This window comes from Cyprinodon tularosa, unplaced genomic scaffold (assembly GCF_016077235.1).
Source record: "Cyprinodon tularosa strain WSP-4 unplaced genomic scaffold, ASM1607723v1 ctg610, whole genome shotgun sequence".
In the NCBI taxonomy this organism is placed as follows: Eukaryota; Metazoa; Chordata; class Actinopteri; order Cyprinodontiformes; family Cyprinodontidae; genus Cyprinodon; species Cyprinodon tularosa.
In genome coordinates this window covers 147,974-291,037 of record NW_024039353.1, presented here as the reverse complement: position 1 = coordinate 291,037, position 143,064 = coordinate 147,974, and the positions used below count along the sequence as shown (strand labels likewise).

Here is a 143,064-nt window from a genome sequence, read left to right as displayed (position 1 = left end):
TGGAGGATTTTTGCAACTTCGGCCTCTCCACTTTAAAAAAAATGCACATGCACAACCCTGTACCCGCTACCGAGAGGGAACGACCATTGAAAACATGCGAGAGCGAGCACGAGCCCATTTCTCCTCGTGCACACTGTTTAAAAATGTCTGTTTGCATCACTCATACAAGCTTGCTTTCCAAAAGAAGATTTGCAATTTTCCCTCTATGTCAGACTCACCACCGATGAGCGAAAATTGGGACGATCACATAGGGCGACCTTATCCAAACCTATCCCCAGAAAGATTGACAATTAGGAGGACCACTTTTTTTGATTATCCAGCCACAAAAATAACCTCCTCCACTATACCTCAAAAGGATCACAGGAACATTTGGTTCATTAGAAAGAGAGAAAGGAGGGTTCGTTTAAAAAGCTTTTCTTTATACTGTACACTCCTGGATTCTTATTTGCTCTGTTTAGTGACCTGTCAGTAGTTTTCTTGTGTTATGATTTTTGTGTAGAAAATCTATGCAGGAGTTAAGCTTGTTTACTGTATTATCTTTTTTTTTTTTTACTTAACCTTGACAACATTGTTAAACTCCTCAGTGTCTGCCTCTATCTCACATTTCCTGGCCTAGCCCTGGATTGATGATCTCATTTTGACTCCTTATTGGTTTAATAAATCCTGTGTGATGGAAATGTTTATGTCTGTCACTCATTACTCTTGATTAGTAGCTTTCTCTCATGTTTTTTTTTTTTTCTTTTGTCATCAAGCCAGAATGCATGTGAAACTAAACATAACCGATCATCATCTACAAGGCAAACAGCAGGTCATCCTGAGAAAATGCAAAAATGGATATCCTAATATTCAAAATGTTCACAGTTTGTCAAACACCAACATTCAGTGGCAGCATCATCATTAAGAAAGAAAAAATCAATTCATGAAAGGCATTTCCTCTCCTTCCAGCATGCCGCCTTATTCCTTTTTCCTAAAGCAATTTCTGCAGCGCACAGAAGGAGAGTTGTTTTGTGTCTTGTTTGTGTCTGTGTATATGTGTGCACGCATGATTGCACCCATGGTAAACTAGCTTTTGTGCAGTTCATTACAAATTCTGCTGACAAGAGACTCGCAGGAAAAGCAGTTGTGTATGCGTGGAGGGAATATCAAGAAGACCTTCCGTACTCAGAGATGGCCTGCAGCTTTAAAGATATCGTCTCCTTGACACAAGGCCATAAAACATCCCGCAATCACACAAACAAACACTGGCTGGACAGCAGTTTGTGCATTGATGCCAACGTAGCATTCAGAGCCCAAAAATCTTTCTCATTATTGCTGGCAGTCCTAAATACTACGAACTACAGAGAAAAGGGAATAATAGGGTTCAGCAATAGGCAAATGAGGTGCAGTGTATAATTAGGAGAAGTGGGGAAAAAAAGTTCATTTAGACAGCTGTATGGTTCTCAGAAATTAAAAGTACTTTATTGCTGAAGCACAGGCTGTAGATTTTACTCTCTTATCTTAGATTATTAATCATTTGATAACGTCCACACTCTCTTTTGCAGCCTTAAGTTGCTTTAACCTGTCGTTAAAAACAGATTGAATGGATGGTTACTACTTCTCAGCATCTTCAGAGCTTAGATTGAGACTGTGTTGACAGTTTGCAAATCTGTGATACTTCAGCCATAACAAGGGTGGTAAGGGCAACTGAGAAGATAATTGTAGGGTCACTATCTTCCTTCCACTGTGTCTTTAATAGCTGCCACAGGAACAGCTATTATCTGTTTTACAATTTTACCAGCTAAACTGTTAAAGATTTAAGATCAAAAAGACATCTTATTTTAGGCTATTTGGTATATATTGAACAAAAACTGAGCTGAGTGGATTTTAAGTTACTTTATTTTCTATTTGTTACAACAGAATTTTACTGTAATGTCAGGACTCAAAATGTAGGGCCCAGAATTCAGGCAAACAGATCAGAGTGAATTTAAATAAAGGGTTTATAAATTGCTCAAAATTCCCGAGTTCCTCAGCTTGGGCAGGATAGCTGGAAACTTTGTAGAGGTGGAAGCTCAGGTTAGTGACCACGCAACTTTGACGGGGAACGATAGCATGTGAGTCACCAACCTGGTATATTAGTTCAGTCAGTGCCCAGAGGAAGGAATGGAACCCAGTAGGATAATTTCTCCACAGCATCCGGAGAGTTCAAGGAGTGAAGCAGAGCAGACTGACGAGCAGAAGCCAGCAGACGCGGAAGAGCAGAAGTATCCGAAGGGAGAACCCTAAGTCAGTGTCGATGCAAAAGCAGGTTTCCAGGCCAGAAGATCAGAGATCCGAAGAGGTTCCGAAGGGAAATCCAGGCAGGGGTCAGGAGACAGATCTAAGGTTGTTAGCAGGAAGTATCAAATTAGCAGTCTGAAGACAGATCAGGCAAAACAGATCAGAACTGGGGAAGCAAAACTCAGAAGTTCAGAGGCAGAAACTAGTCACAATCAGGTCATCAGATACACACTAGGTACACTAGAGAATTCTCACACGTGGCTCGAATCATCTGCCACTGATGGCTGGAAAAAAGCAGTTCAAATAAGAACTGGAACAGCTGGATATGATGAGTGAGAATGAAAACTGCGCAGAGCTAGACAGGTGGAATAAATGAACCAATAATGCAGTCATCAGTGCCAAGATAATGAAATGTTAATAATCTAATTTATCTGTGGTGTCATTCCAGGCAACCGAAGAGCATATTCAAACAAATTGAAAGGAAGACACATGGTGGTAAACTGTAGTTGGTGTGAGAGAACTGTCCCTAATTAATTGCCAAATTAATGCTAGGGTTAGTAAATGTCTTTGTAAGCAAACAATCTCATTAGCTGACTCGCAGTAGTAGAATCACAGGTCAGTTTATATTGCAGTGTTGCATCTAGAAAGGCAAGATGATTTTTTGTTAAGAGGCTGTGGAGCATATACAGTTGCTTTCTTCTTTTAATTCAAGTTCGGGTGAGGATAAAATGTAATTAACTTTTTAAGTCTTAATATCAATAAATTCAAGCATCATTGGAGAGTTTTCTCAATGGTAAAAAATAGATCAAAATAGATCTCTTTTCATCACATTACAAGAATATAAAATACATAAACTCAATATCATAATTTTCTAAAGACGTTATTGCTAATTTTTCTAACTTGGTCTTTGTCAACCTGGAGAGCCTGTAACCAGTTAGGCCTAGGTTAGAGGTGTCTATTCCCACTGGAGTCTGGCACTGGTTGAAAAGAGGCTGTAGAATGATGGAATCTGTAGACAGACCAGTGAGATGAAGGTGGAGAAGGATGGAGGAGGGAGGATGACCCTGGCAATAATCGGTTCATATGAAGGAGTGGAGCTGTGCTGATGGGCTGCAGCAGAGGATCATTATGAGGAGATTGGCTGCAGACGACAGCCTTCCAGACTGAAATTACACCGAGGTTTCATTAGTGAGCTTTCTGAGAACAACAACAAATAAGGAACAATCCAATATTACATTTATGTAGCTTTTTATGATATTGTGCATATTCATATAAAAGATAGCTGTTCTAAAACGGATGAGTTATTCAGAAGACTGTTAATAGCAAGACATTTTTATATTGTTAACATCCTTAAGCAGCCTGCAAAAATGCTATATTGCTACAGCTACCTTGTCAGACATCAGGGAAAAACAAACTAATGATGATATAGTCTACGTTATTTTATGGTGCCTCTGAAAGGAGAAAAAAACAACAACGACCTGATGGCTTTAGGGATCTGCAAGTTGTTTATTCCTTCTTTATCTAGTACTGGAGCTCTGCTGCTAATATTTGATTGCAAAAGAGAAAAAACAAACATTTTGTAGTTAAAGTGTTTGCTTTGTTGTTGATTTTCTAACCTCTTGCAATTAGCTTTGCTATAGTGCAGCTACAAGCCTGTATACAAACAAGTGCAGAAAATGTAGACATTTTTTTTTTCTTTACATTTCTTTTAATGCTCCTTATTAAACACCAAGCATGTTTTGATGAGATAATCTAGCGGAACAAGTTCTTCCTAATCAAATTTTCTTCTTATAAGAAATATAACATTCTTCAATGTTTATTTGCAGGATAAGATTTAGTCATCACGAGCTATAGCTACAGTAAGAAGGACACAGTTTTCCAAACCAATACTCATTTTTATTTTCTGTTGTATCTCATAAAAGTTAAATAAAAAACAAAATTAAAAGACAGTCCACAGAGTCTTTGTTTTTGAAAAAAAAAAAGCAATTGTTTCTGATGAGTAACATTACCATTTCAAAGACTGCTTGAACCAACATTTGGCATAAAAGGCGTTTATATCAGGATGCCAGTAAAATTCAGTTATTGCACTGTTATAGGGTAAAATATGGGTAAAATAAGTCATTTTGTGAATAAGTGCTGATAACAACACACAAAGTCAACCACTCCTAGAATTTGGATTAGTGGAGATGTGCTTTCTGTGAGTGACAAACTGTGCTTCTCTGTTTGTAAATTTAATGGGAAAGCCTGGGACTATGTAAGATCTGTTTAGGGATGACAGCTTCCACTTCCAAAATGCCACCTCATTAATACTTTAAACAGCTTTCTAAGGGACATAAACAAGTATGGTGTGAAGGAACCTGACTTAATGCAGAATCTGTAAGCAATAGAATTAGAGTATCACCTCCAACATCAGCGATTGACCTCACATATTTTCTCCAGGAAGATGAATAAATGATAAAAGCTTGAATCCATTGCAGTCAAATTTCCTGAGAGGGCCTAAGGCTTTAGAATTAGCATATTTAAGAATTGGGTGTAATTTGTGTGAAAAGATAAACGTGACCATATTTAGGATTAAAAAGTATAGTTTAATGACAAAGAATTTACTCCTTACAAATTTCATGTTCTTTCATTTTTGGCCACTCATAAATGATTCAGATCATCATGCAAAGTTAGATATCAGACAAAACACCTGATTAAATAACTTTTCAAATTATTATTTCTTTCATTAATGGAAAAGATCTATCCAAGCCAAGTTGGTCTTACGCAAAAAACTAAACGTCTTGTCTTGAAAAATGCAGCGAATCATGAACTGACCGTGCCGCCATTATTTCCATGCCTGAATACAACATCAAAAATTCCATTAAATACAATATCTTATTCTTTATCTTTTAACACTTCACTAGTGTGCTATTCTTATACATTTTTCTAAGGTCCAAATTTGTGTGATAATTTTTTTCTATAATCTTTTTTGCTGCTGTAGAAACCAGAATGTCCAAATAGTGGGACAATAAAGGTATTTTCTATTCTATTCTATTCTATTCTATTCTATTCTATTCTATTCTATTCTATTCTATTCTATTCTATTCTATTCTATTCTGAATAGAACCTTTCTGACAACAAACCCTGCAACTGAAGTCTTGATCGTGTTCAGCTCCTCATCGTGGAGTGACAAACTGCAACCTTGCCGTTGTAGCTCACAGTCTCATCAGCCTTGACTCCAGCCTCAGCAGCAAGTGAACAAACACAGCTAAACCGGGCAATGTCTGGTGCTGGGCAGACAGCATGGAGTGTGCAGAGGTGTGAAATTGAACAGGGCTTTAAACATGTCTCCCCAGCTTGCCTTTTATTCTCCACACTGCCACCTTTTAGGGTGAAGCACCATGAAAGCCTTCAAGGGGAGGAATGAGAACATGTAAACCTTTATCTCTATAGGATTCATAATGAGGGGACTTAAAAGATGCACAAACTACACTGAAGTTTAGAACAGATATTGGAAAGGCAGAACTGAGGCTCAGTTCCAAGTGTTTTTCATCACCTCTAAGTAAGTAGCTAAAAATACTTTGCTTTGGATGTAATTGGACTTCCTTAACTCCTCCTGCAGGATTCTTTTATTACTTTGGTTCATTTTAGCAGCTGAATGGACCAGCATTAATTTTAGAACAGGTGCCATAATCACTCTCCATTTAGGAGTCTTCAAACATATGCCATGCTTTAAACTGTGCATGAATAGTTGCATAAATCTTTCAGAATGCACTCATCTACAGCGAGTTCATCATCCAGGGACCCTCACTCCCTTCGCAGCCATTCATTTTTCATGGAGCCCCGCTGGTGATGGAGCATGTCCACAAGTAGGGCCAGGAAATTACTGTGAGACTCTCAGGCACTTTGTGGCCCGAATACTAACAAGCACAGAGACTTTAATATGATTCTTAAGTTCTGTGCTTAATATGCATTGTTACCAGTCACCTCCCAGAAATACTGACCCTTTTCATAAAGATAGAAAGCAGCTGAGATTACTTATTACAGAAAAAATTACCATTTTGTTGTGTTTCGGTTCACAATCCCACCAGTTTCGCATTCCTTTTGTGAAAGCATTAAACTAACTTGTCATTTTCAAAATGCCATCACAAAATTTTAATTCATAGTTTTTCAGTTGAGTTGTTCAGGCTATTGTTCTGCACAATTGTGTGTTGTGACAGTTTTGTTTTTTCTGGTGGCGAGGGGGGGGGGGGGTTGACTTGCTTTTTCCTTAAAATGTATTTAATTGATCTAGCAAGAAGGTTCTGGGTTTGATTCCCGGTCTGGCGTCTTCATGCATGGAGTTTGCGTGTTCTCCCTGTGCATGCGTGGGTTCTCTCCGGGTACTCCGGCTTCCTCCCACAGTCCAAAACAACATGACTGTTAGGTTAATTGGCTTCTCTAATGTCCTTAGGTCTAAGTGTGTGCGTGAATGGTTGTTTATCTTTGTATGTCTCTATGTTGCACTGCCCAGGGTGTGCCCCAGGACACTGACAAGGACTAAGCAGGAGAAAATGGATGGATGGATAGATTATTACCAAAACAATGCATTGAAATTTGTTTTAAAGCATTTTTTATATAAGTAATTTTACCCAAAGTTGACCTAATGTGGGACGACAAATGAGGAAAATAACATTGAAAAAAACGGACTGGAAATTGCCAAAATACATGTTGCCAAGCCACAAGTGTTTGGGAACATGCTCTATGGACAGACAAGACAAAAATTGAACTTGTTGCCAGGGCACATCAGCACTGCGTTCACAGACGGAAAAATGAAACACGTCAAGAAAATAGCACCGTCCCTACTGGGGCTGCTTTGCTTCATCTGGCACAGGGTGTCTTGAATCTCTACAGGATTTAATGAAATCTCAAGACTATCAAGGGATTCTAGAAAGCAATGGGCTGGCCAGTGTCAGAGAGCTTGGTCTCAGTCGCAGGCCATTGGTCATGCAACAAAACAGCTGCTGAGAGGAGCAAAAGTCTCACTAACAGTTAAAGCAGGGGTGCTCAAGTCCAGTCCTCAAGAGCTACTATTCTGCAACTTTTTGATGCACCCCATTTTTAACACACACTGAATCAAATGACTTACCTTGCCTATGCTGGGCTAAATGAGGGGATTGAGCCTTTCGATTCAGATGAGTTAAAGAGATGCATCTAAAAGTTACAGGATGGTAGCTCTGGAGGATTGGACTTGAGCACCCCTGAGTTAAAGATATCATTTAATAACAGTGATTGCCTCAAAAGGTTGAGAAAGAAAATATTAAGGTAAGGTAGCGTAATTCTTGTCTAGGCCTGTTTCATATGTTTATTTTTTGGAAAAAATTCTGTTAAAGCAATGTCTGACATTTATTTGGTCATTTTCATGGAATTTGTTATTATGTTACAAAGATTTGTTACTTCTATAACCATTGTGGGTTTTTCTTTCATTCAATGACTGGTAATAACAAGTTTATTGTGTGTGAAGCAATAACTACTAAATAAAGAAATAATAAAACTTACAAAATAAACAAGAAAAGGGTAAAAAAACAACAAATCCAAACACCGTCAGAATATGACTTAAACTTTGTGTTTTTATCAATAGTAAGTTGAAAATTATCATAATTAAGCTCAGAAAAATATCTGTAAAGGGAGATTATATAAAATAGTAAGAAGGTTGTCAAAAACTGGCTCCCAAAGTGTGTAAACATGTAAACTAATTAGCTGCTGAAGCATCTTTTGTTTCAAGTATAGCTGTCAGTGTTCGCACATCTTGACTTGGAAGAATTTTGCCCACATCTCCTTTATACAGTCTTCAAATTTATCACATTTTGAGGACAATTATGCTCTACATTCCTCCTTGGGTCACCCCCAATGATTTTCTGTAAGATTTAGTGGTTGGTTCTGGCTGGGCCATTCACAAAAACTTTAGATAAGGGTGTTCATCTTAATATTGAATATTTCTCAAAGGCACCGTTCAAATGATTTAGCCATTAATCAAATTAATCAGTATTTGAGGAACTGGTGTCACCTGTCAGAAAGATTAATTTAACATAAGAATAACAGAATGTGGATCCTACAGCACTTCAGCAATTCCACCGTAATACAGTTTGATTAACAAAAAAGGCTGACTAAGCCTAGGAAACATTAAATAATCTGTAAGGTAGATGTATTTTTTTTAAAAGAGGTCTACAATAGCACAATATTACATCTAAACATATGTCGATATTAAAACGTGATTGAAAAAGCAAAGGGAAATTCCTTTCTTGGGTGTTCTCCAGTAAACCATAACAAACATGAGGGGGATAGATGTTTTAATCATGTTATTCTATTTTAATTTAATTGAAATCTGTCAAAATATTACCCATTGTAATTATATGAAGTTTGCATTCGTTGTGTTGAATAAAAGAGACTAGTCTATATCAGCAAAGACATGGAGATATAAAGCAACATCCACCTCAAAAATGCAAATAAGCTGCTGATTTTGTTTGTTTTTATTATGATTGGCTACATTTGTGTGGCATTAACTGCTTTACTGTGGGCATATTTTGTTCCACCAGAAACAATCATCTCTTGAAACGCTAAGCATCGATTGTCAGTGTGTTAAACAGAAAGACAGTTCTGATGAGCCAATGTCATTTCATTTTAAATCAATTTTCAGCTGAAGGGCTGATAAGATAATTATACACTGTTGTTTATCCAGAATATAGCTATTCCATCTTCTCAATCCGCTCTCTCTATCTTTGGTTTGTAGAGATTTAAAGCACTAGGAAGCAGTGGTGGCCTACTGGTTAGGGCATTGAGATTGAAATCCTGAGGTTGCGAGTCCGATACCTACTCCAACAGACTGCTACTCTGGGTCTCTGAGCAAGATGCTTAACCCCTGATTGCGCCCCACAATGGCAGCCCACTGCTTCCCAAGGGGATGGGTTAAATGCAGAGGTTAATTTCTCCAATGAGAGATCGATAAAGTTCAATTATTATTATTTGGTGTGAATACTACCGCTGAAACACCACACCTGTAAGAAGATGCATGCTGCCCGTCTTCCTCCTCCCTCTTAACCACTCTTTCTGTCAGCTGACTATCAAGTAAAGAATAACAGTGCCCATAAAATCTAAAAAGAAAATACATTAAGCATGTCATCTCAAGGCACTTTAAGGAGACAATTTAACCAGGTCATACAGTCATATTGGTTCAAAGTTTCCTACCAAATGAAAACCAGTTGATGGCATCAACTCATTGACTCAAAAGCAGTCCCTCATACCAGGCATGTTTGTAGCGACAGTGGAGAGGAAAACTCCCCTTTAACAGGAGGAAACCTCCAGCAGAACCAAGCTAGATGTGAGTGGCCATCTGCTGAGGCCGACTGGGGTTCAAGGAAAATGAAGCAGACATAGACAAAGAAGCAGAGATACAAAAGGCAACTGTCAACCAGCTCTGTCCAAGAAACACACGGCCAGGCAGGTGACCTCCAACCAAGCTCCCATATTTGAGGAGGAAAGAGAGCATATACAGTTAGACACAATCAGGAAAACAGGACTACACTGAAAAACAGGCCAAACTCCAACATCTATAAACAAAGGTGTTGATGGCAGCAGCACAGCTGATGGCTTTTTCTCAATATGTGTACTTATGCGTTCTCATGTGTTACTGAATTTTCATTAGCCTCAGCCTAAGCACTGTTCCAATTCATAAGAACACAAGACAGAGAACAGACTGACTCCCTGGATGTTCTCAACAACTTCTGATGTTGAGAGGACCATGGGAACCAGCAGCCCCCTCTCGGCATAGCCATGTGTGAGGTACCGTAAGCTCTGGTGCGGTTTTATTTTTTTTGGCAAAATGTTTATGTTTATCACTAAATTAAAAAGTCATAATTTATTATTGTCTAGAGACTATTAATAACAGGTGGATGAGCTCCAGATGAGCTTTGAATGTGGTAGTGTTATGCTTCTGTTCCAAATGACCCATATTTATTCTGCATGCTCCCGTTCTCCCTGAGTCTATGCTTTCCTGTGTTCTTATCAAGAACGTACTTGGCAAGAGCACAAGTACATACTCGTGTTCGTGTAAATTGAGAAACTGATGGTATTTCTCTCCAGGATGCTGTCACGGGCAACAGAGAGATCATAATTATTAGAGATTGAACTAACAAATACTGCAGAACAGGAGAATAGAGATAGAATGAAGCAGAATGTTGAAAAGGGGTCCCTATGTCCTCCAGCAGTCCAAGCCTATAGCAGTATAACTAAAGAGATAGCTCAGGATAACCTGAGCCACTCTAACTATAAGCTATATCAAAAGGAATGTTTAAGCCTTGCCTTAAAAGTAGACAGGGTGTCCGGCTAATGGGCTAAAACTGGTAGTTTTTTTCCACACGAGAGGAGCCTGATAGCTAAAACTGATTGTAAGAAAGACAAAATAAAAAAACACAGTCCAAGGGCTTTGTGAGAATAAAGGATGTCAATAGTTCAGTGTCAAATTTGATCTTTAATTGCTTCTCTATTTATTTTTCATCAAGCATGGCATTTCCATGTTGTCCCTCGGCATGTGTGGGTTTTCTAAAGCCACTCTGCCTTTCTCCCAAAGTACAAAGACATAAATGCTATGTTATTTGTTGTCCCTAAATGTGTCTTCGTACATGATTGTTGGTTCCTGCGGCTACTTTTCCAGTGTGCCTCTGAGTTTCACTGTGACGGACTGGAAAAATGCCCAAGGTGTACTTTGCCTCTCTCCAAATTGCGACTGGAGATGAGCACCAGGTTCAGATGGCTGAAACTTTGACACAACTGGGTATTTAAATAAAACAGTGATCCCAAAAGAATGGCTGATTTTGGAACTGTTGAAGCAGGCTAAAATTGACTTTGTGACCTAAATGTTGGCATGAAGAGTTGACCAATGTACTGCCAAAAGCTTGCTGTTGTGATAAAATGTGTTTGGTCAAGTAACAACTGGCTCAGAGACATTTCAGCACAATTATTAGGAAAGAAGATTAACATTTACAAGCTTTTCTAAAATTTCTAGCTGCCCAAATGGAAAGGCTAAATGCATTTAGAAAATAGCTTTATTCTTACACAAGGCTAACTTTGAGTTAATTGGGGGGAAAATGACAGGAAACATTTTTAAAAGATTTAGGGGAAGATATTCTTACCAGTAGGGTGCCTAGTGTAAAACATAATGGTGGCAGCATCCTGCCCAGGGCCTGTTTGGATTTGTGAGATGCACTGCTAAATTTGACAGCCTAACTAATTCAGACCGCACACAGCAGAAGCAGCAAAAACACATATGCTGCTTCATATTTGTTGCTTGTGCAGTTTAGTTCTCAAGCATCTTTGCTGCTCTAGCTGCGCAGTGGAAAAGGGTTTGATGCACGTTGGGCGGAGCTAACCTAGCCTTTCTTTGCCTGTAATTGCATATGAAATCCAAAGAGTTTCCTGGCTAATTTTAATGAATTATGCTACATTCTGACCACAAGCACTGGAAGCAGTATAAAAGCTTCTGCTGCTTCATTTTTGATGATTGTACACATTAAGGTCAGACGTCCAGTAAAGTGTGTCCAGATACGTCTGATGCTTCTGCTGCTCCTGTGTTCAATGGCAGAGAGATGCTTCACTATATTTGCTGTCATAAGTGGGTAAAAAGTAGTTTTAATATGCTTTTAAGTGAGAAAATCCACCTGAAAACACCACCTGTGCAGTCAGTTCATCAAGATTACGATCCTGCCTTCAAATATTATTTGGCTGGAGCCGTTCAGACCCCTTTACACCGGCGTAGCTCTGTCACTGGAAATCTCGCTAAATGGGAACTTCTGGCAAAGTCGCCTCTTCGTGGTTTTCAGCTATTGTTCACAGCAGCTAGAAGGCGTTTTTCATGTACTTAATCCAAACGGCAGGCACCAGAATAATAAAAGCAACATATTTTGCCAGCAGGGTTCGACATTTTAAGTTAATTTAGGCGTTAATAAACTGTTTCAGTGGAGTGATCATAGCGATCTGCATCAGCAGTGCTATGTCTGTCTACCTGCCAGCTCCCAGATCAGCTTCTCTGATTGGTTGATGTGGTGCATCGAGCAGCAACTCCAGCAGCTGCTGCTTTTGGAGCACATCACACGCCTCAGATGCTCAGAAGCTTGTGAGGTGCTACTTCAGCTTCTCAGACGAGCATCTCCTGCTGCTCAAAGCAAGCAGCAGGACCTTTTGTTGCGCCTTGATGCACGTCAACCATTGACTTTGCATGTAAACTAGCTGCTTTTGCTGCTTCTGCAGCGTGCGGTCTGAACATAACGTTAGACTTTATCAAAATAGTCCTGGTGTATATACCAGATCTGCTCAGGCCCTGTGCCTGCAGGGGATTTTACACTATTTGATTGGCTGAATGTTGCCACGGTGACGTTGGTCTGGACAACAACTACTGCACCCGACAACGACAACAATCCGCTATATGGAGGCAAACTTAGGCATATAAATAATATTATTTTGTGGCTTGGGGTGTTGCATCCACTTGGATCCGGCATTCTAGCAGACCAGTATGACTGTCAAAATCGGGTCCCAGAGTCATATTTCTTTGTGTGCATATAAATAGCATCCTTTCTGAAATGCTGATGTTTTAACTTCATCTCTCTGTCACCCTCGTGAACTTCTTTGCCACCATATGGCTGTATTTACACAGGGGTGCAAAATCCAGCAGTAAACTTAATTATCTTTGTGTTCTCCCTGATGTTTCAGCTGTAAATAGCAAAACATGAGCATGAATATATTGAACACACTTTTCAAGAGTACATTTTTAAATAAGCTGTTATAATTTCAAGAGGATGATTTTAATATAAAGTTTAAAGGTAATATATTTACGTTTTTTTCATAGGATAATTTTTCTTTGTTGAAATTTTACATAAAAAATTACACTAAAACTGTAATTGGTAGCTTTGTAGCAGTTTTAAAGCTTGCATAATTTTTTATTATTGGGGGTATTAATGCAATGTCTTTCATGAGCCCAAAATTCTATGCATGAGCTGTCTGATCATGCCTGGTAAGCATCTCCAATGGGCCCGGCAAAGATAAGGCATTTTCCGTGGTATTATATGCACTCATGCAGATTGCCTTTTTTGTAGATTGTTCTTTTTTTTAAAACATACTTTTTTGTCCAGATATGAACAGACCATTTGTTTATAAGAGAATGTCAAGTGCCCCATCAGAGAAATTACAAAGGGATGTTGAAAATGGCTATTCCTTTGATGAGAGAGGTTTAATCAAATAATGTGGATTTATGTGTTTAATTGTTTATGCCTGCTAGTATTATTTTGAGCATATGTAGGTTAAAGGCAACCCACATAAAATAATAAAAAGTACCAAATTATTCCATTTAAAAATTTAGTTTTTTAGTCATTCCAATCTCAAAAAATCGAATTGGTTGAATAAATCATTAACAGGTCAGAATTGATTTAGTCACAGGTAGTACATTTAATATTCAGGTCAGAAATGTACTTGATTTGTTTCATATCTAAACTTAAACCCTAAAACCATATAAATTTGCTTTGCTTGACTGGCCACGCCCTCAGCAAAAGAATATCGTCTAAAAACAAATCAATCAATGCTTGATGGGCATGATCTAAAATGCAAAAGTGTAGAGCAGGAAAGGCTTGTTTTACACCCTTCAAATGGGAGGAAGAACCCACCCCTCCCAGCTGACTGGTAGGCTATCAAGGAGCTTTAATGCAGCTGCAGCTCTTCATTCACATGCTGAGAGGAGCAGTGGATCACCACCAGAGGAGGAGACTTTTTTTTCTTGCAGGGAAAAAAAACAAAGCAAAAGAAACAGCCAGCCCCATTTTTAATCGCATTTCGTCCCAGTTTCTTCTCTCTTTGATGCACACTGAGGGATTCTCCAGCTACCTGTAAACGTTAATGTGGGGAAAGTGCTGCCCTGGATGCAGACTGAGAGGATTGCGGCAATCCAAAGCAACTTGAATGATCGGCTTTCAGCAGCAGCAGCCTCTCATTGTATGAAATGCGTCACCGCGATCCGGTTCACACATTTCATCTCTTAACTCACGGATTGTTTTATTCGCCATCTGCTTCATCGGGTAAGAATACATGTTTTTTTATTTACATTTATTACCTAAAATGTGTTTGTAACCAGTGCAGACGTTATCCAATGCGTAAAGCAGATTTTATCGTTTTAAAACGCTGCAGGAATTGATAATCTTACAGGCCTATTTATTACAATATAAGATTATGGTTTCTTCTTTTTAGTCTCCACACCTTACTGGACTCATTTTTATTAATTATATTGGGGTAATCGGACAGAGAGATAGAGAGAGAGATGGGCGCACGTTAATTGGATCATTCAATCTAATGTAACCAGGAGCAGGTGGAACGAATATTTGGAGTGTTTTGGGATCTGGCTCAGGGAGTCACATGTATCTTCTTTCCGGTGCAGGTAACCACATGCGCGCGCCGGTGTCCCCGCGCTGATCCCAGAGAGCACGAAGGGTATCAGGGGTCAGTGAGACAGGAGAGCTCGGGGCGGGGGAAACAAGTAGGACCGGATGACGTCTAGAACCGCCGAGGCCTCTGGGCTGATGGCGCCTCCGCAACGCTGCCACGGAGGGCTCCACGCCAGCAACGGCACCTGCGCGGAGCAGCTCAGCATCTTCCCGCCGCTCTCTTCCACCCTCGCGCTCCTCGTGCTGGTGGCGGTGCTCGTGGGGATCATCCTCGTTTCCCTGGCAACGTTCCACTTCCACAAGAGGAAGCTCCGGAACAGGAAGATCCAGCGCGCGCAGGAGGAATACGAACGCGACAGTCGTAGCCCCTCACGCGCTGCTCCGCGCGCAGGGGAACCCGCGAGGCCGTGCGTCATTGTCCGACCGGTGCGGCGTGATGAGAAGCCTTCCACCCAGAGCATGGACAGCGAGGACAAACAGACAGTTCCTCTTGACTGTTAACTCCGAGAAACTTCAGGGAACGAGACTGTGGAATAAACTGGAAAAGCAATAAGGCACAAAGAACCCCCCTCCCCCCAATCATCGCTGCTTGTAGGTGACTTAGATACATTAGGGATAGATAGCAGAATACTGAGCAGATTAATAGATATAACACTGCAGTGACGTGCAGCAAACCTTCATTTCAGCATTTCACTAGTTAAAGGCCAGACTACAACAGCATTAGACCAAGCAGATCTGGGTATGGGTTTATCTGAAGCCTGAGGTTCATCATGAGTCAATCAAGATCATCAAGAAGATGGATGTTTTAAATGGATCCAGTTGAGGATCCCATCAGATACAATGGAAAAGAGGACAAATCAGTACTGAAGTGTGGAAAGAAGACTAAGGACCATCAAGGAAGATGATGTGCTGGATTGGTATCATTTAAAACAATTTAACTGAATTGGGGCAGATATGAAATGTTTTCTAATGGACAAGTTTTGTATAGCACTGTAAGATTAGCTTAGCTGTTAGTTGGTATTATTAAATGTTTTCGAAAGAGAAAAGAACGGAGAACGGAACGGAAAGAGGCATGAAGACAATGAGTGGGATAGAAAGTTGTCCTTATGAGACATTGAGCAGATTGGGGGGGGGAGTGGGATGAGATCCGATAAGTATGATAAGATTTATAAGATGAGAAATGGATTTATAATGAAGCATGTGCTAGCTGGGGGAGGGGGGTGATGAGAGTGATTATAATGAGGTTGGAAGAGAATTCGTAGGTTGTGAAGAGGTCATGACCAGGCAGAGAGGGGCTTACTTATGTGACAGTGGGATCATAGATGTACGGTTATTAGTAGGTTGTAAAGAATTCATAAGTACACAGAAGGCTGAGTAGGATAAGACAGTCATAATGAGGCATTAGGAAGATTACTGGGATGTGCAGGAAGTCATAAATTAGGATAAAATGAATAAAAGTCATTATAAGACACAAGGATACTGCCCGGAATAAGAGGTTATGATAAAGCATCAGGAGGATGAGGGGTGCCATAATGAGGCACTGAGGGGATGAATGGGATTAGTAGACAAGGGAGGTGATTGTAAGAGGGTCATAATGTCTGATAAGGAGAATGAGTGGGATGTGAAGGGGGTACCAAGATTAATAAAACAATAGAAAATGAAGGGGTTGAGGAAGATGAGTGGAATTAACAGTGTTTATGAATAAGAAATGAGAACTATAGGGCATTAAGAAGGGATGAATTAGATCAACTGAGAGGGTGGAGATGGATGAGTGGAAACAAGGGTGTATAGAGGGATGAGGATGAATGATAGGGACTAAGTGGTAGAAGGTTGAAGAATGAGGGCAAATAGGAGTAGTAAGATGAAAAGGGCTATTAATAAAGAGCATTGGTGGGATGAGAAGTAGGCTATTAGTGGGAGAAAATGGGGTTGTAGCAGGTGATTGGGAGGGCAAGTAGAATGTAAAGGCGTCATAATGTGGAATTTGTAGGTTGGAGATTAAAGGGTTAATATTAAAGGGTGAGGAAGATGAGTGGCAGGATGGGCTGGGTGAGAAGAGGGAGTGGATTTCATAGCATGAGACAGGCATTGGCAAAAAGGCTAACCATCTGAAAAGAAGGCTAACCAGGTCATTCAATGGGTTGTGGAAGTGTTGTCCTGCTGCTGAATCTTAGTTAACACATTATCTTTCATCTAGGAAGCTGGTAACTCCTTTTAAAAATGTAAGTATTTGCCTGCATATTTCATTTTAGGACCTTTCTTCTCTTGCCCTGACTCTTTTAAACTTCAACAATGTTAAAACTTTAAACCATTGTCTGGATTTGACACATGGTTGTGTTAAATTATTAAGACTTGTTGAAACAACTCAGATCTCCGTGGCTCGCTGACCTTCCTTGGCATGCCCTCTGACACACTACAGTATGTAGTTAGACTATAATGGATGTTGTGGTGCTGTTAGGCAGTGCAAAGCTGCATATATGCTATAGAAATGGCTTATTTGTTTGCATAGTATTTTTTCCTTCAATTAAGTGACTTAGAAATTTGCATAAATTACTGTCCTCCAATGTCTTTTAGACATCTGGGTAGCTTTAGCTAGCTTGACAGGATGCAAGACCTTTTGCTGTAGTTATGCACACAAACCTTTTTTCCTTAAATTGTCATATAGACCAATAAGTTTTAGTGCTTATACCGTATTTAGATATTTGCGTATTTCTAATGTATTCTCTGTCATGTATTATATTGAGAAATCTTCCAGCAGAGGCTTTGGGTTGAAGCCAGTATTTTTTTTGATCCTTTATATTACATCATTGTGAGCCTGATTAAATTCCTGTCATTTATTATAAAAAATTTATTGTAATTTGTATGCCACTATGCGAGCTGGAATGTTTTGCAGTAACATCTTTCTGGAAGTTCATATAATCTGCCTTATCGGAGAAAACTCTGTAATAATAAAAACTTTATAAATAAATGCGTAATAAATCAATGCTTCGACTTTGTTTTTTTGCCAAAACAAAATATATTTCTCAAAATACAGAGCCAGAAAAAGTATTTAAAAAAACACATTATATTCTTTTCTTTAGAGATGTCCCTATCTGATATCGGAAATCGATAGACAAAACAATTGAATATTGAACTGTATTGGTTTATATATTGATTTAGAATATTTTGTTTAAACCCTCTGTAACCTATTGGCTATTGTTCTCTGATTAATATTACTATTACAAACTTTTATAACATTCCACTCCACAAAATGAGTAATAAAAGTATTCATGATTCATGCTAATATCCTATTGGGTCAATACTGGTAGTGGTCAATACTCATAATTACGATACCACATGAAGGCAGCAAAACTACATGAAAACTATGCTTACCATGTCAAATTTTTACATTTCTTTGTAGTTTGGCAGGACTCCCAGATACATCTTTCATACAAGTGTTTCCCTTACCTCCTTCTTGCAATGAATCATGTTTTTAATCTCAAGTAAAATCAAACTAATATTGGGTATCTTGACTTTCTTCCACAAACCAAAAACATGACTGTTATGTTTATTTGTCTCTATAAATGGCCTTAGTTAACCTGTATGCCGTTTCCATTGCCTCTCATCCAGAGATTTTCCCTTTGAACCTGTGCACAAAAGCACCCTTAAAAAATTAATGGATGAATTAAGAAAAAATATGCAAAAAAATATATATATCTCATTAAAGTAGGTGGCGTCACATGGTATAATTTACAGAACTGCCTGAATAGGTGTTGATTACATTAACAAACTCTCCAAGAGTGTATTATTGATCTACCTAAATGATACTTGCTCTGGGATTCATGTCCAAGGGTCGCTGAAGTATGTAAACTACATTCACTAAAAGCTTTGCTTGCTGAATATAGAATCAGGGCAGCAGAGACATGATGAGCAAAGACACCTGAGCAGACTCTATCAATCCTTCCATGTGATTTATTGACATGAAGGTTGAATGCTGCCTTTCTAAATGCAACGTCTCCATGTAATGAAGCCAAATCGTGTCCTTTGGGAGGGTCAGAGGAAGAGAGTCTGCATCTGTCGGTATGTTGGCCAAGATCCAGGACATCGTGTTCCTAATTGTTCCAACAAAAAAAGGGTCTGAGAATATGAAGTGGACTTTGGCGAAGCGCCATTTAGCCCTGGACGACGCTCTGATAGCCCACTCTCGTTTCATTGGCATAAGCACAACAAAATGAAACCACTTTTTTCCCCATTCAGGGAAAGAAAGTTTACTAATGCATTTATGTTTCAGCACACTATCTGTTTAGAGCAAATTTTAGATTAAAGTGAAAAACAATACGTTTTTAAAATAAAGGAAATCATAGTTAACAGAAACAGACATCAGCATTGTGAAATGTCTAATCAGTTAGTGAGAATAGTTTTTTTTTTAATAATTGCAGTGTTTCCTGCCATCCTTTGAAAAGATACTTATTCGATCTGATTGTGAAACTGTTTAGTCTGATAAAGATGAGGTATGATTTACTTCATTGATGTGACCTGCTTGTTCCTGTTTGAATATGGTGTGAGACATGAAAATCTGGCTGCCCCGCAGTGGGAAATATGGATTTGAGTGATAACAGAGGGAATTTATGGATGAGTATATGAACAGATACAGTTACATATGACTCTGTAGGAAGAGGTTAATAGCTAAGGGTGTAAGTGAATAGCTAGGAAAAATGGGCGAGAGGTTACACTTTGTCACGTCCAGCCAAAGTCAGCCCCAAGGAAAAGGGAGAGGAATGGTAGAATATTGGTGCTGTCAAATGATTGCGAACACACAGTAAATAAGAGGTTTAGAAAGGATAAGAGGTTACAAATGAACAGAGCTCAGCGGCAAGTGGTCGGTTATTATATATAAGTGAGTCGGAATCAATCAAGGTCAGAAGATAGGAAAACGTGGAAGTCAGTGGCTTGGAATGGTTAAGGGTCAATACACTGAAAGTAATGGAGATCAATGCTTTGGATTGGATGGTGACTAGAGATTAATGGTCCAAAGGATGGAAATGGATGAAGGTCAGTGGCTCTATATGATGGAAGTAAATCTTTAGTTGTGAATGAAAGTGGATGGATTCAATTGTTAGGAATGATTACTAGTAAGGAAGAACCAAGGCAAAATGACCAAGAACATGACATGACATTCTCAAAGAGAGAAGACATTGATTTTTAAAACTAAATGAACATAAGAGGATAAAATCCAATGCTCAGGAATGGATGGCTTCTAGGAAAATAAATTCTCGATTGAAATACAAGTTTATGGCTTTATCTAAAAAAAGTCCAAAGTTAAAATAAATAGAAGTCATTAAGTAGAATAAACTAAGAGTATATGGCAGTTACCGGTATTAGACTAAAAACAGACAAAGGGTTATTGTTTTTTTTAAATAAATAAAAAAAAATCAGTTATTTCCGAGCAATGAAGATTTATTTTTTGTTGGGCAATTATGATATATATACTGTATATTGGATCACCTATTAGGGGTGGAAAATATGTTCTTTAATCCAATAATATTCAGACTGTTATATATTGTTCTTTAACACACCCATCATGCTGTGTGTTAGAACAACAAATGAAAGTTTGAATTGAGCTCAAGTAATGGTCAAACTGATAACTTTGCACATATACAGTAGCAGAGCATAATGCCCTCCAACTTCAAGCCACTGGAGCGACCCCCTCATGCATATTTCTTTCACTCTTACTCCACCCTTTCACTGAATTACAGGGTCTGACCAGGAGATGACGCTTCTCTTTGGATCTTGATATCCACAAATCATGACAGAAATAATATTTTAGAACAAATATTGATGTTTAAAAGGATATGCGGGAGACCAGCCAAGGGCCCATCAAGGAAAGTGGGGACATTACTGTATGGAATACATTCACCACAACTTCGGTTTATGAATAAAAATAATTCAGCTCCAAATCAACCTAGTAAATATCAAGTTAACTAAGCTACAATGTACACAAAGACGGAAAAACGTGGTTGAAAACTATAACCAATAAAATGATGCAGTAATATTACAGTTCGGCATGGATGTTATGTTTGAGAACCAAAGTTTATCTTGAAGAATTAGGGAAAATTAGCATTTGGTTAATTTAGAGCAATTGGAACGTGTTCACAATGAAAATACAAGAGATAAAGAAAAGAAAATATTTGTAAAATAATGTTTTATTAAATGGTTTTCTTAATCAGAAGCCTTAGTTAATTGATTTTTAACCTTCTTTAATTGAGCTAGTAGCTACCAGACATGAGGGGACTCCTCTTAATTGACTCTTTGATCATATTTTGGTTATCAAATGCAGTGAGCATATGAGAACACACAAAAATATGAAAGTTATTTTAGCGTTTAAACCCTTAGTGAAAAAAGGCTCAACCTGTTAGTCTTACACAACAATAAACACATGGAATGATCATAAAATCATCAGAAAGGCAAATTATTTAGCTGGAAAATCTGTCCCTGAATGTACCATACCTCTACCTTTTTCTCCAGTATTAGCAGCTTTGCATGTCAGGCTCACGAAAGGGAATTACCGTACTTTTTTTCTCAGGAGCTTCACGCCTCCAGCCTCTTCAGGCATCTAAAAGTTCTTGAAACTCAGAGAGAAATTCACCCAGGTCCGCCTTTGGTCAGGCTGGAGGTTCTGGTCCCTGGGTATGGGGGCATGATGGCAGCCTCTTCCATGTGGGTTGGTCCTATATCATCCACAAAAGAGGAAGAATTCCTGTGAGTTTGTTGTTTTCTTTTCAAACACCATTTGGGCAGCATTGCATGTCCTGTGAGTGTCTTTGGGTTTTGTGGGCTGGGGGAGGGTTGAAGAAGCTGGAGATTCCTGACAGCAGGCAAACCTTCATTCTCCTAACCCAATGATTATGTTAAATATCAGCATAGGCACTGGTTTTGTATGTCCGAAATAAATATTATTGTTTTTGACATGACAGTTTAAATGTTAACATTTTATTTAATGGAAAGAAAATAATTCTGTTTTTTTAAAGCCATTTTCAACATAACTGGATTTATAATATAATAATCAAACTTTATTGATGTCACATTGGAGAAATTTACCTCTGCATTTCACCCATCCCCTTGGGAAGCAGTGGGCTGCCATTGTGTGGAGCAGTGTGGGGTTAAGATAAAAGTTTTAAATATCAGTTTTAATGGACTTAGATATCAGTTTATCTGATATCTAAAAATAAACTGCCACTCTTGCTCAGGTACCCAGAGTGGCAGACTGTGGGAGTGGGGCTCGAACTCAGAACCTCAGATTTCCAAGCTCTATGCCCTGACCACTAGGCCGCCACTCCAAAGCAAAAGCAGAACTGAAGGCATATTTTCTTTTTGAAAACTATTAGAATCTCTTATACAGCTTGTATGCTAGGTTCTGTGTATTCTCATTTATTTACTTAGATTTTTCATGATATTTTCCCCTTGATCAGAAGGTTCTTTCTGTTTGATGATTCGGCTCTCTTTGTGTTTATCAGTCAGCCTCTTCTTCTTCTTCTTCTTTGATATTTTTTGGCGGTTGGCAAACAACAGATAGATGCATTTCCGCCATCTACTGGAATGGAGTGTGGACCAGAATGACTCTTAGGAATTAAATTCTATTATATAAATGCGTTATTTTTAGATATCGAAATACTATACTGTAAATATTACTATCTGAATAACTTCTGAATAATTGAAATAAATCTAATTTAACTTTTACTTTACTCAAATTTTGAATGAATTGCTGTCTCTCCTCCTCATATTTATTACAGTATAACATCACATGCTCAACTGTTTCATCTACCCCACAATATTCACATTTGCCATTCCTATGTTTTCCTAAGATAAACAGAGTACCATTTAATCCGGTATGACCAAACCTCAATCGAGAAATGATTGTTTCTTCTCTTCTTGTTCTTTCTGTTCTTCTCATTTCTCCAATTTTCTTTTGAATTTTATAAAACCAACGTCCTTTATTTCCTTTCTCCCATTCCTTTTGCCATTTATCCTTTGTTTTCTGTTTAATTAACATTTTAACTTCAGATTTGCTAAAATTAACAAATAAATCCACTGACACATTTTTAGCAGCTTCTTTTGCTGCCTTATCTACTTGTTCATTTCCTTTAATTCCATAATGTGCCGGTATCCATACAAAATTTATAACTAAACCCATCATATTTATTCTATACAGTGTCTGTTGAATTTCTATAAAAATATCTGGCCTGCTTTCTGAGTGACTATACTGCAAACTAATTAAAGATGAACTAGAATCTGAACATATGACTGATCTTAATGGCTTAACTTCTTCCACCCATTGAACAGCAAATAATATTGCAATCATTTCTCCCGTATAAACTGAAAGTCCATCACTTATTGTTTTCCTAATTTTAACATTAAATTCTGGTATGATAAAGGCTACTCCTATTTGATTTGTTATATTTTTAGAGGCATCTGTATAAATTTTTACATACTTATAATATTTATTAATATAATCCTGTACTATATATGAGTTTAATATGAATTCCTATCAGTCAGCCTCCTTTAGCCTCCCTGCTTTTATTCTGATACAGCTGTTCCAGATCTGCACTGATTAGCTCAGCTGGTTCCGTTGTAATTTTCCAACCCTGCCTCAGTATTTAAAGTTAGTTAGTTAGTTAGTTAGTTAGTTAGCTAGCTGTGACTGACAAGTAAAAGTAAGCCTGAAAATCCCTTCCTATCTTCTGACACAGATAGAGACTGAGGTGGTGTTACGGAGTACAGGACACGTTTCTTATTAGAGTTTGCTGTGGGAATAGCCTAGTTATTGTCCTCAGCCTAATTTAGAAATAATGAGGCCGTTTGTCAGGCTTTTGTTGTTCCAGGGAGTGCTCTTCATAAAATGTAAAAAGTTGGTTGGTCAGTAAATTACATCTATTTTAATGGTTTATTTATTTTTGGCAAGGTGCTATTATCTCCATTATTAAGTTTGCTGTGACCTTTAGAAAAAGTATGTAAGCATTAAATGCAAACAGGACGCTCTGTGCCCTATTTAGATGTTTACTATAGAACAAAATACACATGATGCCCAATTCTAGTAAAGAACATCAGGTCAGGTTGAATTAGTCAGCTCCACTGGGCTGAGCAGGGAACACCCAGCCATCAGTTGTTGTACGGTTGATAAAGTATGTACACGAGATGCTCTGGTTTCAGCACCATATTGAAATGAGATATAATTAGATATTAAGATTTTAATTGGCAATCTATTAGTTTGATCAGGTTGAGACAAAACTGGGCTAGACTGGAATAGAATAGAATAGAACAAAAAATTGAATAGAATAGAGATATTCTTTATTGTCCCACAGTGGGGAAACTGAGGTTTGTAATTGGCAAAGCAAGTCACACACACAAAAAAAAACTAAAATTTAAAAAAGAAATAAAAGAAGGAAAGTATTTCTAAATCCTAAGACAATTACTGGCCTTTTTGGTCAAATTAGTGTTTGTTCTTATATGATGTCCCAATTTATTTTTAAACACTTAGGTTTGAATTTACATGAGGTTTTTTGGGCCAATTCTGAGGCTAAATGGTTAATAAAGAATAATGTTCTTTAATATTGTTACAGAATACGTGTTAATTAAAGCTTAAACTTCCTCGATTTAATAAAAACGTACTTTTTAGAGACTTCTTTGCATATAAGAATAGCCTGGGTGCCAGTCCGAACTTAGTCCCGCCCACAAGGTTTCATATTCTGACTAGAATTGAGTCGGACTACGTCAGGCTAATATAAGAAAGCAAAAGAGTGAATATACGGAATAAGTGCTACTTACTTAAAAATTAATAATAATAAAAACACTTTTAGATGGAAAGGACACAAAATGAGTTTTTCTAAACAGATCCGGCATTTTTAAAAATGAGTTTGGAGCCATGTAAGGTGAGGTGTGACAATCAGTGTAGTAATTAGCACATTCGTCTGGACTTCCTTCAAGAAGTGGCTCAGCTCTGAGCTGATTGCTCCCACGAGGCCTGGTAAATAAATCACTGAGGGTGCTAATTAATAGGATTCCATCTGAAACAGTCGTTAAACTAACATTCTGTGTGCAACCTGCCAACCTATCTGCTGAGGAGCAGCAGATTCCAAAGGGGACACTTTAATAAGAGCAGCACAGGGACAGATGAAGAAGACGAAGAGGAAGAGAAAATAAGGCTGCAAAAATAAATACTTCACAGTGAGCTGCATCATTTATTGGAAAAAATCAGCCTGTGCTTTACAGCATGAATCCATGAAGATGAAAACATTTCTCAAGGTGAGGGGATGAATCAGACTTGCGTTCAGTTGCATCTTTCTCATACTGATGAGTCGCAGTAACCCCCCCCCCTCTTCACCCCACTCAGAGTTTGCAACTTGCTGCGATTATTCGGTTGAGCTGCATTAGCAGATTGGTTCTGTGCTCCGTATCTCTGCTCACAGCAATGAATAGTGTCAGTTCACTGTCAGGAGGGGAACACAGCGCTGCTCCCATTCTCACCCCTGCTGTCAGGGTTCGAGGAGAACAATTTGTCATCGGGAGACCCACTTTATATGCTTCATTACTGTGGCTTCAAGCTGTGACTTCAAGGGTACAGTACCAAAAAATCCATGAAAGTGCTTTAGCTGTAGGGAACAGAAGGAATGGCCTGAGTTAAGGAAGGTTCAAACCTGTTTCATAGATGTCTCCTGGTTTGGCTTTTCTGTCACTTGTAAATGTTTCTATATATCACACTTTGGTCAATATGAGACAACTTGGATAAATGCAAAGAATATTATATGAGGATTTGATTCATTCAATGAAAAAGAGCTATCAAAACCAGCTTTAGGTGACACATGTAAAGCAGGGGTTCTCAAACTGGGAGTTGGGACCAGCAGGAAGGTCAACTAGACACCAAGAGGGGGTGCAAGATGGTTTTCACAATTATTTTTTATGTGTTCCCTTAATTGGAGGTACAAAATATGTATAGAAATACTAAGTAAATTTATCTTTTTTTTTTCAATGCATGATTTAAATTCTCCATTAAATCACAAAATGAAGCACTCCATATTGAAATGTCCCATTAAAGAAACTGAAGTAAGAATAACATCTAATTTTCAATGAACACGGCTGCACAGTAGGAAAATGGGTAGCACTGCTGCCTTGCAGGAAAGTATGATTTTAACTCTTTCTGCATGGCGTTTGCATGTTCTCCCTGTGCATGCGTGGGTTCTCTCCGGGTACTCTGGCTTCTTCCCACAGTCTAAAAACATTATTGTTAGGTTAATTCGCTTCTCTCAATTCTCCTTTGGTGTGAGTGTGTGCATGAATGGTTGTGTGTCCTGTTTGTCTCTTTGTTGCCCTTTATTGGACTGGCGACCTGTCCAGGGTGTACCCCACCTCTTGCCCATAGACAGCTGGAGATAGGCAACAGCACCCCTTGCGGGCCCAGTAGGGATAAGCTTGACAGAGAATGGATGGATGGATGGATGGTTGTTGTTTTAAATGTTACCTACTAGTAAATAATGTTTCTCACTTTAAAATTGTGGACTTTATATAGCTTGGAATGAGCCTTAAAGCTAAACTCACTGTGTCTTAGGATCTTTGCACCAACAAACAATCACTCCATAAGATTAAAGGTCACACAAAAGCAGGCTTGTGTAAAATTATCATTTAATCAGTGTATTAGATTAGAATTGCCTGGCTATCTTCCCTCTTCCTGTTAGTGTGTGTTGTTTTTTTCTGAAGGTCAGGTTAATCATCTCTGTTTTTCTTCTAAATGTACAGTAGGGCTAAATACACAAAGGACTGAGGGAAAAAGAAATCCTGTCACCACAGGTTACAGGTACACAATTATTTACACATAAAATGATATAAAGTGCCTCTGTATCTCCAGATGAAACATGTTATAGTTTGCTGCTTGTGATCAACTGAACTGATGCTATATTTCATCATTAGTAAAAGGGTTAAGTAGACCCCTGGAGAAAAAAAGCAATATTGTTCCAAATGGTTGAAATAATATAAAAAAACAAAATAACTGTATGACGGTGGTGGATTTTTGCCAGTGGGAGTTATTTTAAATTCAAGTCAACATGTAAATTGTTCTTGACAAAAGTTTGGATTAAAACAGTCATTAAATAAATGTATAATTGATTCATACTCTGAATTTCTGTCACTAATGTGCGGAAGAAAAATTTGCAGCCTTTAGCTCCTTTTAGCCTTCTTACAAACTGATGATGTGTATTGATTTATGGTTTCCACCCTGCGGTGATCTTTGTGCATATTCCAGTCAGTGGGAGCTTAAGACACACAGCAGTTTGAATGTGCAAACAACCAGCAAACAGTAATGCACACTGGCCGCCGTCGTTAGCCTCCTCCTTTGGGCCCTGCAGTGCAGAGAGGAGCTTAAAGATGAGATTACTGATGGATGAGGTGGCTGCCTGCTAACACTCCTGCAGATTTATGGCTGCACGACTTCATGTCCTGTATAGTAATCCATTTGGGGGGACACTGCATCATTTTCCTGACAGCAGAATTAGGGTTCTGTGTGATTGCTTACCTTTGTTTATAGCACAAAGGCCTCGCAACATCCAGTCTGCCACAAAGGCCAGGGATATTTTTCCTGCTTAGTTATGTAACACAGGCATAGTTGTTTCTGTCTGAGCATGTGGAGCAGAAAGGTGACTCTGTATTAAATTTCAACCATAAAACTAAACAATTCACTTATAAATTACATATTTTAATCAGAAAAATTTGTGCATTATTCATTGAAACACAAAAATCCTCTCAGGGGTCATAATGTGTTTGAACTCCTATGTTCTTGAGTTGGTTTTTGTCTTGTCTACAATTCTTTTATGAAAGTATTGAATTTTATACTGAATGGGGCTGCACAGTGAAGCAGTGGGTAGCACTGCTGCCTTGCTGCAAATAGGTTCTGTGTTTGATTCCAGGCCGGGGTCTTTGTGCATGATCTCCCTGTGCATGTGTGGGTTCTCTCTGGGTACCCCTCGTGACTCCAGCTGGGATAAGCATGACGGAAAATAGATGGATGGACTAAATGGCATACAACAGAAAAAGTTTCTTATGGATCTATAGGAAATTATTATAAACAAATGATTAAATATGCCTCCGATCATCCAAATTACCAATATTTATTTGCATTTCAATAATACTTTATTAATCCCTAAGGGAAATAATATGTTGCTGTGAGTCATAGGTCATTTTTTATCCAGATGTTATAGGTGTTGATAGCTGTTGGCAGGAAGGATCTCCTGTAGCGGTCTGTCTTGCACCAGATCTGGATACGCCTCTGACTGAAGACTGTTGTTTAAAAATCTTCTGAAGAGGAGGCTCACTGTTTTCCATAATGTTCTTAACTTAATGAAGAATTATTCTTTGTGAAATAATCTCCAGAGGTTCTAGAGGAGTTCCCAGACCAGAGCTGGCCTTCTTTATTAGCTTGTTATTCTGTTTCTCTTCAAATCTAAATAAATCAGGATTATAATTTTAAAAAGCTGCATTAATAGAGAAGTGTTATTTTACAGCACACTCAATCATTGGGATCACTGCAGCCAGACTCTCATTAACCGGAAGGAAAGAGGTTTTAAGGGAAAGTTTTGTGAAAGGAGAGAAGCAAAGCTGATTCAACTTATGTTTTATTTGCCTGATTCAGTTTGATGATCTGTATCCCAGAAAGGAAATATTTAAAGTAAAAATACTTTTTCCTGCAATGCAAATAAAGCCCTACCCTGTAAACGATGGGTCTGAAAACCAGTCCATGTTCTGTTCATATGTTCTACCTGCCGGCATGCTCTGAATTTGTCATTTATGAGTGAATGTCACTGAACCCGTCTAACTTGCAGCTGTAAATGTAGCTGTATAGTGTGAATAGATGAGAACATTACCTGCTGCCGTTAATAATTCATATTATGTAATGCTCAGTTTACCACACACCTCTGCATCTCTGTCAAACTCGAAAGGCAGTGAAAGAGGAGCAAAAAAAGGCTGCTGCTAGAAGGAGGATGAATCATGCGATTCGTTAATGAGTCCTGGGCCACATTAGCATTCACACCGCTACTTAGAATTGGCCAAATGTCCAATAAAGCTGCTGAAGGAGATAAACACGATTGGATCCTGATGCTTTCTACCTTAGAGACATCCAAGTGAGGATGGATGTATGTGAACAAGGCCAAGGGAGCTTAGTGAAGGGATGCATCACTGTTTTCATCATTAATGCCAAGCTAGGAGCTGAGAAATATGTTTTTATTGTTCCTGACATTTTGTTTTAAATCAACAGCTGTCTTTAGAAAAAAAAGATCTCCAAACAAATATATTCTTTTTTTTTTCCTTAAGTATGTCTGATTAAACATTAAACATTCAAAGCTAAAGAAGTAAAAAATAAACGGCCGTTTAAAAGGATCGCTTTCCATCCAAGTTTAAATAGTCCCTCTTATATTTGCCCTCCTTTTTTCTTCTGCTTGGGTTTCTTCTTCTTCTTGCCAGCTTTGCTGTCAGGTTGTGTTTTGCTCTTCTTGGCCGGGTTGGACTGTGCAGCGTTTGCGGCATCGGCAGGTCGTTTCTGTTTAGCCTTCTTGTCCTGTTTCTTTTTCGCTTGTCCCTTCTGCTCCCCTGGTTTGCCGGAGGAGGCGGACTTGTCTCCCGCTGGTTCTAGAACAGGTTTATTTCGCTTTTTACGTTTTTTTGTTTCTGGCAGAAATCCTTTCTTCTTCTTGGGAGCAGCCTCCTGCTCGCCGTCCTTGTCTGGCTCCGCCTTTTCAACCTTGGGCTTCCTGGTAGCAGAACATAAGTGAAGTCGTGTTTAAATTAAATGATTTGGCTACAGTTTTATAAAGTGAACCCAACTTTTTTTAGGAAACTTGTATACTTACATCACTCCAAAATGTTTCATCACAGCCCAGTACGTGTCCTCCAGTTTCCCAGTCTTTTTGAATGTGACATTATTGATCAATGACTGTAGGACCTTCTTCAGGGGCTCTAGATCCACAGACAGTTTCTACGCATAAAGGAAAGATAAAAAGCTTAGTCCAGACTGCACTAACACATATATATATATTTGTAAATTAGGATTCCAGATTAAATTGGAAAACCTGAGCCCACATACCTGTTGACGAACGTGTTTCACAACAAACTGACAGAGCTCCAGGTTTATAACCAGCTTCTCTTTGGCCACTTTGCTCTCAGCTTGGCCAACCTGACCAATACTCTAGAAAACCAAAACAGGTGGGTTACATTTAAATTTACATTGGCCCTGACAATTAAAACGAACAAAAACAAAAAAACATTTACACTGTTTTTAGGGAAATCCGCTGTATATTTTAAGGGAAATGGGCTTCAACATGTTTCCGAGATTATCTTGATCAGTGTCTGCATGTGAACAGGCACCAGAGACACAGTTCAGTTTTGTGAGGAACTATATTGGTAAATATGGCCCCTAGCTTGGAACTTTGACTATGCCACCATCAACTGTGCTTCATATCTAAGGGTTATAACTGAAGGGTCTTGCTACCGTCTCTTGTTGTCAATGATAGAGAACAGATGAGGAAAAGACCAAGACAAGCTGGAGCTTTCGCCATCATGGAGGTAAGTTACCGAAAGAACAGAGGTGCATTAAACCTTCCAGACTGGAGATGTTAACGCTGAAGATTTGTCCTTCAAATGCAGGAGATTCAAAAAGCACCAATTATAGAAGCATCAGACTAACATACAAACTCACAAAACACATAAAAACCTACAAAGGGAAATACTGTAGATCACAGAAAACAGACAGCAAAGTCAAACTAACTCTAAATAAAAGTTGCAAATGCATGAATGATGCTAACAAACAAAGCAAATGCAATGGGAGAATGCTGGAAGCGGCCAAAATGACTGCAAGTTAGGAAAATCTGCACACTAGTCCACATAGCAGAAGTGTTTCAGACAACTCTGGGGTCAGACCCTCACCAAGGGGGAAACAGGATGCTTATTGAGATTAGTGGTCCATCTTAACAGTTCAAATGAGAGAGGACATTTAAGCCAAAGTAGTAGAAAAGGTGATGTCTGAATAGTGCTGGCAGTAAGGAAGGAGGTAGGAAGAGGAAGCTATCAACAGTTCATTTAGCATGGAGACCTCCAGATGTTGTTCAGTTCCCTTACTGTGCATTAAAGGATAAAATGGCACAGCTCACCTCACAGAGTTGCGTACATTTGAGTAGCTTTTATTTTATCTAGTTTTATTTCTTGGAGGCTGTAGGCATGTTTGTTCCTATTGCACAATGATGTCCAGCAGGCTAAAGGCTGTGCAGATTCAGCAGAGCAGTCAGGATAGGATTCTTACTGTTTACTGATAGGAGCTAGGGACAGAAAGGAGCTAGTTTGCACATTTCAGATGGAGGGTTAGTGTTTAAAAAAGATTCAAAGGAAGTCTATTTTCCAACTCCATATGTGCTCTGGACAGTAATAACATTTTCTCATTTTGTGCGCGCTTCATAGACATTAATTCGTAGTCAAGTCTATGTTCTGGTTCCAGAGCTTGCTAACCTCATTTTTATATTTGCAGTACTTTCTGAATTTGCTCGACATTCATGTGTATGCAGAGCGTCTGCACTCCTGAACAACAATAATTAAAATAAAAGGAAAAAAACATTCTTTCAATGGATTCTTGTGTGAAAAGAGAAACCCATGAAACAAAATAAGTACATAATGCATTTTCTAGGAAGCAACCACACAAAAAGTTTATTTTATTGTGTATTGCTAATAATAAAGTAAATATTAATCCTCCTTTATTTTTCATAAAATCTGAATGGTAATCTCACAAGAAAATAGTGAAAATGATCACAAATAGGAAAAAATTGGAGATTTTCTGAATAAGAGATATTTTCCTGCACCACATTTAATATCAGACACCAATATCATGATGCCCAGATATTATGTTATACAGTGGTATTGTATTTCTAATCTTGAACTCCATTTAAATAGCTATATTTTTTGTTTTTCAGTAGATCCTTTTAGATGTTTTAAGAGGCTTATTCTTAAAGTCGTATAAACCCTCATTTCAAGATGAGCACGTCAGAAACAATCCATAATCAAGGGCAGAGAAGGCAGTTTTCAGAACAGGAGAGTTATGTTCTTGTGTTTTATTTCAGGAGCAAAGACAGCGAAGGTGGAGCCGTTCTGGGAGGATTTACAGAAGCATGTAATTACGCATGTCTTCCCCCTCTGCTCTCTGGAGGACGCAAGGAGGACAGCGAGAGGAGCAGAGCCTCCAATTATCATTTATCACTGCACCATGCAATCTCATAAAGGTTTGAGATTAATGTAATTAGAACGCAAACAGGCTTGAAGCATGCATTTGAATGAACATTTCTGCTCAAAGTGGCGCCACGGAGCGCAGCGGCAGCCGCGTGTGCATGAATAAGACTTTCAATCAGTTCCACAAGCAGAGGCAGGCAGAATTTAAACCGGGGAAGGCAGGGCTGGTTGGTGATTTGAGTGTGGGAGTGGGGAGTAGAGGGGCAGTCTGATCAGTAAATCAGAATTACCTAAATGCATTTCTAAATAATAGCAAATTAAGGCTCAACTAATTCTGAAACGATTCAAAACTGGTAACTAAGCTGACAAATGGAGTGCTTCCTGAGGATGGGAGGGGTTTCAGACATTAGACATCCAGACTGCATGTGTACCATTAGCCTTCAGAGTTTTACTGGTGATTAAACATTCTTCTTACCAAAGCCAGCTGCTTCAAAACTTTCTCACAGAGGAGCGTCCACTCATCAGCACTCAGGATCTTCTTCACATCTCCGTTCTGCATCGCCCGCAGCACCAACACACAAGCTTGGCCCTAAAATCCAAAATAAGTCCCATGAACCAAGCAGTATGAATCAAAGGGAAAAAAAATATCAACTTTGAACACCTAACCATAATATTACAGCAAGAAAACATTGAAGGGAAGTGATTGTGAAGAAAGTTCATCCAGTGTCCAATTTGTATGAAAGTTGATGATGGATGCCAACATTTTAATGGGAGGTTTGTTGTGGTTAAACTTCGTAAGTCTTTGTATTTAATTTTGAATGATTAAATAATAACTTAATTTGAATTGGGGAAAAATGTTTGTATATAATTTAGAAAGTTCTGGAATTTGATTACATTTTTGCAAAATTGCATTTTTTTTTAGAAAATACAATACTCGACTTTCTATCTAAACAATTGATCCAGTCTAACCTAGCAGTAGCCAGATGGATACGTGTAGAACTGAGCTCAGTTCTACGTTATCAGTTTGGGATGGCTGCTGTTCAGTCTGTCCGTGAAAAGGAGAGACATTTAGTACAATACTTCGAGCTGAATGGTTGACGTGCCAGCCAGTGTTAATGTTGTCAACCAGGATGACGACGGAAATATTTCTTTAACGCCCCTTTTTCCCATGACGATGATGAGACGATGACGCACAAAAATAAAAATATGACCAGAATAAAACATTATTTTCGTTAACGTGACTAAGACCAAACGAAATTTACAAGCCATGGACGAATGGACATTAAAAAATGTGTAATTTGTATTTGTTAATATAAGTGTTTCTTGAACTGCATAGAAGATAATGCGTTGTTGCCTTTTTTGTCCCTACACAGCGCCTGTCACACAGTGCCTTATACTCGACTAGAATCACGGGTAGTAGTTAACCGTAGCTAACTCAGGGTTAATACAAGAAGGAGGAACTCTAATTTAATGCTTTTTAATGCTCTTTTATATATATATATATATATATATATATATATATATATATATATATATATATATATATATATATATATATATATATATATATATAAAAGAGCATTAAACGTTCTTCTTTAATGCCATATATATATATATATATATATATATATATACGGCCAAATCCTTCGTAATCTTTACCATCGAAAGGCTGCAGCCAGGTCCCGAATTTCTCGTTTTCCAGCCGCTTATGTTAAAATTTGCATTTTCCCATTCTCTAGCTTTTTCTGTGCCTGGAGCTTCTGTTCCGAACATATGTCTTTAGGATCAACCAGGAGCAGTTGTGTGCAAACACGTGGAACCAGTTAAATCTGATATATTTGACAAAATGTTTTTGTTTTTTTATATAAAGCATTTTAAATGCCATGATAATCACATTAAATTAATTTTAATGCCATTAAGGCCTTAATTTAAAAAATAATAATTTAATGACTTTTAAAGATTTTTAATGATCCGCAGAAACCCTGTAACTCAACTTCGCATTCATGGCGTCGGGCTCGGATACCAGTGTACGGTTTGTTGGAGGAGCCGGGTGAAAACAACGCCTGGATGTATGGAGCCATTTCATTTACACACTAAGGACAACAAAACAACCTGCATGATAATGATTGACCATGCCATCGATGCCGGTGGTGGCCAAGACTATTATGACTAAATTGAAACTAAGACTGAAATTGATTTTTGTTCTTGTTACTAAGACTAAACTAAAAAAAGCTGACAAAATTAACACTGGTGCCAGCTAGTACCTGCAAACCATAATACGCTTTCAGCGAATCGTAATGTTTCAGACTTCGGCGTCCATGAGAGCCACCAACAGACAAAAACACACAGACATCTTTCCCATCTACAAATGCACAAAGTGCTTCTCTGTCCTCTTTTTTTTTAAATGAGAAATTGTAGCTATTTTAGCTAAAACTGAGTCACTTGTGGCATCAATAGGTGAGTCCTCCAGGCCCTTCTTTCTGTCATTATTCCTACATGTCCCGCCCTAAAAAACACTGCTGGCAAGTCATTGGTCCGACTTGCTGGTTGTTATGAGATGAACGTATTAGGGGGAGTTTTCCTAAAACGGATTTGTTGTGAGACTAAAAACTCAGATCTTAGAACAATGCAGATGCTTCGCAAGGTTAGATCCTGACAACAAAGAAACAGAATCCCGTCACAAAATTATTTTATTCTTTAAACAGTTGGAATAGACACCCCTGCCAGTTTGGCACGGAAAAATGTTGAAATTCATTGTGAAACATTTTAGGAACGCTGTGAGGTGGAAGCACCTCTACAATAGTTGAACAAAAAGGTCAAAGTGTAAACCCTTGCTAAGAGATGCAGCTGCTCTTTACCAATCTGCAAAGCCAAAACAAACATTTATAGACTAGTGTTTTAGTGGGATAATTACTGAATTGTCCTCTAAAGGTTACAGCCATATTGTACAATGATTGATGAGCCTAAATGTTTAATTACCCTGCAGAGCTATCTTTCTTGTGATCACATTTGTTGAATGAATTCAGCTCTATATGTGAAACAGGAAGGAACACTTTTAGCGGGTTCATACTGTATCAATGATCAGCTTCTCTCACTTCCTGCTTGGAGACATACGGTGGAAGTATTTTACCTGCTGATGCTCTCGGACTCCTGCGGTGATGTGCTGCACAGCTGTATCCAAGAGATTCACACATAATACCTGCAGAAATGATTACAGATGGCTCAGACATAAAACCTATAGATCATCGATATCAGAGGTCATTAATCGATGGCGACTACAGATCTACGCATGGACTTACGGGGAATCTGGTGAACAGGTCAGAGAACATCTGAGAGGTCAGTGGGCTTTTCCTTCTGCTCATAAAGGAGACCAGCGCCTCTCTGAAGAGGCTCGACACTCGATCCACATCCACATTCCCCATAAACTTCGGCTGTAGTCAAACATAAGATGAAACAACTATAAGGATTCAGACTTCCTTTCTGACAACTTGGTAGAAAAACCCCCCAAAATACTTCAAATGAAGACATGTTATATTCATTTTTTACAGCTTTTGAGTCCTGAAATTCCTCCTGCTGGCTTACTTCTCTCTTATAACGAGATAAAATGACAGCAGGAAAAAAAAAAACCATCAGATGTGCTGCTCTGCTCTGTTTCTCTGCTGTACACTAACCATCTTGTTTCTGTCACTGAAACGTCTTCCCTTTCAAACCTGTTCTTGCCTGTAAATGAGATTTTTCGGTGTAGCAGATGTTTAGCAAAATCTGTGCAGATTCCCTGAGCTGCAGGTGACTCTCAACAAATTCCAAGATCATTAAAAAGCTTCCAGACGGAGAACATTTTCCCCCCAATAGAACATTTAATTTAATCTTAAAGATAAATTCAGACCACTAAACTCTCCCTAGGAGGTTAAACACCCAAGTTCGTGTCATGGATACAAACTCTGTTCCCAAAACAATTTCTTTTTCCTTTCACTAAACTTTCCAAGAATACTAAAACTTGCATCCTCATTAAAAGGTTCAAATGACCATCTCCTTGACAAGTCTTTATCATTTTGTATCGTTTTGGTTATATGGCCAAGACATAAAATGAATAGAAAAGTATATTCTGGGTGTAAATAGTCCAGAGGGCTTTTGCTTTTTGAAAAGAAATCAACTTTCTGAAAATATTCCTGAATAATGCAGCCACTTTATTTTAAAGGAAAAAAAATCTAGTTAAATGTTAATTATCTAATAATAAAAATACTTTCACATCTGCTTTATTGTGGAAGCAGTTTACTTCAAAACCTTTGAAAATAAAAGCTGACAGCTACGACTTATAATAAACCATCTCTAAACAATAGATCATTTTTCTTTTAACGCTTGAAAGATGTCTGGGTCTTAATTCATGAGATTCTTTTCAATTATTTTCAAACACTTTTTGAAAACATCTGACAACAGCTTCATCCTTCAGGTGTGAATTCACTCTGAAAATGTGTGTGTGTGTTTGTAAGAGAGTGGGGGAGCTCTGTGTATTAAACTATATTTCCATTCTCAATAATAAAGTTTATATTGAGTTGAGACTAAAAAATGAAATAAAAATCAGTTAGTTATATAAAGCATTCGCCACATTTATTGCCTCCACTCCAGATAAAATGCGTATAAGCCTAAAACAAATTATTCTTTTATTACATTTGCATAATTACACCAAAGATTTAGGAAGGGTACATTTATCCAATGGCGGAATAAAGAAAAGTCATTTTAAGAATGAATGTGTTTCTATAAAATCACCAGTAGCTCCAGACTGCTTCGCATAAAGATAAAGTAAAATTACCAAGTTTCTCAGCGTAAAATAAATCTGATTCAGTTTCCTTGGGGTGTAAATATGAAACCAAACTTTATGAGCTGCCCTTAAAACTGTTTAAGACAATAAAACATGTTATTTAAGTAAATGAAATTCGCCAAGTAGCTCCAAGAAAACAGATATTCGCAAAACTAATCTACATCCAGAGCATGTTGAGAAATATGAGGCTGGATGAGTTGATCTTAAAAGATAAACACCCCCGTCAGCAGAGGTTAAGAGACACGCTGACATTTCCTGGTTGGAGAACTTTAGCAAATAATAGCATCTTAATGACAGCAAGATGAACTGACGCCTTTTCCTTCACCACCTTCCCAAATGTAAACGTGAAGCTTAGCAGAATCTAACAGTAACTAACAGCTGGGTTAGGTGGGTAACACCTTTTTATTTAGACTGTTAAATATGGTGGAGGATGTGTGATGCTGTTGGGCTGTTTCTGAGTCAGAGTCCCTGGAAACCTTGCAAGAATGCACAGCATGATGGAAACAATAAAGGATCTCAAAATCTTTAAATAGGATTATAACCAGAACCAAAGCTTTATACAGTAACATGTAGGGTAAAAAATATAAAAAAAGTCCAAAGCAGAGATGACTGTATGCTCTAACTTTATGACATGTTAAACTGTAAGCCTATCCACTAACTGGGTGATAATTGTGCAATTGCTTTGCTTTTAGGGATAAAACTAGCAAAAGGTTCCTTAAAGAAGATTTTTTTCTTATTAAATTAAACCAGGTGAAACTAAAATGTTTAAAATTGGAGTTCTGGAACAAGCACAGACGAAAAAGTTTTATATCTTAAATGCAAATTTTTATTTTATTTTATACAATCTTGGTATAATTACTGCTCTAAGTGGGTTTCTCGGTCAGCTAAAGGAATGTTTTAGAGTCTCCACTTAACGATTACTACATTAGTTGACGATTATTTCGATAATTGATTAACTATGATTACCGGTAATCCAATTAATTGTTTCAGCCTTAAAGGCTTTAAAATTTCTAAAAAATCTATTTATCTAAAAGGTAAGACAAGGGCTCTAAATATCCTTCACACTGTTATTTAAATACTTGCTTTATTAATTTTTTTTTTTTTTTTTTTTTTTTTTTTTATAGTAGCCTGACTGTCCTGAGACTCATAGCATTTTCCACTGCTCTGCTCACTTACAGGATAAAATATGCATGGGACGAAATTATGTATTGTTATTCTCCCTTAGGGAGGACTAAGAAAACTAGAAAAAAGGCAACTGTATATACAAATTACATAAAAATATATGTGCCAAGAAATGAAGGACAAATCTAGAGCAATTCCTGACAATAAAGAAACAGACCTAAACACTTGTTGCCAGGTAAACCTGTTTGAGTTAAGGGTGACCTGTTTCACATAGAGTTAGACAAAGAAGCATCTCTTCCTCCTGTCCAACAAACTAAGCTCTCCTAGAGGGAGAAAAGTCACGGCAACTAAAAATCAAACCGTGAACCAGGTCAAAGTGTGCAAACATACATCATTTACTGCTGCCGCTGCTGCTCCGTCAGCTGTCGGCTCTTCTTTGGTCTCAGCAGGTAAAGCTCCACGCAGCATTTTCACCACATAAAGAGAAGCGCTGAAGGGAAACACAACATCAGCAACAAATTCACACTATCAGGTAGAAAAATCTACTTTATGTCTCTATCAGTGAGCTCTGCTGTCCCCTTAAGGGGTCGTCATTAGCGGAGCATTCACAAACACAGAAGCGAGGGAGAAGGTTCAGCGTCATTTTCTGCTTAGTCCCATCTTCAAACCGCAAACTCATACCTGAAGTAATAGAGACACACAGAGGAGTCCGACAGCTTCTTGGCTTTACTCATCAGTTTGTCCAGCAGGTCGTGGAGCTCCCCCTGCCTGTCACCGGCGGTCCTGCAGTAAACTTTGGACCTGCACAGCTGGTTCCTTTAAAAAAAAAAAAATAAGGAAATGTTAATAAAGGTTTTAAAAAAAGCTAAGGGAAGTGCATCTTTTTCATTTAAATGTTTCCATTTTTAACTGCTTTGACCAACAAATATGATCTGGATCTAAAAGGACTAGGAATTTAACATTATGAAAGAAATGCAACGTTCTTCATAAAAAAAAGACTACCCAGTTTTAAACCCGTATCTTCCATCATAATGTTTAATTCCTTCTCATAAGGCCAACATTCTTAATGTTGTGATTTCCGTCACAATCAATATTTTTTTTTTCTGATTATCTTTACCTTTATAATTCACCCATGTTTATCTGCATTCATCTAGGTTTTCAGTTTTTACATTTTTGGACATGTGGATGACTGGATAGATGGACAGCAGGTGGACAGATGAAAATCTGGACTGACATATGGACAGACTAAAGAATGTATGGCTTGTAGGGCACATGTGTAAAAAGATGGAGGTATTTATGAATGAGCAATGAATGGATGGATGGATGAATGCAGACCTGGATAAAAGAATGGATGGAGAAATGCAAGGAAGGATTTCAAACATATCCTTCGAATCCTATAAACAGCCTTTGACATTTGCATGAACTGAACTACAGCGTGGTTGAATTTAGACCAATGGAAAACAGATCATTTATAAAGTAAAACCTTTAAACAACTAAATGTAAAAAATAAAAGAAAGTAAACAGAAGGAGAAAACAGACATATGGTTAAAAAGGGTGAGTTGATTCCTACTCTAAGATATCTGCGGCCCTCCTGAGGAAGTCCTGCTCCTGCTGGTCGCTCCCAGAGCTCATTCCTCTGTCGACGATGTTGAGCAGAGGCTCCACTAATCCTAGAATGAGGGGGCTGCGGGCCTGCCGGGCCACAAACACCTCAATGAGGTCCAACACCTGAAAATGACAAGTTAAAACTAATAAAGACATGTTTTTACTTCTTAGTGAACTTCTACCAGGCTGCCGAGGCATAGTTTATTGACCCCTGGATGTCAGTCACCTTTATCTTAAAGTCTCGGACCAGAGCCCGTTCCTTCTGGAAATTTGTCTTCTCATCTCTCTTTGCCTGAATCTTCTTCTTCTGCTCAGAGAACAGCGCTGACAGGCTCTGATCCAGCTTCATCATGGCATCATCATCCAGGTCTTCATCACTGCTGGCGTCCTCCTCAGTAGCCTAGACAAGCCGGTATATCATTACTAAAACAAGCTAATTGCTTTAGAGGCCACAGTTCAAACTCTTTATTTATGGTAGAGTGGAACCAGGAGCCGCTGAGCGGATCACACACCAGAGCATTCTTTTGCTGAAGAACCTTCATCAGCTCCAGGCGGAAATTTTGATCCACTTCTCCCTCCTCCATCTCTTCACCATCTTCATCGTCCTCCATCGCTTCCTCCTCATCAGAATCATCTTCTGACTCGTCATCCTGAAAACAAACATTATTTTTAAAAAAGCATCTAAAATTTTCACTACAAATTAAAATGTAAAGACAGATCGTCTGTAACCTCCATATCTTCATCTTCTTCCTCCTCCTCCTCCTCTTCCTCCACATCATCATCATCCTCATCATCCTTTTGTGTTTTGTCTCCATCATCAGTGACGATTACAGCACCGTCTTCCTCGTCCTCCTTGTCTGGGTCCAAGACCTGTGAGATAATCGTCCAAAATGTTTTCACAAACACAGGTGATCAGGTTTTTCCTAATCAGAAATAAACTTTATGCCACCGTTTTGACTAGGAGAAAGTAGACATCTAGTGGTGAAACGTGATACTGCAATAAAACAATTCTTGATACAAATGTAAAAATATTGATTTGTTGGGTTCGGTAAACTCCAGGGCTGCCAAACAACAGTTTAAAAAAAAAGAAGAAAAAGTCTTAAGCCTCTGTGCACACCATCTTTTATGACTTCAATCAGCCTACCAGACCTTGCTGGTCCCATTAAGCTAGTGACTGAAATGACATTAGCCTAATGCTGCTGAAGATTCTCAGTAATCCAGGTCATAGTGATTCAAAAAAGTTAGAAAACAATCAACCGGATGTTGTTTCAAAGTTTGAAGATGTTTCATTTCCCATCCAAGAAGCTTTTTCAAGATGTCTGAAATAACATTGAGTTCGAAGCTTTATAGAGTGGAGCAACGAGGCTTTGTTTTTGGTCCAGAAAATACAGCCTTGGTGACTCTGGTAATAGTTTTACACAATTTAGAGACACCATTACTTCAAACAAACAAAAAAACAATTGACAAATAAAAAAAAAATAGTATGCCTTCAGCTAGGAGTGATGGAAAGGAATATCCAAAACAAAATGTTAAATTACTCAAACCATGTGTTTATTCCTTCATATTTAGTGTTTAAGATGCAGTATGGAGTCATCACTCACATCCAAGATGGCGGTGAGGGCTGCTGCAGTGACATGGGGGCAGATGGAGGCGAAGACCGTCCTGCAGACCTTCCTGATGTGTCGGCTCTGCTGGGACAGCAGGGACAGCAGAATGTCCACCATCACCTCCACCCACTCTGGCTCCTCTGGCTGCTCTGTGGTTGCAGGACATTCATGTTACAGTATAGTTACATCCTTTCACATAAAGGTATAGTGGAGAATTTCCTTGAATTTTTGAAAAGACCCACCCTCTCCACTTAAAAAAATTAACAAGAACAACTTTTTCCCGCTCCCGAGACGGAACGCCTATTAAACGATGCGACAGCGCATTTCTCCTCGGGCACGCTTTGGTTGAAAGTTGCTGTTTGCATCATTTATACAAGCATACTTTCTAAAAGATGATTTGCAATTTTTCCACTATGTCAGACTCACCATTGGTAAGTGAAAATGACGAGCACGTAGGATGGCCTTATGTAAAAATATCACCAGAATGATTGACAATTAGGAGGACCACTTATTTAGATGATCCATCCAGAGGAAAAAAAAACATCCTCCACTATACCTTTAAGTATCTTTACTTAATGGACACAGCTGACGAAAAAAAAAAAAAGCATCAGTTACAAAGCCTCACCTTGTTGTTTCTTCTTCTTGGTCTTTTTTTCCTGGGCTTTGTCCATGCAGCTCTGCAGGTCCTTCATAATGTCCAGCAGCTCATCTGGAGCCTGTAGGACAGAAAACTTTGAATAAAACATCTGGACTCAATTCAGAGCAAAGCTGCAGTGAGCATCCACCAGCTGCTATGACCTTGAAGAGGTGCATGCCGACCAGCAGGAAGAGCTGCTGGAACGCTCCGCTTTCTGCTGTCCAGCCTTTTTTGGACTTTTTCTTCATATTTGCCACAGACTCCAGCATGCTGCCGACAAACAAACCAAACATTTTCCTTAACCTGTTAAGACACCAGACATGTTAAAACTGCAAACTTCTGCTTTGTCCTACCCCTCCCAGGCCTGTTTCTGCTCGGCACTGAATGGTTGGACCTTTTGGACGTTTTTGGGATGGCTGAGCAGGAGCTGGGCGTACTGGGCCAGGTGGTCGATCCACATGGTGCCGTCCGCGGCAACACCGAGCGATCGCTTCTGATTGACGGCCGTGCTGTCTTCGCTGAGCTGCATGTGGCGCATGGACAGGAGGAGTCTGGATGGAGGACAGAAGGCAGCCAGGGACACGGGAGGATGAACACCTACTTTCTTTGGAAATGATCATGTTTCTGCTTTTTCTGCAGGATTGTTTTAACTTCTATACATTATTTAAGGTCACCTGCTGCATATCCTACCCTTGTTACTAACATAGCTTAAAACTGACAGCAAAAGGAGGATATTTAACAAAGAAGGCTTAGCTGGCTGGATAGATTTTAATCGATAGATAAACAAATGTGAGATGAGAATAGTACAAATCTACAAATAGATAACAGTATAAATATAGAGAGGGAGCTCGAGAGATTTCAGGAGCTTGCTTTATAGGCATCCCTTAGTCCCCTCGCTCAGGTTAAAATTGGTATAACCCATTGTGGGGAGGGGAGGGGCAGAGCATGCAGTGGGCTGCATGTTATTTTAATTGGGGTGTAAAAATGATTTATGTGGTGCTCCGATTTCACCCAGTGAGTTTGTATCTTACAGCAATGAAAAACAATGTAGATTTAAGGATTTATTCATTAGATACTCCTAAAATGTAACCTTGTCATTCCTCTGCACTCTTCTCCTGAGGATGTCACATTTCTTAGTCTTTGGAGAGATTTAAGAAAACTTTTCATTGACTTTTAGTTTTTTACTTGATTCCTTGCTTGTTAATTGTTTGTCTTCCCTTTGCAAACATATCTCATAAGGAACAAGTTAAATCGATTTATTTCCAGTTCATGTCAATCCACTTTTGTTTCTTTAAATTGTCATTTGAAATTTTGAACTTTTTATATAACTTTTCATAGATAATGGATTTTTCTATCTCCTGTCTTCTTCCCCAGAAGCCTAACGTGTCATTTTTTAGCTATTATTTTTTTCCAAGTAAAAAATAACATCAGCTTGAGGCTGATAACCATTTTATAATCTTATATTAAAGATATTGTGGAGGATTTTTGGGAATTTTTGAAAAGACCCGCAAAAATTCACATGGACAACGCTGTAACCACCCCTGACAGGGACCGGCTATTAAACATGTATGAGACCATGCAGGAGCCCATTTCTCCTCGTGCATGCTCTGGTTAAAAGTTCCTCTTTGCATCACTCATACAAGCTTACTTTCCAAATGAAGACCCTCTATGTCAGACTCACCACCGGTATGTGAAAATGGTGACGAGCAAGTAGGACGGCCGTAGACGTAAACATATCACCAGAATGATTGTCAGTTAGGAGGACCACTTATTTTTATGCTCCACCCAGAAAAAAAAAACATCCTCCACTAAACCTTCAAATGAAAGGAAAGCCTTAACGCTCCCATTTATTCAAATTTGGAAATTTGCCATTAATGTCTCTCTAGTTACTCTGGTCAGAAATCTTGTCCAATGATTGATACTAAAAAAAACGGCCATTCTCATTCGTTGGCACACACAGTTTGTCGTTTTCTTCTTCCGTTTGGTTTTTTCAGGGAAAATTATGGCAGTTATTAACTTTCTATGGAGATTTTACCCATTATTACACAACAGTTTCTTATTTAAGTTATGTTTCAACACAGTCTATTACCATTATTTTGACATTTATATGAATTTGTAATGAAAAAAAGGACTAAACATAACAGTTTAAGTAGTGTCCAGGATGTGTAGCGTCTTCAGATATATATATATATATATATATATATATATATATATATATATATATATATATATATATATAATACTGAAATAAAGAAATGCCATTTTATTCTGCTAAAATGCAAAAAAGTGTTTCTCACCCAAAGAATGAATTAACAAGAGCTGCTCTGGTTTTATCGTCCAGTGGGACAGAAAGTTTCCCGCTTGTTTCTGCGATGTTGGAGGCGGGAGCTTTCTTAGTGGTAAAGAAAGCATGGAAAAAGACAAATCTGCACAAGAGACAAAAGAACACAAATTCAAACTTCTCTTCACACCCACAGAGGACCTTAATGCATCTGGCTAAGAAGCTGGTGTCACCTGGCCACGTCCATGCAAAGCTCCTCCGTCTTTTTCACGTATTGGTTGTCAATAATTGAAGCGAGGCGGGCGACAATCCACCTCCTCAGGCGGAATATTGGGCTTTCTTTCCTGAGCGAGATAACAACATGGTCAACACAAGAAGAGATATTTGATCCAATTATTCTCCTTTAGGGTAAAACTCACTGCTCTTTGGTATCTTGCTTGTCTTTCTGCTTGCGGGTGCTGAAGTCAAGCAACTGGTCGGTCCGAGGCTGCAGGAACATCTCTTTGAGCCAGTCCACGTAGCTCTGCAGAGCGGCAGGCTCCAGGTGCTGCACCGTCCTCCACACCGACGGCACCACTGGGTAGCCATTGTTGGTCAGAGAGGAGAATCTCACCATGACAGCCTGCTGTTTTTCAGAGTCCTTACAGCCTTGCAGGAAGTCAGACACGTAGGCATCCATCTCCGGGGCCAATTTAAAGCGGTCCGGTTTCTGAGGTAGTGAAACCATCGATTCTAATTATCAAAAGGTTGTTTTGTTCTTTTAACAGAAATGTGTCAATAAAAATCAATAAAACCCTGACTGAACAAGTTAAAACATGTTCAGTCTCTATTATAGCTAAAATGACAGAAGTTATTGAATTGAATCGTCTGTTCCTGTTTGGCTGTGACGTCATCCTGGAAAGAAACATCAGCTGTGCTGCTTCTAGTAACACCCTTGTTTATAGATGTTGGAGATCGGCCTGTTTTCCAGTGTGGTCCTGTTTCTCTGACCGTGACTGAGTGGATGTGCTCTCTTTGTCCTCTGGCATGGGAGCTGCCTTGGAGCTCGTCTGCCTGGCTGTGTGTTTCCTGGACGGGGCCGCCTTCTACAGCTGCTTTTTGTATCTCTGCTTCTGTCCCCTTGAACCCCAGTCGGCCTCGGCAGATGGCCGCTCACACTGAGCCTGGTTCTGCTGGAGGTTTCTTCCTGTTAAAAGGGAGTTTTTCCTCTCCACTGTCGCTACAAGCATGCTTAGTGTGGGGGATTGTATTTGAGTCAATGAGTCAATGCAATCAACTGGTTTTCCTTAGATAGAAAACTTTGTATCAATTTGACTGTATGATCTGGTTGAACTGTAAAGTGCCTTGAGATGACATGTGTTGTGAATTTGGCGCTATATAAATAAACTGAATTGAATTGAATCATTCACATAGTTTCAATCTAAATAATTCAAATTATGTTCATTTATTTTTATCTATTTTAAAATAAAGGTAATTTCAAAAAACATGGTTTCCAGGTGATAATTGGTTTATACAAAATTTGTTTATACAAAATACTTTCTTTTAAAAAGTCGGCATGACAACTAATCAAAACCTTTTTCTACTAGGATTAATAAATATATGTGCCCTTTTACTGTGCAACAACCTTAGATCACCATTAATTTCTTTTATTCGGTTTGTAGTTTCATAACTTCCTGTCTATGTTTGAACAAATAGTGCTTAAAAGACCATTTAGTAGTTTTTTTGAGACACAAGAGTGTGAATGTTTTAATTCAGGGTTTATACAGGAATGAGTAACTCTTATTTAATGCTTTTTAATGCTCTTAGAAATAATTTTAATGACATCAACAAGTACTCATGACTCTCATATATACACGGTGAAATCTTTCGTTATCTTTACCCTCGACAGGCTGCAGCCATGTCCTGAATTCCTCGTTTTCCAGCCAGTTTTGTGGAAATTCACAATTTCCCATTTTCTAGCTTTTTCTCTGCCTTGAGCTTCTTTCCCGAACAAACGACTTTATGAACAACCAGAAGCAGTTCCACGCAAATATATTGCGATGTAGCTGACGAAATTGTTTTTATAGACTTTTTTTTTAATAAGGCATTTTAAATGCCACGATAATCATATTTAATGAGTTTTAATGCCAATTAAGGCCTTAATTTCAAAAATAAAAATTTAATTACTTTTAATGATTTTTAATGACTTGCAGAAACCCTGTAATTGCTCAGCAATTGGTGGAAAATCTGGCTTTGTTTATATTTCAAAACAAGCTTCGTTTTGAAAACATTTAGCTAATGTAGCCTATGAGCTAGCTACATGCTACAATGCTGAAGCATTATAGATAATGTTCGCTGTTTAAAGCCAAAGTTTTATGCATTTAGCAGACGCTTTTATCCACAGCAACTTACAAAGAAGGCATTAGCGTAAAGGGTCTTGCCTAAGGGCCCACACTGGGAGCTCATTCCCCCCCAGCGGGGATTCAAACCCAGGGCCTCCCTTAAGTTAACTTGTTACTAATTATAAACTAGGTGATGAGCATCTTTATAGATAATTGTATTATTAGCTTATGTGCTAATAGACAGTTTTCACTTCTCTGTTAGCAATGAAGAGCCATTTCAGAATTAGCATCCTGTTTATAACATCATAGTTTGGGTTATGTGAAACCTCAGCTTTTTCCTACATTTCCCACATTAAAACTCAAGAATTGTATATAGAATGTCCACAATGTTCAAGTTATTTTGTAGGATATCAAAGCCCAGACATTTTCTATAGATTTTAAGCAGAGAATGTACAGATTAATAGCTGACTTCAGTCTCAAACAGAATGTTCATGTCTTTTTCCACATAACGTTAGAGCATACAGTTCATTTACTTCATAAGGAAAATTGAAACCTGCACAGCAGGGGCTTGGGGAAACTGACCTGAGCTGAAACTACGTGTTCACCGTAGTGCAACATCACCTCTCCGGATAAAACCTCCTGTAGTTGGGATAAGGAGAGCAGAGGCAGTGCGCTGCCCAGCAGACGGAAGCTCAGGAAACTGCAGAGAGAAGGGTCGACCACAGAAAAGCACAGCATTAGACGTGATGCCTGAAGAATTAAAAACATTAGGAATGAATATTAAGAACATTTGTGCTGATGACACGATATTGACATTTCTAGTACTTTTCATAGACTAAAACAATAAAAAAGTTTTTAATTAAAAACAATTCAGAGGACTCTAGCACCGCTGAAGGCCTGGTTATCCTCCCGCAGCAGTGTGTCGCAGTGAGCGGATGTAGATTTGACCAATCAGAGGCCTCCTCCAAAATTGTCTGTGGTCACCAACAATTTTGGATAGGTGCACCAGAGGATCTGCGGAAGGGGCGGGCGTTAACTGTGACAGTTTCTGAGTATAAACTAGCCTTTAGTGACTAACCGTCTCCAGGCAGATGTTGCAGATTTGCAACAGCTAAATCCCACTTAGCTAATTACTCCACATCCATATTTTAAGAGCTTTTGTTACTCAGAAGTACAACAGAAGGACTTAGTTGTGCATTTGCAACAGTTTCTCTCCAGCTCACCAGATAGCACAGCTGAATCACTTTCAACATGGCTGAGTCCTTGGTGTCACTGAAACAGATTTTCTAAGCACCAATTTCATGTAAGTATCACTACCAATTTCCATTATTTTGAAATCAATACTACATAAGATGAATCATGAATGTTTATAGATATGACACATGCCAATTAGTAGATTTGATCTCCTCTGGGTTTTTCACCAGAGGCATCTTGATTTCAAAGTTGTGGATTCGCAACGTGTGCCCAAACAGGTACCAATGGATGCTACATGCTTTATCTACTAGTTTGCCTATATTTTGAGCAACAGTTTATCAGAAACGGCCTTCTCAAGAGGTTTTGAGATGTCGGTGGAGAAAAAGTTTTTAAAAAATTTGTCTCGAATGTCTTTTCGAATTTTGTTTTGTAATTTTTTGTTTGTGACATTCAAATAAAGTTAACGTTCATATCAGATTCAATCTTCAGTGCTCCGGGCCACTGTTGCAAATCTGCAACATCCCAGAATTCATTGCATACGAAGGTCTCTCTCAAAAACAAAAGTCTGAATTGTATATTACTACATTATATGATCATTTTCTCCAAATATCAGATTTTTCCTGCAACCACAACTTAATTTGAGCCTGAGAGGGCTAAGGCGGAAAATAGTTAGGGATAAGAGAAACGACAGAGATGGAACAGTGTTTTTTTTTTTTTTATGGAAACCCACTGAAATTTTCATGGATTAAAATTAAGACTTCATTTTGGATTGTAGATTTTTGCTTCAACCACTATAAGAATGGCATCAGCTTATCTAAGCTTCCTGAGGATCCTGAGCTGATTTCAAAGTGGGTGAAGCATATCAGATGAGATCGGGAGATGTTGGATGGCTCCAGGGTATCTCTTCAGTGCTTGGAACATTCTGAGAAGGAGGTTTTTTTTATTTTTGTTCCACTGAAAGACTCGCTTGGTTGTTCAGTGAAAAACTACGGTGACCAGCTGCAAAGAGTCGTTGCCCCCAGAGGAGAGAGAGAACATTAGCCAGACTAAGAGCCAATCATAGCCGAAGCTGCTAATGTCGCTCCCAACTGCACATCTCAGCAGAGATGTGCAGCTGGGTTTACCTACATCTCAGCAGAGATGTAGGTAAGATAAGAGAAATTAAAGAAATATTCACAAAAGAACTCAGAGACGGATGTGGAGATTAAATTCTAGATTTCTGCTGCTGCACATTATGAGCTACAGCTAATTGTTATTAGCTTCTGTAGTACCTCAGTTAGAGGCTAACTTCATGGTAATAACGTGGTTCTGCATCCTGTATAAGGTGTTTTATAGGTTTGTGGTTTTAACAGAAGTTTCAGAGGAATTCATCCTGGTTCTTTTGTTTTGTTTTTTTATAGAGGTGATGGAGTCTTACATTGTTTTGGGCACAGAAACGCACAGATCTGATAACCCTGGAACTGAAGAGCAGGTATAGTTGCTACCTATACCTTTAGGAACATAGATCATTTCTAACAGCTGTGGAGGATTTTTTCGAAGTTTATATTCATTCATAGTATTACATCCTAATTTATTTGATAAAATAAATATATTTTTAGTCCCTACTTGCTATTCTCTTTAGGTTTATGCACTCACTGTGTCGGTCCGGACGGCTCCTTGAACATTCCCTCAGTGATGGCTTTCTTCCAGAAAAGCTGGAAGCTGTCTTCCTTCAAGGAGAGCTTCAGTAGGTCCAAGGCCACAGAGGGCAGAGCAAGGTCCTTTTTCACAGAGCGGGCTGCCATCTTCAACACCTCCACTAACCTGCCATACAAAGGATTGGCAAACAGCTGAGTGAACACATGACGGAACGTCCTGGCCGAGGGTCAAGTCCTAATTCCAGTAAGGGTCCTAAATTTCTCCTTAGGATGATTAAGATTATCTTCTTATCACACATTGTCTTTTTTTTTTCTATGTTACAACATTATGCTGAGCTCTGAAGAATCAAACTGGTCACAAAAAACAAAAAAAAAACAATTCAATTGGTTTTGCAAATTGGAAACCACATGATCAATTCAGGCTTACACATTTTTTTTTGTTTAACAAATGTCTTAAATTAAGGTTGCATTTTTAAAATCAGAATAAATGCTAATAAACTTTAACTTGTGTCTATTCCGAAATAAAATTGCATTCTAGTTTGGTTTACATATACATTTTAAACCGATGAGTATTATGGTGGTTCTAGCTTCTTATTCCTTAAACAATTACTTTCTAAAAACCTTTGAATGAAAAGAACTAACTTACTTTGGGATGTTGTCTGCATTGATGATGGTGGAGGAGCCGAGGAGCTTCTTAAGCTTCTTTGGTTTAAGCGTCTGTGGGAAGCGCTGCAGCGCCACCAGCAGCAGGTGGAGTTGCTCCGGAGTCCTAAAGGCCGACGCCAAGTCAGCTTGCAGAGCGCTTAGCAGAACCTCCTCAAACACCACCTCTGGTATCTGGCGGGGGGGCCATAAATAAGCAGAGGAAAGGATAGAAAACGACTCGCAGCAGTGGGAATTATGAAGATGCCACCAAGATGTTGCTGTTACCTCAGTGAGGATGTCTGTCATGGTCTTGCTGGGTAGGTCCTTTAGGTGCTCTTTGTGCTGGCTCAGGCTCTGAAGGAGCTGCACACATCCCAGCACCACCTGGGGCTCCTGCAGACAAACAGCTTTCTATACATTTGCTCCACCATCATTTTTTTATTGTTATATTCCAAATAAATGGGACATTTCTTAACATTCCTCCCATAAACATGTCTGTTGAAAGCCTGACTTCAAGCTAATAATCAAAAATTATCATTGTACTTTACATGTGCAAAACCTTTTTCATGTATTTCCAACATGAAATGAACAATTGGTAAAAGGGAAGCTAAATTAACACCCTTACTCGGGTCTTTACAGCCTTTCATAATCTAACTGAGAAGTAAACTTACTTTGACGAGGCGTCCCGACTGATGAAGAGCGAGGACGCCAAACAGGTTTCCAAACATGGCATTTCTGGCAAGTTTCTAGAAAACAAACAAGGTTTTGGTGTTTAAATGTTCTTTAAATGAAGGTTTCTGTTCTAGTATAAATCAAATGGACCAAAACGTACCTTTTTCACAGCTTGCAGGTTATGTTTTTCTTTGATCCTCTGGAGTATGCTCTGCAAGGAGACATCTTCAAAGGCGTTTAACACCTTAGGGAGAAAAGCCATTTATTTTCTGCTCATTGGGATGAATTTAAAGGAATCAAGCTGGTGTTTCACTAACCTGGCCCAGAGCCAGACTGAACGCAGGTCTGGCTGCCTCCCGAGTGTGGGCCAGTCCGTCCACCAGCCTTTTAAAGGTGTATTCCAGCTCATCAGCCTGCAGCATAGAGAGTTAGAAAGCATCATGAGCAACACTTAATCTCTATATATTTCCAACTCCACAAGTACACTCTAATCATCTATAAGTTCATTATTTTAGTTATAAACCTCATAAACATTAGTATATAATCCAAATACATGTTTATAGCCCATTTGGATAACATATGCACATTTTTCCCTGTATGTTTATGGTGGTCTTTCTGTTGGAATGTGACCCTTTGACCAACACTCAATCCTTTCAGCCTCTAAAATCTTCTCTTCCAGGTCTTATTTATTTTTTTTAGCTCCATCCACTCTAAACAACATCCCGGTCACCAGTGGGTAACATCCTCCCCGCATCATGATACAGCCATCTCCATGTTTTAAAAGGCCAATAGCGTAATCAGAGTAAGATGCAGATTACCTATCAGATTCAGTTGGAATCTTTCTACTTATTTGTTTCTTCTCTTAAGTCAGTTGGCTGCAGTGGATTTTATTTAGGGGTATTAGAAGACATGGGGCTGGACACAGCCTTTTTACCTCCAGTTTAGCATAACGTTTTTAGAGATTATTTTTGTTAATTGAATATAAAGAAATCCTTTAAATTCCTGTCAGATAAAGATTTTATTCTTTAAAATAGTGGATCTTAGAGTGATTAATTCTATTGGTTCAGCGGTGACACGGTTTATTAACTTTGCTGGGTGGCATGCTGTGTGTTTCTCTCACCTTGTTTTCTGTTTTCAGGTACTGGATCAGGTTCTCCACCGCCTTCAGCCGGACCTCCTGCTCCGGTTTGGCCAGGTCCCAGAAGAAGTCGAGGAAGACCCGGTTCTGTTGCAGGATCCCGGCAGGCCGGGGGGGCTGCGTTGGTCTCACTGAGACCTCCACCATCTCTACAGACATCTGCTATCTTACACCCAGCACGGACTGCAGGCCATGCTGCTCTACAACGTGCAGTACGAACAAGAATCACTTCCGGGTCAAGCTAGTGTGGGGTGTGCTTCATTTACAAACCGGCGTGCACTGCGGGGCGGCTAACAGTTGGAGTTATATTTACATACACACTCTGGAAGGGAGACACCAATATGAGGTGGGGTTATATCTATGCTAAAATGTAATCAATTAATGTGTTTCTTTTTTCTTTAGAACAACAAAGCAACTCCTTCAACCTTAAAATAGATATGTATATAAGCTGAGAGAAATAAAAAGGGGGATTATAGTCAACTTGATATCTTGGAAATATAACATGCCCTACGTTAACTAAACTAAACACTTCAACATATCTTACTCAGATTTTTATGTGACAGACCAACCCATTTTAATGCACATTATGCACAAAGGTGTTGCAGAACTGGAGAGCTCCTTCAGTGACAGACTGCTGCACCTTAAATGCACCAGGGAGCATTATCACAGATCCTTCCTCCCACCAGCTGTAAAACTCTATAACCATCACTGCTCCCAACAACCTCAATAAGTTGTTACATTCATGCTGCTTTTTGCACAGCTTCTTAGTCAGTTAAATAACATAATGCTGTCTTTTTGCTCTAATGTTGCTGCTGTTAAAATATTTATTACTGTAAAAATGTCCACCGCCTGTTGGTTATTTATTCTCCAGGTGCACAGGTGTATTTATACTGTTAAAACACTTTATAGTACAGTATTTATATATATTTTTTTGTGTGTGACAATTTTTCTGTTATAAAGCTGATGGAAGCTGTTGGACAGTTATCAAAGTTCTGCATACAATTAAAATCTGAAAATTGTCCTTTATCACATATCTACCAGGTTTCTGTCCTGTTTTTGGTTATAGGCAAGGCAAATTTATTTGTATAGCGCGATTCAGTACAAAGACAATGCAAAGTGCTTTACATGATTAAAATATAGGAAAACAAAACAGAATCATAGCAAGTAGAAAAAATAAATCAGAAAAAATGCAGAAACAAGAAAGAACATTAAAAGCAGTTGGATTAAAGAAAATTGAAAAAATGAACCAATTATGTTTCAGTTGAACTTTTTAACTACAACAGTCGAAGGCAATCCTAAACAAATGTGTTTATAGAGCACATTTTTGAGAAGACACGTCCGTTAAAGCTGTTTAAACGTTGCTGTTTGCATCTTTTATACAAGCTTACTTTCCAAAAGATTTGCAATTTTTCAACTATGTCAGACTTAAGTGAATATGGGGATGAGCACGTACGATGGCTTTACGTAAACACATCACCAGAATGATTGACAATTAGGTCTTTTGATGTTCCACCCGGAAAAAGAACATCCTCCAGTATACCTCTAAGGAATTAAATTTTAGGAGATATAATCTAGGTTGTGCTATAAACACATGATCTCATCTTAACTAGGAATCTCTGCAGAAGCCTCTCTCTGGGCTAAACCTTCTTTGATGAAGAGTTTTTTTTTTTTTTATTGACTTATCTTTTAGTTACACTTTATCAATGGGGCCATTTTTACTCATATTCCGTTACTAAGAAAAATTCAAAACACCAACATGTTTGAACACACTGCCTTTAATCCTTCCATAAAAAGACAATTTTATTAAAATTACATGCAAATTTCAGTATTTTTTTGACAAACAAACAAAAAAAAAACACACAGAAAAAACAGAACTAATGTAGACTATCCCAGCATGGCTCTTTGGGCATTCGCTCACTCGGCGGAAGCTGTTAGCACAGTCTCCAGAGCACTTTGAGCCTCTTTGATCTGCTGCTGGAGTCTCTGCTTCATGGCCTCATTCTGGGCCTTTTTCAGCATGTCCTTCATGTCCCTAATGGCCGCCCGGTAACCCGGCGTGTTGTGAAACACTCTGATGGCCTTGTCTCCGCTGCAAACTAGGAAGCGACTGTTGATGTCGAATCTGAGGTCTGTGATCTCCTCGCTGTGGACGCCGCGCAGCTCCTCCTCTAGAGTCCCAGTGGTGGCGTCAAACATTGTCACGTTGCAGCCATCGCTGATGGCAACCACGCGGCCATCCGGAGACAACGCCACTCTGCTGCCTTCGGAGGAGGAGCAGGAAACGGTTCTCAGGAGGTACGGATCCTGCTGCTTCTTGTACTCCACGTTTGTGTTCCACAGCTTCCATGTTCCATCTTTAGACACAGTCACCATTCTGATTGGTGAAGGAAAAGAAGGCGGGCGGGTTATATTCAACATATGGGATTCTTAAATACCCTGAAAAAACAACCTAAAACAGCCTATTGTTGGGGAGAGATCCATCATTAAACACTTCTTCTATTTAGAGGAATTGGATTCCACAATTATACAGCAGTTCACCCTGCTTCTTTGAATATTTAAGCTTTTATTTAAATTATCCAAATAAGCTACTGAAAGACACTTTCGTAGCCTCCACCAATTTCTCTTCCAGGATTAGCTCCACAGGCTTCCTCTCAACTCTGTCCATTTACCCTTCCCTTGCTAAATAACAGCATCCTAAGAGCATGATGCTGCTACCATCTTGTTTGACCACATGAAGGGTGTTAATCCAATACACAAAAAGTTTAATAACTGTATCAAATGATTCACAAATATCTAAATTCGTGAATGTTTTACAAACCAAATGTGGGAATTTATCTATAGGAGATCTGTTTACATCGTTTTGGTTCCAAGACAACTTGTGGAAAAGCACCATTTTTGTTAGATACATGTTGGTGCTTTCACTCTTGTTTAATACATTCAATAAATATAGATCATTTACAAATATAAATAAGTTCTGCATGTGACAAAGTGGTTCAGTTAGTGTTCATTACTCGTCCATTATTTTTATTATCGATTCCTAATGCTTAGATTTAAACATTAGTTTGTAACTTCAGTGCTTTTATTGCAGTTTCCATCTATTTATATGTTTAAGATAAAGCTAGTACTTCTGGACTATTAGTTGAACTTGTATATTTTGTTTCAAAGTATATTCATGGTATTTGTTTTCCATTTAACTGACTATTCTTTGTCCCAGTATTTCCTGCTAAAATGGCCGGATGATGTCATTCATTACCTTGCTGGGTTCTACTAATTAGACGGTTTTCTTTGGAGTAATGCTTTGTTTAAAGTAACTTTTTAAATTATCTTGTATACATGGTTTATTTTGCAAACCCTTTCATTATGTAGATGAGTTTGTAAATTTGATTAATAATTTAATTCTCCTCAGTTTAGACTTTGTTCCATTTTTTCTACCTGTTTAATTGTGGCTTAGTCCACTCAAGTAAAGCTTTGTTGCCAATAGGCTCTATGCACAGCTCCACTACTTCCTGAATTTAATGCAGCTCCTTTGTTTCCTGTCTTTCATGATTGGATGCACTGATTAATCCAGGTGTGTATGACCTAAGTAACTGGCCAGACACACCTGGATTAATCAGTTCATCCAGTAATGAAAGACAGGAAACAAAGGAGCTGCCTTAAATTCAGGAAGTAGTGGAGCTGTGCATAGAGCCCATTAGTTATAAAAACAGTGAGTTCTTGGAAGCTAGGGTGAATGGTTGTCAGAGTTAAAACTACCAAATAAAATTATCAGAATAATCGGGAACAGGTGGCTGATGCTGTTTTTTTTTTGTTCACCTTGCTCATCCTTGACCTTACTACCTCACACTGCATTATTTATTTTATCACAAATTACAAACACCCTTCCTCATAGGTTCAGAAAAAGAAAAATTACCTGTGAGAGTCATTTGAAAATGCGAACGCGTGAACTCCTGCAGAATGGCCCTTCAGGTCAAACGCTCTTGCAACTTCTTTGAACTCGCCTCCTTTTCCAAAGCAAACCTCCCAAACTTTCACATCTGGAGTGAAACCACAGGACGCTACAAACCTGAGAACATAAGCAGAGACCATAAGCCTCATAGATCTAATTAAGGGCTGCAATAAATGTTTCAGGTGGAAAAGTTTGTTGACCTGCCACAGGGAGAGATGGCTGCATAAGAATTAGTCATCTGATTAGTGTTAATGGAGGCCAGCAGCTCTCCTTTCAGATCCCAGATAAGGATGGTGGTGTCTGTGGAGGCACTCATGATGAACTTGCCTGTAGAGATCAAACAATTAGGATCTTTACAACTGTGCAAACTCCAATCCTTTATAATCAGTCCTGCCTGCCACATGTGTTCTGCACCTGTCTCTGCGATACCGATGTTCACTATGGCCGCTTTGTGTTTCTGCGGGAAATCCTCAGAGGCGGCTTTGAAGCTAAAGGTCCCATCGTCCTTCTTGATCATTTTGAAGATACGAATAGCATCTCCATTGGCGAGCCAGGTGATGAACGCCCTGCAGGAGAACAGACAAGGACATGAACTCCATTTAGATCTTCTGCTCGCAAATAAGTTATTTTCCATATGTGGAAAAGAAGTATTCATATCCAAGCTGATTCCTTCTTGTGCTTATTTTTATGGTTGAAATCAAATTACTTTTAAGACAATGAAAGCCATATACAATCTAAAAAAATGATTTTAAAAATAATACTTTTATCTATTAAATGTTTAAAGGGTAACTATACCAATTTGACCCCAAGTTGAAAGTGGTTATCCTTCACCTTAGATCATGAATTAACTGTGATTAATAATTTTTTTAGATCAACTTCACTAACCACACCCAGGACTGAACCTTGACCAACCTGGAGAATCCACTGTTTATAAAACCTGTCTGACCTGTCCAACATATGCCAGAAAACATCTTGTTGATTCCTAGGACCTTGGGGGAAAATATTTAAAGTCATGGTTTTAAATTGGTCTAGTCAAAGTCCAGACTTCAATTAAATTGATGTGCTCATGCATTTGTGCTTTATAGCCGTCCAATGGGGCTAAAATAAATACAGTTTGCAAAACTAATTGAAAGCAATAAGTAAAAGTCTATGAGACAGTTCCCACAAACCCCTGGTGTTAGCAGGTGGAGCCAGTGTGGTGCAGCCAGTTAGTGGTTTAGGGGGGAACTATTTTTCTACAGAGGCCATGGTTTCTGTCTCTTTAATTATTACCAACGTAATTATTACAAATAATGTTTTTCTCTTTATAGAATAAAAAATCCAAGTATTTAAATGATTATGAACACAATGGTGTTTGACAAACTATATGCTAAGGAACTTAAATCAAAAATGAAAAAAAAAAGGTGCAATGCTCAGCAAAATGGGGCACTGTGTAAAGTTAGTTTTTCTTCTCTCTATATTTCAGGAACTTGGATAAAGGATGAGACCTGGAGTCTGGGCTGAAGCGGACCAATGTAGCGTGATCCAGCTCCACGTTGGCTCTCAGACACTTGTGCTCCCGCTCCAGGAAGTCTTTGGTGCTCCAGATCCGAACGGTGCGGTCATCGGCGCAGGACGCCAAGTATTTCCCATTGCTGCTGAAATCAAGGCATGTCACATTGCCGCTGTGGCCCTAAGGAGAACAAAATGAAACATGGAGGGTGTGATCACAAAGGTAACCATAACCTTTCCAACTCATGCATCCCAAAAACGTGCTTTTAACTATCGACATCATTAATTTATTGGTGGTGTGAATTGCGCTGTTTGAAGACAAACAGTAATAGAAGATACCAATATAGCCTCTGCAGAGAAGAGCATAAAGGACAGGTATTTGGGGTGTTTAGTGCTTTCAGGTTACCTTGAGGGAAGCTGCCAGCAACGGGTGGCTGAAGCTGTGTTGTGTCGGTTTATCTTTACGGCTCCGCTGCTTCTCTTGCTTCTGTTTTTTGGATGTTGGGCCTTTTGGAGCATTTGCTTCAGCTAAAGCACGAGAAAATATACAAAAGGTTTGTGGGTGTTTTAATATGTATATATATATATATATATATATATATATATATATATATATATATATATATATATATATATATATATATGATCATTTAAATTTTTCTACATAGGGAAAAAAATATGAAAATGGGGTAATAATAATATAACATCTGCTTGTGTAGATAGGCTTGTTTGTTGTAGTTGCCTTGGATTTTATATTAAATATTTCCAAATTAATTACTTCAAGAAAACATAATAAGGATAACTGTGTAATGTATCATGTTTAAACCGCTTTTTAATTTCAAATCATTTTCTAAATGCTGATAAAATACACAAGCATCCTTCACTGCCAGTCTTTGTGATCTTTGCTATGAATGAAGCGGTCGTTACGCAGCACAAAGCTGTGCTCCCATTGGTCGCTGAATAAAACATTACACCATTGGTCAGCAGCAGGTGACTAAAAGTTAGTTTCTGTATATTTTTTTCCCCAATTAATTTATTTGAATTCAGGGCTGGTACTTAGTATAAAATAGCTTTCTTTTGCACAGGAAATAAATAAAGAATGAATGAGTCATCCGGGGGACAGGCGGAGATGAATCTCCGACAGTCGGTGCCGCCGCCGCCGACTACATGAGCTCCGAGCTTCTCTCACCTGAACTTTCGGCAGCCTGCTCTGCTTGCTCCTTTACCTCTTCCTTTCTCTTTCCCACCGCCAAAGCGACCAAAATAACAAGTGCACCCAGTAATAAAGTCAGGGCAAAAAGTGCGGCTATCTCCATGTTGAAACGTATGCCACGTATTTTTTTACAACGCTAACAGTTAGCCCATTCTAAAAAGACAATGCGCATGCGCGCCAGATTGTCGCGTGAATGGTGGATTCAAGGACATTAAACTCAGCTCGTATCCACCAGGATTACCAAAAAATAAAAAAAAGGGATTCGTGAGCTTCAGATCATTACCTCAAATAGCACTACTGGCAGAATATTGTTAATATTTAGTACATTCATTATGCTAATTTTGCTCCGTTCATTAAATCGATTTGGAAGGACTCGCCGAAGATTTCCTCCTAAAAAAACCGACGACGGTTTTTAGAAATACATATTTAATGGCGCCCCAATTCTTAATATACATTATGGATTCGCCACAGGTTCAGTTTGAAGGAAACATAAAATAATTTTATAATCTTAGTTTGTGTTGCAGATTTCACTGGTATGCATAAAAGTGTGATTTTTGATTTTACACAAATGCATCATGAACAACCAAGATAGCCTAGAGGGACACCTAGAGGGCAGGAATGGAACAGTTTACATCACTTAACTAGTATTTTTGATACAACTTCATGCTCAAATGTTGGACAAAAAAAAAAAAAATCTAAATAAAATGTTCCTGCTTATTGGATGTATTTAAATCAAATGTTGAAAACTGAAGCATTATCACATTTACAGGCTCCTGTATTTTTTACAGATGTTCAACATGCTATGATAGTAATAAGCATTAAGTAGGCTACTTTTCTTCGACATTAGAATATTTTGCCTATTGATCACAAAATACATAAAAAATTACCCAGAAATGAAGTTACGTTTTTATGCAGCAACATTTGAAGTGGGAAAACTGCTGAGGGCTGCAAAAACAAAGACTGGTTAATATATTATAAAGGAGAAAATGTTATTCTGTTTGAAATTATATATAAAGTTCAGTAAAGGTAAGACGAAAATATAGCCAAATACAGTCTTTTAATTCAGTTTATCTGGAGGTCAGAACCTCTGCCAATTAAAGTTTTATATTCCATTTGATCTTTTAAGGAATATATCTTGTCAAAATATCCACTGTGGTTGAAAACATATAAAAAATGTAACACCCTCTTTCAGATTGTTACCAACTTGACTTTTTTGTGGCGATACAAAATAAAATAAGAGGACATTTTTCTGGTCACTGACACTTTAGCACCGTCTTTAGTCCTGAAGCATTAACACACACTGAAAATAACTAAATTTGAGTTACAAAATGCAGAACTGTCTTCTCTTCTGTTCAATGTCTTATTCAGTTATGGAAGATGACAGAAAAATATTTATGTATTAGAATGCACATAGAAATGCATCTCTAGATCTGACATTACAAAATCAGCTATTGGAGCAATTATACAGCTACTTTATTTGCCAACTTCTGAATCAGTTAAATGTGTAAAGTAAAATCTAAAATGTACTGATAAGTTGGTTTAACGTTTTTGAAAAATTCTGAATGACTTTAATATTGTTCTTTAGGATCACATGAGGTCTATTATAAACTGAGAAGATGCTGGACATCTTGCAAAGCTGATCAGACATGGGTAACCATTTCATTTTCCAAACATGGAAACCTTCCAGATAATCCAATATATTCTGACAGAAACCTAAAAAAATCATTATGAATTTTAAAACCCCACCTGTGTGAAGGTCCTGCTGCCATGAATCACCTTCAAGGATCACTTGGTGACATGGGGAACATAAGCCATCTTCATTCATATCATGCGGAATCTTATCTAAACACTGGATGTCTGTTAATAGTTGAATACAGACAGCTCTTTCATTTTTACACATTTTTATGTTCAATTTAACAAAGTGTAGTCCTACAATCAATTCACTTAAAAATAAATCAAGACACCAATCACCCAACTCTGAAAAACACCCAAAACTTAAGAGATTTATGTTAAGACTGAACATTCAATTATCAAACTCTGATTTTATTTATTCAGGGAAAAAAAATGCCATAAACTAACTCAGATGCTATTCGGGTCTCACAAAAAGAGCGGTTATTACCGAGAAAACAAACCATTTTGATGAAACAGCCGACCTGAAATAAAGACCCGACAAAAATGTCCAGAAAACATGGTGCAATACATTAAAAACAAACTCCTCGTATCCTAACACTTCAGCCAAACGTGAGTACACAACTGTCTCAATCCAGTCCGTTTGAAAACAGCCTTGCGCCAGGTCAACATTGAGTAAACCACTGTAACAACAACATATTTGAAATCGGGAGTAATGAATTGTGCAGATATTTTGAATCCATGTGCACAGCTCAGTAGCTAAAATTGAAACCCAATCCATCAATCAACAAAACATTTCAGTGCCTGGGATTAAAAACAAAAAGAGGTAGTCTGGCACAAAGAAATACATCTCAGCATTTAAAGGTGAAGCGGAAATCACAGATTCTTTTCACAGGCATGAAGTTGAACAGTTGGCTTTGGTTTGTCTGCACAGGTCAGAAGTAGTCATCCTAATCACAAACTGACCCGCTAGTTACATCAGTGTTGGCAAACGCTTCGGAAAACAAAACGTAAAAAGGGAGAAAAAGGAAAAAGGCCATCCATGGGAGGACTCTGGGAATGTTTACTGGTATGAAATCAGAGCATGAGAGCCTGCTAAAAACTACGTTAAGACATTAAGCCGAGCTGCACCTTCAGTGCAGAAACGTCATTCATTCATTCTTTTACAAGGTCAGAGCGCCAATTAAAAAAATAATTTAAATGTAATTACATTTTCACGCATATACCTCATCTGAATCAGCTGTGCACTTCTCTTATTCAGACTCGATGTGTTCAAACATTCGGTAACATACAAACCAGAGATCACGTAAAAAAATAAACGTCTGAGTCGACGCTCAGCCGTCTCCTCTAAAGCAATCAGTAGGAGTGTCTGTGTACTGTGACGAGGAAAAAGAAACTTTGGATTTACTTCTGTTCAGAACCAAAAAAAACTTGACTGTTCTGTCGTTCTTCAAGTATAGCACATTGTTGTGGATCCTTTCTTCCTGCCGAGACGTTCCCTTATTCAGGCAGCATGAACTCAGGAAGCTGGGGGGAATTTAACTCCTCTGCAAACCCAATGGTCTGGGCCAGCACGTACAGGACAGGAAGGAAACCATGAGGGGATGGTGACAGCCCGATTGGAGGATGTTGAAGCTAAAACCATGGAGCCGTATTAGTCTGATGAGCCATCGTCCTCTGATAACGGCGCTGGATGCGTTCGAAATGTTGGCTACTTCTTCCTGTTGTGCCGTCGCGCCTGCAGCCTCTGGCGAGCTCCAGACGGCTTCGATCCGGCTCCGATAGAGAAGGTGGGAGTCGCAGGGGACCCTGGGAATTACATGATGGAAAAAACATTAGAATTAAGATGAAAATGAAATACTTGTTCACATTTGGTTCTGATGGAGAATAATCAACAGATTTAACTGCTGATGTCTTTCACCTGGTGACATTGTTTTGCTTTATAGCCCCAGGATGAATATAAAAATAGGTAAATATTGAACAACTGGCTGGACTGAGATTCTTCCAGACCAAGCTGAGAACTTTCTGCTCTTCAACCATCAGAGGACATTTAACATTAGGACTCCCAGAATTCTGATCCTACTAGAACTCCAACTGGCCGCCAATTTGACAGGTGGCATTTTTCCAGATGGAATCCAAGAGTAGTGATTTCATTGACTTAAAGGGTTCCAGTTTGTCATATTAACCAATTGTGGATATTTAAACCTTAAAACAGGTCCAATATAAATTGTTTAAAGGCTGTATTATATGCTATTATTATTTGTTGTCTAACTTTGTATTAAAAATAAATGAGTAAAATAAAGGAGACTTTTTATACTACACAGGTTTAAAGCTTGAAATTAATATTTTATTTACAGAAATTGATTACTCCCGCACTTTTTCCACACATCACCTTTGTGCAGCGCTGACGCAGCTGGCAGTTTTCTTTGCCTTGCCAAAGCTGGCTCTTCTGCAGTGGAGGGGTTGGTAACAAGTGGCTCCCTGGGGCGTGTGTGGTTGACACCCACTGTTTTACCAGTTCAAGGATAAAATCTCTGGGTGAGACGGTGACGTTCAAACAGCTCCCGAACAAAACCAAGGCGTTTATAGCTGCTATGTCCAGGAGATTGTAAAATACAACCACAGCCCCCCTTCGAGTTGGAGCTTTTACAGAAGACTTTCTAATCATCTGATCCAGAAAGACTTAATGCCAATCTTTGTGTGATTATTGTAGATCACAGGCTTTGGTTTGCATTTTGTGCCGCTAAGTGTACCGGCTGAGGTGTGGTCAGTGCTATACGAACCTTGAACAAAAGTTTTGCTATTGTCTGATGTGTAACTGATACATCTGCCGCTTCCTACCAAACAGTCTTCATCATCAGTCTTTCCATCTCCATCTGAAAATATATATTTTGAAGCATTTCTAAAGCCTGTTTCTCAGTTATCTTTCTTCCCAAAGCTATTTTTCCATATTAGCCAAAGAGTTCCAGAGATTTCTTGGTAGAATGTTGGTTTCTAGCCAACAGGGGAAGAATTTACAATGCAACTAATAGAGCCATCAACATAACAGCTGTAGGAGATCGACGTAAAATTAGCTATATATATATATTTTTTTTATTTTAATTTAAAAAACAATGTGAAAATGAGGGAAATATAGAATCAGGAGAAGTCAGTTAACGTGACCAGCATAAGATTAATACAAATAAATTTCTTTCACTTCAAAATCTCAGAACTGTCAAATTGACTACCTTGAAAGTTCTAGCTGGATCTCCTGCAGTTCATCCTTTTATAAAGCCCTGTTCATCATTGTTTTCCTGTTGCTTCCTAAGTTGTAAAAGTCCCCTTCGATCATACGTTACGTCAGGCCTGATATTCTGCTGTTAAAGAACCACATACAGCTGCCGCCTGAGTCTAACTTCTCAGCTTTATCAGTACATCTGTACTACGTGTGGAAGTGAAGGGAAAGTGGTTCCTGCTAAATGATGTGTGATTTGATCATTTCATTATGTTCCACAATCACACCGCATAAGCTAATGAGCGACTGCATGCTAACACAGATGCTAGTGGAACTAGATACTAACCTGTTTGAGCCTCCTTATTACAAACTTCTCCGTAGTCAAGGTTTAAGCACTAATATTACAAAAATATCATATATTAAATATGTATCTTTTCTAATTGAATTGTATTACATTAATTACCAAAGTTGGATCAAAAAGTTCCTTTAAAACCAGTTATCTTGTCTATAAATGGATCGTATCCACTTCTGGTATCAATCCGCCTAAAGCGCAATCACAATAATAATATTTTCTTTTTTTATTTCCTGAGGAATAAACACATTCAAATTTCAGTGCAACCTGAGCTCTGGTTTTGAAGAAAAAAAAAAACAAATCAACAGAGCACATAATTCTACTGAAATTGTTTATAACTGATTATTATTGATAAAAGATTAGTTAAAAGCTAAAAATGGCAGCCGGCAGCTGCTTTTGATGATTTTTTTATCTTGACCTAAATGGATACAGAAAAAGGCCCATCATTATAACCTACCGAAGGGTACAGGATTAAAGCCTTGGACTGGAGTTGCAGGACTTCCGAAGGGAAGGGGGCCTGGAGTAGCACCCTGGCCAAATGACGGAGTCGATGTCCCTGCAGAAAGAAACGGCACAAAACTCACACACAACTGCAGTGCCTACAACACATCAAATAGTTTCTCCTGCATCATAAGGCGTGTCATTTTAACATAGAACAGCTGAAAACTTCAGATCAAACACCCCAAATCTTCAGGGCCAAAAAAGTTAAGGAATATATGTCCCAATAGACCTTTTTCGTTTACAAAACATTACCGATATCACATATCATCCCTACTTTTATTACTTATTTTGTGAAGAATATTAGAGGCCTGATCAACAGAAACTTTAAACAGGAGAAGGTTTCTTTCAGCATGCTAATGTTGGAGATTTTAGATACAGTAAAATCTGCTATTAATCTTTTGGCTGCTATCACATCCATATATGATATCAATATGGGATCAGGACTTCTCTAGAAACAAAATAAAAAAATCTAAAGAATAGGGCAACTTATGGATACAAATTTAAGATTTACATACATTACATTCACAACCGTTTGGAAAGTTTTAAAGGACTTAAATGTGAACAAATACATTTTGAGCAAAATTAAAGAACCTTTCAGAAAGCCAGAGGATACCGAAAGTAACAAAATGGGACCTTAGATGTTTTTATTGCCATAGCTGTAGGGAAGATTTGTATTTTAAGTTTTTCCTGAAAGAGAAACGCAAAAGGTCTGATTTCAAATTTAAAAAATGGCTTGATAGCAACTGCCACAATGTATATAAAAAAATGTTAAGCTCATTCAAAAAACTCACCAAAAGCTGGTTTGTCAGAAGCTGCCGCAGCCCCGAAGTTGAAGCTTCCCATTTGTGGAGCAGGATTGCTGGAAACTGGAGTCCCAAACTGCTGGCATGGCATACTGGCTCCAAAGTTAAACCCACCAGTGGCAGCGGGGGCCGATCCAGAGGGAGCCGGCTGTGGGGCGCTATTTCCAAACGCGAACGTGTTCGAGGAGGAGCTTTGTGTCTGCGTCACTGCACCAAAACTTGGTGCAGCTGGAGGTTGAGACGAGTTGGTGCCAAAAGCAAAACCAGTGGCTCCAAAAGCTGGTTTAACTGGAGTCCCAAAGCTGGGAGCTGCAGTGGTGGTAGCAGTGTTAGCAGCAGCCCCAAAGCTAAAAGGAGCTGGAGCTGAGGAGGCGGTGGCGGCGGGTGTGGATGAAGCTCCACCCGTACCAAAGGTAAAGGAGGCGTTTGGAGGTGCAGCAGAGGAGCCGAAGGTGGACTGTGTCGCTGGTGCTTCAAACGCTGGCTTTCCAAAGGGGAAAGTGGACTGGGTGGTGGAGGTGGGGGCAGCAGAGGAAGTGGTGTTGGCCATAGCAAAGCCTCCAAACGAAGCAGTGGTTGTGTTTTGGCTGGTTGTGTTCTGACCGAAGGAAAACACTTTAGGAGCCTGAGGATCAGGCTGCGTGCTTCCAAAGCTGAAGCCCGTCGTATTAGAGGTGGTGGTTGTGGCTGTAGATGCAGCACTGGCTGCTGCAGTGGTGGTGGCTGCAGCCCCAAATTGAAATGTGTTCCCTGTGCTAGAGGGCTGCGTCGTAGCAGCGCCGCTGCTGGTTGTGGATGGAGCAGGCCAGTTTCCAAAGAGGGATTTAGCCACTGGTTGGCCTGCAGACTGGCTAGTTGTGACTGTGCCCAGAGAGGCGGTGCCAGCAGCTGTGTTATTAAACCCAGAGAAAGAAGACGGGGCGACGGTGGAGCTACTTGTTGTCAGACTGAATACCGAGGTTGTACTGCTCGCAGAGAGGGTGGAGGCTGTGGAGGTGGCTGAGACGGGGGAGGGCTGTGGAAAGATGGGCTTGAAATTGTGGAGAAGAGGTTTGCTTTCTGAAGAGGCTGCAGCTGAGGAGGTGGTGGTGGCGGCAGCAAAGATGGGCTTGAACCCCGCAGTCAGAAGAGGGTTTGTGGTACTGACAGGCTGGGAGCTGCTGGCGGGGGCAGCAGCGGTGGAGGCTGAAGGAGCAGAGGTGGTGCTGAGCTGGTTTGACAGCCCAAACAGGGTAGGTCCTGTTAAGGAAGCAGCCGGGATGCTAGTGGGAGCTTTGGAGACCTGAGCCAGCACCTGAGTGAAGGCAGACGGTTGGCTTACAACACCAGCAGAAGGTGGTTGAGACTGAGAGGCAGGGGGCGCTGTGGGGGCTATGGTGGATGTTGTCAGTTTAAAGGTAGGGGCAGATGCAGGTGTGGCTGATACAGATGCTATAGAGAGAGCAAGAAAAGAGGAGAATGATGAGACTAAAGTGAAGATCCAGGCCTTTCAGAATGTACATCCCCTAAAACGTTTCAAGTTTTCAAGTAGTCCCATATATTAGCAGGGGTTCATGTATAAAAGAGTGCTGTTTTATACTAAAAGTTGATGGTAGGGAGCATATTTTAACCTTTCTATGGAAAAAAAAAACCCTCAGATGTGCCGACATGCTACAGGATAGTTTTCCCTTATAATCTTAATCTTTGTAAAATTAAACACAGAGAAGGTGAAACTGCTTGGAACGCCCAGTGTGTCTATAAATGAATATGTAAGGTAGTATAAATAGCTAGAAGGTAGAGTCTAAACTCTGAATTTTCTCCAACCATTATTAATCCAAGTTTCATAATCATAATAATAATTGAACTTTATTAATCTCACATTAGAGAAATGAACCTCTGCATTTAACCCTTCCCCTTGGGGAGCAGTGTGGGGTTAAGGGTCATGCTCAGGAACCCAGAGTGAAGGATTTGGGGATTGAATCGGGTACTTGCACCCTTCTCAGAGCACAAGCGCACTGCTCTAACCCATTAAGCCAACACTGCTCCAATAAAAGTGACATTTTGCTTTCAAAAACTAGCTTTGCTTTTTATCCTCCCCTCTGTGAGGTGACCTGTGGTCAGCCATGAGTAATGCTGGAAACAATGTTTCACAACAATTAAAATATATATGCAGCTAGTGGTATCACACAGATAGCTGGTTTATCAGTTATAAGTAGAAATATAAGAACAAAAAGAGATAAACCGATGAACTCTGAAGAATAAGTAGGGAATTATTAAAAAAATTAATTTCCAAAAATCTAATCTTTATAAACAAAAAATTCTATCAACTGATTTTGACAATGAATCAACTGGCCCTACCGGAAGCCTCCTACTGCCCGTCCTAGTAACCACGACAATAAAGCTGTCAGAGAGAACTTGCCAACAAAATTCAGGGAGATTTATTACAGCCGTCCGACAAATTACTGAATGACATCCGAGACTCACTGAAGAAACCTGCTGAAAATAAAAGTCCGTCAGCTCTATTTGGTTCTACAAATCAAGTCCAAACAGTTCTGTCTGCAGTTGAACTGAGCGCAATTAATAATGCTCGTCACTTTAATGATGTTTCAGGCTAAATGCTAAATATTTAAAATGATTCAGGATGATAAATAAACCCAGAGGCCAGCCCTCGTAAACAGAGCCTGCCAAGCTGCAGATAGCACCTTATCATTTAAGTGCATGTATGGAAACTTTTTTAAAGACCATACATTTTTCTTTTCACTTTACGATAATTCAACCCCCCCTAAAAAACACACTAAAGTTATGATTATGATGTGATGAAAGGTGGGAAAGTTTGATGCCATAAAGCAGTGTGTTATTCTGAGGATAAGAAGCATACCTGTGCTTGTTGCTGATGTGGAGCTAGCAGGGACGCTTATCTTCATCTTCAGGGCCTCCAGCAGAGTGTTGGCAACTGCAGGGGCTGAACTGCTGCTTGGGCTGGGATCTAGGTTGATTACTGGAACGACGGAGCTGGATGTAGGCAGAGGGGCTGCCAGGAGGCTACTCAGGGTGGTGATGGTGGATGCAGCAGGCTGAGTGGAGGTGGGTGCTGCTGGAGATGCTGACTGCTCTGGTTCTGGGGCTTAAATCAAAAAATGAATATTAAGGTGAAACAGAAGATAAACACTAAATCTGACCATGTTTTAAATTAATACAGGCGCTCACCAGGGGTCTCCAGGACCTTCTGGATCTTACTGATGGCTGCCTTCTTCTCTTCGTCAAGATCTTTAGCGGTGATGGTGTAACCCAGCTCAGGGGGTGGAGGCTGAAAGCAAACAGATATTAGAACTAAAAACACATTTTTCATGTCAAAAATTTAACTCAGGTCCAACTTCCAACATTTGCAATTCCCTCCTACACTCCTATACAGCTATGCCAAAAGCAACAGCCCTCTAAATTTCTGAATGAATTTCCCTCCTATTCACAATTTTCATCAATTGTCATTTAGACTTTTAAAAGGTTTTATTGAAGTTTCCTTTAACCTGCCTTCATTCATCCAATCACAGAGTAGGAGTTTGTTTAGCAACCCATTATCTCTGCTCGATGAACCAGTCAGTGGGAAAACTTTTTAAAACTTAAACAGGCAGTAGGGAGACATTTTTAATCATGTAAAGGTTCCAGACACTGTAGAGCTGCATGATTAGAGGTCCCTCACTTTTCTAAACTCACATTTCCACAGTTCTACTGTTTTATGGCCTCTTTTAAAATAATTATTTACAACCTATGGCAGCTAATTCTACAGTGCTTCAGTTTTGAACTGAGAAATTGGTAAATATAACAGGGCAAATGGCTGGATTAACAGATTGAGGAAACCTTCTAAAACAGTTTTTTTTTGCCTGTTTTCCTTTTTTATATTAGACTCAGAAAAAATGTATCCAACCAAATTTTGTTCCAGACTGGGCAGGAATCCAGAAGACAATTAAAATACAGTGTTTTAAGTTCTAAGTCTGAAGATTTTCAATTCCTTACCAGAGTGATATGATCATCTCTATTGCTGGACACCAGCTGAATCTTTCTTTTTCTCTTCCCACCACTTCCTGTTGAGTCCAGTGGAGTTTTGACTGGGAATTTGGGGGTTGGAGTTTGTTTTGCTTCAACATAGACAGTGGGAAATAAAATCAGGCAGAATAACATCCATGTTTTTAATAATGCATGTGTTCATTATGCTGGATGGATAACAACGCCAGCAAGGACAGAATGAAGGCTTATTGCATGAAAATATACATATACACTTCATTGTGAATAGATGGATTTGAATAATTAAAGTTTATCAACTGAGGTACAGAGCCAAAAGCAGAGTAAGGTGGATCAGACTTACAAGTGTCAGGCGTTTTATCCAATGTGGTGTGATCTGACCTCACAGAAGATGCTGAGCTGGGAGACTGAATGTCCTCCTCTCTATTGATGAAACCAAAAGTTAAAAATTCTACATTTAGGATTCACGTTGGCACCCTGACATTAACAGACCTGAGTCTTTTCGAGACTCCATCTGGAGTCTGAGAGCGAGATGACTCGGGGCTGGACAGAGGAGAGCTGGGAGCAGAGGGTTTCTTCCACTGAAGAGGCAAAACAAAGATATGAGAATCGAGTACTGGTTTGATCTCTGAAAGGATCACAGAACTGAGGAGAAGCAAACCTGACTGAGGCCAACCGAGGAGCTGTAGGAGCTTTGGATGGCGTTTCTCCTGCTGCCAGGGGTTCCTCTTGGAGCATGGATCCCAGTCCCTGAGCTGATGGACGAGGTGCGGGACCTCTTCATGGAGGTCTCATCGGTCGCCGACGTCATGCCTCTTTTTAGGGTCCCTGGTCTGGAGGAAAAACATTTAACACAGTAATATTGGCTGTTTTCATGTGAAAAAAAACTGATTTTCTTAAACCCAAATCTAAAAAGCTCTAAGATCTTTGATTGTTTCTTTTCAAAGTATCTACGCAAAGCTCTACTATTAAAGAATGGCGGAAGTTCCAACATTTGTCCGACTTCAAATATAAAACCTGCAATTAAACAAGTGGGTGGATGAAAGATAGAAAGGGATCCACCAATTAGGACTAAGCAGGATTTCTCTAGATCTATAGTCTAAACATTGAATTTGTCTTTAACACAATGTGACTCACTTGGGGACCAGCTGGGATGGAGCTCCATTGGGCAGCAGAGGCTCAAAGGCAGAGTGTGCACTTCCATCGCTGTCATTACGCCTACAGAAACGGGACAGGTCAGAGAAAATGCAGAGTGCCGTTTTAAACCTGGAGTTACAAAATGGAATTTGTTTGTTTGCCAAAAACATAGTCAAAGACTTAAATATTCATGAGTAGATTTAAGATCTTAAGATGTTTTGTTCCTCCAACAAAGCTACATCTATCATCCAGCTTTTCTTCAGAGAACGGGAAAAAACAATATTACTTAAATCTGAAAAACATCATAAAATAAAAAGAGCTCAGGTGACACCTTCTTTTGCTTTTCTGCGCTGTTGTGAAGCTCCTGTCCTCATCTTCTACTTCTCTCTTGCGACTTTCCTTCAGCACCCTCAGGACGCTCTCTCTGGAGCAGGGGTCTGCAGGGGTGCGGGTCAGCCCAGCACAGCTCAGATGATTCACACTAGAGACCAGACCACAGACAGAACAGATCCAGTCAGCGTCACCATCAAGAGTTGTTGGAGATGGATACTAATCATAACACTGCGTCACTAACCTGGGGTTCCTCTGGTCGGGCCTGGCGATCTTCACTGTGACAGGGCTGAGGGGAGCTGGGGAGTTACGAGGACTCAGGACATTCTTCTTCCTAAAGCCGTCCCAACTGACGGGGGGAAGGAGACCCACGGAGGAGACGCCTGGCTGCTGCAGAGGGTAGTGACGCTGAGGGGTGATGGTGAACCTGGCCGTGGGACCCGGTGGCTCACTGTGAGGAACATGATGAGGAGATAAAGGCCAGGTAAATATCACCTCCGTCAAAAGAAAAACATGCAGCTTGACAGAATGAGGTGATGATCAGAACAGGAACCTTTATTAGGCTATAATCTATGATTTTTAGATCAGTCAATGCAGACAAAACAAGATGCTTAAAAACAAAAAAGCTGAAAACATTTCAACTAGGGCTGCATCCATCCATTTTCCCCAATGGATGGATGCAGCAATTAATTGATTAATTATCGGATAGCCAAATGTTCCTTAAATTAGATAGTTTACAAATTTAAATCGGGTGAAAAAAAACCTCACCTTCTGGATAGAGGATATTGACAGAAATGTTTTTTTTTTCTTCTTAAATGCCAAGTTTTAAAATATATATATATATATATATTTTACAATTTTTTTTATCCCTGCTCCAAGTGGGTTGCTCTGTCAGCTTAAGTCATGTTTTACAGTCTTTATTCTCCAGTTAACAATTAACTGATTAATAAATTAGTTGACAACTATCAATAATATTCAACTATTCAATAATCGATTCATCACGATTAATCCTATTAGTTGTTTCAGCCCTAATTTTAACAGGAACAAACAACTTAATTTACAATATTAAGGTATACAATTCTTTAGCTCACAGATACTGGGAACCGCAGTTAATTAGTACTAGAATAGTCTCGTAGAAAAATATTTCTTATGAATATAAAGGAAAAAAAATCCAAGTGAGCTGTAATATCTTGTAAGCGATTTGCTACAACTCTTTTTAGCACTGTTTTAATTTTTATACATTTCAAATAATCAGGACTTTATTCTATTAATGTATTTCTAGATTTCTTTATTTTTACACATATGAGGAGACATATCTGTAACTTTAGGATAACACAATAGGTTAAATACTGAAAAGGAATACGTTTACTAGCATCAGTACTGCCTGGTCACAGCTTTATAAAGGCCATAAGAAAACACTGGTCACAGAATTTGCACTGATGTTACTCCAATAATATAGATCATATACTGCTGACTAATGACAAACCATTCCACCTTGTATTGATTTATTTTCAGGGCTCCACAAACAGGATTCGGTGAGGGATTGCTATTATTACACACAGAAGAGCTGGATAACGCCTGTTAGAAATCCAAGGCTTTAAGGACTGGTGGCTCTCATTACCTTTAGTGAAACTCAGAAAAAACTATAACTAATACTTTGGCCCGGAGGTCTTCAAAGGGGGTCCACGGAGGTACTGCATGGAGGTTGCAAAAGTTTTGGTTGATTAAATTTTTTTTAAATATATATTCCCCCCTGTAATTTTTTTCCACTGATTGAAATGTCTTTAAATTCACATTAACATGAATTCAACACATTTATAAACAACAAATAAATGGAGGCAGAAGCAATGCACACATTCAGCGAAACATGGGAGCTCTTTCAAGCTGGGCACCGTTTCATTCACAACACCTGTACCATTAACCAGGAATCAGAATCAGAAATACTTTAATAATCCCAGGGAGAAATTACTTTCGTTACACGACTCTATCTGTAATAGAATGACTATAGGACGAGTCTGATATAACACAATTTCATACAATATATATAATTAGGGGGTTCCAGCTCCATATTGCCGTCAGTTGGGGGGTCCTTGGCCTGGAAAACGTTGAAGACCCCTGCTCTAAGCTAATACAAGTGCAGTGTGTGCGATGTAAAGGATGACAAGGAATCAGAAGGAAGCAATGGTGGCTACTGTGCTGCTGCTTTTCTGAATGTTTGAAGTCACAAACTGAATCAGGGAGAAACTCATTTAAACTATAACCCAGGCCAAAATCTGATTTCAGTCAGGTTTTATTTCCAACCAAGCAGTAGAACACTAGACTCCAGTCATCTCATCCAGTGAGCCTACTCTTAACATGATGAATGGAGTCTGGTGTGTAATAGCTTGGTTGGAAAGAAAACCTGCAGCCACCCAGCCCTTTCTGGAACCAGTTTGACACCCCTGGATTAGGGCATAGAGCTTGGTATCCTGAGGTTGTGAGTTCAAAACCCACTCCCACAGACTGCCACCTTGCTCCCTCAGCAAGACCCTTAACCCCCACACTGCCCCCAAAGGGGATGGGTTAAATGAATAGAGTTAATTTCGTTGCTCTGTACTTGTGACAGTGTAATGACAATAAAATGCTGGGGGGGGGGGGGGGGGGGGGGGGGGGGGGGGGGAAATGTATGTGAATAAAAAATACAGATACCCGATCATTGCCAGTGGATAGGATTACTTTACGTGGAAAAAAATATGGAAAAAGGTTAAAGTTCATGCAAATATGCTCGGAAATAATTGTATTCACTGAGTTTGGAGCTTTATACATTGCATTAGTTCACTTTTAACAGTATGGATGCAACATGTGGAAGTGGAGAAAGTTTAAGACCTTACTGTAACTTTTCAAAGGAAATCAAAGTAACAACATCCAAGTCTAAACCTATCATGTTTTGATTGGCTTGATGAAAACAAAGACAGGTTCAATTGTTGACATAATTAACAACAAAAGTTACTATTTAACTGATATCTTAGAGGATTCAACCATTAACTCACCCAGGTTTTACTATAACATTCTGCACGCGACACATATTTGTAACTAAAGCTGTAAATTCCGCCATTAAATCTTCATCTGAAATGATGAATGGGCTAAAAATAAAGAGAAAGAGGCAAGGTGTATTCGTGCCATTACCCAGCGAATGAAAGCCTCCTGTTTGGGGTGTACACGGCATGGTTGGGTCTGGCCAGCCTTTCCCGCAGCTGCTCTCGTGGGTTTCTCGCCGCTCTTGGCCTCCCAGAGTCGGTGCTAGGACTTTCCGGTTTTCCGATATAACTCCCCATTAGAAAATCCCGCGGACTGAAAAGAAACGAGTCGCTTGCCAAAGCTTCCCCCCGATAAATTCTGGTTTCACTGTGTCTTTGTGTTGAATGTCCCTCTGTTTCCCGGAGCTCACTTCTGTAGCTGCTGCTTTTAGGTCTCCCCCGTGCAGCCACCGACACGCCGGTCGTCTCCCAGGCCGGAAACCAACGCCGGAACACGGCTGGGACGTTTAGCCCAACCCGAGGATTCGGGCCTAGCCTGGCGGGAAGTTGTTCTCCGCCGCGATAGTATAAGGCAAAACAGCAAACCACTAGAATTAAAGTTGCGTAAATAAAGGTAGGTATATAGTAAAAAACTAGAAGAACTAGACCTAAAACAGTCAAAAGCGCTAATTGTTTCTCTTTAGATGACATGGCGGTAGCGCGCCGCCCGACGACTCTCATATCGCCTCATGCTGCTTAGGAGGTTTTAGTGCATCAGCGCCCTCTACCGAGCAAATACACGCGTCACAGTCCTCTATCAAAACGTTAAAAACAATAAATACATAATATAGTTATTTGTAAAGATATCTTCGAATAAACTATATCTAAAATGTAGACTCTCTTGCTTAGCTTTATATGATTTATTACTCTAATCAGTGTCGGACTTGAGATATATGGTTGACAGTGCGCAGAGGACTGTAGTGAGTTAATGAAGATCATTAGGTCGTTGGTTCAAATCCAGCTTGAAATAATTATTTTTTGTCATACTTTCCAGAGTAGAAGACGGCTGGAGAAATAATGTTTTTTCTTGCTAGGAATCTTGAAACCATTTTGCGATGCAATCCCCCACACTAAGCATGCTTGTAGCGACAGCGGAGAGGAAAAACTCCCTTTTAACAGGAAGAAACCTCCAGCAGAACCAGGCTCTGTGTGAGCGGCCATCTGCCGAGGCCGACTGGGGTTCAAGGATACAGAAGCAGAGATACAAATTTTAAAATTATGCATGCATATAAATATACATACTGCTAAAAAATAAAGAGTAAAAAAAAAAACTCATAAACAACACAAAAGTACCTCAACTAAATCAGAATCTCCTGTTCGGAAGCAACAAAACCATTTTCACACACTGTTGTGCAACTAGAATAAACAACAGGTGGTAATTATTGGCAGTAAGTTAGACACATTCAATAAAGGATTGGTTCTGCAGGTGGGGACCACAGACCACGTCTCTGTACAAAGGCTTTCTGGCTGATGTTCTGATCACTTTTGAATGTTGGTGGTGTTTTCATACTTGTGATAGCATGATACGGTCTCTACAATCTGTGACTCAGGTAGTGCACCTCCTCCACGATGGCACATCAATGCGAGCTGTGGCAAAAAAGGTTTGCTATGACTGTCAGCAGAGTCTCCAGAGGCGTGGGACACGACCAGGTGACTGGAAAGTACATCAGGAGATGAGGAGGAGGCTGTAGGAGGGCAAAAACCCAGCAGCAGGACTGCCACCTCTGCCTTTCTGTAAGGAGGAACAGGAGAAGCACTACCAGAGCAACTAATGTGCATATATCTGCACAAACGGTTAGAAAACGACTCCATGAGGATGGTATGAGGGCCAGATGTTCACAGATGCGGGTTGTGCTCACAGTCCAACACCGTTGAGAATGATTGGCATTTGCTAGAGAACACGAGGATTGGCAAATTCACCAATATTGCTCACTGCTCTTTGCAGATGAAAGCAGGTTCACACTGAGCACATTTTTCCAGACATGGCAGAGTCTGGAGACATTGTCGAGAGGGTTATGATGCCTGCAACATCCCTCAGTATGACCGGTTTGGCAGTGGATCAGTAATGGTGTTGGTTGGGATTTCTTTGGAGCCCTCCATGTTCTCACCGAGGTAGCATGACAGCCATTAGGTACCGAGATGAGATTCTCAGACCCCTTGTGAGACCATATGCTAGTGCGGTTGGCCCTGGGTTTCTCTTAATGCAGGACAATGTTAGACCTGATGTAAATGGAGTGTGTAAGTAGTTCCTGCAAGATGAAGACATCAAAGCTATGGACTGGCCTGCCCATGTCCTGAACCTGAATCCGATTAAACATATTTGGGACATAATTTCTTGATCCATCCACCAATGTCATATTACACCACAGACTGTTCAGGTCTGGGAGGAGATCCCTCTGGAGACCATCTTCAACCTCATCAGGAGCATGCCCAGGCGTTGTAGGGAGGTCATGCTTGCATATGGAGGCCAAACACAATACTGAGCCTCATTTTTACCTATTTTAAGGACATCAAATCAAAGTTGGAGCAGCTTGTAGTTTTTTTCCCACTTTAATTTTGTGTGACTCCAAATCCAGACCTCCATTAGTTAATACATTTGATTACCATTGTGATTTTGTAGTCAGCACATTTAACTTTGTACAGAAAAAAGAATTAAATGACAATATTTCATTTATTTAGATCTAGGATGTGTTGAGTGTTCCCCTCTTTTTTGAGCAGTGTGTGTGTGTATATAGTGCTTGTGTGCTGAATCATTTTACGAATCCAGCTAATCTAAGAAGTTATTGAGAACAATGAAATGCTACTCAAACGTTTTTTCTTAAATTGACCCAGGTTTCTTTCCCAGGGTTGTAAACATAATTTGGATTAAATGAGTTTCTCACTTCCCCAATCTTTAAAGTGGGAGACAAAAGAACATGGTATAACACTGAGATAAATGTTATATATTTATATATATTACTTATAAGTCATTAAATTGCAATATAGAGGCCATGAGCTTCTATATCTAGTAGCTATTATCAAAGTGTTTAAAACAATGGGAACTGTGACAGAGTTGGACAGGGATCCATCCATGTTTACTTCCATACAGAGTGAGGATGGTAATCATTATTAAACATATATTTATTTTCTAACTTTAAGAGAGTCATATTACGTTCAATAAGTTACTTTTTCTCCAAAAGCATAGCGGTAAACCAGATTGCAAATTTAGGGACACATACCTTCATTTTTGTGAAATCCTACAGTCTGATATAATCAAAGTATTTTCCCATAATGGACATCTTTATCACAATAACCAACTTTATTTCTCTGTATAATCAAAGCAAACATCACTGCAAAGCTGCAGCCAGCTTTGAGCATCTCACTTAAACAAATCTGCATATTCACAGGGCAACTCAACTTTTGTTAGAAAATTTAATTCCACATCCAAATTTATTCATCTCTTAAACTCAAAACTTTCCTAAGCTGTAAAAGAGCTGGGCATTATCATTTATTTTTCATATAACTGTTTGAACTGATGGCGCCTTCATGAATGTGGAAATTGTGACCAAGTTTAAACCAGACATGGATGTCTCCATTTCTCTTCCCTTCTGGAATTTTTCTTTTATCACATAAGGAAGTGGTGTGTTTGACATGTTACCTTAAAATGGGAAACTTATTTAGGGTAGATGCATTATAAACTAATTAACTCACTCATAGAAATTTAACAGTACAACCTCATGAACCACAATTTTGGAGTTGTAAGCATTTAATCCCAAACGCCATATAGGCTGATCACATCATCAAGGAAAGCCTGCAAGGAAAATATATTTTCTACAAATTTAGACAGGGTTTGTTTATTTCTTTTGCATGTGAGGAAAACAGATGTTTATTTAGTAAAATAATAAATACATTACAGAGAAATTCTGAATCATTTCGTTTGCAGGAAGATGTCTATAGATGTTGAACTTCAAACGTAAAGCCCAGAAAAATAAAAAAACAAGAGAAATGTAAAACAAACAAACAAAAAAAACAAACAGATTTTGATTAACCCTGAAAAATTAATCAAAGGAAAACCTCTGGTTATAGCAGCTCAGAGGAAATGATGCAGCTGAAAAACACAGTTATCTTTGTAGAGAAGACTGGTTCCAACTCGTGGTTAGCTCCGGTTTAGACAATTTCTCATGCAGGAGAAAGTTTTAAAGTAGCGAAGTGAGGTTTTCCACTGAAAAAAAAACATGTAATGGATTCTTCTTGGTGGTTTTATTGTTTATTTGATTTTGGTTAAGGCAGCAGCTCTCCGCTCCGTGTTCTGAAACAGAGCTCGAATGAGACCCTTCACCTCCGAACTGGTGAACTCCACAGCCAGCGGACCCTTACCGTCAGCCCACCTGTGAAGAACAATTCCAGAAAAATAAAACAAATTGAAATCATTAAGAAAATTAGAGGGTTATTTTATTTTATTAGTTATTTTAGATAATAACTTTACCAGGAAATACACCAAAAAACTTGGTCTAACACACCTATATTTTTATTTCCAATATTTATTGTTAAAACATATACATTTGTATAAACATAAAGTTAGTTTTTTTGTTTTTTTTTGTAAAGAAAATTTCACAGATACCACAGAACTAATAGAATCTACTGTTGAACGGACCAGTTTTTTTTAATGTAAAATAACTTATTTAATGTTTAAATGCTTAAAGAAAAATACCAAAAATACATTTATATCAATGTTTTTTTTTAACAGTTTTCAAATATTTAAATTTAAATAAAAAAAGCAAAGAAAATACCAGAAATCATGCTTTCAAAATCAATCTTTGCCCTGTGGGTGCTTCTAACCTGTCAACGATCTCTTGCAGGTTGGCTCGCAGCACGATGACGAGCTCCTTAAAAGTGCTCCACTTCTTCACGTAGAGCGGCACCTCCTCCTGATATTTCTTATTCTTGTTCTCCTCAGCCAGAGGAATGAAAACCAGCGGACCTTCCTCGATGATGGTTTGGCACAGAGTATGGAGGTGCTCCCCGTCTTCAGACGAAATATCCTGCACAACAAAAAAAAAAAGAAAAGATAAACAAAATGAATATGGACAATTCCTGAGATAATACACAATTTACATGACAAAATGTCTAATTCAAAAAGGGCGATACATACATAACCGATATTTGGATGGTTTATTACACCTTTTAGAAAACAAAACAGCAAATAAAGCCTGTAATAAATGAAGTTTTCCTAGCCACACCTGGAAAAATGCTAAAATCATATTCCAACCTTTTCCACATTGTTTTGAGTCTATATTAGAATAAATTTGCAGGTATTCTCTCACATAATATCTTTAAATTTTATTAAAAAAATATATTTTGTATGTTTAAGAACTCTAAAATATTTTGTGACGTATTTCATAAATAATATATATATTTATACACATATTGAAAGGAGGCTAATGGAGAAATGAAAAAACATAACAAAACAAAAAAACTGTGTATTGAAAACAAATCAGTCAATAATTGATGGCTTCGGTCATTTTAGCAAGATGGTTTGAACTTTATTGTATCTGCTGCAAAATTCAACCATTATAAGAGCTGCTTAGAAACACCACTTGGTAGTTTTATTTACAGCAACATACATTAATCCTCAGCATGTCCATGACAGAAAGAGAGAATCAGTTACAAAGTAAAACACATCCGCATTGGAGGAAATAAAAAGTTAAATCTCTCATTCGTAAAAGAAAACAGTCAGGTTTGGCCTGTTTGGAGTTGCACAGTCTGTCCCACCGGCTGTGTGACAGAATACCTAACCAATAATAAGAGCGCAGATGGAAAAAAAAAGATATATAAGGGAAAAAAGTGATAATCTGAGCTTCGAAAAAAAAAAAATAAATAAATAACAAGGGACAGTACGGGAGAGTGCACGGCCTCTATTGCTGTGTTTTATCTTTAAGATACTGAGTTCCAATTATATTCTTAATATATCAAAATCCTCTATCTGGTTTACTGTGCAGGCGGGTCATGAAGTGAGGCTTTGCTGCCTTTCTGCTGTTTTATTTATTTATTTACTTGCATTAATCCGATCCAATCAAAGAAGACCAAAGAAAGAAATTAAGGGAAAAAATTCTGCACAGATCAAGATCTGCTCACTTTATGGGTACCGAGAGCCTCTATATACTCACTGTAGTCAGTGAGACATAAAAAAAAAAAATCCTGACAGAGATTAAAACCTCATCAACAACTAGTGTGATCAGGGCTTAAATTGGGTGTAGTTTTTATAGCCGGAGACTTGTAACTCATTACATACCAGTAACACCTAAAAACACATGGAAAAATGAATGTAAATGTAATTAATGTAAAGAAGAAGAAAAAATAAATAAATCAACAAACCTCAAGCATCATAATTTTCGTAATAATCTCTGTGATGGCCGTGTTGAGCAGGTTGCCCATGGCTTTACAATAGATGCTGACTGGAAGCACATCCTGCCACACTGTACCCAGCTGTTTCAGCTGATGAACGACCTGCAGAGACGGGAAGAAATTAGTAAGTAACCAGAAGCTGCGCATGAATGAAACATATAACAAAAAGAAATAAATCAAACTGTTTTGGTCATAATTTTTAATGCGTCAAATGAAAAACAATACTACCCTTTAATAAATTTACCCTTTTCCCCGTCCAAAACATTCCTCTGCATTTTACATGCAGCATTAAACAACTATAAAGGGATTTTTTTTATTCCCATGGCTGCAGCCTCATATAAACCTGCTGCAGTACAAAACACAACAAAACCTACAAAATTAGACAACTTCAAAATGATAAAATTAATTTTCCCAGACCACTAAAAGTCTCCGTCCACCCACCTGTCTTACTGCTTTGCTAGCTGCAATGTAGCTGTCTTCGTCATCAAGGTTGCAGAAGTTGTGAGCAGTGGCTAGTCTTTCAAGAAGCTCCGCTCTCTGGACATTCAGCTGAGCCAAGAAACACTGAGCGCCTAAAAAAATGAAATCAAATAAAAAAACTAAAAAGAGAAGAGTCTGAACCATGTGTAGATTTAAAAGGAGAGTGCACAAAGACAATTTAGGGATTAAAAGACAAATCCAATATGCTTCACTAAATGTAAGGAAGAATGAAGAATATTCAATGGGAATGGATAGAGAGACAAGATAACAAAGATAAAAGGTATAAAGGATGACGACAGACGAATTAATTAATGAATGGATGAATTGCTGAGAACAGCTGAATGAATAAATGAAGAGAGAAACAAACTAATGTGTTGATGGATAAACAAATAGACGATGGCCTCATTGAAGTGCATCCAACTGGCTGAAGGACAAGTGATTGGATAAAAAAAAAACTGATCAGAGGATAGATGTTGATCAGATAGATGTTGCGCAAAAATCAATAGGTGGGGGAAAAAAAGCATTGAGGATGCTGCAACACACGTTTCAGCGATGCGCGGTGCCAGACAGGTGGCTGTTGTAAACTTGGGCCATGGATCCCAAAGGGGAAAAAAGAAAGAGGTGACGAGAACAGATGATTCAAAGAAGAATGGTCCGAATCATTTGCTTTCATTACCAATGGGGAAGGATTGTCTACATGTTTGCTTTGTAATGAGAAGTTGTCAAATAATAAAAAGAGTCATTTGAAAAGGCATTTCCAGGAAAGGCATGCTAAATTTTGCAGCTGACCACCAAGTTAGGAATGAGAGAAAAAGTGCGATTGAAGAACTTCTGGATAAATTACATGAGTGCAAAGATAGATTTAAGAAGTGAATTGTAACTCGCTGTATGCTGATGAAGATTCTTAGTCATCCAGGTCATAGTCATTCACAAAGAGTTAAAAAAAATAAGCCACTGGACTTTGTTTCCAAGTTTGAAGACATTTCGCTTCCCATCCAGGAAGCTTTTTCAATTCAAAATGTCAGAAATATCATTGAGTTCGAGGTTTGATAGAGTGGACCAAAAACAACGCCTTGTTTTGGCTTAGAAAATATGCAAATTGAACCGGACAAAGGGGTCCGTCCCTTAGTGTAGGGGAGTCGTATATGGGTTGTTTGTTGACCTGCATTACCCTAACTCCACTAATGCTGCTAGTTTTGTTGCAAGCATGGAAAACCGTTCACAAATAGAACAGGTAGAGCTCTGATGCAGGTATGTGAACTGTTAGAGTGATAATTATAAAATTATTGTGTGGACATATGAAACATTGAAAGAAAGAAGATCCTACATTTCTATCCTGTGTTTCAACCAGAAGGGTCATAAACTTTTATGACCTCCTGTAGGTCATGAGGCAGAATCACACGGTTGTGTGACTTCCATCCAGCCAGTTGGTCAATTCACACTATCTTATTACCTGCATCCTCCCAGATAATCATTACTGTCTTCTGTTTTAGGCCCGCCTTATGATGTTGTAAAACTCTTAATAAAAGGCTTTGCCATGAAGGGATCTGTGTGAGAAGGTGCTGGTTTTCCGAGCCAGCAGCTTCTCTCCGCTCTGCAGACGCTGACGTCACAAAACCCTGTCTCTGTGTTGATTATTTCCTTTTAATCTTTTAAACTCAAATTTCTCTGGATTAAAACCCAACATGAACTTTCTTCCATTTTTCACCCAAAACCTCAAAATAAAAATAACACCAAAAATCAGATTTCTTTATTGTTTCTATAATTTCATCAATGCAACAAAACCTAATACATACAAACCGAGCGGTGGGCGAGCAGTGAACTTCATCCGGTGAGAGGACTGCGTATACTCACGCAGTGTGTCGCAGTTAGCTTGTCGCAAGTATGATGCAGGTATTTTTGATTTATGCCCAATTTTGAAACGTGGTCTTCGCTATCCACGCCACAACGCAAGAGGGACGATTACGAACCGTCTACAACCCCTCATCCAACACCGGATGACCCAGTGAGTGTTCCCGAAAGACTGGCCGTGGCGCTCCCCGTTTCAGCTTCAGCTGCAAACCAACCGACCGTCGCAGAGCTACAAACTAGCATCCTGCACGGTGTCTGGGATAGTGTCCGAGTTGTGCCAGGCGTTGTGGATGGCACAATAACCAGAGTTTCTGCCATTACCCACACCAGCCATGTGGGAAAACATCGCAGCTGACTAATGGAGATTGTGGAACTTCACAAATTGAATTGAACTGACCAATCAGAGGCCTCCTTTCTCTCCTCCATGCTACGCTATCTGCAGCACTGTCTGCTGTCAGCTTCAATTTTGGGGAGGTGCACCAGTGTCTGTGGAAGGGGGGGCGGCACATATCTGCGTTAACAGCGACAAGACGACCTGGTTTCTGGGCATAAACCAGGCTTTAAACCTAAAGCAGAGAAGTCACATGATGTGACATTTGCTCCAGGATAAACATTTAATCATGAATGCTTATTAAATATTTTAAATAATTTTCTATAGTGGGCTAATACGCTTAGAGCCCATATAGCCATACAAGGCTTATATAAGACTTTCACATTTTTGTGGCTCCAGGCAGATTTGTTTTTTTATTTTTTGGGTCAAATATGGCTCTTTGAACATTTAGGGTTGCTGACTCCTGGCCTGGAGAAACTTATTTCTTCTTCTATACACATATGCTGATCTAATTTTTCCTGATCTATGGCTCACCTAGTTTCCTGAATCCAGGCACCATGTCGACAAACGTGGCCACGCCCTCGCCCAGAGGCTGCGGCAGGTGTGCCCTGAAATGGTGACCCAGGGTGAGCAGGTGGTGCGCCAGGTACATGCAGTTGTTGTGCTGGACGGCGGCAAGGTGGGGAAATTTGAGCAAGTTCTCCCTGGAAGGAATCAGAATGACAGGAGGTTCATCCTCACAGGGACATTCCATCACCTGATGGGGAAGCATCCTTACTTGTGGTACGTGGGGACGACATCGTGGAAGAGCTGGAAAATGTTCCTCACAGTGAAGAAGAGCTGCAAGGCGCTGAGAAGATCACACAGAATTATTAGTTGGGGGTTTGTCCCGTTTCATTTTAGCTGATTTTTATTTTTTTTTTTAAACGCAGTAACATCTCTGAAACTGACCACTGTGTGGAGCTTCCAACAGCCTCACACAGCGTGCTAACTGCCAGCTCCATCAGCTGCTGCACCGACTCGCTGATGCGACAGGCTGGCAGGCGCAGACTGCAGGCAGACAACTGTTTCGAGTTCTCCATCGTCACCTCTTCCTTCACCACCTCCTGCTTCACTTTCACCTCTGAACTGGGAGGAGGCAGCTTAGGGAGCCGCAGCTTCGACTCTGGGTTGATCTTACAGAGGAGAGAAGGAATTGAAGCCAATGAGTGAAACAGCAAATCCTGACTTAAAGGTCTAAAGTGAGACTTCTGCATTCATTTTGCATTAAAAGAGTAAAGTCCCCACATATGTTTAAAATAAAATACGCCAAGAGTTAATTACACTAAAAAACATGTAAAAATAAACTGCAAATGAGGAAGAATTAAAAATGTTTCCTGCATCTGCTCTCCCCTTAATTATTTTCAGAATCATAAATCCAGCTCAAAGATGTTGAAGTTCACTTTGTTTAATAAAAGAAAAGACTAGATTGGGAATGTTAGACACCATGCTCAAAATAAACTTTAATTTGTTGTTGTTTACTCCCATTTTTTCCAGCTTCAGAGTTTCAACAGAATTGATGCAACAGTTCGAAACTTGCAAGAAAACCAAATAAAAAACAAAATTTAAATAATTATCATTAACATTTATTATAAAAACTAATTGTAATATCAGCAAGACTAATGTTTAGAACTAAAAACTTATTTTAAAGTTCAATGAAAAAAAGAATTAATTCTGGAAACACAAATGTTTTACATACTTTTCAGAATGCAGTAGGAGGAAAAGTCAAAATTGACAACGACAATAAGAATCTATCCATGATATTGATGAGGAAGTAGTTAAAGTCTTGCCACAGAGTTGATACCATGATGTTACAGTTTAAGTTTGCTGTGAATCTCCACTACTGACTGTTCTGATGAAGCCCCCTAACAGCTTTTCTTCCAGGATTGTTCTGGTTTCACGTTCTTCTACACTCTTAATAAAGCAGACCATCTTCCAGTCACTGCTAAGGGCGCCACTAAGCTTCAATATGAGGAAGTTTGTGTTCTAAGAGATGCAAAGATTTTTGAGAGATTTTTCTGATAAAAAAATAATAGATTGTAGCTATATCACATAGTGAAATGTAACAGGATGTCAATATTAGTGTTTTCTTCTTGCACTGGCCACTGCTCAGTGAGAAAGTTGGGAGGCACTACTTTGAGTTTGCTGATCACTGAGATTGTGTAAAGCGCATGCATTGCCACTCCATCCATTTAACATCCGTTGTTAATGTTTAGTTATATTACTAAATATGTGTTTTTGTTTAAATTAAAACTTTTGTAACATCTGTTATCATTGTTGTTATTTTATCGAGTAAATGTAAGAAGACAAAGCAATATCTGCTCTAAGATTATAATAATAATGGGTAAAAAAAAGTCTTAACAGTCCGATACTTAATGCTTCTGACAGGGACTCAATAAGGGCTTGCTGTTTAAAATCTGGTAAAGTGTTTTTTTTTTTCTTTACAGCCCTCGTTGAGAAATATTAAAATCAAATCTTATAAATGAGTCTTTGGAATCTACAGCTCTATATTAACAGATTATAATCCTATTTTGCCCTCTGACGATCTTCCATCTTAGATAAACATACTTTAACTGTGTTGTGCATCTTTGAGGTCATGAGTTTGCGTGCCGCCACAATGACGTCCCTGCACTTCTTGCTGGCAAAGTGACAGTTGACATCTCTGGCGTACTTGAGCAGGTCTGTAGAATCGGCCTGCAGGTACTCCATGCTCTTCAGAGCCTTCTCAAACGCCTCTGTCTCTTTAATCACCTGCAACACAAAGAAGTGGATTTAATCAAAAGGAAATTCATCTAAGCAGCAGAGTTTCAGTGTTTTATTTTTTTTCAGAACGTACAATAATGTATTTTTCAAGCTCGCTGCTGTTGTTGGGTATCGAGTAGACCAGACACTCATGGATGATGCACTTTGACAGTTCCTCCCAAATCAACTCTCCAAGGATGGTGGAGAGCTTTTTATCCTCGATGGGCACATCTTAAGAAACATGAAGCAGGTTGATTTAATCAAGGGGGAAAAAGTAGAAAAAAGAAAAGACTACTATTTATTGCTCTATTCTACCTAGGAGGTGTGAGTGTAGCGTCTTTAACACCAGCAGCAGTTTCTTGTAGACCTGTGAAGGTGTGGATCGCTCCTCATGGTCCTCTGATAAACACTCCAGGCTCAGGATGGTTCCCTCGCCCTGTTGCTCTGCTACCGTCAGCTCAAGAAAGGGGTGCATGACCAACGGCTTCAGCATGTTCTTCAAAAGCACTTGACCTAAAAAGAGAAAAAAAAAGATGACATCCTAGGATTGGACATGCAGCGCAAGGAAGAAAATGCAAAAAAGAATCTGTCAAAATTACGTTCATCAGTTTTGCATTGTCCAGTCAAAGTTCCAGACTTTTTGTGGATTACATTTTTCATCCTAAAAGTATCCATTGTCCAGGTGGTAAAAATGCAGTTATAATCAGCTCAAAGAAAACCACAAATTCCACATTTTAGAGGGAATATATGTGAAAGAATGACTAAGGTATTTTGCAACCCCTGCACAGAGAAGCATGGAGATACTAAATGTTCTGAATTTGAGATCTTATTAGGAAACGAAAGCAAATCACTTCCACATCTTTTGTTGATGCTCCTGTAGTATAACCCAGTACTGGGCACAATTGAAAATTATAATTGATGAAGTGATAGAAATTAGAATACCAACCAGTTTTGAAGTTATGTATCTCAGGAGATTTGAGACTCGGTTTAAAAAGAACAGACAGTTATAAATTGCTTCGAATTAAGCTGTTGGCGAGAAAGAAAGCATTAAACCAGAAGATGGTTAAGTGATCTTGTGCCAGAAGTGGATGAATGGATTGATGCTAATTGATGTAATGCTAACCATTTACAATATGAAAAGGTTAACTGCATCTATCAGACTGGAAATGGACAAATTCAACAATATCTGGAAAGGATTGAGCATATAAAGCAACATAGAACAGATTTTGTTTAGGGGCTTTTTGGGAAGGCTGGATGTTTATTTATTGTAGGAGGGACAAGAATAATGAAAGGACATTTACAATATAAATAATGTCATTAAGAGTTACCTATACCAAACCCTGGCTTACTTAAATTATTTTATATTCTGTTTATTTTGTTTACCTTGTATGTTAAAAACCTAATGTCTTATTATAAGGGCACTCAAGGAATTTTGTTTGTGAAATAGACAATAAAATATAAAAAAAATCAGCTCAATGATGAAAATGAATAGATGGAAAAAGTCACAAATCAAATCACAAATCTAGAAACTGATATCATCATACAAAAATTAGAACTAAACTCAATGCTTTTGCATTTTGCACCATATCTATTTATTCAATTTTACACTGCTCTGAACCTTCCACATCAATGCCTTTTGCACCATGTCTCTCCAACATTGTTTACATTTTGATCACTGCTGCACTTTATGAAGGGAAATGTTATTTTTCACTGCTCAGCTGCTCATTTACTATCGGAAAGCTGTGTGTATCGACATTTTTTTTTCGTATACAAAATTAATTTACATTATAAGTCTAAATCTTTAAGTCTAAAAAATATGAATTGAAGAAAAAAAAATATAGATAGATGGGTGACCAAAGGGATGGATAGATTTATTCAAACCTGGAAAACTCCTTCATTTCCAGACTGAAAATCAATCTGGCTCAGAATAAACACCCAACATAACCATGGAACACCAACTTATATTTATATGCGCATATTCTCTTATTCTCTGAATAAGAGAAAACCTGAACCGGGGCGTCAGAGCGAGCCTTTCTTACTGAAGAGTTTGATTTTGTTCTGAAGGTCTCCTTGAACCGCTAGAGCCTGGAGGACGGAGCACAGCAGAGGGTCCGGCTTCGGTTCCAGGTCTTTAGTGCAGACATCAGTCAGCACCAGCTCCGTCTTATGGAAAGCCTTTGGACCTCCAGAGTCTAAAGACAGCAAAAATAAACCAGCCAGTTGAATTCTTATTTGCAAACAACAGTTTAGGTAAATACTGAATTTGTTCCTCTTTACATCAATGAATTCATTTCCTTAGCCTCACCGTTGGCTGCTGGTAATCTCCAGATGACGAGACGCTTCCACTCGTCTCCAAGGTGGTAAATCAAATTCTCTCTCTGCACTATAAGCTCGGAGCTCAAAGAATTGAGAAGTGGAAGCTGGGATGTTTTCCAATCCTTCAGGGAATTCACTCTTTCCCTCGCCTGTAAAGGAAGAGGATGAGAGACGAAGAATCTCATTAAAACACCCTTATTTCCAGTGACCCGGTGGGAATTGGCAGGTTGCTGTTTTTTATTTCTTTAAATTTATTTCATAAAATTTTTTTTTTTAATCAAATTGTGATTTTTGGGAGGTGGGGGGGTTCTTATGAACTAAAATGGATTTGAAGATCTTCTTATCCATAGAATGAACTAATCCTAAAATACAAAAAGGAATTTGCTCTAATCTGGCATAACAAAGAGGGATCTTTTCCATTTTTGTTTTGGAATAGATGATTTTTTTTATTATAACAATATAAATATATCTTTCATTTCCATCTTTTGTAATCTGTATCAAGGTGGCTATTTTTCCCCATTACTGTAAATAAAGCCATTTGAACCTATTTATTCACACCTGAATCCTTCATATAACACAGTAAGGAAGGAAGGGCTACAAGGAGCTCTTACTTTTTTCAAACAGGTGGCGGCATCCACATACTTTTTCTTCTGTAAAGCTTCGTTGGATTCCTCCATCGCGCTGTGAAACTGCAGCAGAAAAAGGAGTTTAGATGGTGAAACGCTCAAACAAGCAGCAGCACATTTCAACAAACACAGCGTACCTCCTTTAAGTGTTCGAGCATTTCTATAATCATAGTGTTTTTCTCCAGCTGCTGCTTCAGCTTTAAGTATTCGTTCCCCGCCACTTGGATGTTCTGCTGCACCTGGATCCATAGAAACAAAAGGAATAACAACCACTGTGCAGCAAGTACAACCTATTCTATTATTATTGAACTTATAAATATAAACCATTAATAAACTATATATCTATAATTAAAAAAGACATATTAATAACTTAATCATACCTCAGATTCGATGCAATTTTTAAGATTTTCCATTTCTTTAGTGACCGTTTCAACCTGCAGCATTAGGTCCTCTGATGCTTGAAGGTTTGGTAAAAATTCACTGTACTTCTTGTTCATCATGTCACACATTTCCTCCTGATAAACAACATCAAATATGATTCACTGTACAGTTTGTTCATGTGATCAGCAGTCATAAAAAATAAATAACCTATATTTGACAGATAAGGTAACTAAAAATAATGATGAATGTGGATTCTAAATGTGTGAATGATGCATTCAAGGACACCCAGATGTTACAAAGAAAACCTGCAAGCAACAGTTAATAAATCTAATGAATACTAAACCAAATTATTATCATTTTTATTAATCAAAGACTACTTTTTGAGAATAGCTACTTTAAAACTCTCAGCAGACCTTAGCTGGCAGTCAGGAGTTCACAGCAATCCGAAGTTCTAACTTTATTGAACACTAACAGTAGCAGATGCTAAAGCTAGTTAGAAAAAAACAACTACCTTAGTATCTTCCACTTTCCGGGACATCCTGCTTATTTTACCGGCCAGGTCCTCCTTCTCCAGCTTCCCGGAGCTGGCGAGCACCTCGGTTACAAATGAAGCCATACTGCAAAGTAATGTTATACTGGGTCAACAACACGGTGACACATCGGCAACATCAGTCCACCCGCGCTAACTACTACTACGTCATACCCGCCTGAGCTGCTTCTTCTGAATCTCAGTGGACGCTGGGAGGAACTACCGCCCCCTACTGGACTAAAATAAAGAGCGGAGGTGAGAAAAGCTCCTTATAGTAATGCCTTTGGACTGTTCTTTCTCTTGGGTTGAACGATAAACGGAAATGCTATGATGCTTTTCAAAAAGAGAATTAGGAGCCTGAATTTTTCAATAATCAAATTACAGTGTAGTATTTTATTTGTTATTTTTTTACTCTTCTTTTATTTTTATACCCTTTCCTAAGGTCTACATTTGTGTGACCACTTTTGTTATAATCTTTGGCCGCTGTAACACTACAATTTCCCCATTGTGGGACAATAAAGGAATCTATTCTATTCTATTATCTGTAAACTCCAAAAAAACAAACAAACAAACAAAATTCAATTCAATTCAATTCAGTTTATTTATATAGCGCCAAATTCACAACACATGTCATCTCAAGGCACTTTACAGTTCAACCAGATCATACAGTCAAATTGATACAAAGTTTTCTATCTAAGGAAAACCAGTTGATTGCATTGACTCATTGACTCAAATACAATCCCCCACACTAAGCATGCTTGTAGCGACAGTGGAGAGGAAAAACTCCCTTTTAACAGGAAGAAACCTCCAGCAGAACCAGGCTCAGTGTGAGCGGCCATCTGCCGAGGCCGACTGGGGTTCAAGGAGACAGAAGCAGAGATACAAAAAGCAGCTGTAAAAGGCGGCCCCGTCCAGGAAACACACAGCCAGGCAGACGAGCTCCAAGGCAGCTCCCATGCCAGAGGACGAAGAGAGCACATCCACTCAAAAATGTACTTATTTATTTTGAATGCCTATGACCTGATCACCAGCATTATTTGTAAATATTTGCTAAAATGCTTCCTGGTAAGGCAGAAAAGAAGTCTTCTTATAGTAATGAGCAAGGGTAAAGAGAACTTCGGGTTAAATGTTTAACCCTGTTAATCCAAAATGGTGGACTTCATTTAATCTGGTTAATTTCATATAAAAAGCTGGCTTTATATATAGTCTATAAAGTTTAAATAGTTTTGACCTTGAATACATTCCAAAACAATCTGTAATATTTTTGGGGGATCACTGTCTTGTTAAAAACAATATAGTTTCTGATACAAGTATTTCAGGAAAGGGATTTGGAGAACTGGTCTTGGACCCTGTGATGGACCCTGCACTGAAAACAGACACTAGAAATATTCTGTAAAACAAAAACGTCACTGGCTGAGGGGCCACAGGCACTGTCAGTGGCTCTGGTTGTGAGACAAGCCCACAGCATAATGCTGCCACCTCAAACAAAGAAGAAACAAACAACAAAACAATATGGTTACACACATTGATATGTACGCTATTATAAACAGTACCCGATGTATGACATCACACACAGGTCTTAATAACTGCTTTAATTTAAAGCATTTTAAAATTTTATTTAATTTAAAGCAATTTTACTTGAATCTGTGCATGTTTCCATGAGGTGCAATGCATACAGACAAAAGAGCACATTACAAACCATTCAAAAAGGACAGAATAATTTTATTCTACAACTGAAAGTGTTTTTATTATTATTATTATTATTATTATTATTATTATTTTTAGAATTGATATGAGTAAAAATCTAGTTTTGTTCCTTTTCTTTCATTTTTTTTCTTTTCTGTTTTTCCTGTTCACACTTCAGTCCACTTGGTGGCGGTAATGATCCTTTATAGCTGCTGTGCCAGTGGCATAAAATAACAGAACAAATCTCCATGGAAACGACAACTGTCCTCTCCTCTCCTGTTCTGTGCTAAACAAGCGGAATGTAATTTTCTTATTTGTGGTGTCTTTTTATAGTTTTATATTGATGTCGTTTCTTCACAGTGTTATTCTAAACGGTATGCTTTGCTATAAGATGTTTCTGCTTCTCAAGTGTTGAGTTATTTTATTTATTTATTGATATATTTGAGCAAGCTAGCGTAGCTGCGAACCCGAGGCGCGTGTCTGTGAATGTTTGCTAAATAAATGGCAGAGCGCTGGAACACAGACACTGGGGACGCAGTTTATCGCTCCCGGGATGCCGTGAAAAACTTAAAAATAAAGTAAGTAAAACGCTGTTAAACAGTTTCATTTGGAATAAGATAGCTTAATGTGAATGATAACGGTGCATATGGCATCCACCTCCAGAGTCCGTATCCAGCGGGTGACTTCAACAGCTGACATATCTCAGCACCTCCAGCATCAGGTTCTGTCCCAGAAAGCAAAGGGGGACATCGAGCTGGAGACGCTCAGATCACAGGACCACTCAGGTACAATAAGTACTGAAGGGAGATGACTAAAGATGCATTACAAGATCTTTTTGTCACTTTAGATATACCTCAAAACCATCTTGAAAAAAAAAATGAATGGATTTAAGTAGTTTGTCATCTCTCTTGTTTCTATTGACAGGTGATAATGAAGAGGAGGTGGTGGTTGGTTGGCAAGAGAAACTCTTCAGTCAGGTAAAAAAAAACTGTGGGTTTGTCCCACCGATGGTTAAATAACAAACAGCTGCAGTAAAAGAGGGTTAATTGCTGTTTATGGTAGTTGGACAAATGCTATGAATCAGGGGTCTTAAAAGTTTTCCAGGCTAAGGACCCCCAAACTAATGGGGAGTTGGAGCGGAGACCCCCCTAATTATATATATTGTATGAAATTGTGTTATATCAAACTGGTCCTATACAGAGGTGTCAAATTACGAAGTACAAATACTTTGTTACTGTACTTAAGTACACTTTTTAGGTATCTATACTTTATTCCATTACTTATTTTTCTACTTCTGACTTCTACTCATTACATTTTCACACAGGTATTCTAATATTTTGCAGATAATTTCCCCATTTTCCCTCAAGCACCAGATAATACACTATAAATTTAATAGAGGATAGTAATCTGGCAGGTTTGGCAGTAAGGCAAGGCAAGTTAATGTGTATAGCATAATTCAGTACAAGGATGATTCAGCATGCTTTACATGAATTTCACCATAAAGTAGAATAAAATAAAATGTGAATAAAAGCAAATAAAGATAAAAAACATGATAAAGCAGCTCTTGAAAAGCAACCCCACACCATCATCCCTCCCCCACCAAGCTTTACTCTTGGCTCAATGCAGTCAGACAAGTACCATTCTCCAGGGAACCGCCAAACTCAGGATCCTCCATCAGATTCCCAGATGGAGAAACATGATTCGTCACTCCAGATAATGTGTTTCTAATGCTCTGGGGTCCAGTGGTGCTGTGCTTTACAGCACTGCATCGGGAGCTTTGCATTGCACTTGGTGGTGTGTGGCTTGGATGCAGCTGATGGGCCATAGAAACCCATTGGAGCTCTCTGTTCTAGAGCTAATCTGAAAGCCAAAGGAAGTTTGGAGGTATGTAGGGACCGACATTGCAGAAAGTTGACAGCCTCTTTGTGCTTTAGCATCCACTAACGCTGCTTCATCAGTTACATGGCCCACGACTTAATGGCTGAGTCAATGTTGTTCCCCAACACTTCCATTTACTCATGATATAGCTGATGGTTTCACTAATGCTTGTAACAGCAGTCTGTATGGCTAGGAGCTTGATTTTATACATCTGTGGTCATGGAAGTGGTAGAATACCTGATTCCTGTCATTTGGATGGGCGAGCAAATATAATGTAGCTCTTTCAAGCACACCTTAGTGCTCAATCTCAGTTTAGAAGCAAGAACCAAACCAGACTAAATGCCTGAAGTTATAACAGGGTTGTAGTAATGGCTTTTTAATCATGGGTACCGGATCGCATGGCGGTGAGTAACTTGAGCAATAAATGTGGGACTCGCCTGATTTATTCTCTCCAGAGTTGCAATTTTTAAATGTATTTTACAAAAAAAATTCTGTTATTTTGTCATTTCTTGGGTTTTTGAGGTATTGTTAAAGTGTATATTTAAATATATATGCCTGCAGATATGTTAGTATGCTGTTAGTATGCAGTTTCCTTATTTAATTACCGTATGTTTTAATGACTTTCCCCTCTCATTTTTCTGTGCTTGCGACTACAGTATGAAGTGGAGCTGTATCAGAACGAGGCGGCCTGTCAAACCCCTCTGGATCGCCAGTACCACACAGAAATCCGGGCCTTCAACAAGAAGGGCCGACGCAATCAGAGGATTTTTACCTACACCGATCATGACCGCTACACAAACTTCCTTCCACTTCACCAACTGGTAAATGAATTATTTAATGGACCCAAAAGAGTGCTTTCTCCATGAATTAAGTAATATTTTAAATGATGGTTAAAATTAATTTTGACTGTTTTATTATTGATAGTTTTGATTTAAGACATAGATTGTGTCACCTCTATCACTTTGTTTATTAGTTAAGTGTAGTTGACTGACAAATGGTTTCTGTAATGCAGACATTAAGTTTGTTATTTTGTCTTAAAAGCAGCACAATGACTTGGTCTCCACCACCAAATCAAGGCCCACTTTCCTGGCCGAAAGGATGGCCAGCGTCAGACACAGACGGCAGGAGAGGCGAACTATGTAGGAGAAATTCCAGCTTATGCTTCAACATTTATCTGAAAAAAAATAAGAAGACAATTCTGTCTTACAATAAACTGGCTTTTTATTTTTTAAGGGATAGTAGTATTCCTAAATCAAGAATTATCAACTGGGATCCCACAGAGGAGTTTGTGAAGACCAGCCGGGTGGTGAATAACTCCATGCAGACCATGCATATCATGGGTGACTTGGGCCCGCCTGGAAAGTAAGACCAATAAAAGATCTCCTTTCACTTAGCATCCTGCATCAAAATTAAGGGGAAAATACACATTTATAGGTCTATAGATTTGTTTAGTATTACTGTCATTTACTCAGGGATGCTAAATTTCAAATGTTGTAGTCCAAAATTACAATAGTAGTGACAGTTAATAATAATCTTGAGGAACCTGCTGACTTAATAGTTAATATGTAGCATAGAGATATAAAGGAAGCTGATTTGTTGTACATTGTTCTTCTGACAGCTGTTTATCAGATTTGGAAAGTGACCTGTGTTCCACTTTTGTTACCTTATTGCCTAATTAACGACTCACCGTCAGTGCTTATTATGAATGTCTTATTCATCAATCCTGCTGTCTCAGGTTGGGCCAGAAGGATAACGAATGTTTGCTGGCAACCATAAAAACAGACGGCAGCAGAACGATCATTGTTAAACCAGACTTCAACAAAGGCAAAGAGCACTACAGGCAAGTTCATTACGACACGAGGAAACACACATAGTTCCCCTTTAGCCTCGACTGACAGACTGAATTACAAGGAGAGTAATTCAGTCTGGTAAACCGCCATCAACTCCGTTTAGATCTCAGTGGATCAATCACAGCACGGGAGGAGGGACTTCGCAATGCGTGAATCTCAGCACCAGAATTACCCATAATGCAAGAGTGCTTTTCTTATATGATAGCCAGAAGATGGAAACTGCAATTTTGCAATGGAAATGAATGCTGTATGGAGAGCACACATTATATCCTTAGGATATTTAGACTTAGACTTAAACAGATTTATTTGTCATTTTGTTTACACAAGTGTAAAACAAAAAGAAATTTTGTTTAGAACAGCTCTCTGGAGAATTTCATTTTGTTTTAAAGCAGCCTTCAAAAATAGTAAAAAAACATATCAAATGTTAAATGAGGAAGTTATGTCCCCTAAAAAGCTGTTGCGCCCCGGGGCTTCCTCACGGTTCTTTTCCTGGGAGCAAGTTATTTACTACTCTTAACTCAAACTGGGAAAAACCGTATAAAAAAGGACTATCAAAACAGGAAAAAAGTAACAGAGTTTATTCCAGATCAGGTCGTTACAGGACAGAGAAAATGCTTGGACCTTGCACAGCTGTGGGCTCAAAAATCACGTCCTCGAGCGTCCATCAAAGATTGAGCCCAGAACAAGGTCATCTTCTCCTTCTTATAGCTCATGAGTCTATGTGTTGCATCAGGTGGATGCTTAGCTCTCTGTATCAAAAACTGACACGCCATCAATGCCCAAGGATTACAGATAGCTCTCCTCTATCAGTCCGGCTCCAATATGTGCCCATATCCTGTGTATTTTTAAAGACATGAAGGCTGTCCTGATTAGATGACCTCCGTACACACCGTGACATCCACAATGTGAAGGAAGGCCCTCTACTCTGTCTAATCTGGCTAATAAAGTAACAATGCACATGATGTATAAAGCATAAACCTTACACAAATGTATTTAAAATACAAATACAATAAAATGTATTATTCAAATGTTTATGCAAAATCGTTCACTGGAGCATGTCATATGGAGTTTTGCGTCACATCCGTAGTTAGCAAGCTAGTTCCTCTTAGCTTTTCTGCATACCGTCACAAACTTCATGGTGTTTTGCAGGGATTATGTGTGATAAACCACCTAAAGCAAACCCCAAGTATTGTGAAGAGAAAATAATTGTTTTCAAAATATTTTATAAATACAAATTGGGAAAGTTGTGTGTGCAGTTTGAACAAATCCCACTACTCTGATACCCCTAAATTAACTCGGATACAAACGACTACATTCAGTCATCACCTCATTTTTCTAACCCAAATTTGTCTTATATAATCTCAGTATATAAACATGACCCAACATTTTAATTTTGAAGAAGCTACAGAGATCTGGCAGGCTATTGGCAGCCTAGTGGTTAGGGCATAGAGCTTGGAATCCTGAGGTTCTGAGTTTGAGCCTCACTCCCACAGACTGCATCTCTGGGTCTCTGAGCAAGACCCTTAACCCCACACTGTTCCCCGGGATCCACAACAGCAGCCTGCTGCCCCCGAAGGGAATGGGTTAAATGTAGAGGTAAATTTCTCCAGTGTGAGATCAATAAAGTTTTATTATTATTATTATTATTATTTATTACTTTGGTAGGATAATCAGTAATACTCAGTGGTTTTTTGATTTTGTATAACTTTGCTTTTAACCAGGAACATTAAACTTTGTCAGATGTGACTAGAGCTAGTTTCAGGACAAGTCAGGATAAACCCTGTGGAACAAGATTTTAAATTGGGGTGTAGCATACAGCCATTGTCTGGCCTCTATTCAGTTACATGAAAACCTGATAAGAAAATTCTGCTTTAAAGGAGAACATATTGATAAGATGAAATAGCCCAATCAACGTCTAGATCTAAATCAATTTAAGAATATGTGTCAAAATTTGAAAAATGCTTTTTACAGATGCTCTCAATTTATTCTGATTTAGACTGTGCTGCTTTCCAACGAGTAACTGAAAAACAATTCCCTCACTAAATCTACAAGCTTTTATAATCATACCTTAAAGCATTTGCAGCTATTACTAGTGCAGAGGAAGATTTTGCAATGGGCAAAATACCCATGCATGTCACTTTAGTTTTTTTTCTTTTTGCTGCATAAATCTGCACCACATTCTGTAAGACTGTTACATAAAATCCTAACAAAATATAGTAATGTTTTGGGTTTAAAATTACAAACAGGGAACCTGCTGCAATGGTAAAGTCAGAGTGATGCTTGCTTTGTTTTACAGGATTGTAACAGAGGGGGAGAAGAGAGAAGTCTGGCGTTTAACTCTGGAGAATGTATCCATGACAATGAAACCAGATGAACGAGACAGGGAGCAGAACATGTACAAAGATGTATGTGATGATTGTTCTTCATGTGCCACATTGTTAACAACCAGGACTATGAGACTAACACACACCCTGGTTTTTGTCTGCAGTTGTATGGCAGGCATAAGGAATACCTCAGCAGCCTCGTTGGGCAGGACTTTGAGATGGTAAGAGAGATGTTGACAGAAGATATTATCCGTCCAAACTGTCTGGACCCTAACATATTTTGGGATATTTAGAACATTAATCAATGATTAGCATAATAATGGATCAAATCTCAAAAGCAGATGAAATATTTTCTGCACTTTGTCCTCCAGCCTCCTGTAGGTATTCTACGTTACCTGCTGCATGGAGAGATAGGTAAGGAAAGGGTTTTGGATGGAATGATATTAAACCTGGAGATTAACATTTAGACGTGAAAAATCCTGCATTATGTTTCCTCTTTCCAGTTTCAGCTAAAGGCTTTGAATATGATAACTTATACATCAACTTCTTCATGGAACTGCCGAATAGTGAGTCACATCTAATATATTATACTTTTTTTTTCTCATAGTATTGGTATCTAATTGTAGTGCGGTTGTTTCCTTGATATGTGTTTAAGATTGGTCAAGCTTACAATTCCAGCCTGTGTCAGGTGTTACCCAGACTTGCAAGACAAAATCGCTGGGGAAGGTCTGTATTACATTTTTTTGATTTCACTGGAAATTCTTGAGAACCAGAGGAAATTTGTTTAGACCTAATCTTTTAAAATCTGCCAACAGGAAAATGTAGCTTTTTTCGGCTACCCATTCAGCTTTGAAGCTTTTTACATGAGTGAAAAAGAAAGTGAAGGTAAGTAGCCCCCCAGCAAAGGTTTGTCATAAAGACGGTTTTGGGTTCCGCATACAGAGCACATAATTGTTGTTTAAAACAAGGGATGATAATCCCATCTGCACAAACATTAATATCTAATAATACAGATTCATGTGCTGTTTGTATCTCCCTTCCATATGCATGCAGTGCGTTTGGCGGGATTTCTTTCAAATGGGCCCTAAAAGGAGGATTACGACAAACCTCATTTGTTGTTTTTACATATGAACTGGATGTCTGGAGATTATGGACATGCACTTTGCTAGAAAACAAAACCATTGTAATGTCTGGTGGGACTTTTCAAATCTGCTTAATTTGTCTTAACTCCATGTTTCCATACATTTTCCAATGTAAAAACTATGATGCAGGAAAACCAGTGGAAAATATATGAACTGTCAATGAAAACTTGAGCAAAAGTTTTAATTTTGGGAATTATTAGCCAAACACTGCTTTAGCTGTGCTTAGAATATGTTTAGCTAAAACTCATGCAGGTTTTAGCTATAAGTGCAATAAAGCACATAAAAATGGGTAATGATGTTAAATACAGACTGTCTCTGAACGTCCCCCCGTTAGAGTATCAGTTGTACATTCAGAAATCTTGATTAAACATTTTTTCTATAAGTTGCACTGACCCATACATGTGTTTTTGTAATTGCAGAGTTAATTCCTCAGTGGCCAGCGCTTTATTTTAAAGTCCTGTCCCTTGACTCCTGGCAGCGTTATCGAACTGAAGGTTATGGCTATCTACTTTTCCCCGCTATGCCTGGTAAGACGCCTCCTATGTAAGCTGGTGATGGAGATTTCACCGTACTATATCCGTACTCATTAAACTACAGAGCCTAAATGTGATTAAATATTTTATCATAGCATAAATTAACTACTGCAGGATGTGATTTAGAAATGAAGTGTTTTGTCCTGGTTGTGTGTATGTGTGCCAGGGAGGCACACGGTGACCTGTCACACGTGGAGACCTGTTCAGACGGGGACAGTCTCTGCTTTGAGGCGCTTCTTCATTGGAGGTTCTGCAGAACTTGAAGACAGCAGCTACGTCAGAATACCAGGGACATTTAAGGTAGACTCTAAAATTACAAAATGCAAACAGTCCAGTTTAAGGTGGGAGATATCCTTCAGTTGTATGTTTGATTGAAATGGATCAACAGCCTTTAAATTACTTAATGTCTTCTAAGAGGAAGTTTGAATGGAAACTGCTTTGTTCACGTGTAGTGTTTGTTTATTATTTAAAGCTGTGTACATCTATAAAAGTAACTACAATTTTTAAAACCATCAATGTTAAGATGTTTAAAGACAATTTTTTTTTTCTTGGTTTCAGGGAGAGAGGCTGAGTCGCTTCGGCTTTTCCACAGAAACCACAGGAAGTGTTACTTTTAGTCTGCAATGCATCCAACAAGCCAGGTAAATGCTTACTTTTGACAGAAATACAAGAAATATATTTTCACAGACAATACTATTTCGACAAACATGCAAATGAGGAAAACTCCAGCTTTTAACTGTTAATGTTTATATGAGTGCAATAAAAAAAAAGGTTAAATGTCAGATTAAACGTCTACATGCGATAGATGTTTTAATATTAGAATTAAATAAAATTTAAAAAATAATGGAAAGTCTGTTTTAATGTTTGCATGTTTGATTTGTTCAGGGCCTTTGTTGATGCTGCCCACCTGAAGAAAAGAAGGCAGAAAGTGGTGGACCAGCTTGGAGGCTTTAGCCAACAAGGAACGGTCTGCAGCATCCTGGGTAAAAAACATAACAAAACGCTAAAGTAGAATTTCAGTTTTGATCCTGGAGAATCAGTGATTTAATTTGCTGAAACCGTCCCTTCCTAGTGTGTTGGAAAGCGTTTTCTAAGTGCATATAAAGCAACAGAAATGACATGGCCACATCAGCAATCAATTCTGTGTAACAGTTAGCTCCCAGAGTCAAATTAGTGGTGACATAAAAGTTATTCTTTCAATGGTTAATAGTTGTGCACTGTAAGCTTTATTTTAACCATTCACCATTTTAATGATTTTTATTGGGATAATCTAAAATAATGTATTATTAGAAGCAGATTAGCCTTTGTCTTGGTTGCATTATGTCATCAAACATTTTTATTGCTAAATTTCAGGTGTTTAGAAATCAGTTTGATGCTATTTTGCAAAGCATGTTTTCTTAAAGTGATTTGTAATATTTTTGCATCTGCTTGTTTCCTATTAGAGGCCTACCAGAGGGCCCATAAAAGGCTGCAGGAAGCCAGAGAAAGTCTTCCAAGAGATGTCCTTAACTCTACTGCCCAACTTCAGCTGGAATCGTCTGCATAACAGTCAAGATTAATCATGAATCATATCATAATGATTTGAGACAATTATTAGAACACTTGTACTAAAACAGCACAAAAGATCATATTTATCTTTTTCACTCTTCATGCAGACATAAGAATGGATGCCAGGATGAGTAACGGTGTGGTAAACAGAGGCATGAAGAGTTGGTTCTATTATTTGTTTCCCTTTTACAAAAAATAATTTGATAGGTAATGTTATTTTGGTCAAAGGGGCTGTTTTTTTTTTAAAAAACACCAGCTAAGAGAAATGTACTTGCTTTAGTTGACAGTCTTCAATTTTTAATGCAGTTTGTAAAGTTTTTATGAATTAAATGTATAAAATCACTGCTTTGGTTATCTTTTTTTAATGTTTTTTCTTTGGGATTGTAGCCCTTTTAACCAGTTTTTATTTCTTATCAAATAAAACAATTTTTTGCAGCAAAACCTAGATTAACATCACATAATCAATATCAGCTATATCAATATAGAGACCTAAACCTTGATCTGAGTAGAGCTTTAAATATTTTTGTCTGCAGGGCCTTGTTTCAGAATGAATTGTCATCATACCCTGATTAGTAAGCAGATACTCTGAGTTTTCCTACCCATCTCTGCTCTACTCAGACCTTTCAATTTCAGACAGATCATTTCAGTTGGGTAACTAAACCTGGCATCTTAAATACTCTGTGTTTTGCATGTGTACATAAGAAGCCCTCTTCAAAGGCACAAAGATAATGTTATTGGCCATGGTAACAGTAGGACAGAAGCCTCTACAGCTCAGTTAGTGGTCACACCCTCAGGCCACTGGGGATGAGGAGGAACGGTGGGCTGAATATATATATTCAGGTTCATTATTTAAATGTAATGTATATATATTTAGACCTAAAATATATTTATTAGATATAAGATGTAAGAGTTAGACATAATATGTTGGTCTAGATATAAATTTAAGACATAGAAATAAATATAACATTCATATATAGAAATAGGTTATAACAGATTTAAAAAGTAAATACAGATATATATCTACATATAACATTTCTATTTAACATTAGACAATAAATAGGAGAGAAAGGCCTTAGATTTGCAGAAAATGATGTAAATAACTGCAATGAAACGTAAAAAAATTGCACACCATATTTTTTTGTGTGCATTGAATATGTGTCCAGGTGAAACATAACAGGCAACTACTACTGATGTGATTCCCCAATAGACATTTTTCACAATATTTCACGCTGTACTGTACTGTACACTTAATAGTAAGATGAAAATGATCCCTGATTAATATTAATTAGTACTTGCTGAGGATATTAAAATCAGATGTAATCATTAAACTACATTTTAGGAAGAGTTATTCCCTTGTAAACAATAAAAACCTCTAAACGACCCTCTCCAGATGGAGATATCTTCAGTCTATTTGCACTCCAACCTCAGTAAATTCTTCCAGTGATGGACACATAATTTTGGACACATCCTTGTGCAAGTCTCATTTAAGAAGAACATAATACACAAAAGTGAATATTTTTTCTTGTAATAATTTTTCACAAGATAAAGCTTCTTTTTTTTCTGCTGAGACATAAGAACCAGGACATGCAAGAATTTACACCAGAATTTACTCTGGTTTGCCACTAACCCTGCTGTGTGAAGTGGGGCCCCGTCCCCGGCAGTAGAAACCGTAGTTGTGTTTCACATGAATAAACAAGTCAGACACCTGTTGTGGCTTAAACCTTTAAAATGAAGGTGACACCTTTGCATTTTGGCAGAAAATCTCCAGACTTCTGATAAAAAATTCAAGATGAAGAGAACCTTTGACCATCCTGCAAAAATCCATATAGGAATGGTGTCACTAGAGAAAGATAAAAGGTTTGAAATTGTCTGACCAAAGAACAGAGCTGCATCTGGGTCCAAATCTTTTAGAATAACCTTGAAATATGGAAGGTCTGAAACTTTTGTAAAAAAAAAAAAGTAGACCTATAACCCAGACAGGCTGGCCAGCCTTAGACATAATTCAAAGATTTTAACTCACTTTTTACTCACTTTTGTGAATATATATATATATATATATATATATATATATATATATATATATATATATATATATTAGGGGTGGGACGCGATTAAATTTTTTAATCGCGATTAATCGCATGGCTGTGAAATTAATTAATCGAATTAATCGCATTTTAATCGCATACTTGGAAACTGCAGGAAGTAACTTTTTCCACATGGATTTTGAATGACAACACATAAGCTTAATAGACAAAATATTGTTTATTTTTTTTAAAGAAATATCAACAGGCCAGTGCAAATTTTAAAGTTCAACATATTTAGGAACGCTAAACTCAGAAATTCAGGTAGCTCTATAGGTATAGGTAGAGCTTAATACTGCTTTTTAAACGCAAAAATGCAATACTCAAGTACATTCAGAACAAAAAGCCTCTGAGGCTTTAACACAATTCGTGGATTTATCAACAGTTCAACTGTTTACAAAAAATAAGTCAGAAATTAAATGAAATTCAGTCCAACTCTTTATAACATTGGCCATTCAGATAGTTCAGTTCAACATAAAGTGACAGTGATTGACCTCCAATTTTTCCCATTTGAAACACAACTGGCCAACTGGCCTCAGGATACACATTAACTGATTACTTCCTCTCTTTCAGCCAGTTGCTAAGACATACTAGCCTGTTCACATTTTCAGAGCTCAGGGCTGCCCTCTTCTTTTGAACTATGTTACCTGCCAGGGAGAATAATCTTTCGCAGGGTACCGAAGTGGCAGGGCTGCCTAGATACTTGCGGGCCAGGACAGAGAGCTGTGGATGGGCTCTCTCATGAGTGGACCACCACTGCAGTGGGCAGTCTCTCTCACTGATGGTAGGCTCTGCCTTGTAGCGGGCCAAGGCTCCTTTGGGCCCATCTTCATCCTCTGATTCAGAGTCGGAATTATACAGCAGGAGGCTCCTCTTCCTTGCTGGCTCCTCTGTGCGTTCCGGTGTGGCTCTGCCTGGTTGTTGTTGCACCAGTGCCTCAATGCTGGTCCACACCTCTCCTCGCTCTCCTCTTGGTAGACACTTTAGGTCCTTAAGATCAGAATAAGAATCAGAATCAGGTTTGTGGTCACATTAATCAGAGATTTACAGAGTACAAGCTGGATGAAATTCATTAGTATACATGGTTTCCATCATCCAGAATCTCCTCTACTGGTTGTGCCTATGGTCAAGTCTAAACTGTCCATATTAGAACTGCTCCAACAGCATCTTGTTTTAAAAAGAAATTAAAAATAGCATTATTCTCATCTGCCTTTGGTAATAGTTGGTTAATTATCTTCAATCCATAAAACAACATGAATTATTTTTTTCTGTTTTCATTTTTTTTTACTCTTTAGCACACTGAATGACAATTATGTATGATAATGTGCTATACAAGTCATGTTGATGTTGTTATTCCATAAGAGAGGGGAGGGGAGGGGGCCGAGGAAATAAAAGAGTCATAAGCAATAAAAGAGAAAAATAAAGAAGACCATTACACACCTTAAAGCGAGGGTCGAGTGCTGTAGCCACTTGTAGAAATCTGTGATTTAGGGCATCCTCACGCTGAGACAGCCCCTTATCTTCTACCACAGCAATGGGTCTGCAGTCGAGAGCCGCCCAGTAAGCCAGCGCGTTGGTCATTTTCTCGGCCTTGGTCTTGCTTACCCTGCCCTTGAAGCCAGTCAGCTGGTGTAGTGTGGGTTGTTTCTTCTTCCTCCCAGTCGGGCTAGCTTCCACGCTAGTATCTGCCAAGCTAGCTGCTACATGCTTTGCTTCAGGTGATATTTGAGGCTTGATACGCTGCGGTGATGGGCGAATTCCTTGTTGCATAATTTACATATGACCGCGCTCTTATCGACTCTTCCCTCCTGTATTTTAAAACAAAATTTCCCCTGCAAAGGACCAACTAAAATGTTTTCATCTGCTTCGTCTAATTCTTCCATGGTTGTCTCTCCTTCTAGTTAAAAGCAACTTTCTTCTCTGTTCTTCTTCTTCAGTTTCTGTCCGACGGTATTCTGGCCATAGTTCTAATGCTGCCCCCACAGGTGAAATAATTACTTGGGTGAAATCCCAAACGACTTCCAGGAGACTTTGGTGTGCGATTAAAATGCGTTAATTTTTTTAACGCGTTAATATTTGTATGATTAATTAATCGAAATTAACGCGTTAATGTCCCAGCCTTAATATATATATATATATTCTCCAGAAACATCTGAGTCGTTTTTTTCCATTTAGATACATGTCATCAAATTTTCTTTTTGCTTCCTGGTGTGTAGAGGTGATGATTTATAAATATATATAAAAGCTATACACCCGAACACAATTTCTTTTTCAAATCACAGGCTATTTTAGGATTATTGGTAATTTTTCCATTTAACGCATCTTTATATTTTTTAAACTAAACTAAAAAACCTTAGTTACAACGGGAAGTTTAGGAATTTTCCCAGACCGTGAACACACCATTCTCCATCTTCCTCCTTACCAGGGAAGGGACCAACCTTCGTCCTGCTGCACCCCATTGGAAATCCTTCGTGTCATTTATTCAACAGGCAAGTCAGTTATATTTTAATTAAATATCTTAAGTGAATTATTATATTCTGCGAGGTTAATGTTAGGCAGTGTGCCGATCTGCGTATGGTTTGACTGCGTTTAACGGCTTTCCTATGAGCAGCAGCGATGATGCAAACTGGGCCGCTTTCTTTCCTCCACATTTTCTACCCTGTCATTTCAACACAATCTTTACTAGAAAGACGCCCCTCTACGTGTTATTTAATTCCTGAATTTGGAAACACAGAAGCCTGTCTGACTCGAAGCTTTCAGCCTTTAGAAGTGAAAGATTGACGATGGCGGTGCTATTAGCTTGTGGCTAGCCACCTACGGTGAAGTTAGTGTTCGAATTGTAATGCTGGTTCTCTCTTTATTTTAGCAAATGATAGCACATTCAATTAACTGTAGTTCTAAATGTTAACAAACTAGACTACCATCTGGATTTAAATATTTGCACAAATCTCACGAGTCTTTTAAATCCGATATTTTTGATGAATGGAATGTGTATTTGTGTAAAAACCCGTTTTGGCATTTAGCCCACCTTCGGATGAAGTCATTGACAATGCAGGGTACTTATAGCTTCGTTGAAACACACTCCTGTAAGCAATGAAGAATCATCAGGTTTAGTATTTCATTTAAATTTTCATTTAAAGGAGAAGAATGCGCTGCGGTTTCATTTCAGATGTTAACTTCAGCGTTGAAGCTAACCAACGTTAGCAAAGTGGAAGTGAAGAGGTTTAAACACATTTTTGCGAGCTGACAGTTTCGCGAATGTTAAACGCTTTACATGAATGCCCCATGCTGAAACCAGTTTTAATAAAGTATTTTCGATTACTACTGGAGATATTTGAGGATACAACAACGGGGCGGGCTGATGCAGAAAATGGCTCTTAAATAAAACTATTGGTGGGAGATTTAACTTGTAAATCTTTACCATTTTCCTATCACTAAAACCAGTGACGCAGATTCAGTAACGTGCAATAAATAATCAGAGAAATCTATCCACATTGTTGGGCAAGGTGAGCTGTCTGATAAGCACAATTGCTGTTTGCCTGGATTACTTCTGTATCTGTTTACCACAATAGTCCCTTTGATTGCAGTGAACAGTTTTTCATTTTGCATGAGGGAAGCATGCATGCATGTAAATAGCATAACATATGAAATGAATGGTGCTGAATGTCCTTGTGTGCAAATCCTCCCTTGTTGTAGAAGGTTTATATAATGTATTTACTGAAGATTTTGTCACAAATGGGGTCTTATTAAGACAAAGAATGACAGCAAAAAGGAGAATAAGGGGTGAGATGGCCCAAGTTGGGAATCACACTTTGTCTGCTTTAGTGTCTTCAACTCCACCTTAAAGATACTCCATAGATTCTCATAAGGATTTGGATCAGATCAGTTTGCGTGGTGATGATGCATAGATTCTGGGAGGTTTTTGGCTGTAGGGGCGAGAAACTTGGTTAAGCAAAATGGACCAACAGCAGAAGATGACAAAGTCCTTTTTAAATTATCGACACTGAAAACTTCACAAGCGACTTTCTTCTTAAAAGACTTGAAACTACTGAGAAATAGTTTAATACCCCCCGTTCTTCCTCAGCTCAGATTAGATTCAACATATCTGATTATGTGTTTACACTGGAAAAAAATCGAAATCTAGATAAGTCATTTTTTCCCCGTAAAATAAATGCATTTGTTCTTGGATTGAGGAGGTAAAAGAGTCATTTGCCAATGGAATAAGACAATTTATATTCTAAATAAGAAAACACAACTGCATTGTCTTATTTCAAGTGCACCTTATCTAATTATTTTATTTTGAGAGCAAAGATACCCGTTCCATTGGCAAACTATCTAATTTTACTCTTAACAGGTACTTCTTAACCATGACCTTTTATTGGTTCCCTTCATTGTTTTAGTGACTGTCTGCTGTAAAATTTTCTATTACAAAACATTTAAAAATGTTTTTTTGTTGCATATAGTTTTGATTATATGTTACTGACCATCAATTATGTGGGATAAAGCTGAGCATTTCTACATCCTTGTAGGAACTTGCAAAATAAAACATGCTTTTCCAGGCCAGGTTTTTGTGATTTATTGAACTGAACTCTGGTCTTTATCATCTTTTTTATTGTGGTTAAGAAAAAAAAAAAACTCAATTGTTTTGGTTTCTTTCAGATAACAAACACCACCACCATGACAGACTCCAAATATTTCACTACCAACAAAAAAGGTGAATGCAAAAAAAGTGTAAAAACATGCATTGTTTTTTTTTTCTTCTATATATTCACAGATTATTTTCTTTTTATATTTGTTTCCTAAAAATAAGAAACATGTTTTTTTTTTTTTTCAACTAAACAATAGGTATTTGTAAGACATGTCTGTATCATCCATTTTTTAGGGGAGATCTTTGAGCTGAAGGCGGAGTTGAACAATGAGAAGAAAGAGAAAAGAAAAGAGGCAGTAAAGAAGGTCATCGCTGCCATGACTGTTGGCAAAGATGTCAGGTACACCAGCAGATTAAACTTCACATATTGACAGTTGGTTCCTGCTGTAATCCTCAAAGGATTATGCTGCCACCACTATGGGGATATGTGTTCATAATGATGATGTGACCGGTGTATTATTTCTAACATACAGACTCCTACAGGCCCAAAAACACTTTTGTTTTCATAGCTTCTAATCATGAGCATTCAAACTGGAGAATGTAACTGTGTTTTTTTTTCTCAGTTCTTTGTTCCCAGATGTGGTGAACTGTATGCAGACTGACAACCTGGAGCTGAAGAAGTTGGTCTACCTTTACCTAATGAACTACGCCAAAAGCCAGCCAGACATGGCCATCATGGCTGTGAACAGCTTTGTTAAGGTGAGTGTTTCACAACTTGATACTAGAGTGTGTGTTTGCCATGTGGTAACATTCTGGAAGTTGTTCTGATTAGCTATAGTTGCCCTTTTTGATACAATCTTTACACACTAAAACAATGCAAAGATTTTTTGTATCCCCTTCTGGGCTCTAGTGGATAAAACCCCATTTAAAAAAAAAATAATCTCAACCTATTTTATAGGACTGTGAGGACCCTAACCCTCTGATCCGGGCTCTGGCTGTTCGCACCATGGGCTGCATCCGGGTGGATAAGATCACAGAGTACCTGTGTGAGCCGCTGAGGAAGTGCCTGAAGGATGAAGACCCGTATGTAAGGAAGACAGCAGCTGTTTGCGTGGCAAAGCTGCATGACATCAATGCTCAGATGGTGGAAGATCAGGGATTCCTGGACTCCCTGAGAGATCTCATCGCTGACTCAAACCCCATGGTTGGCCTTCCTCCTTATATTTCATAAATATACTTACTTTAGTTTGTGCCCATTAAGATAAAGCTGTATTAATTCTTTAATTAATTCTATATTTGTGAAGTCTGTGTTTTACAACTGTGAGCCTCACCCCACAGGTTGTTGCCAATGCAGTCGCTGCTTTGTCGGAGATCAGCGAGTCTCACCCCAACAGCAATTTGCTGGACCTGAATCCCCAGAATATCAACAAGTTATTGACGGCCCTTAACGAGTGCACTGAATGGGGGCAGATCTTTATCCTGGACTGCCTGTCCAACTACAACCCCAAGGATGACCGAGAGGCTCAGAGGTAGAAAGGCTGTAATTAATTAAATTTCATTAAGATGGTTATTAAAACAAAAGGATATCCCATTCTTCTCTTAGCTTATAGTGCTGAGATCTTTCTTCTCCTTTTGTGTCTCAAAGCATCTGTGAGCGTGTCACTCCACGACTGTCTCATGCCAACTCAGCTGTGGTCCTGTCCGCCGTAAAGGTCCTGATGAAGTTTCTGGAGCTGCTGCCAAAGGACTCTGATTATTACAACACATTGCTGAAGAAACTATCTCCCCCGCTGGTTACCTTGCTGTCTGGAGAACCAGAGGTCCAGTATGTGGCTCTGAGGAACATCAACCTTATTGTTCAGAAGAGGTATGAGATCAGTACATTTTTTTTGATAGGTCTCCCAGTGTAAGCAAATTCTTTGCAAAATGCACAGATTTCCAATATATTTTGGAAAATACAGAATTTAATTTAAGATTTTATTTCACAACTTTGTTATTGCAGGAAAAAAATGGTATAATTGTGCCAAAAAATATTTTAAATATCCTAGCTTTATCTACTCAACTTTTTTTTTTCCTAAATGTTGCTTTGCATTATAGATTTATGTCCCCTGGAAGAATAAAACATACAATTCTTTATTTTTTTTCGCTCCTTTATAAATGGACAGGAAATTGAGCTGAATTCTGTGGTTTTCTTTGCAGACCTGAGATCCTGAAGCAGGAGATTAAAGTGTTCTTTGTCAAGTATAACGACCCAATCTATGTGAAACTGGAAAAACTAGACATCATGATCCGTTTGGCCTCTCAGGCCAACATTGCTCAGGTAAGGTTATTGGATGAAACGCAGCCGATCTTTATCTTTCAAATCTGAAGGTTGGTTCTTGCTGAAAAAGACATTTAGAAACCAAACACAGTCAAACAGAAGTTAAATGCAAGGCTTCGGGAAAATAGGTTTTCTTTTTGTATATGTTTAGCTTTATTTACTTTATTATAATGGAATTAACAAAATGTAATTGGATTCCTGCAGGTTTTGGCCGAGCTGAAGGAATATGCCACAGAAGTAGATGTTGACTTTGTGCGCAAAGCTGTTCGAGCTATCGGACGATGTGCCATCAAAGTGGAGGTGAAAACATTTGTCAACTAATATTTTTAGAGGTCTGTCGGTGACCGAAATACGATGAGTATCGTCTGATGTCCTGTTTGAACCCCAGAAATCCATTTTTTTTTTTTTGTGTGTGTTTAGTTAACACACCATACCAAAGCATCAATAGGTCCCGCTGACAACAACATTCTTTAATACATACATTGTTACTGAAGGTAAAAGGCTGGAATTTATCTTAAAAAATCTAGGGCCAAAAACAGTTAATCGGATAAATAATGACTAATCAGTTATTGAAATAATTGACAACTAATTTAGTAATCGATGATTCGTTAACTGGAGTATTGAGACTGTAAAAATGCCTTTAGCTGACAGAGCAACCCACTTCGAGTAACAATATTACCGAAATTTAAGATAAAAAAATCTTTTTCTTCTATCAATATGCTCTACATAGAACTCAAGTGGAAGCATTTTAGATTCACCTAGTTTAATTTTGTAAAAAGTCTTCTTTAAGATACCTTTTGTCATCCAATTATTAAATTAATAATTGAAAAAAAATAATTGACAGATTAATCTATCTGCAAAATAATCATTAGTTGCAGCCCTAAAAATTCTTTCAGGAGAAGCACTGAAGGTGTCGGATGGGATTTAGGCCCGTCCACACAAAGTCAAAACGAACACGAAACGCTAATATTTTCCAGAACATTTGTCGTAAAGACGGAGACGTAAAATAAATGTGATCGTCCACATGAATCCATGAAAACGCTGCAAAATGTATGCCAGTCCTATAAGTCGCGCTGTGGTGCCAAAGCAAAAATAGGCGACGAAATGTTGGGCATGCGCACTAATATTTATACATGGCTGCCCTGCGGGTCCATTTTCGTGGTTCAGTCAAATTCAGGTGCTGAACTATGTCGTCGATATTCCTCTGTTCTTCCTGGAGATATTCCAGAAGAAGAAGATTCTGTTGTAAGCCCGACAGCAGGGTGAGTAGCATGAGCAGCAATCATTCAACACAGTACGGCGCCATTGTTGTTGTGATACTGTGTCGCGCATGCGTGTTTAGAGGCGACGCTATGACGCATGCGTGTAAAAAAAAAAAAAAAAAAAAAAATGCGGTTAGAGCTTAAAGATGGAAACGCGAAAACGGCGTTTCAAAATCTTCCCAAAAATCTTCCAAATGTCATCCTCAATTATCCTTTTCTCTTTGTTTTAAAATAACATTTCAATCCAAATTCAGATAATAGATGTGATATAATAGTCAAATGTGACTGGACCTGGCTACTAGTTCTGGTGTGGACTTGTTCTTTCAACCTACTGTGACCTTTTGTTGGTTTATGAAGGTGGCCTTTGTTTCTGCAGCAATCGGCTGAGCGCTGCGTCAGCACTCTCCTCGATCTGATCCAAACCAAGGTCAACTATGTGGTACAGGAAGCTATTGTGGTCATTAGGGACATTTTCCGCAAGTACCCAAACAAGTATGTTTCTATTGAGCCATCATCCAGACTAATAATATCTGTTCAGTCGTAGTGGATTCTGACCACTGAGATGTGGATGTTCTTCAGGTATGAGAGCATCATTGCCACTCTGTGTGAGAACCTGGACTCCCTGGATGAACCCGATGCTCGAGGCGCCATGATCTGGATCGTTGGAGAGTACGCAGAGAGAATCGATAACGCCGACGAGCTGCTGGAGAGCTTTCTGGAGGGTTTTCACGATGAGAGCACTCAGGTGAGTTCAATAAAAATGGTAAAAAGAGGTTCCTGCGAACTAATGTCAAACAACTAGCTGCACCGTCTTTTAAAAACAAAGTGTGAGCTGACCGGAAAGTACTGGAACTAAACAAGTTACAAGTTATCCACTAGTGTTGCGCCAGTGTCATTTTTGGCCCCGATACCTGGCTGTGCAGTATCGGCTGATACCGATGCCATCTGTTTGAAATTGATGTCTCTGTGTGTGTGTATATCAGAAGAACTGCACACTACCTGGATGTAAAATAATTGCCATCATTTCTTTGTCAAGCTGGTGCCTACCTTTGTGAAGCAGGAAAAAAATAATACAAAGTGAATCCAGTAGAACTTTTTATCGCCTACCTAGAATGGGTGACAATAGTTGAATAAACTTTTGGCTCTCAAAATGGTATCGGTGCTCTATTTGTTCGTACTCACTGATACCATGCAGTATCAGGGCCCCGCCTGATAGTAGTATTGTTATTGGTGCAACACTATTTGAATTACATCCAAGTACAGCTGCTTGTTTTTGCCTTGCAGGTGCAACTCACTTTGTTGACTGCCATCGTCAAGCTGTTCCTGAAGAAGCCATCAGAGACTCAGGAGCTGGTGCAGCAGGTCCTCAGTCTGGCCACTCAGGTTAGTCTCTTTATATATCTTGTCAAAATAACTGTGTCTTTTAGAGGCTTTAAAAAAAAGACTTTCAAACATCTGCAGCACCCACTTTAAAATTAAAATTTACATATGACCCGCATTTGTTTTTCATCTTTTCGTATAAGTTTTAATTTCATATTTCAGTTTTGTAAGGTAGTCCTTTGTAATGTTTACATGAAACGATAGTAAAATGAGATAAAATGCCTTGATTTTATTATATCCAAAATGAAACTGCACAGATATAAAATAAATTGATTAGTTTGTATATTTGATACCTTAAGAATATTATTTTTCCCAGTTTGTGTTTTAGTTTTATCTACTTCTCTATAAAACAGTTTATCAATCACACTCCCACACCTGCTTCGGATTATAATAGCTATTAAAGGACTCATTTTCATATATATTATATAAAGAAAAAAATCAGAGTATATCTATTTTATCTTCATATTCAGCTTATTTTGGGACTTGAAAAAGATTAATTTCACTTATATACAGTAAAAGACTTGCTACCTCACCTTAAAACTCCCATCACAGTTCATTTGCTCCATACGTCTTTATCACTGTGAATGTGTTCTTAGTGCACTCAGAAGTGATGTTCTGAAATCTCCCCTGTCTGCTTTCATGTGGGTCCTCCGTCTGAGCAGGTCAGGTCATGTCAGACAGACCAGAAGCTGCAGGAACAAATCCAATCTCTGTATCTCTGTTCTTTCTATTGTTCAAGGTTTTATAGTTGGAAAAATTCAGATTTGCAAGATTAAATTCACTTAACAAAATTAGTATTAAGTGTTGTTGTTTTTTTTTTTTTTTGTAAATCAGGAAAAAAAACAAAATGTAGGGATGTTCATTATTCATGACTTTTGTTGTGATCAGTCAATCAAATTGAAATGCAAATCTGTTCACTAGCTCAGTCCTACATTGAGACTTTTTTTTTTTTTTTTTTCCATCAGGACTCGGATAACCCAGACCTCCGTGACAGGGGCTACATTTACTGGCGCCTGTTGTCCACTGACCCAGTGACTGCCAAAGAGGTGGTGCTGTCAGAAAAGCCCCTGATCTCTGAGGAGACAGACTTGATTGAGCCCACTCTGCTGGACGAGCTGATCTGCCACATCGGCTCCCTGGCCTCAGTCTATCACAAGCCGCCCAGCGCCTTTGTGGAGGGAAGTCATGGAATCCACCGCAAGCACCTTCCTGTCCAGCACAGCAGGTCAGACACCTGCATAATTTAGAAAACTCGGTGGTGCCTCATTTGTTGTCCTGCTTTGTGTAATTTCACTTTAATTAAAAGATCTCACAGATAATTGGAAAGGGGGAATTTAAACTTAACATGATCCAACCTGTCCTCTATCTTCTCCTGGAACAGTATTGACACAGGCGAGAGCCCCGTGAGCAGTGGTCCAGCCGCCGCCATGGATCAGCCACATGTGATCCCCAGCCAGGGCGACCTGCTGGGTGACTTGCTCAACCTGGACCTGGGCCCTCCTGTCAATGTTCCCCAGGTTTCCTCCATGCAGATGGGTGCAGTGGACCTCCTGGGGGGAGGCCTGGACAGTTTGGTGAGCTCAGTGGCTCAAGGAAATGTTGGCTTGTCATCTGCAAACTACATTATCTGGGGTTGCACCATGTGCATGGATGTAGCATTAATTTGTTTTTACTTTATTGATATGGTTGATTTAATTTAACCGTTTTTAACAGATAGCTATTTTGTTTTTAACAATTTTGAGATGTTTATTTGTTTGTTTGAGGTTAGCTCTGAGATCTTCACATTTAGCAGGGTAACAGTCTAACTTTCATATTGTATGGCTTCATTACTCAGAGCTGTCTGTTTTAAAAATTAGAATGATGTCTACCAAAATTTAAATGAAACTAATACAAACTTTTTTACTACAGAATGTATGTCTATGTCCAATACAGTTGTTAACGCTGTTAACACGGATAAGCCATTAAAGCTGCTGCCTTCTAAACTATTTTTATGAATTTGCAGAAATGAATACACAGCCATGGTGACTTAACAACCATAATTAAATGCCTTTGCTGCTTTGTAGTGGTTAATTAGTGTAATTTAGCAAGCTTCTATACTCAATATTGCATTTAACGTAAGAGATAGTATTTTATGGATAAATGGATGTTGTAGCAGCTAATGGAAAGTTGAATGAAAGGAAGAAAAATCTGGTTGAATCATTACCAGATCATTAAATACAATGCTTTTCTAACTCCCCTTTTTCCTTTCAATCAACTTTCCATTAATGTGCTAAGCTAACGGTCTCTGAAAAGCCATTGTCTTTAGCAACGAGTTGCCAACTCTCCTTTCAGATCGTGTTAATCAATCTGTCCTGGACTGGGCCATTACTAATAACTTTTATTCTGTATACTAAAAATCATTTTCCTCTGGGCTTTTAAAATGTATTAACATTTTCAGAGAGGTTTTTTAATTGTATGCAAGCCCTGTAATGAAGATTTAAAAGTTCTAAATTTAAGCTTTTCCGTAAATTTTAATGAATACTCCTGTTTAACATTTTAAAACTTTGTGAGATTAAGGCAATTTTAGCCTCAGTTTTATCTTTATTTTTAGATACTTTTTGACTTTCTTCATAGTTTTTATGCAGATTTATTAGAGATATTTAAAGTTAGGTTGTTTTTATATGAAATTCAGTATACAGATAATACTTCCCCAGACTTTGAGGGCTTCTCTTGATGGCTTGCGGTTGCTAAGAACATTTCTGTTTCTGTCTTTGTTTGTCTGTGTTCGGTCTGTCTGTGATGTTTGGATGCTGTCTTTGGGGGCGTCTTCTCTTCTCTCCTATAGCTGGGGGGAGACCTGGGCGGAGGTGTTGGGGGAAGTCCAGCAGTAAGTCAAGCCCTTCTGTTCGGCAGTCTTGCTGCATGCTTCCCGACCTAAACTCGATGCACTCCTCTTACTTGCTTTAAACCTTAATGCTCAGCTATAACATATGCTATTTTTTTTCTCTATATTGTCACCTTTTTCTGTCTTTATAGCTGATCAAAATTGATTCAATTACAGTGATATGGCTCCAATTGATTGGTATTGTGATTTTTATATATATATATATATATATATATATATATATATATATATATATATATATATATATATATATATATATATATATATATATATATATATATATATATATATACCGTATTTTCACGACCATAAGGCGCACCGTACTAAAAGGCGCACTCTCAGTTATGTGTCCCATTTCTGTATTTAACACACACATAAGGCGCACCGGACTATAGGGCGCGTCTTTTATATACAGGTACATGTCCTCTACTACCTTTAAATACCTCTACTCCGTATTTAAAAATACCCAAAACTGAGTATGACTGTGCTTTATTCATGTATTTATTACAAACTATTAATCAAACCTGGCAGCTGGCCGTGAGACAGACACATCTCAGATGACACAGCGCTGTGATCACTCCTAAATTAACTTAAAATCCTGAAACCTGCCGACGGAATATGTTCGCTTTTATTACCGTTATCCTAGTGCCTGCCGTTTAAATTATTTAGATGAAAAACACCTGCCAGCCACCATGTGAACCCGGAGGCTGCCCAGCCTAGAGGCTGCTGATGAAAGGATTTCTGCTGTCGGTGCACCGCTGGTATGTGGGGGTCTGAGCGCCTCTGACAGAAATAGATAATCTGGATGAACTGACTGCAATTATGAAGTTTTCAGGTGGACTTTCTCACTTAAAAACATATTAAAACTACTTTATTCCCACTGATCACAGCAAATATAGCTGCAAGATTTAGATTATTTAGATGAAAAACACCTGCCAGCCACCGTGATGAAGAGGAGGAGACCCGCCCAGAGGCTGCTGTTGAATTAAGTTTTCAGGTAGAAAAATAGAGCTGGAGCAAAACTGAGTATGATTGTGCTTTATTCATGTATTTATTACAAAGTATTAATCAAACCCATGAAAGTCATCATCCTCTGTTTCTGAATTAAACAGCTGCGCTAAATCAGACATGCCAATTTCCCCTTCTTCGCTGTCAGAGTCACTTTCCGTGCAGCGCAGCTCCTCAGAAATAATTCCGGCTTTTGCAAAAGCTTGAACAACAGAGCCAGCAGACACGTTAGTCCAAGCATCTACAATCCATCCGCAAACGGTGGCGTAACTTGCCCGGCGCTGCCTTCCACTTATCGTGAAACTGTGGTCTCTGTCGGCCATCCATCGCTCCCACGCCGCTCGCAGCCTTACTTTGAACGGACGCTTCACACCGATGTCGAGCGGTTGAAGTTCCTTTGTCAGACCCCCGGGATAACGGCGAGCACAGCGTTCATTTGATTCACCTTTTTTTTCACATCGGCTGTGAGATGGGCACACCCACGCTTTCATCATCTCCTCATCCATCCAGCCTTTTTCATTTAATATCATATGTCATCAGAGCGCTGTGTCTGTCTCGCTGTCAGCTCCCAGATCAGCTTCTCTGATTGGTTGATGCGGCGCGTCCAGCAGCAAAACTTCAATTTTTCCATCTCGAGCAGCAGCAGCGCGTTGGCGGTGCGTCAGATGCTTAAACGCTTCCCGACTCGCTGCACCTGCTGCTCAAAACACGCTGCGGGACCTTTTGCTGCACCTATACGCGCGTCAACCATTGACTTTGTATGTAAACTCGCTGCACCTGCTGGGTCCGGTTCACACCGATGTCGAGCGGTTGAACAGCGAGCACAGGGTTAATTTGTTTCCCCATGTTTTTCACATCAGCTGTGAGATGGGCACGCATGGAGTTACATATTAACAGCGATGGTGATGAGTGGAGAAAAAAACACCTGGTCTCCTTACATTCAGTCACTCTTTCATTATCTCCTCAATGAGGTGGTCTCAAAAGTCGCAGTTACAACACACATAGGGCGCACCGCACAAAAGGGCGCACCGCACATTTTGAGGGGAAAAAAGGACATTTAAGTGCGCCTTATAGTCGTGAAAATACGGTATATATACACACACACACACACTAGGGATGGAACGGTTTATGAAAACCGTCCGAACCGTTCGGTTCGACTGTCTCGGTTCGGTTCGCGTGTGTTGCGTTCGGTTCATGCGCTGCTCCTTTTTCTCATGGGCGAAGCGCTTACACTCCAGAGCAGAAGGTGGCGGTACTGCGACCAAAGCCAACCACCAGTAGTAAACAAGAAGAAGAAGCGAAGCAGCATAGCCGGGTGTAGCAGAAAAAAATCAGTTGTTGTGGAGAATTGTGTGGGTATGGCGAGTAGGAAAGAACAGGCTTTGGAAGACGCGCCAGCAGCACTTTATAGGTCTGCTGTATGGGACCACTTTGCATTTAGAGTGACCTACGATGATGGCGGAAAGAAAGTTGTGGATAAAAGCGCAACAGTGTGCAAGCATTGTGCAACACGTTTTGTTTATGCTAACAGCAACATGACCAACATGTCAGGCTAACAATCAACATATTCCGAACTGAACCGAAAACCGTGACCACGAAACCGTGAGCCGAACCGAACCGTAGATTTTGTGAACCGTTCCACCCCTAATATATACTATACTTTCACTAATGGGTTAAAATAAACACATTTCTACTACAGGAAATACTTAACATAGACTAGTGTCTATGATGCCTTTGCCCGATCACAATATTGAATCTATGAAAATCTCTCTTCCTTGTTATCATGCCTCCTTCTTTTTGCATGACCTAATGTTCTTTTGTGATTTATTTATTTCTCGTTTGTCTTTCTTTCTGCATGGACTTCTAGCAACATTTAATGAAGCTAAACAGGATGCTTCGATGTTTTTGACTTGTTCAGTGCATCTTCTTGTTTTGCAACTCCTTTAGGTGGGACAAAACTTCATCCCCTCATCTGTCCCCAACACTTTTGCTCCATCACCTACTCCTGCTCCTCCAGCTGTCAGCAGTGGCCTCAATGACCTGTTTGAGCTTTCAACAGGCATGGCCATCACCACTGGAGGCTATGTAGCCCTGAAAGCGGTGAGTGCACACAAGTTTATTCCAGTTGCAGGAGACTGTGAGGAATATTATTGAGCTAGGTGTTTATAAGACACTGAAAAACAGAATTACTTGGAGAACAGTCCGACTCTATTAAGCTGTTAATGTCGTGTGACATGGTTGATTGGAATTTTGAGCAAAATGCAATGCTTAAGAAAATAAATCTGCTTAGAAAGCAAATAATTGTCACACAAAACCCAATTTTGTTTTGTTTGTTTTTTTTATGCAAGCTCTCTAATATTAAATATTGAATTAAAGAGCAGTGATGCTTCAGCCAAATCTTCATAATCAGTGAGAATTTTGAATCAGCTGGTGTTTTTTTGTGCTTTACGGTTAAGTAAATATGCTTTTTGCCTTAAAAGAAACCGTAAACCCCTGTTTGTTAATGACCTGCAACATTTTTAAACAGTGGTTATAGATTTCTATATGGTTTATATTGTATTAAATACAATATTAAAGTAGTTCAGTGAGACTCCAGGCAGTCTTTCAGAAAAAGCAGCTTTTATCCGTGTACTTTTAGACTTATCTAAACTGATTTTAATGAAATGTTAAATGCTTTATAGGATTACTAATTATGTTAAGTAACTTGTTTTCTGTGCATGTATATAGCTTTTAGGAGTATACTGAAGAATTTAATAATTGTCATAAGATTCCATGGGGGGCATTCTTTAGTGTTTCTGAGGCCTTTATAACAATTTTAAAGTGATAATGTATCGACCACAATTTGGAAATATATATATAGTTATATAAGTTTTAGCCTTTTCGTCCAGCACTACTGAAAAGTAAAAAAAAAAGTTAACATTTTGAGTCCCTTTATTTGTCTCCTTTCAGCTGCTGCCTTATTCAAGAGTTTTACAGCAAGTCGTTATGACTGAGTTGTTACAGGTGCTGGTCATAAAATTAGAATATCATGAAAAAGTAGATTGATTTCAGTAATTCCATTTAAAAAGTGAAACTTGTATATTATATTCATACATTACATACAAACTCATATATTTCAGATGTTTATTTTGTTTAATTTTGATGATTACAAATGACAACAAATGAAAATCTCAAATTCATCATATCAGAAAATTAGAATATTGTGAAAAGGTTCAAAATTGATGGCCCCTGGTGCCACACTCTAATCAGCTAATTAACTCAAACCACCTGCAAAAGCCTTTAAATGGTCTTTCAGTCTAGTTCTATAGGCTACACAATCATGGGGAAGACTGCTGACTTGACAGTTGTCCAAAAGACGACCATCGACACCTTGCACAAGGAGGGCAAGACACAAAAGGTCATCGCTAAAGAGGCTGGCTGTTCACAGAGCTCAGTGTCCAAGCACATTAATAGAGAGGCGAAGGGAAGGAAAAGATGTGGTCGAAAAAAGTGTACAAGCAAGAGAGATAACCGCACCCTGGAGAGGATTGTGAAACAAAACCCCTTCAAAAATGTGGGGGAGATTCACAAAGAGTGGACTGCAGCTGGAGTGAGTGCTTCAAGAACCACCACACACAGACGTATGAAAGACATGGGTTTCTGCTGTCGCATTCCTTGTGTCAAGCCACTCTTGAACCACAGACAGCGTCAGAAGCGTCTTGCCTGGGCTAAAGAGAAACAGGACTGGACTGCTGGTGAGTGGTCCAAAGTCATGTTCTCTGATGAAAGTAAATTTTGCATTTCCTTTGGAAATCAAGGTCCCAGAGTCTGGAGGAAAAGAAGAGAGGCACTTCATCCATGTTGCTTGAAGTCCAGTGTAAAGTTTCCACAGTCAGTGATGGTTTGGGTGCCATGTCATCTGCTGGTGTTGGTCCATTGTGTTTTCTGAGGTCCAGGGTCAACGCAGCCACATACCAGGAAGTTTTAGAGCACTTCATGCTTCCTGCAGCTGACCAACTTTTTGGAGATGCAGATTTCATTTTCCAACAGGACTTGGCACCTGCACACAGTGCCAAAGCTACCAGTACCTGGTTGAAGGACCATGGTATCCCTGTTCTTAATTGGCCAGCAAACTCTCCTGACCTTAACCCCATAGAAAATCTATGGGGTATTGTGAAGAAGAAGATGCAATACACCAGACCCAACAATTCAGAAGAGCTAAAAGCCACTATTAGAGCAACCTGGGCTATCATAACACCTGAGCAGTGCCACAGACTGATCGACTCCATGCCACGCCGCATTGCTGCAGTAATACAGGCCAAAGGAGGCCCAACTAAATACTGAGTGCTGTACATGCTCATACTTTTCATGTTCATACTTTTCAGTTGGCCAACATTTCTATAAATCCTTTGTTTTTATTGGTCTTCAGTAATATTCTAATTTTCTGATATGATGAATTTGAGATTTTCATTTGTTGTCATTTGTAATCATCAAAATTAAACAAAATAAACATCTGAAATATATGAGTTTGTATGTAATGTATGAATATAATATACAAGTTTCACTTTTTAAATGGAATTACTGAAATCAATCTACTTTTTCATGATATTCTAATTTTATGACCAGCACCTGTAGACTTGGCAAAAGTTTTATGACAATGCCCTTCCTGCCGCAACGCAACAATATATGATGTTCTAAATGCAGCTGCTTTTTTACAGGTGTGGCTTCCTGCAGTAAAAGCAAAAGGGCTGGAAATCTCTGGAACATTCTCCCGCCGCCAAGGCCACATGTACATGGACATGTCATTCACCAACAAGGCCCTGCAACACATGAACGATTTCGCCATCCAGTTTAACAAAAACAGGTTTGTTCGCTGGAATAGAATAATTTTTCTACCGGATCAGCATTCACAAATTTTAGCTGAAACTTTGCAGCAAATGGCAACAGGTTTATAATTCTGTCCTCCTTGCAGTTTTGGTGTGATCCCCACCAATCCTCTGCCCATTCACACCCCACTCATGCCCAATCAGAGTATTGAGATCTCCCTGCCTGTCAACACCATTGGGCCCGTCATGAAGATGGATCCACTGAATAACCTGCAGGTACATGAACAGGGCCTTACAAAATATAGGTTGGTCAATGTTGAGTGACCATCTATAGGATTTCACTGTATAACAATAGAAGTATGTCCCTTTAAAATCCCACAGTGAGGAAATTCAGGCATGGCAGCAAAGAATTGTATTTTGATATTCCTCATTTCTGTGAATGATTCTTCATTTGCTTTTAAATTGTTCTGGAAGTGCATGTTTATTAGACATTTTTGGTTTATATTCCTCAAATACGTTAATGAATTTTTTCTGCTCTTTCTAACTTCACAGGTGGCTGTAAAGAACAACATTGATGTGTTCTACTTCAGTGTCCTCATCCCTCTAAACATATTCTTTGTTGAAGATGGAAAAATGGGTATGATTTTTAAAAACGTTTTTTACAGACTTCTAAAAATACTTTTTGAAAATAGATAATACCGTAAATTCCGGACTATAGAGTGCACGCTCTAATTTTAGAAAGAAAATCTATTTTGTACTTTTATAAGCCGCACCGGATTTTAAGCCGCAGGTTTCCCACGTTGTATGAGATATTTACAAATAATATATATAGATATTACACGTGAGCATTTTTTTAACGTTTGATTTAATCCGTATGATAAAACAAACAAATATGGTACATATTATTAATTTTTAAATTTTTTTTTCAAACTACATATTATTAATTTTATTAATTTTTTTATTTTTATTTTTTCAAACTACCTGTAACACATTTAAATATACGTATGTGTCGGTAACACGCAAATAACGCTGCATATACCGGTGCTTTTAATTGAGCAACGCACAGAACATTGCAGCCGACCAGGAAAAGTCATTAATCACTTTCTTCTTCCTCCTGCGCACTAAAACCCTCAAAGTCCTCTTCCTCGGTGTCTGAATGGAACAGCTTCAGGATGCCGTCACTGACTTCAGTCTCATCCTTGTCGCTCTCACTTGAGCACTCGCGGTCCTCTTCATCCCGCAGCAGCCCAGCCTTACGAAACCCACCGGTGATGCTGGATGTTTTCACACGGCTCCACGCATTGAGAACCCACTGGCAGACATCAGTGAAAGATGCCCTTCGCATGCGGCCAGTTTTGGTGAAAAAAAACATGTATTAGCCGCACTGTATTATAGGCCGCGGTGTTCAAACAGCGGGAAAAAAGTGGGGGCTTATAGTCCGGAATTTACGGTATCTGGTTTGGACATCATTAGACTGAGGAAGCACTACTACTATTTGCAAAAACAAATCAGAGGTGTGCAAAACAGGTTCTCATGTCAGGAAAGTTTGGTTGAGTCACAAATTAATTTGACTTTAATTTAAATCTGTCATAAAATTGAATTTGCTGAAAATGAAATAAAAAATAAGCACAGGTAATGAGGGGTTTGCATAATCTAAATTAATGGATATTTTATTGTTAAACAAATGTGTTATAAGCTAGTTGTGCTGGAGTGGCTATGGAATCTTATGTTTTACCTGCTCTATTATGAACATAAATGTATTTACAGCGGGAAAGATTATTCCCCCCACTCCAATTTTTCTACCCCTCTGCTTGTCTTTGGCTGTCTGTCCATGTCCGCACTGCTGTGACTGACAGCCTCAGAAACTGAGTAGAGGAGGTGAGGCGGGGTCTGTCTTCAGTCTGAGAGCTTCAGCGAGGCACATGCCTGACCTAGTTAAGCTGTTCAAACTGCATGGATTGTTTATATAACAATGAAAGGGGACCAAAACCAAGCTTTTGTCCAGCCCCTCGGTCAAAGCTTAGCTGGCCAGGCCATTGGCAGCACCATTAGATATTATGTGTTGCTGTTACTACTGTAACGGTATGTATATATGTGTAGATATAGATTGTATAATATACTCTGCATATCATACAAAATAACTAGATATTTATTGCTGTGCATGTTTCATTGTTTTCAGAGCGACAGGTGTTTCTGGCTACCTGGAAGGACATACCCAATGAGAATGAGCTTCAGTATCAGATCAAAGACTGCCACCTAAACGCTGGTAGGCACCTCAATCTAGGTTTTCTTTGCATTTTTATTCTTTGCAGACTTTTATTCTTTTTATTTTTACTCTACATATCTCCTACACCTTTAACTAAATATGTACAACTCAGAGTGGTCTGGCTTATTTCAATCACTTGTTTTAGTAAATCTTTGACCTTCTGATGCAGGATTGAGAAGATTCAGATTTGTATGTTTTGTTATGACTAACAGAGGAGTCCTTTAAGGGATCTATGGCAATACCGAAAACCATATGTTCATGTTGAAGTGAAGCAATGTAATCATGAATAGTGTTTACTTGGTTCTTTTTTTTTTTTTTGTCTAAATTGAACTTTTGCACAGGTTGAGATCAGGAGACATAATTTGGAATGCACTTAAATGAAAAATCTTGGCCAAAATGGAAAACGTTAAATTAGGAAACCAAGGTCAAAAAACCAAAACACTGAAATAAATGATTAAGTAAAATAATAGAACCATACAATTTTGGCTACGATGTGTACTAACCGTCTTAAAAAACTCATAATTTTTTTTAAACTCAAGGCATTTAAAAAAAATCAAAAGAATCAAAATATTTATTTACCACTGGAATCTTTATCTATTGTGCTCTTTGCCTTGGCAATCACTGGTCAACTTTCTTGCATTTTCAAACACTTCAGTCCTTTTCTTAATGTCAGCCGTGTTTTGGCTGAAAACCAAAAAAGCACTTTTAGGTCATTTTCGGTCTAAAAGTTTCGGTGCATCCCTAGACATCGCACCCATAGCCATGTGCTGGTAGTCTTTGCTCAGACATCCATCCTCTTGACAGCTTTAGCTCCCACTTCAGTGAACTCCAGCATTCCTCTTGCATTCAGGTGCTACTCCTGTATTATCCCTCCTACCATACAGTATTGTTTTTACTTTTTCACGCTGGATCTTGGACATTTCCTCTATTTTTACAAACCTCCATTGGCAAAATTACTTTCTTGTTTACTCATTGTATGGTTGTGACATTATCTCTTTAGTAAATACCAAAAACACCAAAGTTTAAAATAACAAATGGACCAGAAAAGGGTAAAAAGCAGAAATAATATACAACAAGCCAACAAAGTTGTATAAATAAATCATAAAATGTTTTTTATGCAACAATATGAGCTATTGCTAAGGAAAATGATAAAGTCAAAAAAGATGACTAGACCCCTTTTAATAAATAGTTGAAGATTAGATGCAAAAATTGGTGATTAAAAAGGCTAGTATGGAACTTGAGCTGCAATTGCCCTTGTAAGCTATGAAAAGTTGTTGACCTGTACTTTTCAGAAAATGCCATATTTTAGTTTACCTGAATGGAAAGGACAGTTTAACAGGCCTCTGCTGAAGTTCAGTGATATGAATAAAACATGTGGGAAATTAGCCCAGGTTGACTGGAATGAGACCACCATTACACTATTGAATTTAAACTTATTTGAGCTCTGTGATTTCTAAAATGTTGGCAACATTATAAAATCCAGCTATTTCCAATACCCTTAGCTAACATTTACTGATCATAATAATTACCCACTGATTTCTCAGTGTATCTCTAAAACTCTTATTTCCAGCAGATTTTATATTGAGTTCCTCTTCAGTGTTGATTGTGGGAAGATATTCTGCTCGGTTACTATTTGTAATGCTTCATTTGACATGAAATCCAATGTGGTAATGTCTGTTTTAATTACTAGAATCTTAAACTTTTCTTCTGCTTTTTTCCACTTGCATGCTCATCTTTGGATACTTGTTTTTATCTATATTTGTTTTACTCATTTTGATAGTTCTGTCCTCCTCATAGCTATGAAGCTACGGTGGGCTGCAATAGAAGCTCAGTTTAGAACCTTGTCCTCTTTATTGGAACCTAACAGCAGCTAATATGCTTTAAATCCTCATAGAGCTAGAACATGTAGCCGTAGATTGTGAGTTTGCAAAATGTTGCTGTAGCTCCTAATAATTATTGTAGCTTTGTCTCTGTGTATTTGTTTATTTTCCGTTGCTTATGGTAGTTAATACATCCCAGACCATAAGTTATGGGGTCTCTCCTACTATGAACTGATTTGTATTTTGGTCTTCCAGACACAGTATCTGGTAAACTGCAAAATAACAACATCTACACCATTGCCAAAAGAAATGTAGAAGGCCAGGACATGCTGTATCAGTCACTCAAGCTAACCAACGGCATCTGGATCCTGGCTGAACTCCGCATTCAACCGGGGAATCCAAATTACACGGTAAAAAAATGTTTTTTCTTTTTTTTTTTTCGCAGCTAGGAGCCTGATATTATAACAGTTAAGCAGTTGTAGATTTGATCTTCTTAGCTTTGAAAAGTTCTGATATGTGTTGTCTTCAATAGGTTCTATTATATCCCTCCTATAAATGCGCTATATTAGCTAGAAATTTTATATTTTTGTTGTTTAAATGGAAGATCCATATAAACAAAAAAATCAAATCCATCCACCCACTCTGGAACCCTCATGGAACAAAAGGAGAAATACTATTATGTGGCAACAACTTGAAGGCACAAATTCACAGTTTATCATTTATGGTACACCAGCATTCATAACATGTAGGCGAATCACTGTCCCCCAGACATCCGGGGTTATATTTTTTATATTTATATTTTTTTAAAACAAAGCAGCGCGTGAATGACTTTTTTGAAAAAGAGTCGTTGCAGGGGTCTGAAAGTTGGTAAATATAGTGACAGAGTCGCCGATTGGCAACGCTGCACGGGCGAACGGGGCAGCCGGGGCGGCACTTTTATAAAGGAGTGCGGGGCGCGCGCTTCGAAACCAATATAACTGGCGCTTGGAGTGGGTCTCGCCCGGGGAGTAGAACCGCCACTGACCATGAAGTTCAGAAAGTTAGAATCGGTTTGGTATGTTAGAAGTTGACTAGCTTGATGAGATCAAGAACATAGCCTACTGATCCACAAACCAACATGATAGCTCTATTGCCCAAAAATGAAGTTACACTTACCTCAGTCAGACATCACGCTCTGGCGTTGCTGGATTTGATACGCCAAATGTATCAAGAAATAAGTGACGTCTATGAGCGTGGCGCACATTCTTCCTGTCGCTTGGTTACGGCTGTAAACAATTTTTCTCTCTATGGTGCTGGGTTACGGGCGCTATGAAAGTACAGCCGTGGAATTATCTGATAAACTGACAGATCTTTTTGTTGTTGTTGTTTTCTCTCTCTCTGTGTCTATGTAAGACTGTGGCGGGCCCAAACAAGATCTTGTTTAATGGGAAACACTGTATTATGATGGCATTTTAGACCATCCACGTTTATTTTATTTTTAGTAGTTGATCTTTTTTTGACTAGTAGTAATAAAAAATGGATATGAAGCTCTTTTCTCGCCTACATTACCCAGTCATTTACTGCTAATTTACTGGGTGAGGGTTATGTGCACTCTAATAATATAATGCACTTTTTAGTTCGATTTCATCTTTGTCGAAGTATTGATATAACTTTTTGAAAGTGTTCATTACTTTACACATTAGTAAATATAGGATTAATTCCATTTAACACAAAAGAACTTACTAAAGTTGTTTTTCTCTTTAATGCTGTGACTATTCATTCAATTTTCTTGATCTGAAATTGTGATCTTTGATGCATAAAGGTGTTTCCTATATATTTCTGTGAAGTAGTTTGATTCTAATGCTGTGTTCTCATCGAACACTATATTAACAACAGAAGCAGATGGCTTACATGTAAGTCTATGGTTAAAGCGCCTCAAACGAGCCAGCAGTGCATCTCGACCAGCAGAAGCACTGCATCTTGAAGCATGTAGCATATTAGGCATGTGACGCACTTCATAAGCAACTTATGATGAAGTTGGAAAATCAGAACTTTTGCCGCTCAACGTGTCACATCAACCCCAAGCTGTGATTTCTGCCCATGAAGAACTGCCCGCATAAAGACATAAAAAAGGAACAAGAATATGTATATATCTACTAACTCTGCTAGGTTTACACCAAAGGCAAGGAGAATAATTTTTTCACGTAAAATGAAAAGTAAACCTAATATGATCACTTCACTGAAAAGGTTAATTAATACCCAAATTAACTTAAAATGTCCAAACCTGCTGGCAAAATAGCGAAAAACGCAATCTTGACGTTTTGTCTTGTGTGTCTTGTTCAAAGGTGGCCTTTTTTCGGCTTTTCTTACCTTGGCCAGGTCCCTGAGTATTGAGCACCTTGTGCTTCTCGGCACTCCAGACATGTTGCAGCTCTGAAATATGGCATAACTGGTGGCTAATTGCTTCCTGGCAGCTTAACGCTTGATCCTTCTCAATTCATGGGGAGTTATTTTGGGTCTTCTTTTTTCAAGACGCTTCTTGCGCCCCTGTTGGCTATTTGCCATAAACCACTTGATTGTGCGATGATCCCGCTTCAAAAGCTTGGAAATTTCCAAACTGCTGCACCACTCTGAAAGACATCTGACAATGTTTGACACGTCAGTCTGTCAAATCTCTTTTCTGTTTTCTGACCCATTTTGCCAAAGGAAAGGAAGTTGCCTAATAATTAAGCATAACTTATATAGGGTGTTGATGTCATTAGGCCACACCCTTTCTCATTACAGAGATGCACATCACCTGATTTACTTAATTGATAGTTAGCTTTCAAGCCTATACAGCTTGGAGTAGGACAACATGTATGAAAAGGATGATGTGGTCAAAATACTCTTTTGCCTAATAACTCTGCACACAGTGTAAATACAGAATTTGTATCCTTAGAAAAGGCACTAACATTTTCACCAAATATGAAAAAAAACTCATACTCTTGTGTTTTGTTTTTTTTTGTTTCAGCTTTCTCTGAAGTGTCGGGCCCCTGAAGTGTCTCATTACATCTACCAAATGTATGACTCTATCCTGAAAAACTGAGTTCACAGCTACTTTCCTCCTTCTAGAAAACCTAGTGGTCGTTTATTTTCTGTGTCTGTAGCTAACTGCCAGGACAAGGGAACCCAAGAAGTAAATGATAAATCCAAATAAAAATTTTAGGTGTATTTTCACGTTGAGAAGTCATTGTTGATCAGTGGTTGCTGTAGTTGCAGTTTTGGTTGTTTTGGCAGTTTGATAGAAATGCTTATATCTCTGATTACACTCCCTGTTTATACTTTAGTGTCCCAGTAAAGACATGTTTATCATTCCATCCTGAACCCAGTGTGTTTGTGTTGTGACTGACTGTGAAACTGTCATAAGAAAGTTTCAATGACGCCATATTTCTAGTTTGTACTGTAAGGCTCCTGTTTCTTCTGCTTTAGGTGTCATTTTTTTTCTTCTGATTTGCATTCAGAATATCACCAGAGTTGCTTTGTTCTCTTTGCCATTATTAAGCATCACAAACGGAAACAAGTAACTTTGTTTTACCTTGAGCAAAGTAAATGTAATGGAATAGGTTCATTAAAAAAAGTGTAACATTCAGATGCTATAATTATTTGGTTTACTATTGTAAAAAAAAATAAATAATTATAATTACCATAAATGTGAGTGAAAAATAAGGATTAAGTAGAAAATATGTGAAAAACTCCAATAATTGAATTATTTGCTAAATCTTAGTGTTTGGTGTTTGTTCTCAACTGCCATGTTTTTATCTAAAAAGTGAAGCTAATATTTTACAATGGATGTTCAAATTATAAGCCTCTTATATCTAGCTGGTTATTGTAATTTCAGCATTCCGTTCATGAATGAGAAGCATTGTTATTCTAACACATAAATATTGCTAATCAAAATGTGTTCTCGGATTGTGTTGTAAGAAAATGTGGCAAACAGACCAAAATACCTTTTTAATTCACCCATAAGAAAAACCACAATAGCTCTGTATTGCTATACCTTCAGACTATAAATATCAAAAAGCTGTGCATGGCTTTATACACATCATTCCTAGTTTATTGTGCATCTACCTCCACCTTTTCTTTTGTCTCTTTGTTCATGTAATGTGCATTTTCTCGTCCCTTTCGAATACTGTATGTTCTGTTAATGCCAGATTAAGGATGTGATGAGCCAGCCAAAATCCAGCTCACAGGACCAAGTATGTTTTGTTTTAATGTCATGTCCTCATGAACTGATGTTTGCATTCTGTGGTTTATACACCCTCAGGCAAAGAGCAGTAGTGTGATACAAATATTAGTGTATGTTGTGTAATGAATAAAAAGCTTTTATCACCATGAAATTTAAATAAAGAATTCCCTCTATTCCAGAAATCCAGACTGCTTTTTCTGTTTTTCATTTTGTATTTGTTATTTTATTCTGAGTTAGTTTGTCTTTATACATGGCAGCACATATTTGAGCTTTATATGCCTCTGGCACCTTAAAATGTAAGTATTTTTCTATTTTAAAAAGTCATAATTTCAAATACACAATATCAAGTTTACACTTATTTGATCTTACCCTCGGATTTTAGTGGTCATTGTCAAATGTACATAATATGCATTTATTACTATCAAACAGAAAAATATCCACATCAAACCAAGACGAGTGTCATTTTTTGCAACAAATAAAACTTGTTATTCACGTCCTACTAAATCTGCACATGTGGAAAAGGAAACTGTATGATTGGTCATATTGACGGATAGTTTTAATTACAAAGTGTTTTTTTTTTTTTTATTAGATTAGATTAGATGAGCTTTATTGATCTCACAGTGGAGAAATTCACTCGTCATATATTGGCATAGTAGTTAAAGAAGGTGCAAACAAGGAGATAAAAGGTGCATTAAGAATAATTCTGCTTTTCTGAATAGTGTGGATCTAGATTTTAACACTGGCTCTACATTATCAGGTATTTAATGAGACTTAGACAAACTTTGTCATTTTGTATGCACAGAATGTAATAAAAATTTTGTTGCATACTGTTTCCAACTATTAACTGTTAAACAATGAAATAAATATAACCATTTATAAAGTGCAGCATTGATCAGAATAAACATTGTAGGATAAAAGAAAACATGTTGAAAAATGCAGTAGAACGTGTCCTATGTAAAATAATTTAAGAAGTTCAGCATCTCGGTTGTGCAAAATAAGATGTAGAATCCAGTTTAGAGTTTAACCGTTCGACTGATGGCAGCATGATATAAGCTGTTCCAGAACCTGCTGGACCTGCAGCACATTCTGCGAATGTAGGTCCATGGTGGTAGAATGATGGTTACGGGCTTGGGATATCTAGCGCTGGGATGAAATGTCATCAATGGAGGGAAGAGGAGCCCCGATGAAGGCGCTGCAGCCTCCACACTACAACTTCCTACAACTTATATATATTTTTTAAGAGCAATGATTTGATTAGCTAGCTCCATAAAAAGGGATGGTAATTTATAGAGGTATGGTTTTCAGTTTTATTGGAAGAAAAAGATCCACGCCCTGCTTCAGAAAGCATTATACGCGTAAAATCATTTCTGAGGTGAATCCTCGCATCTTCTAGAGTTTTGGTTTCAGAAAAGCAGATAGTTAAGTTTATTCTGCGAGTTATTCCATGGACCAACACTGATGAGTAGCAGGATGTTTTCAGTATTGTTTTCTTTAACCTATCCTGAAAGCATTTACTCTGTCATCTTGTTTGGCTCCATCTATATCACAATTCAGTAGGGTACTAGAGCTGTTGGCAAAAGTGTGTTTTGGGTCAACATAAGTGCTACCTGAATAGCTCTGGTAGATGGGAAGGAACTAGGATCAGGAAGTGGTATGGTTGTGTAAAGTGTAAAATCCGCCTTTACTCCAAGAGACAGAGTGGAACTTCCATCTTTGGTAGAATACTAGCAGAGATGGAAAAAATGTCATGGTTTTGTTATCCACCGAATCCACTAAATTTCAGGACGTGATGCACGGACATATCCTACACACATAAAGTGAGCTCTTCTGCAGGGGAAGTTTTATGCATACAACTACAAAAGGTACAAAAACTGTAAAAAAAAAATCACAAAACAACTAAAATTACACAAATGTAGCCAATGGTTGAAGCTCTCCATCACAAAACCAAAATGAAGCTATGGAATTGCGGAAATCAGCATGTGCCACACAGAGTAGATGTAAAAAAAGATGTATTTTTGTCAAAACCTGTGATGTAGTGCCCATCCCTCCTGTCATGTAAAGGGTTCTGGCAACCTTATTGCTCCTACAGAAAGATAGGAAGGAGGTCCCTAGGTTGATTCCTCTAAGTTAAAACCCTCCTGCCAGCACTATGTGGACAACACATATGACGACCTCTGCTTTTCAGAGTACAGACCACTATGCGACCACAGCAATCGCTTTCCAGTCTTATAGATTAGCTCTGCGTTTGATCATCCTCACTTAGACACATTCTTATTGCTGCAGAATCTTAACAAACTCAGAAAGGTGTGCGCTTGACATCGGTACCCACATTCTAATCCTGTAGTTGGTAAAGATAAAATTACATCCTGTGACAATGGTTGCTGCAGACACAACACAGCCTCCTTCAAGAGTACTACCAAAGCTAAATGGAAAAAAACTGTGACAGTTTAAAAGACACTTGACAAGCAAAAACATAACCTTTTAGGACTCTGTGCAAATTGTTTAAAATGATTATTGTCATGAAGTGGATATTCTCCCACTGCCGTCTCTGCTGTAAAGTCAGACAAAAGGCATACCTAATACAAAATGCAAGAACAGGTGGTTCTGAATCAACACTTTTGTATAGCTTTAAGTCTGAAAACTTTATACGCAACATACCTGAATATGTAAATAATAAATATGTTGTTTTGTTTTTTTTTACTTTAAGTTTTAGCTAACATGATTAAAACATTTAATTGAAATGTTCTTGGAAAAACCTGATGAGCCAGACTTTTGTCAAATACTAATAATTCCCAGAAGTGTGTTATCCTGGAAGATCTCCATCATTAGCAATTCACAGTCCATTGAGTCTCCATTAAAAGTGACAAACAAGCTCCAACACAAGCTCTGTCAGCACCTCATAGACATCCATTAGGTAGTGCCCCCATCTGTGTTTATATAGTGTGTTCAGGACCTTTTTAGTAAAATCACATACCTTTTGAAAATCAACAGGCTTTTTACTTATAAAAAAACCCAGTCCCAATGTAATATTAGGGTTTTTCATCTGGTATAAAGTAGGTTGATGTTAATGTTACAGTTAGGAATGAACCTTTAATGGTTAAGGTTAACTGTAAGGGTTAGGCACAGGAAAAGTTATTAAAATTAAAGTTATTTCAAAGTCCTGGTATGGATACCACTTGTGTGTTTTTGCTCTACAAGGGAACAATCATTTAAAAAAAAATTTTTTAAATAATTTTTGCAAAAAATATAAATAGAAAAGGATTCAATAATGTTTTCGACACAGTTTCCTTACCCTTTAAATATAAGTAAGAAAACCCAAACAGTATTTGCCAAGACTTTTTTTTTTTTCAAAATAATAACTGGTGTTTGGTCATCAATATTAGTATATCAGTATTTTTGTACATTTCTATATAATTACATGGGATATACCCATGGCTGTAACTACCATCCTCTGTATTTTATTTCATTTTTTGTTGTTATTGCATAACTTGTGATATGAAAATAAAAACTAAATATAAAAACTAAAAATAAATGACACTGAAACTGTAAATAACCCATTTTTTAAATACAGGGTCCAGGCAGTTGAGTGATAAGTAAGTAAGTAAGTAAGTGAGGTTTATTTATAAAGCACCTTTCTCAGACAATCATCCCAAACCGCTGTACAATATGAGGCATGAAATACAAAACAGCACCATATAAAATACATGAACAAAATAAATACAATCATACTGACTATTAACAACAGTTGAGGCGTTGACAGCAGATGATATCATTCATTAGTTATCATCCAATATCAAGAATAGCTCCAGCTATTAAATTTTGGTACCTGAGTAAAGCTAACGTATGTATTTTGTATGATTTTTTCTAGTTTAAGCAGTATTGCTGCCTGATTTGTGTGTAAAAAGTAAATCTTTGAATCACTACCCACTCGCCCTGGAAAATCTCCTTCAATGCTCTCCTTTCACCAATTTTTTTTATGTGTTCTTAACATTCTTTTTATATGAATTTTCAATGGTTGACAAATTTGACATATCAATGACATATTCACTCAAAAGAAAAAAAAGGAAAAAAAATCAAAAGTGGATATGGAGTAGCTCAGTGCTGTTATCATAATAACATCAGGTTTAATTATGGGAAGAGTTGGTTTCCTCTTGTTAAAGTAATCTATAAAATTATGCTGAATTGATTCCAAAGGTTCTGAGTTCAAATCCCACTCCCATAGACTGCCACCCTTGGTTCCTGAGCAAAACCCTTAATCCCACACCTCCTGGAGCGCCGCACAATGGCAGCCCACTGCTCCTCAAGGCTTTACTACTTGTGAAAGAGTAATGACCATAAAGTTGAATTCTATTCGATGAGAATGACATGTTTTCTAACTGTCGGTTTTACATGATATATTTCCTGCGTCCAGTTTAATGGAATCAATCTAAGTGCTAGAAAAGATATAAATGTCGTCATGTACCAGAGTGAGATAGAACTAGACCAGGTCCTATAACTCCAAAGCTGTCAGAGGGTTAGAGTCAACCACTCTTCCTATGATGTCTAAAAAAATTGGAAAATCTTTTGCCAGGATCTTACTATTCTCTGACAGTGCCTGATCATATGGACTAATGACGCTGGTGATTGGCTGCATCTTATCACATGTGGGATTTCTATTACGATACAGGGCTTTACCTTAGATAAAAGTAATGGAGAGGATGGAGTACTTTAAATTGAAAGAGCCTATTTCTCTAACAGACCAAAGAGGAGTGCACCCGTTTCATAGCTCCTTTCCAAGAAAGGAGAAAATAATCCAAGCTTTTTAAAGAGGTGGCTTTGTTTAAACATAGGAGTTTAGTGTAAAGAATCAGGATCCCTCATTTTGATAGAATAAGAATATAGAATCCATTGATGTACTACCTGATATGTTAGAGACAAATTAGGTGTTTTTTTCTAACAAAATCTGGAAATATCTAAAAGGACGGGACTGAGATAGATAAAACTTTGCTTGTAGATGTTGGAATAAAAAATTTATCCTCAATAAAAGGATCCTTTAAGGAGTGGATCTCCTTCTTTAGCCATTCACAAAACTTTGTGTCAGACAGAGAAGAAGCAAATAATGGTTTGAATTAGAGTAGTCCGAAGTGATCCAAAGTGCCACCAAAAGTACTTTCTGATTGTAGACCAAATTTTAAGTGAGTGTGAGACTGATAAAGAATTGTAATCAATCAATCAAAAAAATAAAAATAAAAAAAACAAGTACATTTTTCCACTTTGAGATCGATAAAGTCAAGCAATCAATTAGGAGAAAAGCATTTTTCTCTATTTCAAGCCAGGCCTGAGGCAATAGTAAAGCTCCCGTAAGTTTGAGGCCCAATAGTAGAATTTTAAATGAGCTAGACCCATTCCTCCTTCCAACTTGGATCTTTGTATGAAGTCTTTCTTTATTTGAGGGGCATTTTTATTCAACATTAAGCTGGAAATCTATCTAGTTTAAAAAAAAAGGCATAGTTAATAAAAATCGGAATGCTTTGAAAGAGAAATTTTGGCAGGGTATTGATTTTTACTAAATTGATTTGTCCAGCCACAGAAATAGAAAGAATCAAGTACTTTAATAAATCTTGTTCTGTAGGTTCCAAAATGGTTAGGTGACCTGGGATAAATGAATAGATACTTAACTAAACAGTGTTAGTATATTTTGAACAGTAATATAGTGTTGCAATGAGGGCCTGAAGAAATTATTGTAACCAGTGTTGAAACCTGATGATCTCTGTGTTTGAAAATGAAATTGAATAATTTAGTATAACATTACAAAATCAAAGAGTTCTTTAAGCAACTAATAATGATAATTTCAAGCTTACAGTCTAAACCATTTGCATCTTATTTAAGATTTAAGCCCAGAAGGGGCAGAAAAAAACTTTCCAGATAAAAGCAGATTAGAAAGCCAACCTCAAAAAGGGTTGGAATTATTTACTTTAACCTCAGCAGATGGAGCAGGAGGTTATTAGCTGATCAATATTTGTTTGTATGAGGTGATCTGATTATTTGGGGTCATTACCTTTTGTTTGCTTAGCTAAGTGCTGGAACCACTCAATCAGAAATACAAAGTGTTACTGAATAAATGCTGACCAGCAGCTTACTTCACAGATGTCACACCTCATTATCTTTTTTGCAATTGGTCAGATATACATTTATTTGAATTAAAGCTGGTGTATTTTTCCTTAATTCAAAAGGTGACATGCAGATTATTTTGTTTTTCATTTTCAGTTTAATCATGTTCTTTGTATTGTTAGATCAGATGCATGTTTCCATTATGAAATAGAAAAACTGAGAAAAATGGGGCTGGGCTTATCTTTGAGGAGGTATTGGATTATAAAAGGAGACGACTCTCTTCATTCAGCCTCACACCAACCAGCTCTCAGCTGCCTCTGCTCTTCATCCTCATTAGAGTGTCACCTCCTCCTCAGACTCCCGACAAGTGAGTGATTCTGCTCCACCTCTACTGATGACCTTCTCTGTGTTTCGTTGCTCCTGTATAAAGAATCTATCTCTGTGCATTCAGTTCTCCTTCGGCATGGCGGCACTGTGGCTCCAGTCCTTCTCCCTGCTGGTCTTACTGGTTGTATCTTGGCCGGGGTCCCAGGCTTTTTCTGCTCCACAGCACCTGTGCGGCTCTCACCTGGTTGATGCTCTCTACCTGGTATGTGGGGAGAGGGGCTTCTACTACCGCCCCAATAGAGATGTGGACCATATTCTGGGTGAGCAATCCACACTTTACCAAATGAAGCCGATTAACTTGTTTGAGAAAAATATTTATTATGTTCCGGGACGAATTTTTAATACTGGTATTTAAGTGAAGAAATAGGAACTTAAAATGTTTTCAAGGACTTTTGTCTCATCTCATTGAAAATCACATTTTTAAATAATCTTTTTATGATAAGTCTACATATGTAAAATTTTGTTTTTTTCTTTTTTACATTTAATGTAAATTTTGTATATATTCTCCATCCTCTTGTTCCAATTCCAGGTTGTTTTCTTTTTCAGAATGTATTTATTTGCACCTTTTTACACCTAACCGCATCTTAGTAATTCATTCACCAAAGGCTCATGTTCATATTTTTAACTTCTTTAGTATTGATTGCGTTTATTTCAACCCTTTCTTTTCAAATGTGATTCAAGATTTAAATCAATTGTGTCCATTAAGGTTGAAAGTTCTGCTTTGCTTCCTTCTTTTCTCTTATATTTAGATATATACTTACTTGTTATTAGTAGTATTAGTATCAGTATTACTAGTAGTAGTATTATTAGTGATTGTAACCATTCTTTTTTGGAAGAAAAACATAACATTGAGCATAATTTTGCTCTAATCAAACCCATTTTTTCTCTTTTTTCACTCCATTAGGCATATTCCCTTCAAAGACAGACACAGGGTCGGCTCATGCGGGTGAAAATGAGGTGCCTGAGCTGTCCTTTGAGGATCAGATGCAGATGATGGTTAAGAGAGGCATTGTCGAGCAGTGCTGCCACAACCCCTGCAACATCGCTGTACTGCAGGAATACTGCCACCCGTAACCAAGCACACCTAAGATTTTTGGCTAACTTAAAGCAACCCCCGCAAACCACCTTCACCCTCGCCTCTGCAGAGCAGCAGTGCGGATCTCTTTCAGAGAACCAGCTGCAGTCAATGACGTGCTGAGAAATGGATTATTTTTGCAAAAAAATAAATAAATAAAGTTTTATGAATTGAGACATCTGGATTTTTTAATGTATGGACTTCTTTCTTTTGTATTGATTTGGATTTTATCAGAAAATGTCCCTTCTTTATCATGTATCAAACATACAATATTCAAAAGCCACTAATTAAATAGTAAAGGTTTGCAAAAAGAAACTTTTTGAAATATATAAAAAGAGCTCTCAGCATTAAATATTCACAAAACTCTCTCCTTTGTTTTTATTAAACCTTACAGCACACATTTTTTTAGATTATATTGGGTATTATCTTTTTAAAGATAATTTATTTGGGCTCTAGTGGCCTTTAGTTTTGGAATAAGAGAGAAAATTTGAACTCAAATTGATGGACCATGGGGAGAGGAAAATCTTTACATTTCCTCTTTGCATTATGTGTCTAGATCTTGAGGTATCTCCTATACTATTCTCTGCACATGGAAACATTATACCCAACCAAACATCTACATTCCTACCACAGTTGGATATAGGTGTTTGCATACCGATTGTTTAGGGATACAATGCTATTGAAATGCATGTATATTGATAGATAAGGCTACTATTCACATATATCAAAAACTAAATTTGTCAACATTAAATTTCAATTTAGGGATATAATTACATCAGTGTTTCTTAATGCCAATAAGGAACTCAAAATATTTTTGTGCATGATTCCAAAACATATAATGAATGCACAAATAAAGGTTCCACAAACGTCTGATTATTTTTTAGCTGATTTTACCTTAGAGTAGACTATTCTAGTTGAGGTTTAACCAACATAAATGTGTAAAATGTTAAACTCAAAGTTTTAAAAGATGTTCAGACCACAGAAAATGTGTTTGCCAGTAGTTTATTATTACTATGCTTACACAACAAAGAAAAAAAAATCTGTCTTAACTTGAAAAAACATTAAAATAAAAATAATAACATAACTGTTGTGTTTTGGATCCAAAGGGTGTTATAGCCTGACAGTGAGCCTTGTAGCTGATTTAAAAAAACATTACCTAAAGTTATTCTATAAAATATAGGTGGAAAACCAGGGGCTCCATCAAAGAAATTTGAATTTGCGTTTATTTTGTTCATATTTTTTATAGGTGGACAATCCAGGTTTAGAAAACAAAAACCAAAAATAAAAGCCTAGCTTTCCTTCATCTTATTCACTTAGCTATGGGTTTAACCCCTGGCTGGTTAGGAATTGGGTAAATTGTAGCTCCTACCTCTTGTTCCTAGCTCCTTCCTAGCTCCTTCCATAAGTGTAACAAAAGTTACACTTATGGAAGACTTCTGAAGCTCTACACTGTAAAACCCAAAATATATTAGGGTGAGTGCATTTGCATGAGCTACGTATTATACATTTCATGAAATAATGCGTTTTTGTTCAATTCTGTGAGTTGGGCTGTGTTTATGTCTCTATGCAAAGGATTGTGGGAAAACAAACAGCTCCTAAGCAGAGAATAGGAACATCTGCAGGTTCCTTTGCAGAATGAAGCATCCTGCTTCCTGTTCCTACCTCCTTCCTTACTTCGGGACACCACTTATCATGCGACCTCAGACAAACCTACCGCTTAAAGGTCCTTAGCAATTAGTCTTCAAATATAAGCAGTCTAGCTTTTGAAGTTATTAGGTTTTTGGTCACCTGATATTTCACCATATTTTTTTATCATAATCATGCTCACAAAGACGTTCAATTTTCTGGCACTGCTTGGTTTCTGCTTTGATTTTAGATATGCTATGAATACACTGTAAGAAGGCATAGGGTTCAATCTGAAAAACTCACAAAAAGAGAAAAGATGAGTAGGAGAAATTTATTGATACATTACTTTGTCTTTGGCGCTCAGACCTCGGCAGGAAACACAGCACTTGTTTTGATAGATATGCATGAACAGGAGCAAAGAACAGGGCTGTTTGCCCCCAGGCCTGAAACTGATGGTGGAGTGGAGATAGATGAAGTTCGTCAGTCTGTAGACTGCCAGTTAGCGAGACGGTCTGCTGAGCTTTATTGGAGATCCAGTGGACTGTGTGAGCTGATACTTAAGCTTCACCCAGGGACCTGGAAGATGGAAGTCCAGTTTGGATAACACAAGTTGAGAGAGCAAGCATGAAGCGACAGTGGAGAGGAAAAACTTCCCGTTGGGAAGAAACCCCCTGCAGAACCAGGCTCAACATGGCAGTCTTCTGCCTGACCGGTTAAGATGAGACAGGGAACGCAGTAAGAGTCCGGGAGGAATGACACTCTGATGAAGCTTTAGGTACGATGATGGAGGAGGTGCTGGAGGTGGGTTGAAACTGTGTCACACAGTTCACCCACCGCCTGCCCACAGGAGCAGACAAGTGTGTATCGGAGGCCTTTTGAGATAAACTTTGGATGCTGATTGGCTTTTGTGGAGGCGTGGTTCAAAGCTGATTGGCTGTGTCGCAGGAGGATATAGAAAACAATGAGTTACCTCAGTTAAATTTCCACCTAGGCTCCATATGATAGATACTCTACCAAACTGGGGATGATGAGAGTTTTTGTAAAATATATATTCTTTTTTGCACATCTCAAGTGTTTGTTGTCAGAAATCTAACCTTGGTCTCATATGAATATAACATTTGGTTTTAAGTGAGATTTGCTTAGAAAATTTAACTTGCTTTTGTGATCTTTAGGTGGCATCAACAGTTGGAGAAACATGGTGACACTAAGTTACCAGCTTTGGAAGCAATTCTATGAGTAAGTCTGAAGATTTTCTTTACCTGCATACCTTCATACTATGCATACTGACTAGATATACCTTTGATAAATACCTTAATTCATTCTACAACAATCTAAGACATTTGATCTTTTATAAAACAAAAGACATTTTAAAAGAACTCGGCTCTGGCACTATGTCCCACAATGGTGTTCCCTGAAATAAGGGAGCAGCTGAAAGGAATCATTTAGGTTTTTATTGTTTATTTCAGACAGAGCAAAGTAATTTCTGAACTACTATCTCATTATTTTGATATTTTAATTTGTTTACAGTGTCTAAATATAAGGTCTTGGAATCCACTCATCTAGTTTATTTCTCATCTTAGAATGTGAGAGAAATGCTTCTAATCTGTGACTGGGGTAATATTAAAGTCAGAGAAAAGAGAGAGAGTTTGTTTCTCTATGAATTGCTGAAAATATACATTTAAACTACAAAGATATTAAGGACAAAAAAAATAAATAAAAAATGCATTACTGCCCCCTAGTGACTGCAGGACAGACTGGCCTTAAATGTCAAATTATAATTTTTTTTTTATTTGATTTGGCAGAAGCATAATATTTCTGACCTAAAATGTAAATATACATTAATATGCCTGCACTGAGGTACAGATCTCTTTTAACGAAATTACCACAGTACTTTCATGTTTGAGGTATCCTCAATAATGTTGGTTATACCTTTGTGAGGGATAAGCTCTTCAAATATTTATTTAATCATTTCCTTTTGTAAAAGAAGTTGGACTATTATCCCACTCCTTTATTAGAAATATATTAGATTGATTTTAAAGGGATTTTTTAACAGTTTTCTTTACATTTACTCTACACTTTTACAGCCCAATGTCATTTTAAGAGTCCATAAAAGTATTATTACCATAAAAGTATTATTACTATAATATTACTTTTTGGTAATATTTTTTCTAACACAGTAGCAATTTTATTTTATTTTTTTACATTTTAAGGATGTATTTAACCTTGTACTGAAATTACCTCATTTCCCATGTCTACGTTTTTACATGGTGCACCTTGAATGTGGCTAAGAAAATTACAGCTCTCGACTGAATATATAAAACAATTAGCAATTAGACAAGTGCACACTAACCCCTGCATGTCGTATTTAGCAAATATTTGGACATTATTTTGCAAATGATGAAACTCGGCCAAATTTCCCCCCAAAAAACAGGAGACTTAGTGTAGCTGTAGTGCTGTACATAGCCATAGGTTATTTGTGTTGTGTTAAAACATTTGCACGACTGTCTCTGTAAATATAGACTTGCTTCAATTGTGAAATGTAGTGTGATGATCTGAAGGACTTTTTAATGTGATTCGCTTCTTTAGGTTGCTTCGATTGGAGTTAAAGGACAAAACTTTTTCATGGTGATACTAATGGTGGTCAGCCTAGCTTCTTTCTGTGTGCTCTTGCACAGCTGTGCAAGATAGTTTGCAACCATCAGTTAATGTTTTCACCCCTGGACTGAACCATATTGGACTCCTTTACAATGCCTCTGTGAAGTTGCAATGCCCTGTTTTGACAAATTACAATTGTCCTGCTTTTCAATTTACTAATAGTCAGGTTAGGTGGAGCAGGCAAATAATTAGAGAATGCAATAGAAAGAAAAATCTGATTGTTTTTAGGTACAAAGATTAAATCTAATGTAATTTTTGGGCTTAATAGATCTTTTTAACATTCATGCATGTCTTGTTTTCGTGAGATTGGGGGCTATTTAGAAATCATATGGGGCTTGCCCAGGTGACAGGTTCAACCAAGCACTACCATAACTGGAGCCAGACTTGAAGCTGTACAAATCTGGTTCAGCATTCTGGATTTTCGTTTCTACCCACAATATTGATCTTATTTTTGACCTGACTAAAGGTGAAACAATAGGAGCTATGACCGGGAGTTAGGGGCTACAATTTGCTGTGTTTTGATTTAGCCATTCCCTTCAGAGAACTTTTAACCTTATGAGGCTTATTCTTTCAGACGAATTAGAAAATAATCTAATTGAGTGGAAAGAAGTGGTTTTGGGGACAATAAAAATACTAAAACTTTTGCTAGGGGGTATCCCCTCTACTTTGCTCAACATTCATCCATCCATCCATTTTTTTTACACGCTTGTCCCAAGTGGGGTCGTGAGGGGTGCTGGTGCCTATCTCCAGTTGTCTATGGGCGAGAGGCGGGGTACACCCTAGACAGGTCGCCAGTCAATCGCAGGGCAACACAGAGACACACAACCATTCATGCACACACTCACATCTAAGGACAATTTAGAGAAGCCAATTAACCTAACAGTCATGTTTTTGGACTGTGGGAGGAAGCCGGAGTACCCGGAGAGAACCCACGCATGCTCAGGGAGAACATGCAAACTCCATGCAGAAAGACCCCAGGACGGGAATCAAACCCAGAACCTTCTTGCTGCAAGGCAGCAGTGCTACCCACTGTGCCAGAATATAATAATAAGTAAAATAATATAAGGATAAATCCATGGCAAACGAATAATTGAACTTAGTTTTAGTGGATTGGATCATCAGGAGACTAAAGTCAGACCACTTTAGTATTTGTTGATATTTTTACAATGAGGAATAACAATATCAAATGCATGCATATTATAACATTTTGATTTCTTATTAAAAATCATGAAAACCGTTAAAAGCAGCATTTGAAGTAGTTCAGTATTTGGGCAACTAGTAGGAAGATATAAGGTGAGGCTGGTCATCCTTGGTTTGTAAAGATGCCAAGGTTTTATAACCATTGCTAAGTAATGCAATGCTATTATTGTTACTCTCACTGTAACTAGAGTGTGTTTGTAGTGTTCAAGGTTACCAGGCCTTGTTTCATTTATTACTTAAGGCTTTGTTAAACACTGCTAAAAGAAATGTAGATATCATATCTTTATCTTCTGCTTCTCCAGGACCAGGTCGTGGGAGCAGCGGGTGAGACTCCAGGGCCTTCCCTTATCCCAGACTCCTCTTCCAGCTAAAGATAAATCAATTTAAGATGAGCCACTGAATTTGGATGGACTTATTGCTTTTCCTGCTTATTCTTAATTTTTTTTATGGTGGTTGACAAACAGTGTTTGGTACCTTAGTGCCACTAACTGAACTGTTCTTTTGCTTTTGACTCATCTTTGCTCGATATCTGTGATGACACCCAACAGGTTACATCATACTTCTGAGTGGTCACGTGAAAATGCCAAAAAGACTGGAATTTATTTTTACTATTGTAATCATTTACATCAATGTAGAGCAATGTTTTTTTTTTACTATGCACAATTTTACAACATTCATACATTTTTATTTATTTATAGAGTACTTTTCAGTTGACATTTAAGGCAAAAAAAAGCAGGGTGTCTGGAATGTAAGGATTTAATAAAGGCTGTGGGTGTATGTAAAAATAAATGATCCACCACAGTTTTCAGCACATAGTTCTGTTCAGTTCAATTCAGCTTATTTCTATACTGCCAATTCACAACACGTGTCATCTCAAGGCACTTTACAGTTCACTGATATACAGTCACATTGATTCAAAGTTTTCTATCTATTGATTCCATCGACTTATTGACTCAAAGGCAATCCCTCACAATAAGCATGCTTGTAGCGACAGTGGAGAGGAAAAACTCCCTTTTAACAGAAAGAAACCTCCAGCAGAACCAGGCGCACTGTCAGCTGCCATCTGCCGAAGCCAACCGGGGTTCAAGGAGACAGAAGCAGACATTGAAAAAGCAACAGTTCTAAAACTGTGGAAACATTAGCTGCACTTGACATGAAAAGAATGATTTTTTTTTTTTATAAAAAAAACTTTTGATCATATGTCTTTTATTTATTCTGTGAGTTTAGATGTACAATCTGGTGTATGTACAGACGCGTCCTTCTGTCAAAGTCTACCTACTTAAATGCAATAATACTTTTCAAACAACAAAGCTGTGTTCGCTCATAGATTTTACACAGATGGCCAAATTTAGCGCTTTATTGGCAGCTCTGTGCGCTCTTTGTAAAGAAATACATTCACTCATTTAAACCCATTTGATGTTATTTTATTCTGGTAGTTGCATTCAGTGGCACCTCCAGAAATCTTTCATCGGGGTGGCCAGATGGGGCCACTAAAAATCTTGGGTTGG

General features: G+C 38.4%; 8 protein-coding genes across 13 annotated transcripts; 3 read left to right on the top strand and 5 right to left on the bottom strand.

Annotated features, from left to right (window-relative positions):
* Positions 1-29,004: 29,004 nt before the first annotated feature.
* On the bottom strand, positions 29,005-51,826 carry mybbp1a (MYB binding protein (P160) 1a). Its single transcript, XM_038307471.1, has 27 exons — positions 51,580-51,826; positions 50,777-50,872; positions 50,620-50,703; positions 50,459-50,533; positions 50,073-50,180; positions 49,789-49,979; positions 49,141-49,308; positions 46,894-47,011; positions 44,410-44,699; positions 44,224-44,334; positions 44,007-44,135; positions 42,063-42,260; positions 41,871-41,979; positions 41,698-41,788; positions 41,067-41,221; positions 40,195-40,335; positions 39,978-40,115; positions 39,692-39,865; positions 39,431-39,588; positions 38,542-38,676; positions 38,251-38,350; positions 35,219-35,350; positions 35,050-35,118; positions 32,395-32,508; positions 29,794-29,895; positions 29,561-29,685; positions 29,005-29,461 (listed from the first exon to the last, which is right to left on the bottom strand). Exons 1-27 carry the CDS (start codon positions 51,754-51,756, stop codon positions 29,122-29,124), a joined length of 3,828 nt encoding a protein of 1,275 aa, XP_038163399.1. The 5' UTR covers positions 51,757-51,826; the 3' UTR covers positions 29,005-29,121.
* Positions 51,827-53,441: 1,615 nt separating this feature from the next.
* On the bottom strand, positions 53,442-58,420 carry tbl2 (transducin beta like 2). The gene is made up of 7 exons (XM_038307465.1): positions 58,224-58,420; positions 57,441-57,562; positions 57,031-57,215; positions 55,958-56,109; positions 55,744-55,870; positions 55,508-55,660; positions 53,442-53,971 (listed from the first exon to the last, which is right to left on the bottom strand). The coding sequence occupies exons 1-7, from the start codon at positions 58,348-58,350 to the stop codon at positions 53,512-53,514; spliced, it is 1,326 nt and encodes a 441-aa protein (XP_038163393.1). The 5' UTR covers positions 58,351-58,420; the 3' UTR covers positions 53,442-53,511.
* Positions 58,421-60,131: 1,711 nt separating this feature from the next.
* On the bottom strand, positions 60,132-73,972 carry pom121 (POM121 transmembrane nucleoporin). Its single transcript, XM_038307475.1, has 13 exons — positions 73,375-73,972; positions 70,454-70,660; positions 70,211-70,360; positions 69,880-69,960; positions 69,404-69,575; positions 69,235-69,323; positions 69,086-69,165; positions 68,737-68,858; positions 67,933-68,032; positions 67,604-67,849; positions 64,735-66,177; positions 63,900-63,998; positions 60,132-61,685 (listed from the first exon to the last, which is right to left on the bottom strand). The coding sequence occupies exons 1-13, from the start codon at positions 73,944-73,946 to the stop codon at positions 61,588-61,590; spliced, it is 3,459 nt and encodes a 1,152-aa protein (XP_038163403.1). The 5' UTR covers positions 73,947-73,972; the 3' UTR covers positions 60,132-61,587.
* Positions 73,973-77,101: 3,129 nt separating this feature from the next.
* Positions 77,102-89,124, bottom strand: zw10 (zw10 kinetochore protein). Its single transcript, XM_038307486.1, has 16 exons — positions 88,927-89,124; positions 88,415-88,549; positions 88,172-88,273; positions 88,020-88,097; positions 87,398-87,557; positions 87,132-87,284; positions 85,408-85,605; positions 85,187-85,323; positions 84,919-85,101; positions 83,263-83,486; positions 83,090-83,161; positions 82,846-83,015; positions 80,091-80,221; positions 79,620-79,751; positions 78,084-78,286; positions 77,102-77,632 (listed from the first exon to the last, which is right to left on the bottom strand). Exons 1-16 carry the CDS (start codon positions 89,029-89,031, stop codon positions 77,512-77,514), a joined length of 2,304 nt encoding a protein of 767 aa, XP_038163414.1. The 5' UTR covers positions 89,032-89,124; the 3' UTR covers positions 77,102-77,511.
* Positions 89,125-90,860: 1,736 nt separating this feature from the next.
* Positions 90,861-100,248, top strand: mks1 (MKS transition zone complex subunit 1). 2 transcript variants are annotated; one of them, XM_038307470.1, is made up of 18 exons: positions 90,861-91,208; positions 91,294-91,415; positions 91,555-91,607; positions 93,165-93,329; positions 93,553-93,647; positions 93,742-93,870; positions 94,244-94,348; positions 96,655-96,763; positions 96,847-96,903; positions 97,054-97,096; positions 97,186-97,248; positions 97,338-97,408; positions 97,498-97,567; positions 98,244-98,351; positions 98,524-98,657; positions 98,916-98,998; positions 99,243-99,340; positions 99,800-100,248. In XM_038307470.1, exons 1-18 carry the CDS (start codon positions 91,132-91,134, stop codon positions 99,901-99,903), a joined length of 1,686 nt encoding a protein of 561 aa, XP_038163398.1. In that variant the 5' UTR covers positions 90,861-91,131; the 3' UTR covers positions 99,904-100,248. The 2 variants fall into 2 exon arrangements, with proteins under 2 accessions (XP_038163398.1, XP_038163397.1); XM_038307469.1 differs by having other exon boundaries at positions 90,862-91,208; positions 93,550-93,647.
* Positions 100,249-102,541: 2,293 nt separating this feature from the next.
* LOC119798138 (zinc finger BED domain-containing protein 4-like) lies at positions 102,542-103,756 on the bottom strand. Its single transcript, XM_038307487.1, has 2 exons — positions 103,427-103,756; positions 102,542-102,976 (listed from the first exon to the last, which is right to left on the bottom strand). Exons 1-2 carry the CDS (start codon positions 103,754-103,756, stop codon positions 102,542-102,544), a joined length of 765 nt encoding a protein of 254 aa, XP_038163415.1.
* Positions 103,757-104,327: 571 nt separating this feature from the next.
* On the top strand, positions 104,328-128,705 carry ap2b1 (adaptor related protein complex 2 subunit beta 1). 4 transcript variants are annotated; one of them, XM_038307477.1, is made up of 22 exons: positions 104,328-104,475; positions 106,646-106,700; positions 106,869-106,974; positions 107,198-107,333; positions 107,533-107,778; positions 107,913-108,103; positions 108,220-108,441; positions 108,774-108,894; positions 109,099-109,194; positions 110,533-110,648; positions 110,736-110,901; positions 111,441-111,539; positions 112,502-112,761; positions 112,918-113,110; positions 114,361-114,402; positions 117,376-117,528; positions 120,126-120,271; positions 120,380-120,509; positions 120,786-120,870; positions 122,413-122,499; positions 124,575-124,729; positions 127,309-128,705. In XM_038307477.1, exons 2-22 carry the CDS (start codon positions 106,664-106,666, stop codon positions 127,381-127,383), a joined length of 2,862 nt encoding a protein of 953 aa, XP_038163405.1. In that variant the 5' UTR covers positions 104,328-104,475; positions 106,646-106,663; the 3' UTR covers positions 127,384-128,705. The 4 variants fall into 4 exon arrangements, with proteins under 4 accessions (XP_038163405.1, XP_038163407.1, XP_038163406.1 ...); XM_038307478.1 differs by having other exon boundaries at positions 104,387-104,479; XM_038307479.1 differs by lacking the exon at positions 114,361-114,402.
* Positions 128,706-134,858: 6,153 nt separating this feature from the next.
* On the top strand, positions 134,859-136,251 carry ins (preproinsulin). 2 transcript variants are annotated; one of them, XM_038307484.1, is made up of 3 exons: positions 134,859-134,980; positions 135,065-135,260; positions 135,905-136,251. In XM_038307484.1, the coding sequence occupies exons 2-3, from the start codon at positions 135,077-135,079 to the stop codon at positions 136,072-136,074; spliced, it is 354 nt and encodes a 117-aa protein (XP_038163412.1). In that variant the 5' UTR covers positions 134,859-134,980; positions 135,065-135,076; the 3' UTR covers positions 136,075-136,251. The 2 variants fall into 2 exon arrangements, with proteins under 2 accessions (XP_038163412.1, XP_038163411.1); XM_038307483.1 differs by lacking the exon at positions 134,859-134,980 and having other exon boundaries at positions 135,008-135,260.
* Positions 136,252-143,064: the final 6,813 nt, after the last annotated feature.

Excerpts from the sequence above, each read along its gene's own strand:
- tbl2 (XM_038307465.1), bottom strand. The coding sequence starts at position 58,350 with ATGGAGATAGCCGCACTTTTTGCCCTGACTTTATTACTGGGTGCACTT. Across the intron at positions 56,110-57,030 it reads CGCTTCAGCCCAGACTCCAG|GGCGTTCATCACCTGGCTCG; the intron begins GTCTCATCCTTT and ends GTTCTCCTGCAG. Across the intron at positions 53,972-55,507 it reads TTTTCAAATGACTCTCACAG|AATGGTGACTGTGTCTAAAG; the intron begins GTAATTTTTCTT and ends TTCACCAATCAG.
- ap2b1 (XM_038307477.1), top strand. The coding sequence starts at position 106,664 with ATGACAGACTCCAAATATTTCACTACCAACAAAAAAG. Across the intron at positions 110,649-110,735 it reads TTCCGCAAGTACCCAAACAA|GTATGAGAGCATCATTGCCA; the intron begins GTATGTTTCTAT and ends GATGTTCTTCAG. Across the intron at positions 122,500-124,574 it reads AGACTGCCACCTAAACGCTG|ACACAGTATCTGGTAAACTG; the intron begins GTAGGCACCTCA and ends TTGGTCTTCCAG.
- ins (XM_038307483.1), top strand. The coding sequence starts at position 135,008 with ATGACCTTCTCTGTGTTTCGTTGCTCCTGTATAAAGAATCTATCTCTG. Across the intron at positions 135,261-135,904 it reads AGATGTGGACCATATTCTGG|GCATATTCCCTTCAAAGACA; the intron begins GTGAGCAATCCA and ends TCACTCCATTAG.
- pom121 (XM_038307475.1), bottom strand. The coding sequence starts at position 73,946 with ATGAGAGTCGTCGGGCGGCGCGCTACCGCCATGTCATCTAAAGAGAAA. Across the intron at positions 68,859-69,085 it reads GGATAAAACGCCTGACACTT|CAAAACAAACTCCAACCCCC; the intron begins GTAAGTCTGATC and ends TCTATGTTGAAG. Across the intron at positions 66,178-67,603 it reads CACATCAGCAACAAGCACAG|CATCTGTATCAGCCACACCT; the intron begins GTATGCTTCTTA and ends CTCTCTCTATAG.
- LOC119798138 (XM_038307487.1), bottom strand. The coding sequence starts at position 103,756 with ATGCAACAAGGAATTCGCCCATCACCGCAGCGTATCAAGCCTCAAATA. Across the intron at positions 102,977-103,426 it reads CACTCGACCCTCGCTTTAAG|GACCTAAAGTGTCTACCAAG; the intron begins GTGTGTAATGGT and ends TCTGATCTTAAG.
- mks1 (XM_038307469.1), top strand. The coding sequence starts at position 91,132 with ATGGCAGAGCGCTGGAACACAGACACTGGGGACGCAGTTTATCGCTCC. Across the intron at positions 96,764-96,846 it reads AGCAGAACATGTACAAAGAT|TTGTATGGCAGGCATAAGGA; the intron begins GTATGTGATGAT and ends TTTTGTCTGCAG. Across the intron at positions 98,352-98,523 it reads ACTTTTCCCCGCTATGCCTG|GGAGGCACACGGTGACCTGT; the intron begins GTAAGACGCCTC and ends TATGTGTGCCAG.
- mybbp1a (XM_038307471.1), bottom strand. The coding sequence starts at position 51,756 with ATGTCTGTAGAGATGGTGGAGGTCTCAGTGAGACCAACGCAGCCCCCC. Across the intron at positions 42,261-44,006 it reads CTTGTTAATTCATTCTTTGG|ACTCCTCCTGTCCATGCGCC; the intron begins GTGAGAAACACT and ends TCCTCCATCCAG. Across the intron at positions 38,351-38,541 it reads GTGTGTCTCTATTACTTCAG|CGCTTCTCTTTATGTGGTGA; the intron begins GTATGAGTTTGC and ends GTTTCCCTTCAG.
- zw10 (XM_038307486.1), bottom strand. The coding sequence starts at position 89,031 with ATGGCTTCATTTGTAACCGAGGTGCTCGCCAGCTCCGGGAAGCTGGAG. Across the intron at positions 88,274-88,414 it reads AAAATTGCATCGAATCTGAG|GTGCAGCAGAACATCCAAGT; the intron begins GTATGATTAAGT and ends CTATGGATCCAG. Across the intron at positions 83,162-83,262 it reads GTTGGAAGCTCCACACAGTG|CGCCTTGCAGCTCTTCTTCA; the intron begins GTCAGTTTCAGA and ends TGATCTTCTCAG.